Source organism: Talpa occidentalis, unplaced genomic scaffold (genome assembly GCF_014898055.3).
Source record: "Talpa occidentalis isolate TD23 unplaced genomic scaffold, MPIMG_talOcc4v2.1 talOcc4.7, whole genome shotgun sequence".
Lineage (NCBI taxonomy): Eukaryota > Metazoa > Chordata > Mammalia > Eulipotyphla > Talpidae > Talpa > Talpa occidentalis.
This window is the reverse complement of record NW_023605083.1, coordinates 105,701,674-105,834,263: the sequence shown is the minus strand read 5'-3', so window position 1 is coordinate 105,834,263 and position 132,590 is coordinate 105,701,674. Positions and strand designations below refer to the sequence as shown.

At 44.2% G+C, this 132,590-nt stretch overlaps 6 protein-coding genes across 9 annotated transcripts; 4 read left to right on the top strand and 2 right to left on the bottom strand.

Moving 5' to 3' along the window:
- Nucleotides 1–31,867: 31,867 nt before the first annotated feature.
- LOC119231141 (C-C motif chemokine 4) lies at nucleotides 31,868–33,606 on the bottom strand. Its single transcript, XM_037492807.2, has 3 exons — nucleotides 33,406–33,606; nucleotides 32,797–32,911; nucleotides 31,868–32,221 (listed from the first exon to the last, which is right to left on the bottom strand). Exons 1-3 carry the CDS (start codon nucleotides 33,479–33,481, stop codon nucleotides 32,134–32,136), a joined length of 279 nt encoding a protein of 92 aa, XP_037348704.1. The 5' UTR covers nucleotides 33,482–33,606; the 3' UTR covers nucleotides 31,868–32,133.
- Nucleotides 33,607–41,655: 8,049 nt separating this feature from the next.
- On the top strand, nucleotides 41,656–43,170 carry LOC119231184 (C-C motif chemokine 3-like). The gene is made up of 3 exons (XM_037492849.2): nucleotides 41,656–41,798; nucleotides 42,408–42,522; nucleotides 42,914–43,170. The coding sequence occupies exons 1-3, from the start codon at nucleotides 41,723–41,725 to the stop codon at nucleotides 43,002–43,004; spliced, it is 282 nt and encodes a 93-aa protein (XP_037348746.1). The 5' UTR covers nucleotides 41,656–41,722; the 3' UTR covers nucleotides 43,005–43,170.
- Nucleotides 43,171–56,263: 13,093 nt separating this feature from the next.
- LOC119231124 (C-C motif chemokine 3-like) lies at nucleotides 56,264–79,827 on the bottom strand. Of its 2 annotated transcripts, XM_037492784.2 has the most exons (7): nucleotides 67,750–67,851; nucleotides 62,326–62,479; nucleotides 59,256–59,416; nucleotides 57,746–57,977; nucleotides 57,410–57,623; nucleotides 56,741–56,855; nucleotides 56,264–56,371 (listed from the first exon to the last, which is right to left on the bottom strand). In XM_037492784.2, the coding sequence occupies exons 5-7, from the start codon at nucleotides 57,483–57,485 to the stop codon at nucleotides 56,281–56,283; spliced, it is 282 nt and encodes a 93-aa protein (XP_037348681.1). In that variant the 5' UTR covers nucleotides 57,486–57,623; nucleotides 57,746–57,977; nucleotides 59,256–59,416; nucleotides 62,326–62,479; nucleotides 67,750–67,851; the 3' UTR covers nucleotides 56,264–56,280. The 2 variants fall into 2 exon arrangements, with proteins under 2 accessions (XP_037348681.1, XP_054544785.1); XM_054688810.1 differs by lacking the exons at nucleotides 56,264–56,371; nucleotides 56,741–56,855; nucleotides 62,326–62,479; nucleotides 67,750–67,851 and adding an exon at nucleotides 79,810–79,827 and having other exon boundaries at nucleotides 57,498–57,623.
- Nucleotides 79,792–83,116, top strand: LOC119231125 (C-C motif chemokine 15). Of its 2 annotated transcripts, none has more exons than XM_054688811.1 (4): nucleotides 79,792–80,009; nucleotides 81,380–81,435; nucleotides 81,905–82,019; nucleotides 82,791–83,116. In XM_054688811.1, the coding sequence occupies exons 1-4, from the start codon at nucleotides 79,931–79,933 to the stop codon at nucleotides 82,856–82,858; spliced, it is 318 nt and encodes a 105-aa protein (XP_054544786.1). In that variant the 5' UTR covers nucleotides 79,792–79,930; the 3' UTR covers nucleotides 82,859–83,116. The 2 variants fall into 2 exon arrangements, with proteins under 2 accessions (XP_054544786.1, XP_037348682.1); XM_037492785.2 differs by having other exon boundaries at nucleotides 79,798–80,009; nucleotides 81,380–81,418; nucleotides 82,791–83,112.
- Nucleotides 83,117–89,938: 6,822 nt separating this feature from the next.
- Nucleotides 89,939–92,850, top strand: LOC119231126 (C-C motif chemokine 14-like). The gene is made up of 3 exons (XM_037492786.1): nucleotides 89,939–90,112; nucleotides 92,097–92,211; nucleotides 92,627–92,850. The coding sequence occupies exons 1-3, from the start codon at nucleotides 90,031–90,033 to the stop codon at nucleotides 92,712–92,714; spliced, it is 285 nt and encodes a 94-aa protein (XP_037348683.1). The 5' UTR covers nucleotides 89,939–90,030; the 3' UTR covers nucleotides 92,715–92,850.
- A 1,789-nt stretch (nucleotides 92,851–94,639) lies between these two features.
- Nucleotides 94,640–131,284, top strand: LOC119231123 (uncharacterized). 2 transcript variants are annotated; one of them, XM_037492783.2, is made up of 4 exons: nucleotides 94,640–95,084; nucleotides 124,735–124,878; nucleotides 126,131–126,242; nucleotides 130,770–131,284. In XM_037492783.2, the coding sequence occupies exons 1-4, from the start codon at nucleotides 94,766–94,768 to the stop codon at nucleotides 130,855–130,857; spliced, it is 663 nt and encodes a 220-aa protein (XP_037348680.1). In that variant the 5' UTR covers nucleotides 94,640–94,765; the 3' UTR covers nucleotides 130,858–131,284. The 2 variants fall into 2 exon arrangements, with proteins under 2 accessions (XP_037348680.1, XP_037348679.1); XM_037492782.2 differs by having other exon boundaries at nucleotides 124,735–124,959.
- Nucleotides 131,285–132,590: the final 1,306 nt, after the last annotated feature.

Genomic DNA, 132,590 nt, shown 5'->3' with positions numbered 1-132,590 from the left:
AACTACCCTGAGGTTATTCTCAGTGAAGTGAGCCAGTAGGAAAAAGAGAAACATCCAATGGTTTCATTTATATCTGGAATCCAGAGAAACCAAACAAAGGCTCAGAGAGACTATAAGACTGACCCTTGAAAGCTGAGGGTAGCTCTAAGACACTCAGGAGGGAGGCGAAGTGGCAGCCAGATGGGGACAGGGGTGGGGAGGAGAGTGCAATGCACTGTGGGGATGGACTGTGGGTGCTTTGGTGGTGGAGAAATATATAAGTCCTATTGTTACAGGGCAGGGAGACCAGCAGCCCAGACCCCGCAAACCTGCCTGCTCTAAATAGGTTCTGCCATCCGCCACATCAACACAAAACATATGAGACTTCAATGAAAAGGAACTTTAATACAATTAGTAAACAATACAGGAAAGGCAAAGAATCTAGTTTCTAAATCAAGCACCCAAAGTTACCCGTCCCCTTGTGGCTAAAAGTCCACCAAGCAGGATTGGCCCAGAGCAAGGCCCCAAAGCCTGCCACAAGTCTAAGGCATCTTCCAGTGTGGGCCCAAGAAAAGGATTAGAAACAACCAGACAAGTCTGGAAGGAAAAGAGAAAAATAAAAATCAAGGCAAAAACCACCATTGTCACCTCCCCCACATCAGTTTCAACTAGTGCACGACCAAAAGGCAAGTGTGGTTTCTTCACGTGTCTCTCAGCTCTATGTGCCTCCTCCAGGTCTCCTTCTGTCTCTCCATCCTGCTTCCTCCTTCCTCAGTCTCCTCTGCAGCTTCTTTTCTCCCTGCTCAGCTCCACCCTCCTTTGGGTGGGGCAGGAAACCTGGAACCTCCCCCTTTCTTGGGGACCACCCTGTTACACTATCTTGTGGGGGGGGGGAGGAAAGAGTGTTTAAAAAATTAAATAAATAAATAAAACTACCCTGAATAAAGTTTACTTTCCCAAGTATTACTTGTAGCTGGCTGTGACCATGTGATCAAAATCAGCCAATGGAATGTCAGCGACTTTCATGTACTTAAGTGGAAACTTGCTCATACCCTGTTCCCATTTCTTTCCTCCTCCCAGTGTGAATCCTCCCATGAATCTTGAGGCACTTTGCCCTGTAAGAAAAGTAATCTGGGAGTTCAAACTGAGTCATGTAAACCATAACTTGATTAAGAGTGGCTTCGTTGAGAGTGGACAACCCAAGAGTTCCTGCAACCGTAAACACAAAGCAGTTTTAAAAGCAGTATATCAGTATCATTAATACCATACTGCATATTTGTAAGTTGCTAAGATAGTAATCTTAAGAGATTTCACAAGGAAAACAATTTTGTAACTATTTACAAAAATGTGACAGATGTTAACCAGATTTATTGTGGTGATCATTTTGTAATATAAGCAAATATTGAATTATGTTGTAAACCTGAAACTAATGTATGTTAATTATACCTCAGTTAAGGGGGGACAAAGCTACCAAAATTTTCAGTCATCCAAGATGTGAAGGCTTGAAATTTACATTTAAGCAAACTGGAAAAACCATATTGAGAACCTTTACATTTATAAAACAAATTCTCATGATTCTTAGGGGAAACCTCTTCTTTGGGAAGAAATGTTTATTTTTCATTTGAATGTAGGCATCATTCTGCTTTTATATTATTGCCTATTCTTGGGATGTGTGTGTGTGTATGTGTGTATATATATGTGTGTGTGCATATATGTGTGTGTGTGTGTGTGTATATATATATATATATATATATATATATATATGTTAAGTATGTGTATTTGTGACTTTCAAAAATTTACTGAGAGAAGACCATGGAGCTGAGACCCAGTCGCTAATGTTTTAGTCTAAATTCTCCTAGAGTATCAGACATGATTGATATGTAAATTATTCAGGTATGAACATAAAAGGAAAGAGAAAAATAAAACAAAAGTTCACAAGGGGGAAACAAGACAGGGTGGCCCAGAGTTAGGCCAGTGAGGCCCCTAAGGCATGGATTTTAGGAGGTTCTTACACAACCTGAGAGTGAGCCCCTCCTTAAAGTTCATGCCCTAGGCACTTCGCCAGCCTCACTCCTCACCCTGATGTACAAGGCATACCGCATAATGGCAAATGGAAAGCTGAATAAAAACCCAAGAACAGTTGGATGTTATGTAGGAAAAGCAGACAGGGGATGAAGTCACAGAAGATGGATCTTGAGGACCTGGAGAGTTAGGGTTTCATTTGGGAAGCAGAGAGATGGATCTGACTGCTGTTTACTTATAAAGATTATTCTGGTGCTGAGAGCACAGAATGACCTGGGATTAACAAGCAAGCAGACTACTGAAGGAAGAGGGGGCAGGGAAAGCTGTTAGTGTTCCCGGCAATGGGGGGAGAGGCTGGGTGGAAGGCACACATGCAAGAGACCAAAGAATAAACATTATTAAAATGGCCATCCTACCAAAAGCAATATACAGATTCAATGCTATTCCAATAAAAATTTCAATGTCATTCTTCAAAGAAATAGAACAATTATTGATGAAATTCATATGGAATCACCAAAAAACCTGAATAGCCAAAGCTCTCCTGAAAAAAAAAAAAAAAAGAAGGGAATGGAGGCATCACACTCCCAGACTTCAAACTATACTACAAAGCTATAATCATCAAAACTGCATGGTATTGGAACAAGAACAGACACACAGACCAATGGAATTGAATAGAAAATCCAGAAATAAACCCACGGATTTATGGTCAACTAGTCTTTGACAAAGGAGCAAAGAATATGCATTGGAGCAAAGAAAGTTTGTTCAATAAATAGTGCTGGGAAAACTGGGTCGCTACATGCAAAAGAATGAAGCTTGACTACTACCTAATACCATGTACAAAAACCAACTCAAAATGGATTAAAGAACTAGACATAAGACCTGAAACCATAAAATACATAGAAGGAAATATAGGCGAAACACTACATGATATGCACATCAAAGACATCTTTACAGACACATCACCCAAAGCAGTGATAGGGAAGGCAAAGATAAACAGCTGGGACTACATCAAATTAAAGAGCTTCTGTCCAGCAAAAGAGACAATAACAAAAACAAAGAGAAACCCCACCGACTGGGAGAACATTTTTGCACACAACACTAATGATAAAGTACTGATCACAAAAATCTACAAAGAGCTGATGAGACTCAACAAAAACAAAGAAAATAATCCAGTCAAAAAATGGGCAGAAGAGCTAAAAAGAAACTTCTCTGAAGAGGAAAAGCAAATGGCCAACAGGCATATGAAAAAATGTTGAACATCACTTGTAATCAGGGAAATGCAAATCAAAACTACCATGAGATACCATCTTACACCAGTGAGAATGGCACATATTAAAAAAACTAGCAACAACAAATGTTGACAACGTTGTGGAGAAAAAGGAACTCTCCTGCACTGTTGGTGGGAGTGCAAATTGGTCCAACCATTATGGAGAGCTGTGTGGAGATTTCTTGACCTACTAAACATAGAGCTTCCATATGATCCAGCAATTCCACTCCTAGGTATTTACCCAAAGGACACAGAAACATCAATTCCAAAGAGCACCTGCACCCCTATGTTTATAGCAGCACTGTTTACAATAGCTAAGCTTTGGAAACAACCCAAATGCCCAAAAATAGATGACTGGATCAAGAAGATGTGGTACATATACACCATGGAATATTACTCAGCATTCAAAAAAGATAAACACATGCAATTTGCAGCAACATGGATGGCGCTGGAAGGGATCATGCTCAGCGAAATACGCCAGAAAGAAAAAGAAAAATACCAGATGGTCTCACTCATAGCAGGAATCTAGAAAACGTAAATAAGGGACCAGGAAAAAGAATAACTATAAGAAAGAAAATATCAAAATCAACAAACAACTATGAACCAGAGACACTCTATGGGGGGTGGGGGGCGGGGAAAGAAGGGATTGGGGTCAAAATAACGGGGTTATAATTGTATGGGGAATATAAAAATAAAATTTAAATAAAAAATTAAAAAAAATTAAAAAAAAGAGACCATGTCAAAGAAAGGCAGTATTTGGCAACCTGTTTAATCTAGGAGGCGATGGGGAGCAAAGAGAGAGGAGAAGAAAAAGATAAAGGGAAGATAATCCAGAGAGTAGAGGGTTTGAGGATTGAGGGAGCGGCATATAATGTCAGGTGCCACAGATGTAAAAGACTTTGGCTACAGAGGAGAGTCAAGAGATTTGTCAACAGGACCCAGGAGAGAAGTTTCGGGAGAGTGATGTGGCAGCAATGGAGACTATAGTTGGTTTTCAAGGGATTAAGGAATGACGGACAGGGAATTAAGGGCAGAGAACCTAGATGACTTCTTTGGGAATACTGCTGGTGAAAGGAAAAGAAGAAATGGAGATGGTGGGTGTTTAGCATGATTAAGAAAATATTTTCTCTAGGCAATATGATCTATTTATAGCAGGGGAGAGGGAAAGGCTGGAGAGGTGGGTGAGGAGGGGGCCACCTCGCACAGTGGAGTGGAAAGTTCAGATGGGAGGTGACCCAAAGAAAGAGGGGGAGAGAGTGAAGGCAGGAAAGATCCTGCAGTCCAGATGGGCCCTGCCGTGGTGCCTTGAGTAGACTATCTTTCCCGCTCTCCTTTCTCCCCCCCGTACCTTCTGGTCTGGGGACTTGACTCTGGCTCCTTCATTCAAAGAAGAACAGGGCTGCCTTCTGCCTGACTCACCCAAAATTTGCAGTGGTCTCACTGCAGCCTGGAGCTCCTGCACCTCAAAGCTGAGGGTGATGAGGGTCACAAGGAGAAGGAAGCCTCCCAACTTCATGTTGCTGCTGGAAGCCTTTGCTGAAAACACAGCAGGGCTGCAGGCAGCTGAGATTTATGCCTCCCACCCACTGAGAGGTATGCAGGGCCAAGGGTGGGGTTGTGGGAGCCTACCCTCTGCCCAGAAAATGAGAGTTCTGGAAAATACACCCCACATGTACTGTGGGCAGCGCCACTTTGTTACCTAAACAAGCCTCTGAGCCCAGGAAACACCCTCCTGTGCTGGGGAACTCTCCTACACCAGGAAAGCTGGGAGTGACTGAAAGTAGGGTGGGGAGGGCGGGTGGACACAATTTCTATTATGTACTTTCACTCACTCCTTTCTCAACACAAGGATCCAATGTCTTTTCTGGGCCAGGCAGGTGCTAGGCGTAAGGAATATGTCTGTAGAGAAATGATCATCTGGGACCTGTGTGCTAACTAGAGAGGGTACCGTTTGCTCTCTCACACCTCTGCTCCCGCCCTGGGCCTTGGCATCTCAGCTGTGAGGCCTGTGGGGAGCTGTAAGAGGGCAACAGGGGGCACCTAGGCTGCCCACAAGTGGTGAGGAGGCACCTCCAGTCTTGGCTGGCTTTCATCCTCTCTTCTACTGGGCACCTAGGGCAGGGGTGGGGGCCCCATGTAATATATGTAATTATATAATATATATAATTTCTTGGGATAGAATTCCACTTGGTCTTGTGCATCTTCATTTCCAAAATCCTAACACTCCCCTTAACCCCTATACCCTTTCAGGATGTCCCTCATCATGTGCCACTGGGGTGGGGTGGCTGGGGCTAGGGAGTGAGATGTTATCAGCCCCCTTCTTGTAGGCACTCTTACTCTAGATGAGTGGTCTTTTGAAATACACACTCCCCTCATTTATTTTGTTTGTTTGTTTTTAGGAAAATGCCCTCTTACCTCCCCAGTGGCGGCAGGGGTGGGGGAAGGCAGGTGCAACTGTTGCCCACGACACTTGTGCTCATGGCTGTCTTACTTATTGGGGGAAGAAGGGGCTGGGCTGGACAGGAATGGCAAGACCAGTTTGCAGCCTTTTCCTAGGGCCACAGGGAGATGGTTGACTTCTCTTTAGAAAGGGAAGTGCTCAATGTTTTCCCAGGGTCCTGGTTCCTAATCTGGGGCTGCAGGAACCCCCCCAATCCTTTGGGTAAACAACTCACATCATATACTGCTAGTATCCCAGGTGGTTAAGGGGCACAGCTTTAGGTTATTCATAAAGCAATTTTGCAAACTGCCTTTCCTCAGTCCTTCCTATCCCAAAGTCAAGATTGGTTGGTGTCCAATTTCTTTGACAGAGTAAGAGCCAGAAAGAATCCTTTGGAGACCCTAAAATGACAATGATGTTCTCTACACCTAATTCCAAACTTTAAAAAGATGCCAAAACATGAAATACAGTTTTTGAAATTGCACAAAACTCAAAGGCACGTTGATATTAAACTTGTTTCTTTTTAGATGTCCTCTTTTCTGATATTATTTGGGGCGCCTTGTTTTGCTGGTCTCCTAAGCATGTGCTGAATTTGTCCTTTGTGCTACTGAGCACTGAGTGAGGCCTTTTGGAACCTTCACAAAGGAACCCCAGCTCCCTCCCTAGCTCCCCACCCACAGCCCTAAGCACTCTGGGCTGCTCTGGTTTCTGCCCTTTGTCAAGTAGTCTGTGCATGTATAATCCAATTCAGGCTGCTCCTTGAACCTGCAACTCCTTCTCCCTTTCTTTCACTGCCACATCTTATAAGGTTCAGCACAAATGTCACCTCCTCAACTTTCCTCAAACCCCACCTCTAAGAGAGGTAGCTTTCTCTTTGTTTCTGTCTGGTGGCAGCACTTCACACAAGATGCCCTCCTTATTATTACTGTGTTTACAGTTCTCTCCTGGCTAGGAGCGGGAAGAGGGCTTATTCTCTTTTGTCTTCTGTGCTCAGAGGATGGCATTTCCCATGGCTCATCAGTGCTTGACAATGAGGAGATAAACACATGGTGGAGAGAGTGGTCAATGAATGAAGCTTTGACTAAATGGAGGGGCGGAGAGAAGAGTAAGAGCCTAAGAGGGATTTTGGAACACAAGCTGAGGAAATTCTTAGAAAACCATTTGAACCTTCTCTGGGGCACAGATAAATGAGCCTTGGAGGACCCAGAATCCTACTTCACTTCACGGCTAACTACCAAGATTGCACTAGCAGAGCACAACTGCTTTGAGCTAAGCTGCTCCTTGTAGAGGATTCTGAGTGATCTGTCAGATCAAAGGGAGTGCTTATCCACCCAAAACTGTAACTTTGAAGAGAGCAAAAGAACAGCACATGGCCCTTATTTCTGGCGGTTTACTAAGGCCATTCGAGGTTGTGAAAATAAGACCCATGTAAGTATAGCACATTAGATGAGTGGGAACTCTGGGATGTGACAAATGTGGTTTGCATCTGCCTCTACCACTTGCTAGCTGTGTGACTGTGGGAAAATGAACTTCCCTTTCTGAGCCACACTGCCATGTCTGTAAAATGGCCACATAATTCCTTCCTCAGAAGGTTGTTTGCCTGACTAAGTGAACACATGTATATACCCACATGCCGACTTCTGGCACAATCCTCTAAGATGGCAGCTTCTATTATGATTAATTTCTATGGGAAGGGAATGCATATCTTTTTCTTCCCTATAGCAGCACACTTATAGACAGTTCCTGCAAAAGTGTATCATTTAATTAAGGAAATATCAAAAAAGAGAAATCAGAAACTGCCTATTTTGTTCTTCTGGAAATTGTAAATTGAATTATGAAGGGGCATCTGGGCTTACACTGGTTTTTCTGTCCTCTCCATGACTGCATGTGGGCTGTACATGGAGGTCAGGAAGCTTAGCATGTAAATAATTTCTATCTCGGGCCTCCCCGGTGGCGCAGCGGTTGAGCGCTGGGTTGCGAAGCTGCCCTCAGCCTCTGCGGCGCCGGTTCAACCCTGGCTGCTCCCCGGCCACCGGCGGAGGGTCCCGCTTGGAGCGCAGACCTTTCCTGCCGCCCCCTGCTCCCCTCAGCAGTGTACTTCGGTCCTTCTGCCTGCTCTGCTCCCCGCTCTGGCTCTGGTGAATTCTCTCACCCTCCCGCACTTCTGACTGTACCCAGTGCTTGTATAAATAAATAAATAAATCTTTAAAAAAAATAATAATAATTTCTATCTCAAGAGTCATTGACCAGAGGAGGGCCAATTAAGTCACAAATGATCTTACATTATTTCTCTGCGAGGTTTGAAAAGCACAGCAATTGACAGCAGGGACTGTCCCCACCCAGAATCTTCCCACCTCCAGTGACACCTTTGTTATATGAAGGGCTCATTATCAGTAATCACTAGCAAACACTCAGCTGCTCCAAATACTGGCTCTGCTGCTCCCTGTGCTGGTAAACTAGAGCATGAGACTGAGGTGAAGGCTACCAGCAGGGATCTCAGGATAAGATCTGGACACCCTGAGAATGTCAAGCACGCATCCTTCCATCTAGATCTCTCTGTGCTGCACCAGAGAAAATAGCCTGACAAAGGTTCAGTAAGTTCCATGGATGGTCACGCTGCATGGGAGGTGGGGTCTGACTAGGGTGGTTTGGCGTCTGAACTCGGAAGCCAAACCATCCTAGTCAGACCCCATGCTCCCATGCAGATGACCATCCATGGACAACTTACTGAACCTTTGCCAGGCTATTTTCTCTCCTACAAATTGAGCATTAGAGTAATACCTGCCCCATAGTGTTGGGTGAGAATTCAATGAGAACATCAGCCCCTGTCTGGGTGCTAGCAATCATCCAACAATTGTTGCCATTCTCAGGATTAGAGGCACTGTTATTTTAAAAGGAATTCTTGCTTATTACTAAATACACCCGGGTATAGGCCTTAGAGTCACCACTGTGTGGCTTTGGATAAGTCATGCCTTCTCTATGGGACTTGTGGTTCTTCATCTTTACAGTTGCTAGTTTAAAACTGTACTGACATGAGAGTTTTCCCTTCACATGGATGTGAGAGGATGTTTCTACTGTAAATGAAATGAGATCCAAATTGTTGATCACGACCATGTGCCTGAATGGCTCCAGGGTGAATAACATTGAAGGTGGGAGCAGGCAAGGCTCATGCAAAGGGTGGGAGTGCAGTTGCAGGAGTGTACTTTGGAAAAAAGAGAGCATGTGAGCAGATGCAGCAGTGGCTCTTGTATGGTGCCCCTGCATCTCCTTTTCATAGAGAATGTAGTACGCCCCCTGTCTGCTCCACTCCCTCCCCCTTCTCATCTCGTTCCTGTAGGACCCTGATGTCCTCTATCCAGTTCCTCCTCCTGACACTAACAGGCAGCCAGCTGATGCCTGGCCTCCCGATCACCTTAAGAGTTTTGAGGGCAGCTCTGTGCTGAAGGGTGGATGGGCTCCAACAAAGAGGGGTGGAGGCACACTGATATTTTCCTTCCCACTGAACTGTGAAGCATTTGCAATCTGGGTCAAGACAGATATTTGGAAGTTTAAGCCTTGATAGGCAGCTGATCTTTCTGTATTATATAGGCCTGTTTTTAGCATTGAATAATCAGCTTTCTGAGCCAAGAGAAATAGCTTCTTCCACCTAATAATCAAGATTACTAAAGGGTAGATGCCACTTTGAATGGCAAAGGGAAATGGGATTGGAAAAAGAACTGGCACTTATTGGGCACAGCTACATGTCAGAGTTAACACATATACACACATATACAAATAACAGGCAAGAAAGAAAATAACACCAGGGGAGGAAAGGTTTGATCTGGCTGAGGACAAGGAGGGGAGGGACAGTTTGAGGGACAGTTAAGTCCTAATTAAATAAAGTCCTAATTCCAGCTTGTTAAGAGACCTCTCAAATGTTCTTGTGATCCAGAGAATCAGAGGAATAGAACAGAAAATAGAGTAGAAAGGTGGCTAGGGACATGGGAGTAGATTGAGCCAAATTAAAGAGAACAAGCAACTTGAAGCTTTTTTAGGGGGCTGAGAATGGAGCTACCTTGCTTTGTGCCCCGGGAGTAAAGTATAGGGAAGGAAGCAATGTCAAAACGGAGCAGCCTGCCAGGGAAACCAACACCCTTGCTTTGGTTGATCAGCACTGACCCTGGCATCTTATGGCTTTGGGAAACAGGCCAAGGAGGCTGCAAAATCGGCCCCACTGAGCCTGGTCCTAAAACCTCCAATTGGGGTTCTGGTCTGAGGTTCCCTGGCCTGATGGATAGGAGGGGAGTTCAGGACCTGGGTGTTGGCTCCAGCATGGTGTCACCCCGCATGAATGTCTGCAGTCTAGTGAAACTGTTGCGTGAATGAGCTCATCCCTTTATGGTTTCCAGAGATTTGCTAAGCATTGAGGGAAGAAAAGAAGAAATAATCTGTGTTACAGCCCTACCACTTGAGCCAGTGTACAAAACCAGATGCGGAAACCCTACTGGACTGGTGCTTGCTCATTCCAGTTAGCTCTTGCAGAGACAGGAAAAGATGGGCTTGAGCAGGAAGCAGTGGTCCCGAGTGGGAAACTTGACTGTGAAAATGACTCAGAGGTGCCAGTAGCTGCCATGCCAGGACACACACTTGTGGTCACACTGTGCAAAGATGCTGGGTGTTTCTTTTTCTTATAGTTTGATAGGTTTGGAGGGAAATGTAGGAACGTGGGGATAGTGTCCGCTCGTAATTACTCCATTCAGGGAGGCAGCGTGATGTGCTGGAAAGCAGCTTGCAGGTGAGGAGAACTGCCATTTCTTAACTAACATGAGATAAGCACATAACCTCTCCAAGACCCAGTTTCCAAGCATTTGAAATAAGCATAATAATATTTTCTTCAAAAAGGAATCATGAAGTCAATGCAAAAGTATAGTTCAAAGGACCAACAAAAGCCAAGACAATTTTGAAGGTAGAGGGTCCAAAACATTTAGAAAGTAAAGGAATGCAATAGCAATAATTAAAAAAAAAACAAGCAGGGGACATTCCTGGAAATACTTGGGAGGACAAGAAGTCAGAGGTGGCTAGAGGAATCTGAGGAAAAATGAACAGCAAGCTGAGCGGAGTTGGGCTTGTCGCTGCAGCCTGCACATTGTGAGCACCAGAGGGCGCTGTTTCCAAGTACTACAATGGGACCAGCGGCCCCTGGATTTAGGCAATGCTGCATCCCTGAAAATGTGGACATCAACGCTTATGTATCTCCATCCCCACCACCCAGGAGGAGCTTCTAAGACACTGAAATTGTGCATCTATGCTGTACATTATGGTATAACGGGAAGGAGAACTAAGCAAGGGCATTAGACTGACAAACCCAGGGAGAAAAGGAGATGGAATATACTTCAATTTGCACAACTTAACAAGCCACCAGTGAGTCCCAGGTTATCCTGTTCCAGTCACTATGATTTCAACCCCAGGACCAAATTCTTATTAAACTTGCTTAAAGCTTCCTGTGTACCCTATAAGTTTTCTGAAAGCCACAAACATAAATGACCCACAGTGAGCTGAGTCAGATCATTCAGTGCCTGGCCTTGACATGATCTTGTGAAAAGGTCTAAGCCTAGAACAAGGCAGGCAGCATTACCTACAGCTTAGGTGTTAGTACCTAAGCCTCCGTCATTCTTGGGGCTTTTGGGTGGAAAAGTAATGAATAGAGCTGCCTTCCAGGTATTGACTCAAGGTCAGTTCATGTCCTGCAGTGGGACTCTGGATCCAGGGCTGGTTAAAGCAAGGTGTCATTTCTAGATCCAGGGCTGATTAAAGTGAGATGTCATTTCTGGATCCAGGGCTGATTAACAACAGCAAGGTGTCATTTCAAATCTTAGCTGATGCCTTTAACAACTGTGACCATGCAAAGGTATACATGATCAGTACTGACTAGGTGATACTGTTTCCTTCTCATTTTAAATGAAACTGTAACTCAAAGTATTCTGAACTACCTCTGCTATGTGGTCTGTTGACTTCTTTCTCCAGAGCAATGACCATATTGACTTCCACGTAATCATACCCTACGGATCTGTTGTCCCTAAAGCCATCATGTGGAGGTGTGAGAAGTTTTTATCTTTTGGGGCCTCAATAGGAAAGATTCTGGCATAAGGAAGAGTTGATGTTGCAGCTTGAGTTTAAAGTTAGTCTGGAGGCAGAATTTCTTAGTATATCTGGTGTACTCAAAGATTTCTGATTATTCTGCCCAGATGAATTACATAAGGTAAGAAGACAGAATTATATTGCTAATGCCAGTACAGAGAGATGCCCTTGCCAAAGGAGTAGATCCATGTGACTGACTGCAGGAGACCTGGCCTGGAGGATCTTAGTCAGAAGGGGCTGGAGGGCACAGAGTCTTCTTTGTCCTCTTGACATCTCCGTCCCCTGGTACACAATGTGCCCTTGTTATGATGATGCCGATTACAGGAAGTCCTACACACATCTTAATTTGTTATAATGATCCAAAATGGATAGGGTTAAGTATGAGCTTATTCAGAATAAATAAAAGATCCTATAAAAGGATTTGCAGGCATAGAGAACAGAAAAGGACCATGGAAGAGCCTCCCCGATCCTGGGTATGCAGAATCCAGAGGAGTTTTCTGGTAGAATCCCTGAGCAAGGTACATGGGAACTCATTAACCACTTCCTGCCATCAGAGGCACTGTTCTAAAATACAAATTTGGGGCCTCCCTGGTGGTGCAAGGGGTTGAGATGCAACCTCTGGAGCTGTCTGCAGCCACTGCAGGACGAGTTTGATCCCCAGCCGTCCAGGGAGCAACCCTCATGGCACAGCAGACCTCTCCTGCCTCTCCTGCTGCTCCCCTCTGCAGTGTATTTCAGTCAGTCTGCCTGTTTTGCTGCCCACTCTGTCTTTAGTGAATCCTCTCACCCCCACACCTTTGACCTGTACCCCAGTTCTTGTATACATAAATAAAATAAAACACAAATTTGGTCATCATGCTTCCTCATCTTTCCTGTGCCCAGTGGATCCCCCATACACACATATGTCCATGTGACAACAAAGGTCCTCCAGAACAAGCCTGGAGTGCCATTGAAACGCTCCTCCTGACTTAGGACCCAGCATCCTGTGTTCCTAGCCCATCCCCATGTCCTGCTGCCCGGATGGTCCACCTGGCTCCCCTTCTACCCGGTCATCTCAGTCTTGCCCCTCAGGTTCCAACTCACGTAGTTCATGCCACCTAAACATTTCCCCCAGATGCCTGAGAGCAGAACTTTGTACAAATCTCCACCAGAAAATAAGCCCCCTTATAATTATAATTTATAGGGGTCTGTCTTGCTGAGCTCACCTCACAAGTGCTCTTATTCCAGCACCAGTCATCGTGCCTAGGTGTTGACCAGAGATCAATGAGTGCCTATTTACTCTTCATATTTTAATTCTCACTCTAACCAGGCAGATGGAATTTCACAGAGACAGGCTGTCAGTCGGTGTGGGCTGTGTGAATGACTGTGAGGTAATGTGATCCTGGAGTCCCAGAGCAGAGTTGTGTGTCTGAACTGAGTATCTGGAAGCAGCTGCCTCCTCCCTGGGGTGAGGCTTCTTTATTGTCCCCCATGCCCTGTGTTAGAAATTCCAGTTCTCCTGCCATTTACAACCAATGACCCTCCCCAGGACTTACACAGAATCCTGTGAGCAGAGAGCAGGAGGGAATTCCTTTTGCCTTGAGAAAATGAGAGGGTGCTTGTCCTCTACCTACAAGCAGGTCATTAGTTTCTTTCTACTCACTTCTTAGTAGAGGATGTGTATGGGGGAGGCAGCCACCCCACGTGGAAGAGCTTTGACCAGATGAACAGTGTCTACCCATAAAAGCAGATTGAACAGTGACTTGTATCTGGATCACTTAGCTAATGTCAAGGAAACAGTGTTACTTTGTGAAAACAAAGCCATGGGGGTTTCCCTAGAGTAGGGAGCATTACTGTAAGTTTTGTGACCAACTCCAGAAGGCTCTTCTGTACCTCACCCTATTCTGCTAGCACATTCACATTCATATATGCCTGCACATACACATTTTTTCTTCATATACTTGGATGTTCCCCTAGTAGAATCTACTTCCAATGTATAACTATCAATGCATTCAAACCTCCCTGGAAGAGAAACCCAAAGACATACCCAACTGCTAAGTCAAGTGGGAGTATGCTAAGTCCAGGATATCTGAAAAGTTCCATCACTTATTTATTTCCATCCTAATCCCATTTTGGCATTTTTATCTACAACCTTTAGAATAAATGGTAACATCTTCCTGATTAAAAATTCCTGTGCCAACAGAGCTCTTTTAAATGACGCCATATCAAAATAGAAAGGGTTGCCTTTTTATTATAAAGGGTTAAAGAAAGAGATAATAAATAATATTGAAAATAAGATTCCATTAAAATGGAAAAATAGGTGACAATTTGACAATAAAGCACCATGAAGAAGGACCTAGGGAGAAGGTGCCATCTTTATTTTGCAAATTGTTGTGAGGCTCCTTCCAACATCTAGTCCAAGTTCTTCTGAACTTAAACAAACATCTCGGTGGGGCAGAATTGCTGCCAGGAGAGGTGAGCCAAGCTCCGATTCTGGGGAGCCTGGTCATAGGAGGTTCTGCCTGTGCATTGCCCTTCCATTAACTTTGATTTCAAATTGTGATCTAAAACGCAGCCCAGGGACATCAAGGTCCCATCCATATGGCTTCCAGGTCCCATTGTGACCAACAACACTTACCCAAAAGGTCTCTCCTCCCCCTAATGTACCTTTAACCCCAAGGTTCCAAGACTTAACCAACCTGAAGAGGTCATATTCATTTTGGCCCCATCTTTGGCTGCCTAGCTGCTCCCATCTCACATACATCTACCCCACCCCATCTCCCTTGCCCACATACTTCTGGGAGTCTCTGATGTGTCCTCATATACTCACAGGCAGGCAACCCACTCATATTCTTCTCCTGTGGCCTTGGTAGTATGGGTGCTCCCTGCAACGTCACTTGAGCCTGAAGGCCCATCACTGTCTTGGTCATCAGCATCCTCATGGGCATGATGCCGTCTGCTGCCAGGCACTCCCTGCAGGTGTCCCAAGGCTGAGCATTTGCCTGAGTACCAAGATGGTGTCATTCCTCTCGGTCACACCATGTCTTCATGTTAGGTAGGGAGGCTGTCTTTCTCTTCACAGGGCTGTGAAATATTGACCTATGAGGAAATGGGTAGAGAATATTGAAACACATGCCCCCCATCTCTTCTGTTTCTGTCCCTGACTTGGGCTCCCCAGAATTCCTGGCAGGTTCCCCCCACCACCCTGACTCATGTGAATTTGCCCACAGAAGAGAGGGGTGGCTGGTGCTTGTCAGACCCTGCAGGCAGATGGCTCTATCCTCGAGAAAGTGAGGGGCAGCTGAGACAGGGTCACCCGAAGTGAATAAGCACAACTCAGTCCAGTAACAAGTGTAGTCAGCAGAGGGGATGAAATCCACCTGGCTTGGAGACTGTAACCCCAATCTGTCCTCAGCTGCTGTAGATTACGCCGCAGTCTGCAGGGCTCTGGGTCTGCCAGGGAAAAACAGGAAACACTGAGCTTCTAGCTCCTTTTTTCTCATTTCCATCCTTCTGAGATGAGTGGGCAGCTCTTACCTGTGATCCCTCAGACCTTAGAGAACGCCCGGTCTGTCTTGCTGTTTGAAGCTGTGGCTCTGTGAAGGTGAAGCAGGGCTGAAGGGGGCTGACCATTGAGTTGGGCCTGAGTATCTGTCCAGAAGCTCAAGCCCTTCAGAGAGCTAGCCAAAGATAACACACACCTGTGCATCTATCTCCCTAAATAAGCCCTTTACACAACAGCCGACCCCATTCAGCAGATGAAACCACTAAATGTTAAAAGTCACCACGTGAGCAAATGAAAGAAAGCAGGGTCGGGAGAACAGAACTCACAGCAAGTGCCTGGAACTTCACAGGCCTCACCTTGTGCGAACCCACAATGTTAGGTGGAGTATCTCCAATTCACAGATAAGCAACCAGACACAACCTGTCTTTACTTACTAGTTGTAGGGGTGGGGAGGAGACAAACCTCATTCTTTCTGACTCCCCAGCTCATGCTCTTCCCCTCACACCCCCTGCCCTGCCTTCTCCCCCTCTGCTCCTTCCCCAGCAGGGCTCCCCTGCACACACCCCATCACAGGAGCCAGGAGAGGGCTGAGCCATCCCTGTGACTGCCATCCACGCTCCACTCCATGCGCCTGTCTGGTATTCTTCCCATGGCCACGAGGCCCAGACTGCCGGCCTGCAGTTCTAGTTGGTGAATCTGTTTCTTGCTGTACTATGTGTGGGACATACTTCCTTTTGAGAGCTTTTATACAATACACACACAAAGAATTTAAAATTCCCACTTCACAATTCCTTTGTGGTCTTTACCCTCTTGTTCGGCCAGCTCTTAGTTAGGGACATTTGTTTCCTTCCGCACAGCAGATGGTGGGAATGGTCCTGTCTCAGGAGGCTGACTTTGTGCAATATGTGACTACGAGGCCTAGTACGCTCCAGGAGTGCCCACGGCTGGAAAGACAGGAGGCCCGGTGTGCGGCGCGTGGGGGAGGGAGGGCGCTCCTCTGCTCCCTTAGGGTCCCCAGCTGGGCCTGAGAACTAAGCTGACATAAGACAGGTGGAAAGCGCGTAGGTTTTACTAAATTTGTCCATGTATGCGGGAGCCTCCACAGGAGGCTGAAGACCCAAAGAAGTGACCAGAATGGGAAGATTTTTTTTATATCTTTTAGACAAAGAAACTACATTTGTGAAGAGTTGACAACCCAAGGGGTTTGGGCTAGGGGCAGCACATTGTGGAGCAGTGACTAGTTGGGAGACAGGGTTTGCTTGTTCAGATATTCCAACCTTGATCCTGGTGACTGGTGATAAGAATGTTGTCCTTCCGCCTGGTAAGGGAGGGGACCTTCTTCTGATACATCCTTGGTAGAACATAATCTGGCACTGAGTATGTTAATAACAGTAGTCAGTTTTTCATTCGTTTGGCAGAGTTGCAATAATTCTCCCAGATCCTGATCCACTAGAGCTTAGATGGATTCCTATATTGTTCTTGCATTTGAATTTTCTTCCTCTGTTTTTGCTATGAGTATTTATTATTCCATCAGCTTGTAACAGCACAACATTGATTGGAAAAGTAATGCATTATTCATGACATCTAGTTTCATTCCATTGGTGCCATCAACATTAGTATTCACAATTGTAAAAAGATATAATTATGTCAGGAGCTCTCTTAATCAGCTTGTCTTGTTGTCACTTGTTTCACATTCATAGAAGACACTTAATTTATTTAGCAGATCTTTTTATTTTGTTGGTATCAACTGGAATGAAAAAGAAGCTAAGTTGAAGCTAATGTAAATGTAAACTTTAAAATAATATTTTATTTTAAGGGTAAACATACAATTTTTTTTAAAAAGCTCATGAACACATACAGAGATACATAATAATTAAAAAATAGAAAATTTTGTGTTTGGAGAAAAAAACAAGACTTGCCTTTAAAGAACTGGGTTAATTTCAGAAATCTCAGCATCAACTCTATGCAATAATATAATGAAGAAATAGTCTCAAAGTGTTAGAGAAAATATTTAAACCTAGAATATCATGTTCTGGTGAACTATTATTTAAATGTGAACACAAAGTAAAGATATCATTAGGAATGTAAGGCCAAAAATACCCTTCAGAAAGATCTTTCTGGAAACAATCTTAAAGGAAATATTCCAGCAAGAAAGTGGAAAGAAAAATCAGAAGGATGATATGAATATATGAGGAGCAAGGGTGAGCAGATAGCTACAAAATTTGGCTATTATTTAACTAAATGACATTTTTTTTAAATGACAGTTTTTTAAGCACAAGCATACAATCCAAAACTAAAATTCTGTATGGTATCTAATTTCTATTTAGCAGAATGGGGTTGAGAGCATGCAAGTAAGTCCAAACAGAAATGAGGAACATTAATTGCTTTGTTCTGGAAAAGGTAAAAATATTACTAAACTTAAAAAACCACAAGGGTAAATTCTAGAATAAAAATGGAAATAGAACTTTCCAATTAGCAGGTGAAAATTTAATTAACTATCAGAGAACTAGTAAAGGAAACAAAAAAAATAAGAAAATACAGTAAATAAGAAACATGAAATAAATCTTAATTTATTTAATGAAATAAATCTTTCCCCGTCCCCCACCCCCCATAGAGTGTCTCTGGTTCATAGTTGTTTGTTGATTTTGATATTTTCTTTCTTATAGTTATTCTTTTTCCTGGTCCCTTATTTAAGTTTTCTAGATTCCTGCTATGAGTGTGATAATGAAGATAAATGGGCTAACCATATTGATCAGAAGACCTCTCAGATGCATATAAATGAGAACAACCAAGCAATATTATCTTTTTTTTAAATTTTAATTTTATTTTTATATTCTCCATACAATTGCAACCCCCTTGTTTTGACCCCAATCCCTCCTTTCCCTGCACCCCACCCCCCATAGAGTGTCTCTGGTTCATAGTTGTTTGTTGATTTTGATATTTTCTTTCTTATAGTTATTCTTTTTCCTGGTCCCTTATTTAAGTTTTCTAGATTCCTGCTATGAGTGAGACCATCCGATATTTTTCTTTTTCTTTCTGGCTTATTTTGCTGAGCATGATCCCTTCCAGCGCCATCCATGTTGCTGCAAATTGCATGTGTTTATCTTTTTTGAATGCTGAGTAATATTCCATGGTGTATATGTACCACATCTTCTTGATCCAGTCATCTATTTTTGGACATTTGGGCTGTTTCCAAAGCTTAGCTATTGTAAATAGTGCTGCTATAAACATAGGGGTGCAGGTGCTCTTTGGAATTGATATTTCTGTGTCCTTTGGGTAAATACCTAGGAGTGGAATTGCTGGATCATATGGAAGCTCTATGTTTAGTAGGTCCAGAAATCTCCACAAAGCTCTCCATAGTGGTTGGACCAGTTTGCACTCCCACCAACAGTGCATGAGAGTTCCTTTTTCTCCACACCCTCGCCAACATTTGTTGTTGCTAGTTTTTTTAATATGTGCCATTCTCACTGGTGTAAGATGGTATCTCATGGTAGTTTTGATTTGCATTTCCCTGATTACAAGTGATGTTCAACATTTTTTCATATGCCTGTTGGCCATTTGCATTTCCTCTTCAGAGAAGTTTCTTTTTAGCTCTTCTGCCCATTTTTTGACAGGATTATTTTCTTTGTTTTTGTTGAGTCTCATCAGCTCTTTGTAGATTTTTGTGATCAGTACTTTATCATTAGTGTTGTGTGCAAAAATGTTCTCCCAGTCGGTGGGGTTTCTCTTTGTTTTTTTTATTGCCTCTTTTGCTGTACAGAAGCTCTTTAATTTGATGTAGTCCCAGCTGTTTATCTTTGCCTTCCCTATCACTGCTTTGGATGATGTGTCTGTAAAGATGTCTTTGATGTGCATATCATGTAGTGTTTCGCCTATATTTCCTTCTATGTATTTTATGGTTTCAGGTTTTATGTCTAGTTCTTTAATCCATTTTGAGTTGGTTTTTGTACATGGTATTAGGTAGTAGTCAAGCTTCATTCTTTTGCATGTAGCAACCCAGTTTTCCCAGCACTATTTATTGAACAAGCTTTCTTTGCTCCAATGCATAGTCTTTGCTCCTTTGTCAAAGATTAGTTGACCATAAATCTGTGGGTTTATTTCTGGATTTTCTATTCAATTCCATTGGTCTGTGCATCTGTTCTTGTTCCAATACCATGCGGTTTTGATGATTATGGCTTTGTAGTACAGTTTGAAGTCTGGGAGTGTGATGCCTCCATTCCCTTCTTTTTTTTTCAAGAGAGCTTTGGCTAATTGGGGTTTTTGGTGATTCCATATGAATTTCATCAATAATTGTTCTATTTCTTTGAAGAAAGACATTGAAATTCTTATTGGAATAGCATTGAATCTGTATATTGCTTTTGGTAGGATGGCCATTTTAATAATGTTTATTCTTCCAATCCATGAGCAGGGGATGTCTTTCCATTTCTTTGTGTCTTCTTCTATTTCTTTTAACAGTGTTTTATAGTTTTCTTTGTATAGGTCCTTTACCTCTTTTGTTGGATTTATTCCCAAGTATTTGATTTTTTTTGTTTTGATAATAAAAGGGATTTTTTTTTATTTCTTCTTCTTCAGATTTATTGTTTGTGTATAGGAAGGCTACTGATTTTTGCATGTTGATTTTGTATCCTGCCACTTTACTGAACTGATTGATGAGTTGAATTAGTTTTTCTGTGGAGTTTTTGGGGTTCTCTATGTATATTATCATATCATCTGCAAATAGTGATAGTTTGACTTCTTCTTTTCCTGTTTGGATTCCTTGGATGCCTTTCTCTTGTCTTATTGCTCTGGCTAGGACTTCCAGTATTATATTGAAAAGCAGTGGTGAGAGTGGACATCCTTGTCTTGTTCCAGATCTTAATGGGAATGCTTTCAGCTTTTCGCCATTGAGAATGATACTGGCTGTTGACTTGTCATATATGGCTTTTATGATGTTGAGGTGCCGGGGACCAGCCTCCGGCAAAATGTCATGTCAGGGGTTCCTGAAAGGATGAGACAGCATCGGCGAAAACGAAAGGGCTGAGGGGAAGGGGAAGAGGTAGAATGAGGAGACACTGATACTTGGTGAGGTGCTAGTATCTTCTGCCGAGAGACTCAGCAGGCCTTTATTTATTCATTGTTAGTAAGTTTTAAAATAAAAAAGATGGAAGATTTTTCTGGGCAAATATGAACTAAAAGAATACTGAATTATCAATTTTGATATTTGGCAAATAGATTTTAATGTCAAATGTAAAAGAAAAGTAAGAATATTAGTGTCAAAAAGAGTGATAAATAAAGAAAATAACTGTGATTATATATCTGATTTACAACCAAAGCAACAACTGATGGAGTATAAGAAGTAAATGAATAAATAATTTTAACTGGAAATGTTATTACATTCCCTTCAGAAATTGATAGATAATACAGACAGAAATTTAAAATAAAGACAAATTATAAAGATTCACAAACTTAAGTAGTAGATAGTAGAGAACTTTACATGAAACAACAGAGAACACACTTTTTTAGTGTATATAAGACATTCACACACACACACAAAATGTGCTAGACCACAAATAAATCAAAACCTATTCCCAAAGGAATAAATTCATGCAGATTATGTTATCTAACCATAGTATAAAAAAAGTTAAAAACCAATAGTAATTCCAAAACTTTGAGAAAATAGAAACCATTCCATGAGACAACATTATCCTGATATCAAAGCCAGACAGATGCCACAAGGAAAGAAAATTATAAACCAATATCCCTTATAAATATAGATTCTCAACAGGGCCTCCCCTGGTGGCGCAGGTGGTTGAGCGCCGCGCTGTGAAGCTATCCGCAGGCTCTGCAGCACAGGTTCAATCCCAGCCGGCCAGCAAGGGTCCCACATGGCACAGCAGACCTCTCCTGTCTCGCCCGCTGCTCCACTCAGCAATGTATTTCATCAGTCTGCCTGTTCTGTTTCCTGCTCTGTCTCTGGTAAATCCTCTCATCCTCCCACGCATCTGGACTGTACCCTGGTTCTTGTATAAAATAAATAAATAAATAAATCTTTAAAAACAACAACAACAAAAAAGCTTTGAAAAATATATACTCAACAAAAATACTAATACACTGAATCCAACTACATATTAAAGGGATTATGCACCACAATCTGCTAAGATTTCTCATAAGAAGGCAAGGGTGTTTCAACATAGGAAAATCAACATAATACACCACATTAATAAAACAAAGGAAGAGACACGCAAGCATCTAACTTGATGCAGAAAAAGATTTTGACAATAATCCAATAGCCTTAAAGATAAAAAAAAAACTCAAAAAACTAAGAATAGGAAAGAACTTCCTCAATACCATAAAGAGGATTTATGAGAAATCCACAAATGACACTACACTCAATGGTGAAACACTACAAAATTTCCCCCAAGATGAGGAAAAAACAAAAAAAAGCAAGGCTTGCTGCTTTCACCACTGATATTCAACATTCTGAAGGTTCTACCCAGAGCCATCAGGTAAGAAAAAGGACAAATTGGAAAGAAAGAAGTATAACTATCTATCTGCTTGCAGATGACACACCCATATAGAGAGAAAACCCTAAAGAATTAAAAAAAAATCTTTAAGAGCTTATGAGTGAATTCCGTCAAGTTGCCGGGCATTTTGTGTTTCTACGCACCAGCCTTGAACAAACAGCAGAAGAAATTATGAAAATTTCATTTACTGTGCTGGGACATTAATAAGATTTTAATTGGCATTAGTGTCTAACTAAATCAGTTCACGAGACCCAGACCCCTGCTATTTCCCTGAGCATACTTGCTGTGTCCCCTCCTGACACCAAATTCCCAACAAATTAATACAAACCATCAGAGAGGCAAACCAAACAAACCAACTCTGACCAACTTGAGAGTAGGTGCTGTGGAAAGACATTATTACACTGGTCACCAAAACAACAGGAAAAACTGGAGTGCCACAATCAGGAAAGTTCGAAAGCCACAAGAAACAGGGCGCAGAAGGCAGAGTCAAGTCTAGGTCACAGTAACATTAGGATCCTGTCACTGGCACCTCGATCCCACTTGTGCTGCTGTGAATTGTTCTCAACGATCCCTATGTCCCTAAAGCTACACTCAGAAAGAAGCATCATTATTCCAAGCCCTACCTGCCAGCTACAGAATTTTGGCCCTCATCAATTTCCATTGGGAGAAGTAATTTCCCCTTAAATATAAAGGGGGGTTGATTGCAGGTGTGAAAAACAGAAGTTTTAGGGACTTCAGAACTCTCTGGATGGCAGAAACATAAGGGGAAGTTGTGGGGTGTCATTCTCAACTATCTTTGCAGGGAAGGCCACATCTTGGCATTCAGAATGGCAGACAAAAGGCGAAAATGTCTGAGAACATTTTAGGGGCATGCTCCTGATTGGTGCTTCCCAATCTTGCCTTTCAAAGCCGCACATCCCAAGAGGCAAGGTTGCTCTCCTGAAGTTAGGCATCTGGTCCTGCTAGATGTTCGTATGTTGCCTTAGCACAGGGTACCCCCATAACTGCTCCTGTACCTGCTGCTTCTAAGTCTTCTTCAAATAAAGACTGTTCCAACAGGTCTGTTATGTGCTACATGGGTGTTAATCATTTTTGCTTGGCCAAAACCATATTCACAGAATACTTGAGAAAACATTCTTGTACTCTTCTCTCTTTCTGGAGATATTGACGTGGAAGGAGGGGAGGGATTAGGTGGGAGGACTTTGCCTTCTGCTCCTTGTATCCACAGGCTCACATAGGTTCCCGCCAACCCACTCAGAGTCCACTAGAATGCAGAGGGGCAAGAGTGACACAGCCTGGATAATGCCACATAGACTTTATTTTGGACATAAGCTCCAAGGAAGTCACTCTACGGTTTTTTTTTTTTTTTTAATATTTATTCATTTATGCACACAAGCACTGGGGTATGGGCCAGAGGTGCAGGGGGTGAGAGGACCCACCAGAGACAGAGTGGGGAGCAGAACAGGCAGATTAACCAAAGTACACTGCTGAGGGGAGCAGCGGGCGAGTCAGGAGAGGTCTAATACGCCATGTGGGCAGCTCCCCTGCCAGGGATCGAACTCGTGCTATAGTGGCTACAGACAGCTCCACAGGCTGTGTCTCAACCCCTTGCACCACCAGGGAGGCCCCCCCCCTTTTTTTTTTACTTCACGGTTTTAGATCTTCATCTTTTCAGGCTTCAATTCCAGAGATTCAGGAGTAGTTTTGGTAGAACCTTTTTGTTATGCCAAGAATACATGAGAAATCTCCTGGGGCTGGTTTCCAGGTTCATTTAATAAATATCCAATCCATCTTTCACATTGCCACCAGAGTCACTCTTCTAAAATAAAAATTTGACATTTCTGCTGCTCAGAAACTTCTAGCAGTTTACCAAACTCTAAGTGCAGGCAGCTCATCATTTCGGATTTCGGTTTGGATGACCCTCTATCATCACTACCCCCACACACCTGCACCCTCAACCCACCACTATCACTTCCCATCTCCAACAGAGGACCCCACTTCTCCCATCATCTGAGCTGCCCTTCCTTCCTCCAGCAGACTTTGTGCATCCTTTAGGCTCTCCTGTAAATGTTCTCCATTCTCTGATGACTTATCTAATCTCCCAGGTACAGCCATCAATTCCTCCCTTTGCTCCTACAGAACTTAGCAGTTCTGTCAAAGCACCGGTCACACTGGTTTGTGATTATTTACATAGTCTGTCTCCTGACCTGGTGTATTTATCTTTTCATCTCAACTCCAGCATAATGCCCGTCTGATACAGGAGGTACTCAGTAAGGAGGAGTTCCCTCTTTACTCCCTCCTTCTTCTCAAATCACCTGTTTTCCAGGAACTGTTAAGCTCCTTTGGCGTGGAGGGGAAGGAGGGAAAGAAACCTGTGGTTGCCAGTGACCCATGCCGTGGTGACATCCTCAGAGCCATCCTGGGACAGGGCTCTTTCTCGAGGAGAGGGTGGCCAGGTCCTGCCATTCACTTCCAACCCCTTTCTCTTGGAGTTACCCAGACTCCGTGGATAGTGGACAGAGCTGTGTGCACATCTGCCCTCCCCTTGCACAGCCCTCGACTGGTTTATACTCACTGTGGGGAGAGGATACTGACAGGTGTGTCCACACCCATTGCTGCAGCACTTCATTCCCTTGGGACACAATTCATCTCTGGAGCAGTATTCAACACAAATCCCAACGCTCCCTTTGGGCACTTCTGGGCAGACTCCAGGCTTTTGTTTCCCTGAAACAGACAATGATTTTTGTGGGTCTGGAACTAAGACAGGTGTGAGAACTGGTACTGGAGGCTCCAAGTCCCCCCACCCCACCTGACTCCCAGCTCTTGGCCTCCTCCCCAAGCTCACGGGCTCCACTCTCACTCTCAAGCACACATTTTCACAGCCTGGTCCATGCAAGAATGTTTCTCCTCTTCTAAAGGCTGCACAGTCCCAGCAGGCAAGAAACCTGCATTATTATAGCCCTCTCATTTGCACCTTCTGAGATACAAAATCTCTGATTGCAGACAGTCCTCACACATGCCTGAATTCATCCGGAGCTCTCCCAGTGGGAATCCCACGACCAGGGCACATCTCCGACCTAGAGAGAGTCCTACACTTTACCCCCAACTTCTAATCTGACCCGACCTGATCTGACAAAAATGGGAGATGCAGGTGATGGCTCCTGTAGGTCAAAGGAAAAGGGTCTGATCAATGCTGATTCCACTCTGCAGTGGGCACACTCTGCTCTGTGCCAAGCCCCTCCCCCCAGTCTGATGCTGGCCTCTGAGAAGTCTCTATTCCCAGGGACCCCCTCAGCACCCTCACCTTGGACTACAGGTCTCCAAGCGTAAGCCACCTCTAGCCCCAAGGCGATGGAAGCCACCAGAACGACGAGCATGCCCTCCTTCATGTTGGCCTTGACCTGGTGCTCGCCCAGCCCAACCCCAATTTATACTCTTGGTGTCACCAGGGAGGAGGGTGGGGCGGAAGGCAGTAGAGCAGGAAGCATGGAAGCATATAAGCACTGCAAGGCATGCTCCCACACAAGCCTGCTTCTCTATTCTGGCTTATCATCAACTGGCTTATCATCATTTAGGATCTGGCTTCCCAGAGACACAAGTGCCAGGCAGGAGAGCTCAGAAATACTTTTTCAGCCCTTTGTTCTTTGTTCTCTCAAAACTCAGCTCTGGTTTCCTTGGTGCTTTTGGCGCTATGGCCAAAGAAAAGAACTTTTTCTGTGTAACTTAGAACTTCAGAGTGAGAGGTTAAATTACAAACCAGGTGTTGTTTGCCAGGGCCTGCCTGGGGCCTCCTGGGGTCTCCTAGTCACAGGAGGGTTGGACGCCTCCATCGATCCATCTCTGGGGGAGATGGTGCTGATGCATTGCCAGGGTTACGATCAGCACATCCAGGGCTACGATTCCTCAGCAGGTGTGAGTGTGGGCCCCCCTGAACCACAGAATAATGATCAAGTGTGGTCTGTGGTGAGTGTTCAGCAGGAAGTGAAGTCACTCATCTAAGATGGATGTTCAAAGATGACACATTGGCTGTGGCCCCCCGGGGCTGAGAGTCAATGTCCATCTTGATGTTTGGTGGTCTCTGACCTGACCTCCTCTGTACCAAGACAATCAAGTGGGTGAGCTAGTGAGTTGAAGTGCAGGAGAAGAATACTAAATGTTCCACAGCGGCCTACATAAGAAATCTACCCTCTTTCCTATCCCAACTACAGAATCCTAGAGAAATAAGTATAGAGGCAAGACCCCGGTGACCGTGGGAGTGAAGAGGAAGCCTGCTTTGACCTTGGAGGTCAGAGGTGGGACCAGCACCTCCTGACCACCGTAGGGACGCCTGGATAAGCTACCTGAGAGTAGAGAAATACTAAGCAAGCCAGGAGAGGAGGACTCAGCCCACATGCAGCATCTGAGAGTCTTGGGGGAAAGGAAACAGGGTGCAAGCACCCAGAAATGACTCTCAGTCTGAAGGAGGGACCAGGTCCTTGGATAGGCAGGGCGGCTCAGTACAGGGTGGGGACCGCTGGCCCCAGGCAGCGCAGGGCAGAGCAAAGGATAAGCCCCAACCCAAAGCCCAGGTGTCTACCTGGATCCCAGGCTACTGGGGAGTGTGGCCTCAGGAGTGAGTGGGGCTAGGCCTCCAAAGCCCCAAAGAACTTGCGGGAGAACCCTTCAGAGGGCTGGCAAGAGCAGGACTCCCTAACCCCTCTCTCACTGGCCCAGACATGACTATCTATTATTACTTAGGTAACATAATCTTTTAAAGTTCATTTTTATACAATAAACTCATGAATGAACTCATCATAAATAATTCAAAGAATACAGAAATATACAGAGAAATCTTCCAGGCATTATTTTTCTAAGACCTTCTCTTATGCTCTTATATGACGTATGTATAATATCCAAGTGTATACTTTTCTTTTTTGGGAGAAAAAAATGAAATTACAGTATATGTGTTATTTTGCTTTATCCACTTAACATTATGTCTCAGAGAACTTTCCAGGCTGGTATCTTATTTTTGAAATAACTACTATCTAAAATTCTAAGCTATGAATGACTCAATTTATTTAACCAAACTCCAACTGTTAACATTGAGGTGGTTCCTTTTTGTTCTTGCCTTTGTTTTTGTTTGCTACCATAAATCATTTGCTGTGTATATGCCTCATCCACCTTGTGCATACTTCTTGGTTTATGCAGGTCATTTTTTTCCAGGATAGATGCCTGAACATGGAAACACAAAGGTGTGTACACTACAGAGTTGGAAGACATTGCCAACTTTCCCCAAAAGCAAATAGTCTCCCTCCCCATAGTGAGGCGACATGGATTCTCACCTGATCCAATACATTTGTAACCTTACTTCCCTAAGTAAATTTTTAATGGAATATTTCAAGCTGTATATTCGCACACTCCCCTTGGGAAGTATCTCAATGGGAAGTATGCAAAGCTGACTCAGCACAGTTACACAAGGAGAAGGAATTAGCAGAAATTATATAAGACAATATAATCGGGTGCTCGCTGCTCAGGCCTTTGCAGTTTCTGGGATAAAGCAAAGGATCATTATGACCTGTCATCATTTTGTTGGCACAGCATTTCAACATGGGAGCTGCAAGCTGGCTAAGGAGGAGCTGTCTTCAATAATAATGAGGACGCTTGACCTTTATTAAGCACATCAGGTGTTGTCCTTGTACCTGTGGTCTGCGGGAGCTTGTGCCCTCACTTTCACTGGCTTCAGTCACGTCCCCAATGAAGAAACTGAGGCTCAGAGAGAGTCTGCACCTGGCAAATACTTCAATTCCATCTCAGACCCATGCGGAGTCTCCAGGGGTAGGATGTCTCCAGGGAGGGTCCAGAGAAAGCTCCCCAGGTGCTTTTTGTGCACATGGAAATAAGCAACACTCACCTGTCCGACGAAACCTTTCCTTTTTTGTGAAAAACCAAACCAAATGAATGTCCCCACCAAAAGCGGATTTCTAGTGCTCTGGTGACAATCATAAATGTGGGGGTTTGGCAAGTCCTTATGACATTACCATTTGAAAGGGCCAGATGTCCGCAGCAGCCATCAGCAATACAGAACAGACGAGGGAGGAAACAACATGGGGTCTTCCTGGGGAGCCAAGGGACCTGGGCCCTGAGGTTCGGAAGCAACTAATACAATATCCTGCACTGGTGCTCTTCTCCCCTTTGGATGCGTTTTCACAGAAAGAGGGAGTCCTCTTGACCATGCTTGTTGGGATATTAAGCCTGTCTTTCTCTGAAAAAAAAAAAAAAATTGTGATTTTCTGTTTTCTTCTGAATGTATATATTTTACACAGTTATTATATATCTAAAAATGAAGCTACTTTAAGTTTTAAAATGCAGTCATAATGTTGTCTCTCAATTCCTATGTCATTTTTCAGTTCCCTGTCTTCTGAGCTTCCACGAGCACCCAAGGAGCAGGAGTGGAAAGGGAGAACAGGCGGTGACTAGAAGAGAGAGGATGAGAACCAGGCTGAGAAGGGTGAGAGCAAAGCAGCCCAGGATGGTCAGGGCCGCTGGGCCTGATGCAAGAAGAACTGTGCCTTCTTTCACCATCCTCAGCCCACTCACATGCTTGACCCCTGCTTCTGCTGGCTCAGCTCCTAGCCATCAACGGCAGCGAGGAAAATGCTAAGTCAGGAATCTTACAGAAGGTCTGGTGGGGATGGGACTCGGAGACAAAGTTCTCATGAAACCATGCAAGAGGAAACAGACTTGCTCCCCTCTGGAGAGGGGCCAAGGGAGGCCGGTGTGCAGGAGAGCAGAGAAACACAGGCCTGGTCCCAGGAGTTACCCATGAACAGTAGCTGGTCCCCTGCCCTGCCTAGTCTGCTCTGGCTCCAGTCCCACCCAGCAACCTGGAGAAACCTCAGCAGGAAAGTGAAGTAAGCAGATACCAGCTCCCTGCTCCAGTAAGAAAGGGAAGTTTGAGGAAAAGAGAAAGGAAGAAAGCAAGGTCTCATATTATGCAACAGGTCAAGTCCCATATTACCCTACCACGAGGATTCCAAGCTGTCATTCGTCATTTCTGGGAGAAGCCCTTCTTCAGGAGGACAGTCGGGTCCTGCAGCTTTCCCTGGAGATGCAGCCTCTGTGGAGGGGAGTTCCTCCCTTCCAATGTGCTCACGGGTAGGGAGGGGCGGGGAAAGGATTGTGCTGTGAGGGAGGAGACCCAAATTCTTGTCCTGACCCTGCTCTCTCTCTAATAATGAGGCCAGAAACAAGTCATGGCTCAGCTCTGGGCTTCATATGACAGATGAGAGAATGGACTCCTCTGGACAGGAACCCCAGACCCTCCTCCACACCCTGGCCCTCCACAGGAGTCCTCAGAAGAGGAAAGCTTCCTCTCATCCTGGCTGGTGGGTTTTGTGCCCTTCATAAAGCCTCAACCCTCATATTCAGCTGCTGAAGCAGACCTTCCTCCCAGATGCCCCCCCTCATTATAGCCCATCCCCTTGGAGAGTGTCCACTGCACCCTGAGTTTCTCCTGCTGGGAAGTTGTCGCACCCTTTAGAATGCCCCATTCCCTTCCTCAGCGAGCTGTAGGGCGTCACTGTCAGTCACTCTTCAGTTGGTGATTACATTAGTTTCCCATTGCTACTGTGACAAATTACCTCAGGGTTGGCGTCCTAAAAAACATACGTCTATTGTCTTTTTTTTTTTTTTTAAGATTTATTTATTTTTTCATACAAGCACTGGGTACAGTCAGAAGCGCGGGAGGGTGAGAGAATTCACCAGAGCCAGAGCGGCGAGCAGAGCAGGCAGAAGGACCGAAGTACACTGCTGAGGGGAGCAGCGGGCAGCAGGAGAGGTCTGTGCGCCATGTGGGACCCTCCTCAGGTGGCCGGGGAGCAGCCGGGGATCGAACCAGTGCTGCAGAGGCTGCAGGCAGCTTCGCAACCCAGCGCTCAACCGCTGCGCCACCGGGGAGGCCCCGTCTATTGTCTTAACATTCTGGAGGCTGGAAGTTCAGTATCTGCTTCACTGGGCTGGAGTCAAAGTGTCAACGGGGCTGTGCTTCTCTTGGAGACTCTAGGGGAGACACCATTTCCTTGAATTTTCCAACTTTTAGAGCTTCTAGAGCTGAGTCCTGCATTACTTGGCTTGTGGCCTCATCCCCCAGCTTCAAAGCCAGGCACATAGCATCTCACTTCAGTTCTCACATTGCCTTCTTTGCGTCTGTAGTTGAATCTTCCTCTGCCTCCCCGGCCCCCACTTATGACTACATTTTGGGCCCCATCAGAGAGTCCAGGATAATCTCTCCATCTCAAGATCCTGAACTTGATCACATCTAGAAAGTTCATTTTGCTGTATAAGGTAAAACTCACTGACTCTGGAAATTAGGATGCGGACATTGTGGGGACCATTATTCACCCACCATGGTGCCCTGACCTTGTATCAGGCCTGAGGATGATCCATTAGCTTTCATAACCCCTTCCCTCAGGGTTGTTTATCTTTCTCCAAAGTCCAGACCCTAACCTTCCAGGCCACCCCAGCTGCCCGTCTTTTTACTCCATGTGGGCTCTGAGAATATTCTAAGACGGTGCTGTCCAATGCAACTTTCTGTGTTGAAGGCCATGTTCTATATCCGCAGTGCCCACCTGTGGCTAGCAAGCACTGGAAATGTGGTTTAGTGCAACAGAGGAATTTAATTTTAATTACTTCATTGAAATTTAAATACTTGAGGCTAGTGGCAAATGTATTTGGCAGCTCTAATCCTGGCAGATGAAAAGCAGAAGGTAAAACCAGGCAGGTTTTTGCTGTTAGTCTCCTCTCAACCTCCTTCTCTCAGTTCCTGCAGAATCTGAAAGAGGTTTCTTTGCAGGTTCTGGGTCAATATGGGTGCCTGAGGGCAGGACAAGGAAGGGAATTGGGTCAGTTGGCCCCAGAAAGGTATAATATTCCAGTTCTGTTTTTGCATTGGACTAAGACACTCAAACAATATGAAGGTAGATCCTTTTGTACACTATGTGCACACAGGGTCATCCCTTGTGGGACACAGACACAGCACAGATAGGGGGCTAACCTGTTAGTTGCACGGGCTGGAGTCCTGCTCCATCACACACACTCACTAGGCAGCTGGTTACAAGTCACTGCTCAGTCCCTGGCCCTCTGTTTCCCTAAAACGAGAGGAAAGGATCAGATGGCCTGAGAGGTTTTTCCTAGCTTTCACAGACCACCATTGTATGTCAAGGCTTGATTGTGCGTGTAATTCTATTTCAGAGCCAAGTGTCTCTGACCCACATAATAGGAAGTTCTGATGGAAGGATTATGATGGAGACATGGCTTTAAGTCACTCCTGCAGCTACCTAGACCCCCATCTGATATTCACTTTCTGTTCTCAGGACACTTCACACTTGCTTGGGGCTTTAAGGAGCTGATCCAATCCCTAATCTAATCCACATGACGACTCTGGGAGAAGAGACACTCTGTTCATTTGAATGAAAGAACTGAGATTCCAAGAGAAAGACTCTTCCTGATGGCAGGCTCCTGACACACAGCACCTCACAACAGCCCTTCAAAGTGGACAATATAACCTCCTTTCACAGGCGTGGAGGTTGAGGTCCAGTAAGGCAACATGACATTCCTAGAGATACTCTGAAAATAAGTGATGGAGCCCCACTTTTCTGACGCTGGACTGCTTCAGTTCCCCACTGTATTATGCTGCTGCTGCTGCTATTTACAACTTCCCCGCAAGATGCTGAAGTGGAGCTCTTAGCATCACAGCTATTCTTCGCATCACCCTTTCATGGTGTTCCCCAAGCCGACCTGCAAGCCTTGAAAGTCATGTCACCTCCTCATGCCTGTTTCCTCATCTGTAAAATTGGGGGTAACACCCTGCTTCAATAGGGTGATAAACTCCTGTTGAAAGGATTAAGGCAGATTCTGTCTGTAGAGCATTTATCTGAGCGCAGAGATGAGGTCCTCAGTAATTACTCATTCTTACTGCTTTTGGAAACTGTCATTTGTCCCTATTAAGAACAGCAGGCAATTCCCTTCACCCCAAATCAAAACACAAAGAAACAGTCTACATTTTTTAAAACTTTTATTATGAAAACATTTGGCATCAACTACATTATCCATGTCTCCTCTACAACAGAGAAACGGTGACGGTGGACCATCCCCTTGGGGGACATGTGTCCTTTGGCAAAATGAACATAAATAATGGAAACAACATCCAATAGGATAATACAACACACAATGGAGATTAAATTAAGAGAAGGAACGAGGACTACAGGGGAGGGGCCATCTTGCTGACCGGCTTCGGGTTCAGATGACCTTCCCTGGAGACCCTTGGCTTCCAGCCCAGAGTGGCTCAGTTCAGTTCCAGGTCACTGACATACTCCTGGACCCAGGGCTCAGTGGGGTTGGCGCAGAGTTGCTTGCCCCTTTTGGTCAGGAACCTGTGGGATGGGTAGACAGATTAGAATCCACGGAACCTGGTAGGGCATCTGGTAATGCCCCTTGCCTGTGGTAGCCATCTCCCTCTGCTTGGCCACGCTTCATGCTGGATAGCGTTAGTGCATGGAAAGACTCTCCCTGGGGTGGTGCTGGAACTGGGTTCCCTGTAACTCCACCCCGGATCTAGCTCATCCAGAGTTGCACAGATGAAGGGCCAATGAGTCCTCCATCAATTTGGCGTATCTCCCCATTCCCTGCTCCTCCTAGCAATGATTTTTCCATGTGCATGTCGAAGCCTGATTTAAGAAATCAGCCCACTTGTCCTGTAATTTTTTTTGACCTTCCAGGGTTCCTGACTTCAAACGAACTTCCTCCCCATAAATCAATGTTCCTTCCTTGTATCCCGCCCCACCCCCTTCAGGACTCAACAGGCGACCTGTTCCTTGCTGCTTTGTTAGAGGGCTACAGTCCTGAGACCCGCTTCCTGACGGTTTGACCCACATCTCCCCACCAAGAGGCTCCCTTTCCTGATCCTGCCCTCACCCTTGCCTCCCAGAGCACCTGGGTTGATACTCACACCACAGCTGGCTGGGAGCAGAGGCTGCTGGTCTCGTAGTAATCCACCACAAAGTTGCGATTAAGTTTCCGTGAGATGTAAGAGAAGCAGCAGGATGTAGGCGGGTCTGAGCCCACTGGAAGGAAAGGCTGGGATGAGATGGAAGCTCTGCCGGGAGTTGTTCCTTCTATTTATCAGTGTTCACTGGACAGCCCAGTGCAACCACCAGATCCCCAAATGTGATGCCTATATCCAACCACACCCACCCTGAGTAGGAGTCTTATTCTGAATAGAAGATCCTAAGAGAAGATCATGAAGGAATTCTAGAATATTGGAGCTTGATTGGTCCTCAGAGCACATGTCTAATTCCTTTCATTTTACAGATGGGGAAATCAGGCATAGATAACAATAGACTTGCTTTTAAAAGTCTACTGATTGCTGTTTCTTAAGAAACAACTTGGATATTGCTGAAAGTCTACTAGACTACACTGAACAGTATATTACTTGGCACTTTTCCCAGCTCCCTTTTGTCCCATTCCCAGATGCCACCCTTTGTATCACCCCTAATGAGAAACACAGACACTGCCTACACTGTGACTCTAGAAGAAACAGCTGGCAAAGTGGACTTACTTGGTGCTGAGAGTGCTGGAGAGCAGAAGGCAGCCAGGAGCACGAGCAGAGAGAGGGCAGACACGTAGAGCTTCATGGTCTTGGCAGAAAAGAGGCTTTCCTGGAGCTCAGACTAGAGAACCTAGAAGCTTCAGAACGCAACTGTGCTCTGTGCCAGTACTGAGTTGGGAGCCCCATTTTATAGGAGCTCTGAGACCTGGGCCAGAGGTTGGGTCCCGGCAGGGCAAGTGGAATTTCCAGGCTAGAGATGATGTCATGGAAACATGGACAAAGAAACTAAAGCTAGTTGAGAGTGAGGAGTTCTGTCTGTGTCATCAGAGAGGAAAGTGGAGGGAGGAGGAAGGAAGAAGAAGTGGGCTGCACTCTAGAGGGAAGTGGTACACCAGAGACAGTGACCGAAACTGGGGAGAGAATTGCAAACCCAAGAGGAAAGACAGAACATCTACATCTGCCAGAAGGCACGTTTAGGTGTGAATTATGCTGCTGTGTGTGGCTGGCACCTCCAGAAGCCAGAGGCTTCATGTTTATATGTCATTCTTTCCAGGGTGGCCTCAAGCCTGGCCCCAAGAAGGAAGGAGAAGTCAGGACTTCATGTCCCATTCCTGGGCCTCTTTCTGCTGTGCTGAGAGTGGCTCTGGCATCCTTATGTTTCCTTGGGCATAAAGAAAGGGCCCAGCATTGGGTGTGCAGAAGGTCCCAGCAGGACAACTCAGGAACATTTATCATGTCTACCTATGGAACATTTACTATGTGCCAGACACAGAGCAAGCTGCTGTGTGCAGCTCTGTGCCAGACACAGAGCATCACTGACATCTGATCATAGCATAATCCCAAGCAAAGGCATGGTTATTCTCAAGGCGGGAAGGGGAGCCGAGAGCAGAGCAGAGATCATTGATAATCTCCAGTCTTCAGCTGCTGTGTGGCAGTGCCAAGAGGTGAACAGAATTGCATTCGACAGTGAAATTTATTTTCTTTCCACCCATTCATCTCCAAAGCCAATGTATAATGTGACCACTAAAGTGAAACTATTGACCAATAGCTACTACGCAACACAGAAGGATCCATCTTATTAGAACTAAATTTAGAAGAGGCGTTTGAGTCAGACTGTCCTGGAACCAAGTTCACTTGGGCCAATAATAGAAAAGGAAAATGAAATCAGCAAGAGTCAAGTTTGGAAGGCCCAGATAAAGAATGTTCCTCTAGTATTAAAAAAAAAAAAAGATTTGGACACCTAGCAATGAGTTGACCTATGCAAGAGATAAAATATGTGATCTAAACACGTGGGTGTTTCCCAGCCAGTCCATCGGGGATTCTGTGTGTTCAAGGAAAGCCCTACCTGGTTCAGCAACTGCTGCTGACCTCAAGGTAACTAGGTGAAGCTTACAAAGGCCAGGAAACACATTAGTTCATGAAGTGGGACAAGGCAGAGCACTTTGGATGGCTGAATCAAGTCTGTCCAACTTCAGCTCGATCCCTCTGACCCACCTGCTTACCCTTTGACCAATGGCGCTCCCTGCCTCCTCGATGAGAAAGAGGAATGAAAGGGAAAAGGGAAAGTCAGACTTCCTGGATGTTGTGATGTGGGATTAGAGGGGCCAGAGCAGCATCTTAGGTCCACAGAGTCACTAAATAAAGTACAATATCACTCCATTCACGCGCATTGTACTCCTTTCTTCCTTTCTTCATCATTTTTTTTATGTGAGCCTTACTTCAAATGTCCTGATCTTCAGTAAGACCCCCCCCCACCTCCAGTTCTAACAGTTTATGATCCCTGAAATCATATATGGTAGTTTCTCTCCTGGTTGTGGTGTTTTTTCTTCATGCACAAGGACCTTGCTGTAAGGGAAGGGGGTGTGTCTTGTGTGCCTTGGGATCTACACTGACTGTGTTCTCCATGTCATTTCCATTCAACCCAACTTAGTAGTCACCTGCTCTTGGACAGGAATACAGAGTTGAAAGATGCCCTCTCCCTAAACTCAAAGACTTCTTCATGGAGATGACAATGACAGAAATATCTATCCCACAAGTTGGAACTAGGTAAGTGTCAAGTCAAAGATAGGAACAAAATGTCAGAGAACCCAAAGGATGGAGGAGGTTACAGATAATTCCAAGTTAAGTCAAATTGTATGCTAAGGAGGGGAGCCCTTGACATGGCAATCTCTTTCGAAATGAGGGGGGCATGCAGAACTTCGAGTTCTAGAGGGATTATGAAAATACCTGTCTGGGGCATCAGAATGATGATAGAGAAGAACAGTTGATTAATCTGCAATTAGGCACACAATGAACTTGACTGTTGATTTTTGCCTCCTGCCCTTGACTTGATCTTTGACTCAGGGAGGTAAAATGTTTTATTCATGAAGGTTCCCAACAATAATGCTGTGTACACAACAGTGAAAAAGTACAGAGGAATTGTGTCACTATATTTAGCCAAATTTATTATTTCCAAAGTTTGTATGCTGAGGCCATTGCTAAGCAATAGTTGATAGAGGATAATAAATGCCTCTCAAATACATGACAAAAAAGTTCTCATCTCTAGAGAGCCTTCCCTGATCTCTCTTTCAATTAAATTCTTTATTTCTCATTGTGCTCCTAGAGTCCAGAGTTACTTCCATCTTTTCACCTATAATATTTCTACCTATTTGGTTATCTCTCCCTCTATAATGTAAACTTCTTGATGTAGAAGTTGCATGATGCTGCTATCTCTGTGTACACAGCACACGCTCCATAAACACTTGTTCAATAAGGATCCACAGGTAGCCCAACTACTAATCATAATGGAACATAATAGGTAACATGGACTCAGGAGATGAACTCATGAACTTCATTTAGCTAAATGACATAAGAATGAACTGGGAATTCTGACATTCTACTCAAAATATAATTCCCCTTTCCTAAAGGGGTGGTAATTCCTTCCTGCCTCTTGCCCTCAACCCACACACTCAATAGTTTTGTTATAAGGAAGACTTTTTGAGGAACTTGACTCTTTCCACTAAAGGAGTGACAGCAAACATTTGTTTCAAGGGCTCTGTATGCATTCTATGTACCACCCCTTACTTGATAGGAGAGAAATCCTTCACTTTCCCTCTCTCACTGCAGGCAGAATCTGCATCTACAGCAAAAATATAAGCTGACAAAGGTCCTGGTACTTTTTCTTTCCCCCAGCATATCCACATCCATGGTTTTATCTGATTTCAATCTGTTTTTCCGTTGTACAGATTAGAAAGAAAAGCCTAAGGAAGTTAAAGAACTTGGTCAAGGTTACACAGGATGCGAGCCAAGACCCAAGGTCATTCAGCACTTAGTCTAGTGATGACAAACTTCCAAGTGTGAGCATCTGAGATTGCACATGTAGGGTCTCTGAAGATATCAGAGTCTCAGAAGACATACAAAACTGCTGAGTTTGCGTGAGTTTTGGGAAGACCATTAGGTGTTGGGACCAAAAGCATAAGCATCTAAGAGGAAGTTCTGGAACTAAGTTTGAGCATTTCTTGCAAGTAAATGTTGAGACTGGACAACCAAGATGAGCAGGAACATGTGGTTGTTTTGCCAAAATAATAGAAAAAAGGTAAATTCTTTGGTCTTGTCAATATGGAAGCAAGAAACTTGGGGGAAGTGGAGCAGAAATTGGATTGTAGGTCGAAGAAACAAAAATAAATGCAGGGTTCCTGATGGAGTCTGGAGGGCAGTGAGCTGGTGGGAGCTGTTCATCAGTTCATCACCAATATGCCTGAGCCAGTCCCAGTCTTCTTAGAGGGGGAATGGGCCTTCATCGCTTGCCATAGCCTGCTCTTTGGCTGCAGAGGGCAGAGGATGCTAATTCCTGAGGGAGGGTTAAAGTCTCACCAGCAATTGGTAGGTTCAAAAAACCTTTTCGCATTCCCTGTGAAGCAGCTATCTTCCTTCAGTATGCTTATACCTATTTCTGGCTCTTTCTAGGCTGGTCACAGGGGATAGCCAGCAAGAGAAGAAAATAATACTGTAAAACTTAATATGGAGTAACTGTCATGTGACAGGCACTGTGTCAGATTTTGGAAGGTTGTCGGGAAATGTCAAGAATGTGATGTCTGATCTTTAAAAACCAATTATATTCATTTGTTTTTTCTTAATAAAAAGTACATATGGTCATTCTACAAAATTTAGAAAACATACGAAGGTTTAAATAAGAAAACAAAAATTACCAAGCATTCTGTAGATTGTTTCATATTTTACTAGTTACTAAACAATCTTTTTTGGACTAATATATCTTACTATTTTTATTACTTAATATCCTTCCAGGTCATTATGACCAAAATTTGTTACCAGGACAATTCTAAGTGTCCTGTCAACCAGCTTTGTTTCTTTTCAGTTATTCCCATCATATGGGATAGGTTTTTTTTTTTTCCACTTAATTGCATGGATAGTATTTTATTGCATGGATATGCCAATATTTTATACTAAAATTTGTATTTAACCATTGGTGACTTATGTCAGTCCATTCAGGTCATTCTAATTTTTCTTTATTAAAAATTGATACTTGAGACGCCCAGACCTCTCCTGTCTCCCCTGCTGCTCCCCTCAGCAGTGTATTTCAGTCAGTCTGCCTGTTCTGTTCCCCACTCTGTCTCTGGTGAATCCTCTCAACCTCCTGGGCATCTGGCCTTTGCCCCGGCTCTTGCATAAATAAATAAAAAAATCTTTAAGAAAAAAAGCTTAACAGCCAAAGTTCTGTTATTCTGATGTAAAATGTCTTTCAATTTTGCATTTTGCATGTCTTTGAAAAGTAGAATCCATGGTTTTCTCTCTTTTTCTTAGAAAAGATTCCTAAGGAATTGCTGCGCTGTCATAAGTTATATCCAGGGTTACAGCATTTAATGCTACCCTGTGAATTCCAGGAAAGGGAAATTGTGCTCTTCCAAACTGACACCTCATTCATAGAAAGCAGAAAAGAGAACCTGCACTTTTAAGGAATTACATGTAGTTGGGAGGGCTGACTCTTGGTTTCCAGGATGTCTGAATGTGGCAAGAGATGAATGAGGCCAAAGAGGGAGGCAGGGATCAGGCTACAGAGAAGTGTCCATTTCATTCTGGGAACAACGCAGTTCTTGAAGGGTTTTAAAACAGAGAGAAAGACAGAGGCTGATGTACTCTGAGCAAGAACCTGGTTGGCAGGACATTTAGTGTCCCGGAACATCAGTTTACCACCTGGGAAATTTCCAAGAACCTTCTCAACCAACGCCACCTCCCTAAGACTCCCTTACATTAATCATTCGACATTGGCATATTAAGCCCATACTTTGCAAACAAGTCTGTTATTTTCCAATCCAAGTAAAAAACACATATAACAAAGGCTAAGATGTAGTTTGGAATTGAAAAGTTTTACAAATATATAAATACTATGATAGAATTTCATGTTCAGTAAAGCACCTTTACAGAAAAAGAACAGTTACAAGAAATAGTGTCTGTGTCAGATAATTCATCATGTTATAGTCATCGTGTGCTAGGATTTGGTTTAAATCAACCAAATAGAAATGGTGTAAAACCAACAGGACCAAATATTTGAAGAAAAATGACAGCAATAACCAATGAGAATATTACGGTGGATTCACAGTGGTCCATTATCAGAAAAGCACTTGCTTCAGCAGTTTCCACTTCCTTTTCTCACTCTCCCCAAACTCTCAGTAACTGACTCATGAGTGTGAAGGGGGTTCCCCAACAAATGAATGAAAGAATGTAAGTTCTAGGTCGGGGCAGAGGGAGTGCGGAGAGGAGACATTGTCTGTAGTATAGAGTTTCCAGTGAAACAAGCGATAAATATTCCTTGATTTGGAATTGACAGTAACAAGGGAAGAGATCTGGATGCTAAAACCTCAGTGAACTTGCCATTCCCCCGATCTTGCCTTTACTTCCCCCTCAACCTCTCGACCAGCATTACACACAGCATTACATCACAGAGATGGGCTGGAAAAGGAGCCCCGTGTTTTAAGAGAAGGACAGGATTCCTAAGGTGTGGTCTTGCTTGTCTTGTCTTATTTCCTCTCTTGTTCTAACCCTTTTAGAGGAAAGTCAAAGTCCTGGTTTGCCCCCAATTCAGCCTCTTCATTCTTTTTTTTTTTTTTTTTTTTTTTTTTGTGGGACCCTCGCTGGTGGCCGGGGATCGAACTGGCGCTGCAGAGGCTGCAGGCAGCCTCGCAACCAGCGCTCAACCGCTGCGCCACCAGGAGAGGCCCGAGCCTCTTCATTCTTATGTGCTCATGCTCAACTGTGGTGAAGTTTTCCAGTCCCTACCAAAGTTCCATCCTTTTGAGAAGCCCTCCCCTACCCCTCCTAGGACGGGAGGGAGGGCACTGCTCCTTCCTCGTGGCATTCTGAGCTTTCATTTATTTTTCTCCTAGAAATTTGAGCACTTGGGCCTCCCCAGTGGCGCAGCGGTTGAGCGCTGGGTTGCGAAGCTGCCAGCGGCCTCTGTAGCGCCGGATCCATCCCCGGTCTCCTGGCAAGGGTCCCACAGGGCGCGCAGACCTCTCCTGCCACGCTTGCTGCTCCCCTCAGCAGTGTTCTTCGTCAGTCTGCCTGTTCTGTTCCCCGCTCTGGCTCTGGTGAATTCTCTCACCCTCCCACGCTTCTGCCTGTACCCAGTGCTTGTATAAAAAATAAATAAATCTTTAAAAAAAAAAAAAAGAAATTTGAGCACATTTTGCTAAAGGCTGCAGCTACAAGTTTATGCAGTCTACCTGGATGCCCACAGCTGGGCATCCAGAGGACAAAGAACATTAAAAAGAAGGAAATCTATTGCTAGTTATAAAATGTGACATGTTCTTATTAATTACATAACAATAAAAATTAAGGATGAAAATAAACATGTAGATCTGAGAAAGTAGACCCTTTCATACCACCAAAATTATGAATTGAGAAATAAGGAAATGGCTTTGCATAGGGCACTATTTATGTAACTATCTCACAGGTTCCTAAAAATAGTTCAGAGAAATGAAAATCAAAACTTCATTTTAGCAAAGACCATTAGACTGAAACTTTAGTACTTTTTATCAAAAATTTCTTTCAAATTAAACAGTAACAATAGCCAACTTTCTGATTGGTGATATAAATGTTTTAATACACAATGTGTTCCTAAATTTGAAGGCTATTCATGAAGGCAATACATCTCACTTTAAAAAAAATGAGGAAAACAAGAAAATTAATCACCCATGCATCACACAAATAAAACTACTAGGGATGTTTGGGGCATTTAGTTTGCCAATGCCTCTTATATTTTTCCATGCCTAGCATTTATTTTTTTTTTCCAGCAGGGTGGGAAAATATATATATTTTTTTCCAGTGGGGTGGGAAAAAAAATAAAATATATATATATATTTGTGTGTGCATATATACACACATATTTGTTTGTGGTTACAATATTTGTCATATATATACATACACATGCATATACATACATTGTTTTCCATCTTTGTTTTCCAACTGATATTTGATTATGCTACTTTATTCATAACCCATATCATTTATTTTATTATTCCCTGATACAGGGCATTTTAGGTTTGTTGAGTCTATAGTTATAGATGATACTGGGTCAGATGTCCTTATGTTGAAGATGCCTCCATATTTGGGTGTTTCTTTAGAACTCTTTCCTGTAAATGTGCTGTCTCGATTAATGGGTACATATATTTTTATGCTCCTGACTTATTAATACCCATGTCTAATGAATTGCTATGATCCTCAAGTAGTGTTTAACCCAAGAGCCCTGGTCACTCAGTGACTGTTTGATGACTGCACAAATAAAGGAAATGTGGTCTCATGCTTCGGCTGCTCTAGCAGGGATTCCTCCATTCAGTTCCCTGCACTCAGGGGAGGCTTGCGCCACAGGGTTAGAGCACTGAGGAAGCCCAGAAGCTTCAGTGGGGTGGAAAGAAGCGGGGTTGCAGAGTTCATGTACAGACCAGTTCTTATGAGAAAAGACTGCCTAAGAATAGTCTGGGTCACCCACATGCCCCCTTCCACTTCTCACAGGGGAAACCATTTCCTCACAAAAAGCCAGAACAAGTCATGAGTTGTGGGCTGAGACTTAGAGCTCAGAGAAGCTATTCTTGGATATCCTCAGCCCCTGTGGTTGCCTGAACCCCCGAGTTGTGCAACACTCAGCATGACGGTGCCCCTATGCTTAAAATTTTCCCTTCTCACCCCCAGATTCCATTTCCCCAGCCATCAGGACTGCCTATATAAAGCAGGGGAGGAGGCTTCTCACTCCAGCAGGACGCCAGCACAGCACAGACCCGGCCTGGGTTTGTCTCCACCAGCACTAGAGCCCACACTCCACTGACTGAGCACCATGAAGGTCACCGGAGCTGCCATCGCCCTCCTGCTCTGCACCATGGCCCTCTGCAGCCAGGTCTTCTCAGCACCACGTAAGTCTATGCTGTTGGTGTGGCCACAGTCAAACCTCACCAGCCTTTCCTATTTGTCTGAGAGCCCAAATGCCTTGGCCTGTCTCTTTCATTTCTCCTTTACTTTCCACCTTGATAAAGGGGTCTGAGCTATCCTTGTCCTCAGATTTCAGAATGGGGTGAGGGAGTTACAACCCAATTTTATGAATGACAAAATAGGCACCTAAACAAATGCATTTACAAGAGACAGACTCCAAGGCTGGTTGCTCCCACTAACTCACCCTGGGTCCCCCCAGAACTCTGTCTCTCAGCTAGTTTAGGAGAACTGTCCAAGGTTGGTCTTCCGCTGCAGAAAGTCTCCCTTTCCTGCAGGGAGGTGACGTAAGAGAATAGTCTTCTTGGATGTCTGGGTCACAGAGAGAAAGAGAAAGAGGAAACAGAGAAACAAGGAGAGAAATGGATATTTCTAGACAAAAATGTCCCATGCCCTCCAACGACCTTGTCTCTCTGCCCACTCCCTGAGCAAGGATGTCTTCCTATGCATCTTCTTCAACTCTTGGGGATCAGATCTCAGACCTTGCTTTTTCTTCTTACCTATGACTCAGGTTCATTCTGTCGCTTCCTCTACAGTTGGTGCTGACACCCCGACCGCATGCTGCTTCTCCTATGCCCTTCGGCAGATTCCACGCAAATTCATAGTCGACTATTTTGAGACCAGCAGCCAGTGCTCCAAGCCCGGTGTCATGTAAGTGCCAGTCCTCCTGCCCACCTCTGGGACAGAGGGAGGGCCTGGAGTGTGGACAGCACCCAAGGGCACAGACAGGCTAGTGGCACTATCCTGGAAAGGCCCAACCTTCCAAGCCTATCAAGTACGCAGGATCCAGGCCTCTGATGTGACCCACCCAGGGGCTTGCAGAATCAGGCATCTGGTCCAGCATAGAAGGGAGAGAGGGGAAGGAGGAGGGAACAGAAAGATCCTTTGAGGAAGCCTAGGAGTCACTGAGATAGGCAGAGGACTCCTGAGAAAGCAAGCAGGCCCTGAACTGCCCAGGACAGAGTGGGGTGGAGGGGTTACAGTGTGCCCAGAATTCCCTGCTGGATTTCTCCATGTGTAATCCTTCTGCCCTTCTCCACAGCTTCCAAACAAAAAAGAACCGGGAGGTCTGTGCCAACCCCAGTGATGGCTGGGTGCAGGAATACATCATGGACGAGGAGCTGAATGCCTGAGTGGCCTGGAAGCTTTGAGAAACCCAGTGACCTCAATTGGGCAATTGGAGCAGGGGCCTCAGCCTCCATAGCTACCTCTTCTGTGGAATGGTTGTTGCTAAACAGCTACACTCTGGGAACTTCTTAACTTGAAATTTCAACTTATTTATACTATTTAATTTTTGTAATTTATTTTCAGTCATACTATATTGTGTTTGTTTTGAGACATTTCAGGATACCTTCACCACCCCTCCCCCTTCACTCACACTGTGAGTGGTTGATTGAGTGACTGTCATTAGCTTTTTCTAAGCAGACCTGATGCCAAAGCCACCAGACTGACAAATATGTATTGGACGCTTCTATTCAGGGCTGTATTCAGGCTGGAGAAATAATAAAGATGCTTTTTTAAAAAGTAAACCAGCATTGAGTTTGGTTTTGTTTGGGGGGCAAATCAGAATCACTGGTTGAAAGGGAAGACAGGCAAAGAATAGTAAGATGAGAAATGGAGGGAAATTGGGAAAGATGGAAGGGCAGCTACCACACAGGAGCCACAGTTCTAGAACATTGAAATTATGAATATTTTATAAATCAGACCATAATGTACACGATTCTAGGGAAATTCATTATTTGAATGGATACCTTTAGGAGGAACATTAGCAGTGCAGATTTATGATAGCTCAAGTTTTCTTAATAACAGTTGCTAACATATTGAAGTTTACTCTTTTTATGCATTATCCATTTAATCTTATCAATGGAATAATACTGGTTAGGTCCTATTAATATCCTCATTTGACAGAAGAGTAAACTGGGGATCAGAGAAGCTAAGTATCTTGGCCAAAATCACACAGCAGAGAAATGGTAAAACTGAGTTCCACACGTACATTTTGATGTTAACTACAGACTATGTGCTCTTAGCCCCTAGCCAAGTTATTTCCCAAAACACAATCCATTTGTATTCAAATCAGAAGCAATGATTGTATAAGCTACTCACATAAGAATCTTTAGTTTTGGACCTGGGTATTGATATTCCTTATCAAGCTTATCATGTCTTTCACACACATGTTAATAGCTAAGAACCACTGAATTAGTCAATAGGATTCAACACTCTTTCCAAATGCAGTGCATACCTGCATGTGCTAACAGCATATTACACATCATTTCCCTAGAATCCACGCTCCACAAATTCAATGACTAACATTACAGAGTCCTGTAGAGCAGGACTCTGTACCTTTACTGTAAAAGCTGAGTTATATAATAGATGCATTGTCTGAGTTATAGTTGTAACTACCTGAAATGTACACTGAGCTAGAGTCCTTTTTGCAGAGGGAGAAATTCAAAAGACCCATGTGAAAACCAAACATATATCAATTTTTATGAATCCTAATTATTTCATTTTCTTTAAAATAATCTAATTTTTGCATCCAGTTAGTTAAGAATTACAGCGGTCAAAATCTAATTTAGAGTACGATTAAAGTGCTTGCTTCGGCAGCACATATACTAAAATTAGAGTACGATTAAACACTTGCTATTAAAGAGAGCTTCTGCACAGCAAAAGAGACAATAACAAAAACAAAGAGAAACCCCACCAACTGGGAGAACATTTTTGCACCCAACACTAATGATAAAGGACTGATCACAAAAATCTGCAAAGAGCTGATGAGACTTAGCAACAACAAAGAAAATAATCCAGTCAAAAAATGGGCAGAAGAGCTAAAAAGAAACTTCTCTGAAGAGGAAATGCAAATGGCCAACAGACATATGAAAAAATGTTCAACATCACTTGCAATCAGGGAAATGCAAATCAAAACTACCATGAGATACCATCTCACACCAGTGAGAATGGCACATATTAAAAAAACTAGCAACAGCAAATGTTGGCGAGGATGTGGAGAAAAAGGAACTCTTCTGCACTGTTGGTGGGAGTGCAAACTGGTCCAACCACTATGGAGAGCTGTGTGGAGATTTCTTGGCCTACTAAAGATAAAGCTTCCATATGATCCAGCAATTCCACTCCTAGGTATTTACCCAAAGGACACAGAAACATCAATTCCAAAGAGCACCTGCACCCCTATGTTTATAGCAGCACTGTTTACAATAGCTAAGCTTTGGAAACAACCCAAATGCCCAAAAGTAGATGACTGGATCAAGAAGATGTGGTACATATATACCATGGAATATTACTCAGCATTCAAAAAAGATAAACACATGCAATTTGCAGCAACATGGATGGCGCTGGAAGGGATCATGCTCAGCAAAATAAGCCAAAAAGAAAAAGAAAAATACCGGATGGTCTCACTCATAGCAGGAATCTAGAAAACTTAAATAAGGGACCAGGAAAATGAATATAAGAAAGTGAAAATCAAAATCAACAAAAAACTATGAACCAGAGACACTTTTTGGGGGTGGGGGCGGGAGGGGAAGGATTGGGGTCAGAATGGGGCGTTTGCAATTGTATGGGGGAATATAAAAATAAAATTTAAGATTAAAAAAAAAAAAACAAAAAACACTTGCTATTAAAGAAACACTAAATTGTATATTCTTGACTTAGCTCCCATTTATCCTGATTCCATTTCTAGGAATCTATTTTATAGCAACACCACTGAAGGGCAGGAGGATGTAGCCACAAGGATGTTCTTTGCAATAGGGTTTATAGCAAACAAATAGGAACGACCATCGGTAAAGGATTAAATCAGTAGATTTAATCAGAGGATTGAGATGCTCATCAATGGAATATTCTGCAATTAGTAAAAAGGATAATTCACATCTAGGCCTACGGGAAGGATCCAATATATATGTGTGTGTGTATATATGTGTATATGTTTACATATATGTGTACATATGTATATATGTGTATATATGATATGTGTGTATGTGTATATATATATATATATATATATACACACAAGGCAAATATTTGGATACATATATAAAAGTTAACTGTGGTTCCTTGGAGGAAATGGAATTTTTTTTAAAGATTTATTTATTTATACAAGTACCAGGGTACAGGCCAGACGTGCAGGGGGAGGGGTGAGAGGATTCACCAAAGACAGAGCGGGGAACAGAACAGGCAGACTGATGAAATACACTGCTGAGGGGAGCAGCGGGAGAGACAGGAGTGGTCTGCTTGCCATGTGGGTTTCTCCATGGCCAGCGGGGATCATACTGGCACTGCAGAGGCTGTGGACAGCTTCACAGCACTGTGCTCAACCTCCTGCGCCACCAGGGAGGCCTGGAAATGGAATTTTTTTTAAGAAAGGAAACTTTTTTCACTTTTTATTTTTTGATTTAATTTTTAATGAGCTTCCCTCTCTGGTCTCATCGGCCCTACCTTTTTACAGGTGATAGTGGAAGCACTGGTTGGTGAGGATTTTTTTATCTGATACAGACAAAATAGAGCTTCGCATGACCTACATCTTGATGGCTTTTATTTATTTTTTTTTAAAAGATTTATTAATTTATTTATACAAGAACTGGGGTACAGGCCAGATTCGTGGGAGGGTGAGGGTATTCACCAGAGACAGCGGGGAACAGAACAGGTAGACTGACAAAATACATTGCTGAGGGAGCAGTGGGCGAGACAGGAGAGGTCTGCTGTGCCATGCTGGCTGACCCTCGCCAGCCAGCCAGGATCGAACCGGCACTGCAGAGGCTGCAGACAGCTTCACAGTGCTGCGCTCAACCACCTATGCCATCAGCGGAGCCCTTGAAGGCTTTTATTTAATAAGGACAATGCAACCAACAGTCCATTTACCCAAGGCTTTCATATCACATCTCACACACACACACACACACACACACACACACACACGCTCCTCCTAGGCAGCATTTTACAAGCCCCTTCCAGTATGAGGCGACATTACCACTACCATCACCACCACTAAGGTACTATCGGGAGAATGGGATGTATAGTCTTTGTCCCCAAAGAAGCAGAGAAGGTGTCACCATTTCTTTTCTATTGACTTCCAGGCCCTTGGGACAAACAAAATCTGCTCAGTTGCACTGAACTGCTTCTCAAGGTCCAGCAACCCAAAGTCAAACAAGAAGCTTAGCCATGCCCAACAGCCCCTAAACACAAGTGTTTTGAATAAACAGAACAATAAACTTCTGAGAGGGAAGGGGGAGAATGGCCACTGTGTGGTTCAGCAGCACAGGACATGTCTGAGACTTGACTGGGGTCCTTGGTCACCCTCTCTGGTTATTACTGGCCCTCCTCCCTGGGGAACAGCCTCCAGGAACTCATCTTGTTATATGGCACAAAGTAAAGTTGGATACCAGGGCTAACAAGAAGCAGGTTTAATTGCACTGGTGTTGACTCAGTGGATTCACATCGAAAGGCTGAGCCCCTTTTGTAGGAAGTCAGGGGTGCATATACACTTTCAGTTTCTACAAGGTTCTGGGTGGGTTTGCATTGGCAGCTGTACACGGTCAGATATGACGTGGCTACACACCAAGAGGTGAGTCGTATAGTTGCATAACACGGAGTGAGTTAAATGGTCACTAGTCATGGGACCCCCGTAGGTCTGTTCTGCCTCATGGCAGTACGTGGTCTAACATGAAGCAAGATTCATACCAGGAACTAAGTTGTACACCAGGAACTGAGCAAAAGGTTGTTACTAAGACCCCCACGCTGCTTATCTCAGGTCACCATGCTTCATTCTGAGATGTGCACTGAGGGGACCCCTTTTCTAGGAACTGCCTACTTCCTGACCATGTGCGCTCAGAGCTGAGATTCATCTTAGGTATTGAGCAATCACAGGTCATTTGGGTCTGGTCTGCTGGTTTCTCTGGCAATAGAACACTCTTCTAATGATAGCAGGCTTCTGATCTCTGCTTCTGGTCAATACCACAGGCTAGATAATGAGAAGTAGGAAGCTCATTCAGGCATATATTTTGCATTTTAACTGCGGTTGGGAAAGTGTGCTTTCCTAGCACAGGCCTGGGTACTACAGTCACCCTGGGACTAGTACTGGTGAGAGACTGCTGGTGGGAGCCCTCTCCTTCCATCTTGGTCCCTGCTGAGGGGGAACTAGGTGCAGGAGTGATGCACACTGCAGCTTGGCCCCAGCCACTTCCTCCCTGTGCCTCCAAAAGAAACTAATTGTTCATTTTAAGTAAGAAAGATAAATAAGAGGAGAAGTTGGCAAGGGTGGGGGCGGGGGACTTAGCACAGCCATTGGACCCCAGGTTTCTTTCCTGTTAAGTATCTCCTACCTGCAACTGCATACACTGGCTAGAGCTTGGAGTTGAAATTTTCACATTTACAGCCCTCCGAAACTCCAAATTATTGGCTCAGTCAACAGATTAGACAGACCTTTCTTAGCAAAACTGATTTTTTTTTCCTTTTTTGAGTTCAGATGAGCCTATTTCTAAGTAGCTTAAACTCCTTATTAAAGACCCTTAGTTACTGATACAAAAAAAAAAAATAGCTACTAAATTCTAGTTTTCAGAATTCTTCCTATCAAACTCCTTGATGTTGTAACCTTGGTATTTGGCACAAGGCCTTAGCAGCAAGATATGCTAGACTATGGTTCAACCAGCTGAGGAACTACCACTGAAAACCTTTCTTGAAAGGCAAGTGCCTGAACATGCCAGAAATGCACATTCTAAGCATCCCTCTCCCCTTAGAGGGTGAGGTCCAGCAAGCCTCCAGGTAATCCCAACACACATCAAAGTTTAAAAACCACTTCCATTCCATGATCATCAGCAAATTCCTGCTTTTTCAGCTCTGCCAATCCCATACTTCAGTGAGGGGTGTTACTTTTTAACAGCCCCTGTATCTCTGTACAGACAGAGGATCTCTATCAGAATGCTGGTAATTTCAAGAATCAAAAACAAACAACTCAACGAGGTTTGAATAAGCAAAACTTGGGCTCAAAGGCTGAAGACAGAGAGAGGTGGCTCTAATTTCCAAACAAGGCCGGATGTGTGCTATTCCACAGTTCCTATTTTTCTCTCTTCCTGATCTCCCTTACCTGGGGGTCCCTGGAAGGCTGCCAGCCCTTCTGGTGTCACATGAATCTTTGTCCATTTTCTGCAGGGAACAGGGAGCCTGTGTCCTCAGTGGAAATATCAGTGTACACATCACATCTCTGTGGTTAGAACAACTGTGGAATAACATAGATGTTTCTCTTCTGCTGGGGGAAACTATGACTACAGATGAGCTCCAGTGAGAAGGAACCAGCTAAGTATGGTCCTGGGGTGACACAACATCTCACCTCCTCTAACAGAGGAAACCACTTCCCCATAAACACCCCCCAGTCAAGTGTGCGCTTGAACTATTCTTTCAAATAGCCTGACTTCTGCGGTTACCTGAGACCCCTCTTGCATGTACAAGTCAACCAAGTACCACTGTGTTTAAAAACTTCCTCTCTCATTACCCCCAAATTCTATCTTCCCATTGTCCCTTACCTGTGACGAGAAGGGGACCCAGCTTGGACCCCAGAAAAAGGCAGGCACCTGCAAATGCCAAAGCTCCATCTTGCTCTTGGGCCCCACTGTCCTCCTTGCCATGGCCTCTGTCCCAGGCCTTCTCTCAAGAGTCTCCTCCTGCTGCCATTGCTGTTGTCCCCCACTCTCTGGCTGGGGTCAGACCACACCAAGTCCTGTAGACAGAGGTATCCAAGTGAAATATAGACCTTCCCGAAGGTCTTTCAAATTCCCTGACCTGTCAGCCAAGAGACTTTTCTTTCCAAAAAAGTTTTAGCTCTCCAGTTTATATACCTGGAAGACAGGGAGAGGGGTTTGTCCTACTTGGGAAATATGAAAATTGAATAGATTTTCAACAAGAGGCAGAATCCAGCTTCAATTCTTCCTAGTGGTAAACTGAGTAATAACCTCACCTCAGTGCTACCTTAAGGTGATTTACAGAGAATCTCTTGCTGGGAAAACCTTCTTGGATTAGATAAATTTCCCAAATAGAACTAGAACAAGAGGCAGCTCATTCCCCTCACAGAGAGAAAGCAAACCTAAGATGGGGGTGGGAGGGTAGGGAGGTGGGAAAACTGAAACAAGAAATGCCCAATGTCCTTCCAATTCTCTTCATCCCTGAATTCTTACTACTGCTCACTGCTGTTTCCATTCTCTTTCATCCTCTTTCCTTATCATTGGGCAGAAGCAGCTGGTTCATATGATCCATTAAAAATGACTCAGGCTCAGACCTCCCTGGTGGTGCAGGGGTTAAAAACAGCACTATCAAGGGGTTGCCAGTCACTGAAGCACAAGTTCAATCCCCTGCCGGATAGGGAGCTGCCCACATAGCACAGCAGACCTCTCCTGTCTCACCCGCTGCTCCCCTGAACAGTGTATTTCATTAGATCTGCCTGTTCTGCTCCCCACCCTCTCAAGTGAATCCTCTCACCCCCAGCACCTCTGGCTTACACCGCAGTTCTAGTATGCATAAATAAATAAATCTTTTTTAAAAAATGACTCAGACTCAGCACTCCTTTCCTCAGAGTGGGCACACAGGCCCCCAAGCATCTGCTGTTCCCTCTGGCCCCTGCAGGCCCCTAGCAGAACACTAGAAGCCGGTTATGAGAGCAGCAGCCAGAGCCATGTCAGGGCTGGTCCTTGTGCCTGACTGGGGAGAGGCAGGTCATGTGGGGACAATGCCAGCAGGACCTGGTGTGGAGAGCAGCCTGGAGGGGTAGCACAGGTAGATGAGGGCCACCCTAGGAAACCCTAGGCCTCTGAGGTCCTATCTGGTGACAGGACACAGAGGTGTTTTCCACCTTGACTTCAGCCTGGGAGCCAGGGAGGAGCTGACCCAGGCAAAGGGACAATATGGGGATAGTAATGGGGGAGGCCGCCTGTGGAGACCCCAAAGTCATTAAGGAAAGGTCTGGGGATCAGAGGTTGGAGAAACAGTCCTAAAAAAGAGGGCAGATGCTGCACTTCCCAAGGCAGTTGGCCTGGGAGGAAGCAACATGGGATCAGGAATCCCCCTGATGATGCATCAGTTTTTATCACTCTGTCCCTTTTCCAAACCACAAAGACTAGCAGATCTGGGCTGACTCCTCTGAGTTCTGGTGCCAGTACATCATTGACCTTGGACCTAAATCTCTGACTGATATGAAGTAATAGGAAGCCAGTAATCTCTCTATGGGCAGATTAGGGAGGAAGGACCTGAGCCCAGGGGATGTTCCTTCAGCCTGGAAGCTACCTCTACTGTGGGCTGGTGGCCAAGCAGTCATACACTAAACTCTTCTGTATGTAATTTGTAATTTATTAGACTATTTAATTTTTAGAATGTATTTCCAGAATACAATATTTTTAGAATGTGTTCTTGACTACATTCTCAGAGAGAGCCCACAACACTCTTTTATCGCCACCCCCACTCAACACCACTATCACACAGTGGTTGACACATACTCAATAGACGGTAAGTTGCTTTTATTAGGGTAAATTGTTCCATAATCATTAGTCAACAAATATAGAATGCTATTTAGCATTTCTGTGTCAGGACGGAGTTTGGGTTTGTTGGTTTTTTAAAAATAGACCTGCCTTAAAATTTTGATGACTCTTACTGGTTTTGTTTTGTGACAAAGTCAGGATCTGGGTGGAAAAATGGTGGGGGACAGAGAGTAGGAAATTCTGAAGAGGGGAAGTCAGCAGAAAGGATGTGACAATAATACTGGTGTCTATCATCAGGGCACAAAGGAAATCATCCCATAGCCCTCTGGACCCTCCTAGACTAGCAAATAATTGAACAAGTATCAGACAGACCGATAAGAGAAAAAGTCAAAAAGAAATTTAATAATGTGTATCTCCTGTACACATGGGAGAGACCCAGCACTGCTAACTCACCCCATGGCTTCAGATGCCATCTAAGGTAGCAGAGCCAGGTCAAGGGAATTTGGATGTGGAAGGGCAGAGAAAGGGAGGTCAGTTAGGGAGGTGCCAGAGAATGGATAGTAGACAAAAGCATGCAGATTAATTCTTCTTTCTCCATTAAAGAGATAAGGAAATTAGGTCTTCCTGGGAAAGGCCCTTACAGAGAGCTTATATACATTCTTCAAAGCAACCTCCACTCAGTATTCAGAGCTCCTCCTATTAAATCAACCTTTAGCCAAAAAGCCATATTTTGGGGTGGCAGATTTGTGCTTTTCTACATATTCCTGAACGTAAAATTAAACATTATTTGACAAAAAAATGATTATTTTATACACTATTATGCACATAGTATATAATGCATATGCACTAAGTAAATTCATTCTTGATATATATTTATGCAATTAGGTTTTTTTCTCATAAATCAAGTTTTCTTAATAATTATGCAATATCTTTTAAATCCTAACAATTTCACCAAGGACTAAGTGCTGTTAATAGCTCTGTTTGATAGAAATGTTGACTCAGAGAGTTAAAACAACTTAGCTATGCAGTCAATAAATAAAGTAATAACTGCAAACCTGTGTCAGCATCCCAGAACTACTTGGGATATTTGCTTAAAATGCTCAGGGATTGGACTGGGAGGATCTGGATACACATTACTAAACTCCCAAGAGCAAAAACTACTGAATTAGTCAGTGAGGGTTTACCACTCTTTTCTTAGGATATATATATATGACAATATATATCATATTATATATCATATATGATAAGATATATATGATAATAGATGAGCTATATGGATATTTTCCTAGAATCCCTGCTCCACAAAATCAGGGACTTAACATTACAGAAGGAAACAACAATCAGCCAATATATGCAACAAGACTTCCCTTTCCATGAATTATTTATTAGATCTAGGATCTTCATCAGGCTGGTAAGCTGCCACCCAGCATGATGCCTATTTTTGAAAATAAAGTTTTACTGGGATAGAACCACAGCCATGCTTATTCTGCTACTATCCCCTGTGGGTTAGAGTTGAATAGCTGCACCAGAAATTTGATACCTGAAAAGCCCAGAACACTATCTGATACTTTACAGAAAAGGTTTGCTTACTCCTAGCTTAGATTACTTATTATTATTATAAGAAAGTTAGACTGAGCCAGCGGGCCTATTGTAAAATTTAAGAGGGAGAAACCTAACACACTTACAAGAAATGCAAACTGGTATTACTTTTTTGATAAGCCCTTCTTAGTAGCTTCATTTGGCTTTCATATATTTTTTTTTTTAAGCATTAAAAGGTGGGATTTTGGTAGGGTTTTTAAAGAGCAATGACGTAGTTTCTAGCAAATTTTAAAATATACATACTTCTAGGAATCTAGGTTTAGGCACTCTCATGCTATTTGCAACCCTGTTTACAAAAGCAACCAAAGAGAAACAAATCACCAAAAAAGGGGCAGTTCAAAGCATCATAGTATAGCCACATAATATGAAGCCACTGAAAAGGATGAAGTAGATAAAAATATACTGAGATGAAAAGGTATCAGTGTTGTTGGTGGGAGTGCAAACTGGTTCAACCACTATGGAGAGCCGTGTGGAGATTTCTGGACCTACTAAACATAGAGCTTCCATATGATCCAGCAATTCCACTCCTAGGTATTTACCCAAAGGACACAGAAATATCAATTCCAAAGAGCACCTGCACCCCTATGTTTATAGCAGCACTATTTACAATAGCTAAGCTTTGGAAACAGCCCAAATGCCCAAAAACAGATGACTGGATCAAGAAGATGTGGTACATATACACCATGGAATATTACTCAGCATTCAAAAAAGATAAACACATGCAATTTGCAGCAACATGGATGGCGCTGGAAGGGATCATGCTCAGCGAAATAAGCCAGAAAGAAAAAGAAAAATACCGGATGGTCTCACTCATAGCAGGAATCTAGAAAACTTAAATAAGGGACCAGGAAAATGAATAACTATAAGAAAGTGAAAATCAAAATCAACAAACAACTATGAACCAGAGACAATTTTTGGGGGGTGGGGGGTGGGAGGGGAGGGATTGGGGTCAGAATGGGGGGGGGTTGCAATTGTATGGGGAATATAAAAATAAAATTTATTATAAAAAAAAAGAAAAGGTATCAGTGTTATTAATATAAAACTATGAATATAGAATACACCTTCTGTATGTATATTTGTAACTATACAACTATCTACTGTTAAAAAGAAAATGACAACCCCAAGATGAAGATCCTTGTGCTAAGCCCACCAAGACTGAACACCTACATGACCAGGTCTGACTGCCCTTAGCAACGGCATCTTTACTAGTCAGTGTGGAATTTTCTGGCAGCATCAGTAAAGCAACTTTTTCCATTCCCCAAAGAAAGATGAAATCAGCAGCAAGGCTTTTTCCCATTCTCCATGAGTAATTGCCTGCCTAAGCCTGAAGTAATTTCCTCATCTATCTTGCCCACTTTATATCTAGAAAAACCTCTCATTCTGTACATTTTTTGAGTTCTCTGCACTTATAACATGGGATGCTGCCCTATTCATAAATCCTTTAATAAAGCCAATCAAATCTTTAAAATTAGGGCTTCCCTGGTGGCACAAGGGGGTAAACACCGCACTATGAAGCAACCAGCAGCCTCTGCAGCACGAGTTCAATCCCCAGCCGGCCAGGGAGCAACCCACATGGTGCAGCAGATCTCTCCTGACTTGCCCACTGCTCCCCTCAGCAGTGTGTTTCAGTCAGCCTGACTGTTCTGTTCCCCACTTTGGCCTGTACCCCAGCTCTTGTATGCATAAATAAATAAATCTTTATATGCATACAAGAGCTGGGGTACAGGCCAGAGATGCGGGCAGAGAGGTGAGAGGATTCACCAGCGACAATTATGTTCTTTGCAGAGGAGCAGTACGGGTGCCGTCAGAGGCAAGAAGCTCCTGGCATGACCTCTAGGCCTGTAGCATTGTTTCATCAGCAGAGGGCAATGTGGAAGAAGGCAGGGACAGGAGGAGGGTGTGGCAAGAGGGATGAGCAGGGCTCCCAGGGCTGCTCTGCAAGAGAGGCAGCCCCAAAGCCTGTTCTAGAAGAGACAGCAGCATCTGATAGGACTCCTACATCTAACTAGCCATTGCATAGAATTGACCAAAAACAAATTGGAAGACTTGAAGGGTGCTGGATTGCCTCTGTAACCCCAACCAAACCAAAAATTGCCTATGACTGCTCCCAAACGTGGTGCTCAAACTGTGTATTAACGTGACCTCAGGAGTTTAAAATGACTGATGCCCAAGCCCCACTTCAGTCCAATTAAATCACAAACTTTGGAGGTAAAATCCTGTCATTGGGGTTTTTAAAATTTCCCCCAAGTGATTCTGAAGTGAATTCAAGGTTGAAAAACACTGCTCTACATGCCAGCCAATCCTTAGGCACCAAGCTGCAACAGAAAACAGCCTCTACCAGAGCTGATCATCTCCAGCAGGGATACCAGACAAAGTACAGGGTTCATCCTGTATTTTTATTTGCTAACTCTGACCCCCAAATCATACCTCAAATATGACTATGGAGAACACTTTCCCTGAGGGTAGAGAACAACAGAGAAGCTGACCAAGGCTCTCAGCCAACAGTCAGGCAGGGAGTCCTCACTGGAATGCAGGCAGGGTTTGCAGATGGCCACTAGTGTAAGCACAGAAGCAGCACTCCACCAGCCCTCAGCAAGTGCCGGCCACCTGTCTCAGGAAAGCTTGGTTTATGAGAATGTCTGTATAAACATGCATCCCAGTGGGCACTGCTTTGGTACTCACTTCAGTAGGAAATGTTCCTACACCCCATCGATTATGATTTGGTCAGAAAATCATGTGTCAGTTTCAACTTTCCAGGAAACGATCTCTAGAGAAATATTTGGTTTCACTGGTACTTCGACCCTATCTTATGGTTTCTGTTCCCTTTTCACACCTCCTTGCTCTCTCCCCAGCTTTCCTCTCAAGTTGTGGTTCTGATCACTTGGGAGACAAAATCAATAGAATCATCACAAGAAATGATGGTTTACATTTTTTATATAAGTGCTTTCAGTGTTTGGAGTGCAGTGCTGGGAAAAACCTCCCAATAAGCATTTGTTGTTTGATATATATGATACAATTTCTGCTGAGAGAGCTAATCACGCTTATTGGTCCACATATTGGGTGTCAGAAGAATTAAAGAGAAAGGAGGAAGGATGGTGAAGTACTTGTGATGATATGTAAGAGAAATATTCATTTTCACACAATTCAACAACAGAAATAAATTACAAAAGTTAAATAAGATAGATAAACTAAAATTGAAGTTAAGGAGATCCTCAGAGAGAGACTGAGGGTAGGAGAGTGACCCACAGAAGAGATGACTTCCAAGGTTCCAGGGTCACTGCCCCAGCTCAGGGGCCTGCTCCCCAATCTCCTCATAGATGTAATACCTCCCTTGCAGCTGCCAGGTGACTCAGGCATTCAGATCCAGGTGGGTGATATACTCCTGGACCCAGTCCTCCCTGGGGTCAGCACACACCTGCCAGGCTCTTTTGGTCTGAAAGCTGTGGAGAGGAGTGGAGGGTTACACAGGGAGGAATCCTGGGTCCACTGTGACCCCTCACCCTTCTCTGTCCCAGACATCTCAGAGCCTAGCCACTTGATCATAAAATATTTTCTTAAACTTGGGGTTCACTGAGCTTCCTTGCATCTCATATGGGGATCCCCTCAGAAAGCCAGCTTCCTGTAGTAACTCTCCCCTCTGCCCAGGGTAGGTCCTCCAGGACTCTCTGCAGGCCCCAATCTCACCACAAGAGCCTCCATGATGCCCTGTACTCTGAAGGGTCTCAGAAGCCTGGGTCCTCAGAAAAGGGATGCCTCACCCCAGAACTCTCTGTCTCCCTCCCAACATGGGCAGGAAGACGGGCTCTTACATGACACCAGACTTGGAGCAGAGGTTGCTGGTCTCATAATAGTCCACGATGAATTTGCGCGGAATCCGCCGGGATATATAGGAGAAGCAGCAGGCGGTCGGGATGTTGGCACCAACTGTGAGAAGAAAGACAGAAAACCATAAGTCAGCCAGGTTCTTCTCAAAGGTCAGACGCACTGCACAGGTGTACGGGAACAAGAGATCCAGGAGGGACACTGGCATTTCTCCTTTCATGGACATTTTTATTTCTATGTCTCTCTTTTGGTGTTTCTCATTCTCTGTCTTGGTTTGGTGTCTCCATGTTTCTCCATGGGGAGTTTCATTTTCTGAACAAACTGCTTCTTTTTCTATCTCTTCCTGGGGAGCTCTATCTGGAGTTCATGAGGAGCGCCAAGGCTACACTGCCGGGAAGTAAATGGACACAGATTCTACCTATTGTCAAATCCCAGTTGGGCCTCCCTTTTCCCAGGCATAGACAAGGACTTATTCCCACCCTCTCTCCCAGAGCAGAACAGAATTGCTAAAACCTCTTAGGAAGGAAAATTCTCAGTAAGTCACTCTGAAGTTGGCTGCTTAGGGGGCTCAGGCTCAAAACTTTGGCATTATGGTCCACAGCATGGTCAGAGACTGGAGAACAGAGCAAATGGAAAACAAGGGAGCCCAGACTCACATGAGGCAGAGCAGGTCTGAGAACAGAGGGCCGCGGTGAGGAGCAGGACAGCAAGGACAGCAGCGGGGACCTCCATGATGCCCAGTAGCAGAGTGCGAGCTCAAATGGTGGTCAAGCAGAGCTGGGACTTGGGGTCATGTAGCTGTTGCCGCCTTCCCGGGTCTAAGAAATACCTTCTCTTTATAAGCTGCTTTGGGTATGAGAAGATGGGGACCTGGAGAGATAGTGGGGGGAGTTTTTATCACGGTGTTGGTGTCATGCTGTGAGTTACATGAAAGAGGGCTTTGGGTTGCCACAAAGGTTCAGGTTATTTGCAAGAATGGTTTAGTTGCTTACTTGACGGGAAAATGGTTTCCACACTGAGAGGAGGTGAGATGCCGGTGTGACACCGATGCTGGTTTGACCCTGAGACCAAGTTTGCAGGTACCTTCTCACAAGAACAGATCTCCACAGCAAACTTTTCATCCACAGAGCTGCACACTTCCTGATATCCACCCCAGATGTCCCAATGGCTTGGACAGGACACACTTGAGAACACTGTGGAGCCTTGAGAAGCACAACAAACACCCTGATGGAGACAGCAGAATAGGGGGAGCCTCAGCGACAAAAGCAGCAAGACTGAGGCTGCTCTTCAGATATTGGCTCTTTCGTCATTCTCTAAAATAAGTGTAATATTACAGAGAATAAGTGTATAGTATAGTAAGTGTAAGTGCCTGATAATTACCTTTTTGATTATAATAAAAATCCCAGATGTTAAGTTTTGATTACGGAGGCATCAATTTCAAAGACATCCATCTAGAATAAATCACTGGCAGCTACATAAGTAGAATAGAACGAGGCCACCTCACCCATGAAGTTCCCCTTTCAGGAAGGCCTGGCTGCCCTAGATAACTGACCGTTTGGATGACCCTGTTCTCTCCTTCCCCTGCTTTTATTTCTGCTCTTAAATTTTAAGTTACCAATAAATGGCAAACCTGCAAAGCCCTAATAAATCCTCAACCCCAGTAAGGGCAAAATCCCCGGGCTCTTTCTCTCTCTCTCCTCCCCTAAACTTTGCTGTGTGGCCCTAGATGTGCCTTCTACCTGCCAGAACGCCTGTGAGTAAGAAACCTATTTCCTCAAAGTCCCTGATGGTTGCTGCTGAGCTGCATCTTGTGACCAAAATAATCACCAGGGCTGGTCCACAGCATTGGCTCTGGCAGAGAGGATTCCTATGGGGGCTTGCCAAAGTAGGGCCCACCCAGTGAGTGCCCCAGGCATTCCTAGCAATGACATCACTAGTGGTTGTCTGAGTGACTCAAAACAGTTGGTCCCTGGCTTACCTGAGCTAACTGGGGCTTGATATGTACAAAGAGTCTTAAAATGTCATTACTGTTTTCACCAGCAAAATGCTCTGCCATAGATCTATCCTATGGATAGTTGTATGCAGAAAAGTTATGAGGGAAGTTTTATGCGGAATAGTATTTGTCATAGTTTATTTGCAACAATTAGAAGATAACCTACAACTAAATGGTGATGTATTCACCTCTAATAACAATGAGCCCTTTAAAACTGAGTAAATCATTTTTATCTTTAATATTTTTTTAATTTTTTTATTTTAACATTTATCATTTTTTTAATTTTTTAGACAATATTTGCTTCCCCCCACCCTCTCAGATTGAGTCCCCATAGAATTTCCTTCCCCAAGGCACCCATGCACCATCACCACAGTCCCCTGTGCTCTCCTCCCTCTGAGTAAATAATTTTAAAAGGAAGTCCTTATTCTTAAAAAAAATCCTAAACATTTCCTTTTCTTTATTGTATAGTCAAGATGAGCATAGGCAGGGTTTGCCTGGCAGAAACAAACCTATTCAATGATGTCATCAAGGACTCAGTCTTCTTAAAACACTCTCCTATCATTTTGTTGGCTTTTCTTCTGTGGGCTTGTCACTTCATAGTTACAAAATGCTTGCTGCTGCTCGGGCATCACATCTTCACAAAGTCTCATCCACAGACAAAGGAGTCTCTCTACATAGGAGAAAAGAAAGAGCAATGTTGTTAGTGTTTTAAATGAAAAAGTTTTAACATAATTTGTAGCATAATCTGCAGATTACCCTGAAAGTAGTAAAAGCTAATTTTAAAAATAGACAAGATAAAAATAAAGCTTCTTTCATTTTTGAAAGGTGGGTAGGCAGCAAGGCAAGTACAAATAGGATGTGGGGAGGTTTTCCGCTATATCTTTCCTATTGGCAATTATGAATTCTGAGCTATAATCCAAATAAAATTTCTTGCTTAAAGGTACCTTAAGGTAGAAAAAATTATTACCCACATCTCCCCACCATTAACAACCTGGTTTTCTTTCAAATGCATTTTTTCCCTAGGCTTACTTGTCTAGAAAAAAAGGCAAGTTTTCTTAACTTCTGTTTGCCTTTCCTTCTTTTTACTGTGTGTCAGAGGCATTATTGTCATTATTATTATTGTCATCAAATATCATTTTGTATTTTTCTTAAGCATACTTACATGATAAGCTTTTCAGAATCATTCTGGTATCTTTAAGAGTTGCCTAATTTACTCAACATCAACGTAGTGAATTATATCACCATGCACTATTGTACAATAGCATATTGACTGGTTTCAACATTTGTTTTTAACAATATCAAACATCTATATGCACAAATCTTTTTCTATAAATGAGGTTATTTCCATAAGATATCATCCTAGCTATGGACTTTCTGGATCAAAAAATAAGGACATTTAAGGCCCCTGCTCTGTATAGACACCCCTTAGCCACTGCATGCCCGTGTCCATCCCTATTGTGGAATGTAGTGATGGCAGATTGCAGAGACCTGTGAATGCCTGATGAATAAAACAGTGATTAGAAAGTCGACCAGTCACTCTTGCCATGGCTGTATTCCAGGCCACCCCAATTTCATTCTGCCCATCTGGGTCTAGATCAGACACATGGCTCAGGCTACTTAAGACTCTATGGCGGGCCTGCCCTGGTGGTGCAGCAGTTGAGCGCTGGGCTGCGAAGCTGCCCGCAGCCTCTGCAGCACTGGTTCAATCCCCGGCCCTCAGGCAAGGGTCCCACATGGCGTGCAGACCTCTCCTGCCGCGCCTGCTGTTCCCCTCAGCAGTGTATTTCATCGGTCTGCCTGTTCTGTTCCCCCCACTTGCTCTGGTGAATTCTCTCACCCTCCCGTGCTTCTGACTGTAACCAGTGCTTTGTATAAATAAATAAATTAAAAAAAAAAGACTCTATGGCAACATCATATATGTCACATCTGTGCAGTCAGAAAACTTCTGAAAATTCTGCTCTGTGGAAGGGAAAAGGGAACAATGCAGTTCATGGATAGCTCTGTTCTTGATAGAAGGAACCAGCTAGGCTTGATGCCCCACTGACAATCACTCTTAACTTCTCCCTTGGTGGTTAATCATTTCCTCAGAAGCATGGTCCTCAACATGATGTCATGGCCTTTTCAACCAGGGTGCGGTGGAGTTATGAACAGTGTGCCCAGGATGCTGTGTCATCACTGGAGGAATGGCCCTATGTGGTCAGAAAAGCTTTAGCAGAGCATCAGATCTGTTCGGTGGTAGGAATTAATTTGTAGATCTCTCCATGCACTCACAGCTCTAACACTAACAGCCTTTCACCCTGTAGGGGCAGGAAGGGACACAGTGCAGGTTTTCTGATCCAGCAGACCGGGTAAAGGAGGAGTCAGAGTCCTCAGTGGCTTCTGCAGGCTTTTATTGGGATTTACCAGGTATATGGCAGACAGGGGTGCTGAGGGGCTGGGAGGCTGGCAGGCCTCCCAGACCCCAGCAAGTCTTCACTGTCTGGGCTCTCCGGCGTTCTCTGGTGGTTCTGCTTCTCTGTGTCTGCTTCTCTCGGCTTCTCTTTCGGCTTCTGCTGGCGTCCCTGTGACGCCACCCTTAAAAGCCCAGTCTCAGCCCAGGTGAATCCCATCTATCTATGCCCACTCCCTATTCCAGGTGCCCGCCATCAGGCATGCATTCAGGACTGTAAGGATCCATCATCTATCCTGATGGTGGGAGGGCAGAAAAGCCTGACATTTTTCCTTACCCTACACACTCTACTGTTCAAAACATTTCTACACAATCAACCCCAACAAGTGAGCCATTGAGCTATTCTTGTAGACCCTGAACCTCCGTGTGACCCCAGGCATCCTGGATGTGCAACTCATAACATGATACCATGTAATGACTCCCCCTCGACACTCCCAGGCTCCAATTCCTCATGGTCTTTGTTGCCGATAAGGGGGAAGCTCATGGGTTGGACTGCAGAAGGATGTAGGCAGCAGTGAGTGCCCAGTCCTGCCCTGGCTTTGCCCACTCTCTTCTGCCTGCTTCATGGTTGCCTTGGTCCATCTTCTCACCAGCACCTCAGCTCACAAGTCTCTTCTGTACCACAAGACTCAATCCTTGTCCTTCCTTTCTTTTGGACTTGTTTCCCAATGCTCTGAAAAGACATCTAAACCTAAGTGAGAGCTAAGAACATCAGAAGTTTTCAAAATGTTCTGGACTAATCCCTGGGCCTAAGAGGTAAATTAGGGCTAGGACCCATCTTTTGGTTGGGAAATTGAGGCTTAATTCAGTCATTAATAAGATAAAAGCCAGTTGCAGTTGGTTTCTAGGGTGAGTCAAAGTGTAGAATCCCCTCAGTTCTCCCAATGAGATCTACCTTTGGGTGATTTACAGAATATGGCATTTCACTGAGAAATGTCTCTATAGACTAAAAGAGACAGAACAAGGGCCAACTTTTCTAATAACTATATTCCCTGAAGAGGGAGCTAGAGATTGAAAATAAGACCATGGTGGAAATTCCAAAATGAAGAAAAAATGCTCTGTTTCCTTGGTTCCTTTTGTGCCCAACTCTGTAGGTCCAGGCAGTGCATTTCTATCAACTTCTTGCTCACCCCCTCAGAGGGTAGAAGTTGACTTGGCTTTTCTTGGGTTCTTGATTCCCACTTCCTCACAGCTGAGGCAAACATGCCTTCTGCTCCTCTTCTTTCTCTCCAGATTCATCCACATTTGTTAATGAAGGAGGTTTTCTTTCCAGGAAGTCATACCCTGTATCCAGAAAGAGTACCCAAAGTTAGTAAGTTCTACCTTATCCAGTTTTGTGTTTTGACCTCTGTAGGGTGAAGAAAATGTCAGGCTTTTCTGCCCTCCCGCCATCAGGATAGATGATGGATCCTTGAGGTCCTGAATGCATGCCTGATGGCGGGCACCTGGAGTAGGGTGTGGGCATAGGTAGATGGGATTCACCTGGGCTAAGACTGTGCTTTTAAGGGCGGCATCACAGGGACGCCAGCAGAAGCCAAAGAGAAGCCGAGAGAGAAGCCGAGCAGAAGCCGAGAGATGGCCGGAGAGCCCAGATAGTGAGGATTATGCTGGGGGTTGGGAGGACTGCAAGCCTCCCGGCCCCCCAGCACCCTGCCTGCTATATGCTTGGTGAACCCCAATAAAAGACCTGCAAACACCACTGATGACTCTGACTCCTCCTTCACCCGGTCTGCATGGGATCAGAAAATCTGCTCAGTGGTCAGTCCTGCCCTTTACAATTGGCGTAAGTCGGCAGGATGATCCATGCAGACAGGTATGGAGCCCTCTGAAGACCTGGAGGGACTAAGGAATAGCAGACTGAGCCTGTGACCACGCTGGAGGCGTCATGGTGGCACAGAAGGTGGACAAGGTCCAGGAGCTACAGGACGAGACCTGGAGTGAAGGAGACACCTGAGAGGACCAGCCAACGACCCATGAGGCAGCAAGAATCATCAGCAAAGAAAGGACCACGATTCAGAGCTTGCCAGTGCTGATTCAGGGAGAGGCCAACGAACTTGGCCTAATGGACTTGGACTGATGGACTCGGACTAATGAACTTGGACTGACAATCCCACCAGAAGGTGGAGGACCTTGGCAGGTTGTTTTTTTTTTTTGAGAATCTGGGGGTGGCCAGTGGGCCTTGATGGCCAAAAGCAGCCTGTGTGTGCCCAGAAGCTAGGCAGAGGAGAAAAGCCAACTGAGAAGGCAAAAGCTGGTGCTTATGCTAAGTTTGGGAAGTCTTGAGCGGCTGTTAAGCAGCCTAAGTATGCTGAAGACCTGTGAGTCTCGTAAAATCACCTGTGAGTGATGCCCTGCTCGTTGTCAAGTGAGTAGCTGAGGAACCCGTCCTTGGGGGACGGGTGGGGAACGTGGCTTGGGGTGGAGCCCAAGCCAAATGTAGAGTTTGTATCCCCAAGCCATGTGCTTGTGCAGTGGGTTGGCCTGAGTGCGAGGGTCTGCGAGTCACATTGGTGGCTATGAAGGCCGAATGTTGGAGCGACTGCAGACAGAAACCCTGACAGTTGGTGATTACCCCCAACAGTATAGAATTGCCAATCCCAGAGTGAGTGCATCCTGGGGGTGGATGCAGTGTGTGGCTTTTAGCCGAGACTAGAGCCAGAGAAGGCCAGGAAGCCTGACGGCTCCTGGTGTGTTATAGTAGATGCCGTGAGTGATTCCCCTCCCTCATATGAGCAGTGCCTTCGGCAGCAGATTTGGTGGCTCATCTGCTGGTACCAATAATTGTCTTTTGCCACTAGGTTGGGGCCCTGCCTGGACTTATTTGTGTTCTGTTGTATTTTGTTGTTATATTGTGATGTATTTGCTTTTGTGGGCCATGGTTGCAGTGTTTATGTTTGTTAAGAAAATTGTATATATGAAGACTATATGGCAGAAAACCCTGAGGGGGTGGACTGTAGGGTAAAGAAAATGTCAGGCTTTTCTGCCTTCCCGCCATCAGGATAGATGATGGATCTTTGAGGTCCTGAATGCATGCCTGATGGCGGGCACCTGAAGTAGGGTGTGGGCATAGGTAGATGGGATTCACCTGGGCTAAGACTGTGCTTTTAAGGGTGGTGTCACAGCGATGCCAGCAGAAGCCGAGCAGAAGCCAAGAGAAGGCCGGAGAGCCCAGATAGTGAGGGTTTGCTGGGGGCTGGGAGGACTGCCAGCCTCCCGGCCCCCCAGCACCCCTGCCTGCCATATGCCTGGTGAACCCCAATAAAAGACCTGCAAAAACCACTGAGGACTCTGACTCCTCCTTTACCTGGTCTGCTGGATCAGAAAACCTACCCTGTGGCCCATTCCTGGCCCCTTACAACCTCTTTGATCAAACTCCAACAAAATCCAAACCCACTACAATCCCCCAGCTCAGGTTCATGCTTGCTAAATTTTGCTGCTTCTTTGGAGTAAAGACTCTTTTCTCCCTTATCAGAAATAAAATTTACTGATACAAGAAGACTACATAACAAGATCAGGAAAATTTGAATTATCCTACTCCTATTAAGTAATTAAATCAATAATTTAAATCCCCTCCCACCCAAAAAAGGTCTTCATGCCTAGCTCACTCCATAAGCAAATTCTGCCAAACATTATAGAGAAATAAAGGGGGAAAGATAGTCTCTTCCATAAATGGTGTAGGAACAATTGGGCATTCATAACAAAAAATGAGCCTCTACCTAAATCTCACACCCTACACAAAAATTAATTCAAAATGAATCAGAAACTTAAATGTAAATAAAACATGAAACTACTAAACCCTAAGGAAAAAAAAACCACATAAACAAAAATATTCAGGACCTAGGAACAGGGAAAGAGTTCTCAGAATTCACACCAAAACCATAATCCAGGGCCTCCCTGGTGGCACAGGGGTTAAGAGGCAACCTATGAAGCTATCCGCAGCCACTGCAGCACGAGTTCGATTCCCGGCCCGCCAGGGAGAAACCCATATGGCGGGACAGAACTCTCCTGTCTCGCCCGCTGCTCCCCTCAGCAGTGTACTTCGGTCCATCTGCTGGTTCTGTTCACTGCTCTGTCTCTGGTGAATCCTCTCAACGCCCCCCCCCACCCCCACCGCATCTCTGGCCTGTGCCCCAATTCTTGTATAAAAATAAATCTTTAAAAAAAAAAACATCCATAAAATGAAACAGATAAATTAGACTTCATCAAAAGTCAGAAGTCAAGACAACGAAAAGACAAGCTACAGAATGGGAGAAAATAATTGCAAACCACCTATTAACAAAGGACTTGCTTTTGGAACATGCACTGAGCTCTCAAAAGTCAACAGTGAACAAATAGTTGAATTAGAAAATGGGCAGAAGTCACGAGCTGTGACTTGAATGAAGAGGATACACAGATGGCAAACAAGCAATGGTTTGTGCCTGTGTTTCTTCACTACTTATTTTTAAAGATATTGACTGAAATAGCACAGTAAGTAGAAAAATGCCCCACTGCCCAAAAGATCTCTAGCTCTTATGTTCCTGTAAGCTGTGAATATATTATGATACATTGCCAAGAGGGATCTTGAGTGCTATAAACTAACTTTACATGGTAGAATTATTCCAGATTGGCTGAATGGACCCAATGTGATCACATTTTCTAAAAAGGAAGGCAGGAGTGTTGGTGTCAGATGACGTTGTGTGAACCATTGCTGGTCACAGCCAAGAAGTGCGGGCACCATCTAGAAGCCAAAAAGACCAGAGAATGGATTCTCCATGAGAGGCTCCATAAAGAAATGTATCTCTGCAGACACCTTCATTTTAACAAAGTGAGACCAATTTGAGGGCCTCCCCAGTGGCACAAGGGGTTAAGACGCAACCTATGAAGCTGTCCGCAGACTCTGCAGCATGAGTTCGATCCCTGGAGCAACCCAAATGGCACAGCAGACCTCTCCTGTCTTGCCCACTGCTCCCCTCAGCGGTGTATTTCAGTCAATCTGTTCTGCTCCCCACTGTCTCTGGTGAATCCTCTCACCCCCCACATCTCTGGCCTGTACCCCAGCTCTTATATGCATAAATAAATATATCTTTTTAAAAAAAAAGTGAGACCAATTTGGACATCTAGCCTTCAGAACTGTAGGATAGTAAATCTGTGTTATTTTAACCACTAGGTTTGTGGTAATTTGTTACAACAGCAGTAAGAAAAAATACAAATATTATAGGTAAAAAGATATTGTAGAGGTTTTAAGACATAGCCACAATTTCTTTGACTCTCATGGAGAAGAAGGGTCTAAGTCCTTGAATCTTGACAGGTTTGTTGCTGCTTTGACCAATGATATGAACTTTGTGGCTAGGTCATAAAAGGCCATCCTGCTTCCACCTTGTTCACCAGCAACACTCAACCTTCAGCCCTAAATTTTGGAAGGGCCATGGGCAGACAGGTCCTGTTGCCATCCCCAACTGAATCTGTCCTTCAAGCTGGCCCAGCACTGATGACAAAGGAAGTCATCTTAGAAGTGAATCTTCCTGGGCCTCCCCGGTGGCGCAGCGGTTGAGCGCTGGGTTGCGAAGCTGCCCGTGGCCTCTGCGGCGCTGGTTCGATCCCCGGCTGCTCCCCGGCCACGGAGGAGGGTCCCACATGGAGCGCAGACCTCTCCTGCCGCCCGCTGCTCCCCTCAGCAGTGTACTTCGGTCCTTCTTCCTGTTCTGCTCCCTGCTCTGGCTCTGGTGAATTCTCTCACCCTCCCGCGCTTCTGACTGTACCCAGTGCTTGTATAAATAAATAAATAAATAAATCTTTAAAAAAAAAAAAAAAAAAGAAGTGAATCTTCCACCCAGAGAGTGAGTTATTTATGACATGGACTGCTGTGGCGTCATATTCATATCACACTTGTTTGACTAGAGAAGTTGTGAAAGAACATCACCTTCTTCGATCTTATGCGTAGAAACAGGTCTATGGTGATACCAACTCCTGCTGACCCACTAATTAGGGAAATACTTTCTTCAAAACAAAGGAAGTCATCTTAGAAGTGAATCTTCCACCCAGAGAGTGAGTTATTTATGACATGGACTGCTGTGGCGTCATATTCATATCACACTTGTTTGACTAGAGAAGTTGTGAAAGAACATCACCTTCTTCGATCTTATGCGTAGAAACAGGTCTATGGTGATACCAACTCCTGCTGACCCACTAATTAGGGAAATACTTTCTTCAAAACAATCTCAATGAACTGAGGAAATAATTCCTTCAGACATGTCATCAATCAATGGAGAAGTGGAGCTATTCTTACTGAGATTCTGAATTCCTGTGCTAACCAAAGGCTATTGACAACTCCTAGGTTATGCATCTCACAGAATGACACCAACATTATGATTAAAATCCACTCACCCTCAGTTTTCATCTGACCTCAGTTTTCATCTGACCCCAATTTTCATCTGACCCCTCTCTATATAAAGAAAAGGGGTAATGTTTTAAACCCAAGAAGGAAGAGTCAGCTGCAAGTACCCAAGTCTTGTCATGACTTCTACCAACCCAGACACCCTTACCTGCCCCACATCATGGAGGCATTTGACACTTACCAAGGCCCTTTGCTCTCAGGCCTCCTTGATTCCCTGAGTGTCATCCCTCTGTCTGTTTCAGATGTCACCCTCTCTGGCCCTGGATGAGATCACATCAAACATGATGACCAAGATATCTGAATCAAAATGAAAATAGAGCACCCAACATAGAAATCTGAATCACCCTGGTCAATTTCTTCTTTCAAAGGGATCCACATTGTCATATTCTACTCAGTAGTTCAGAGAGAGAGAGAAGGGAGATTAATTTCCACTTTCTAGATAAAGAATTGAGACATAATTCATTGAGTAATTGGTCTGAGGCAAACTCCAGGACTATTTATTTCCCACTTAGGCAGGTAAATTTAAATTCATGTCAGTTATTCCCAAGAGCCATGTTGTTTTTGATGTAAGATATACTAGCTTTGTCTGTTGTGTTGTGAATCATGGGTTAGCTGAAACTCCCTCCCAAAACAAGAAGGAAGTCCAGATAAGACATTTTAGTGAACTAAGTCCCCTAAAGGGTATGAATAAAATCCAAAATGGAGATATGAGGAAATTTCTAGGAGTTCCGAACTCTTAAAAAATGCTACAACTTTTTAGTACTTTTTGACCTTTTCGGGGGTGGAGATAGGAAGAAGCTGACTTTCCTTATTGTTTTTTTTTTTTTAGTGATTTAGTCTCTTGCTATGCCTTTCACAGTTGGTGTTGACTTCTCAGTTTCCTGTTGCTTCTCTTACTTCCCCCAGAAGTCCCTCAATATTTTGTAGCAGACTATTATAAGACCAGCAGCTGGTGCTCTAAGTCAAGCATTATGTAAAGATCATTCCTCCTGCTCACCCCCACAGGGAGTGAAATTGGTATGCCCTGGGGAGAGGAGCAGCATCCATGAGTATAGGGAGGCAGACCAGGCACTGTCTTGGAAATACACAGATACCTTGGCCCAAATCAGAGATGCTGAGGTGTTTTCTGAGCCATTCCAGGGTTAGCAGGGTGATAAGAGGAGATGACCAAGTGCAGAAGAGAGAAGACAAAATGACAGCAGGAGGGAGGTTGTATGAGGATATCAGGGAAGTTGGGGGTCCTGAGATACGGGAACTTTTTGCTGAGATGTCAAGTCATAAAGAGGGATGGAGGCATAACACTGTGGCCCCAAAATGTACCTGCTGGCTGTGTCCATCCTAATTCTTCTGTCCTTCTCCGTAACTTCCAAACTCAACAGGATGACTAGTCTGCTTCAATCCCAGTGATACCTGGATCCAGCAGTACATTAGGAAGCTAGAGCTGAATCTGATGGATCCAGAAAGTCAAATCCATCAGTAGATTAGGGAGTAGGGACCTAAGCCAGAAAACTGGCACCCTCAGCTCAAAATACTATCTCTTTATGGTTATAAGCTGCACCTCCCACTAACCAAACTCTAGAACCATCTTTACATTAATTTTAATCTATTTAAATTATTCATCTCTATTATATATTTCCAGTTTTGAATTGTTTTCTATAAGACACCACACATTGACATTGTGGTATTAAATGATTGTGCTAAATCTTCTCTCTGGATATTGGACCAAGTCCATCTACAAACAAGAATTATAAATACTCATTTTTCAACAAATATTTAGTCTTTGTATTATTATTATAATCTTTTGAATGATAAAGATGTTTTCATTGGTAAGCCTCTGACAACTGTGTTGGTTGTTTATTTGAACATCAATAATACTGATCAGAAGGAAAGCAGGGTAAGTTTATATAATTTGGAGAAGTGAGAAAAGACAGGAAAAAAGAGAAGACAAGCATGCCACTATAACTACAAACATAAGCATGCTTATAATTGAGATAGCATCCTGGAAAGCCAAAACCAAAAATGTTATAGATTAAATCATAATTAAAATAAAATCGGCACTTTACAGGGACAAAAATAGAAACGAAAGGCTCTTTCATGTTCACCTTTGCCTTTTTCAAAATATATCAAACTTTCTTGGGAATAATGACTTACATTATTGAGAGCTTAATATGAATTATGAATGCTCATGAATTTTCTCATGTTTTCCTCAAAATAGTACCATGAAACATATCTGTTGTTGCCCCAGTTGATAAGTGAAGAAACAGAAGTTCGGTGAACCCAGGTTAACTTCCTCAGGGCTACATAGTTAGCAGTGTAAAAACTTAAACCTGGATTCCTGTCCCATGCTCTTTACCCTCAGGCTCCTGATTCTCAAGGTTCCACTTGAAACAGATTTAACATGACATTTCCTGTTTCATTATGTGTGCATTCTGCCTTCAGCTAACCAGGAGATCATCCTCCTGTTTGGGTAAAGCCAAGATGAGTCAAGTCCCTCTATCTACTGTAGCATTTTCATTTGACTCATGCTTATCAAACCGAGTGCACACATGTCTCTCTTCTGGCCATCTCTCTCCCTGCACTTACTCATATCCAGTATACTCAGGGCACCTCAGCAAATACATTGACCATATAGACTCTAACCAGATTTTGAGAAGAATTCTCTGTCTTTGATGGCACCCCTAATCTTTACAAATATTTCCCCTGGAGTTATCTGCCTTTATAACACTCCCTGCCCTTATCAATGATTTGCTTCTTTCTCCTCTGTTCAATCTCCTACTTCAAGAACCGGATAGAGAGAGTGTAGGCAAATCCTGCCATCTCCATGGAATATCATCCCCAGAGGGGGCTTATGGCATGGTCTTTTTTGAACAAGACAACTGCTTTTTGCAACAGAAACTATGCCAGTCAACATCTTCGTAGTTTACACAAAGAAACTGCAAGAAGACAGATGGGAATGACATTGCCTAATGCTGGAAAATAGAAGAGAATAATTACTCATAAAATTTCACCAAAACTCTGCAATGTACACAGGAAATCCACAACTACTTCTCCAATTTTAGATAAGATATTAACAACCTATACAAACATTAATGTTCTTTATATTTCAACAATGAATTAATAAGTAACCAGCAGATTACACACCCAAGTGTACTGAACATTATCATTTTGCTTCTAAAAGAGTTTTCCCCTTTCTTCCTTTAGTCTTCCTTAACTATTAGAATTGAAATAAATGTCCATCCAGAGGAGGTTTTAATGGCACTGAAGACAACGGGTTACCAGAGGGTCTGGGGTGCAAATGAAGAGAGAACTCCATGTCAAGTTCTCCTAAATGAAGACATGGTCAGGGTTCTATCCAGAATGGTTTATCCAGGACCTTTATATTTGCTTTCCCCAACTTCCCGTTATTTTCATCTCTATAGCCAAACATTGTACTCAAATGCTTATAACAGTTTTATTCAAAATATCCCCAAACTTTATTCTAAATAGAACCCAAATGTCCATCAAGTGGTGCTTAGATACACAAATTGTGGAATAGTCAGGTCTGCTTCCACCATATCAGAAACTAGAAAGGTCTGTGCCAACCCCAGCAAGGTGTGGGTCTAGACACTGCAATAAGATCCCTAGGGTTCTGGAGCCAGCAAGGAGAGTGCTAGAGATGTGAGCAGATTGGGCACAGGAACCTGAGCCAGGCAAAGGTCTCTATGATCTCAGAAGCCACTCCAGACATACGCTAGTGCTCTCTGCACATTTATTTTTAAATTATGTATGCTATGTTATGGTTCTCATTCCTTTCCACTTTCAAACTGTGTTATTTACTAAATGTCCTGAGAGACTGCATTGCCCCCTCTTGCTTCCCCTCACTATTTTCCCTTCAGTCACATGGGATTTCAGGGGCTACAATGAGCTGGGTCTAAAAAAATATTCTAGAAAACCATCAAGCCAGAAATATATATTTGGAGTACCCAGTTCTGGGTTTGGAAACAACATGATTTCAGCCCCTGCCCTACATCTTGTGTCCCTCCCTCCAGGTTTAGCTAAATATTAAATTTGAGCAGTATTAATAGAGAGGATGTGGAGCAACTGCTATAGACACACAGCTAGCAGGAATGTGAATTTGTCCTTCACTTTGGAGAAGGCTGTTGTCACCCTGTATAGCAAAAGTGTGCACAGCCACTCCTGGATACACCCTACTTCCTGGCACATCACACCAGGCAATGGCACAAGGATACTCAGCACAGCCTGCTGCTGGCTTTAGCAAAAAGATAAGAGGGAAGAATGAAAAAGACATCGTGGTATATTCATACACTGAACTATCACCAGGAGTGAAAACAAGTGTACTTTAAACACAGGAAAGAGGGTGAATCTCAGAAGCATCATGTTGGGAGAGAAAACCATGCAAGGGTACATATATTAATTTACATAGAGTTCAAAAACATAGGAAGCTAAAAATACATTATTTAAGAGTCAAATCTATGTCATCAAACTACAAGAAAAGCAAAAATATAATAAAAATAATATTCAGGAGAGAGATCACTTGGAGGTAGCAAGGGAAGAGAACAGAATAGCAAGCAGTGAACAGCTGTGGATAAAAGGAGGGGGAGAGAAGAAAGATCCTATAACTTTAGAAGAGAGGTAGCTACCTCTGTTCTGGGAAAGATTCTATACCTATGAATTTCTAGTAACTAATCCTTTGTTTGCACTTTGAAAAGGAAGCGCGCACTGCAAGTCAACATGGGAGCAATTACGGTCACTCAGACTAGACAGACCCCACTTCCTTCTCTGGCAGCAGCAGACATCTAGGGAAGAATGGGATGGGAGAGTTGTAGACAAAGGATCTGATCTTCAGCATTTAACAAAGGTGCCCTTGGGATCAGTTAGAAAACAGTAAAATGTAGGACACTGAGGTATTGTGGCCCAGCACCATAGTTGCATGTGCCAATGTGCAAAAAAAAAAATAACAAAAATCTTTGAGCCATAATCTTCCCTCAGTTCCCCTCCCCCACACCAGCCTTCCTCCCTTGAATAGGGGAAGTAGAGTCAGTCAAGCAAGACTGAAGTTCCGGGAAGAGGGTACATGTTGCTTACCAAAGCATGGAAGTCAGATGACTCAATGTCAGCAGTAACTTAGTTTTGGGCATCCAGGAATTGGCATAGAAAGAGAACCAAGAGATGTTACCAGTCAGCCTTTTCCATCCTCCTGCCCACACCTGATACTCTGCTAAATCAGTAGACAAAGGTCACAGTCTGGCACCCTGCCCTTCCCATGCACACACAGAAGCCAACTGTTGGCCAAGAGGAGAGAGAAGGCTTTCAGAGGTATTCATCTAGATGCCCCACCCTCGCTGAACATGTAAGCCATGGGGAGAGACACTATTCCCCACTTATGCTCTTGATTTGTCAGGAGAAAGTAGGCAGTTCAGACCCTCTCCATCTACCTAGAGGAGGAAGACTAAACTGGGGAGGAATCCATGCCTTCTCTTCTTTACTTTTCCTTAAAGCAGCTAACAGGTGATGGTGTCAGATCTATCTACCTGCTCTTCAGGATACAGCTTCCAGGGAACCATAGAAATGTGAGCCACACTAACTTGCTTTGTCACTACCTGCCTTACTTTGTCACTATGCCCCTTAAGGGTTCCTGCCTGTTTCTTGAGACTCATCCTTCTTCACCCTCTCCCTTATCATAATGTTCCAGTCACACTGAACTGCTTTTGTTACCTGAATGCACTATCCTCATTTTTGCCTGAGGGCCTTTGCATATGCTGTTTCTTCTCCTAGGATTTCTGTTCCATCTACTCATAGCTAATCAACCCCAACCTACCCTTCATGTATCAGCTAAATGATCTTTCCCTATTGTAAGTTTAGTCTTCAGTTATTGTGTTTCATAAAATCCTACAACTAATACTTAATAACTCCTTTTTTAAAAAGATTTATTTGTTTATTTATTTATTTATTTATTTATGCATACAAGAACTGGGGTCTAAGCCAGAGGTGTGTGCGGGGTGGTGAAAAGATTCATCAGACAGTAGGGAGCAGAACAGGCAGATCTACTGAAATACACTGTTGAGGGGAGCAGTGGGCAAGGCAGGAGAGGTCTGCCTCGCCATGTTAGTTGCTCCTTGGCCAACCTGGGAATCAAACTCTGCTGCAGTGGCTGGCGATAGCTTGATAATGCTATCTTGAACCCCTGTTACACCAGGGAGGCTCCTAATATTTCATACTCTTAACTTACTTCGCAATTATGTTTATCATATATGACCATTTCTTTAATGTCACTGCTCATTAAAAGACTGCTCCTTGAGGGCAAATAGTCTTGGATGGTGAATTAAGAGATGACCAGGCAGCATCTACTCACTCTCAATTTTACCCTAAAGATGAACTGGATCAGCCTCTAGGTTTCTAGAGTCAGCAGGATCCAGGCTTCTAGGTTAAGGGTCAGTTAACTATGGCTCTCGGGCCAAATCCAGCCTGCTGCTATTTTGTAAATAAACTTTTATTGGAACACAGTCATATCCATTAGTTTACAAATTACCATGCTTGCTTTTGCTCCTATACAGAGTTGGACAGGTGTGACAGAGACAGTGTGGCCCATGAAACTTAAAATAGTTACTCTATAGGACAAGGTGATATCTATATTGGTATGCAAATGTCCCTGGGCAACTGACATGTAAAATCTAGATGTTTCTCTTCCCAATAAGACATTCCTGAAATTTCCCAATACTACATGACCAGTTGGTTCTCCCTGCCCCCTCCTAACTTCCCTATAAATTTGTGAAGCAACTCACGAGCAGAGGATCTCTCCTGGAGCATCTCCCTATGGTCATCAGTGCTGCCTAGACACCAATACCTCTCCATGGGAGGAGGTGGGCTTGGAGACTGCTGGAAGTTTTTTTCTTCATCAGCCTAGGTCAGCACTCGCACTCTATGTCACTAGGGTTGTGTCTTCCCCTACTCTTACTCAACAACTAATAATGAAGGAAGAAATGAGTACAAAGAGAAATGACCTGCAGGTGGCTCTAGCATTTCACTAGTGAATTATCAAATGAGGGCATATTAGAATTGCAATGAGGATTTTAGATTACTTTTTGCTTTATGGAAGTTAATAAATTTGCACTGAGAAAAGCAGTAAAAACAGAATTTCCCATTATTATTTACTTTTGCTATTAGTTCATTTTATTGTTTGAAGGGGTAGGTAGTTGCTTTTTCTTTAAAAAAAAAAAAAAACAAAAAAGCCATACTTCTATTTACTTATAAATAATTCTAAATCCCTGAGGGGTAAAGCATCACACAGATCCTATATCGAACAGCCTTACTAGGAAACTTATTTAGAAATTTGGCACAAACCATGGTACTGTTTTTTTTTTTTCCCTCTGATTTTTTTTTAATTTTTTTTTTTTTATAGAGGCATGTTTTTTATTTATTTATTTGTTTGTTTGTTTATACATGCACTGGGTACAGTCAGAAGCGCGGGAGGGTGAGAGAATTCACCAGAGCCAGAGCGGGGAGCAGAGCAGGCAGAAGGATCGAAGTACACTGCTGAGGGGAGCAGCGGGCGGCAGGGGAGGTCTGTGCGCCATGTGGGACCCTCCTCCGGTGGCCGGGGAGCAGCCGAGGATCAAACCGGTGCTGCAGAGGCTGCGGGCAGCTTCGCAACCCAGCGCTCAACTGCTGCGCCACCGGAGAGGCCCATCATGGTACTGTTTTTATAGGCACAAGCTACCTTTCCCCAGATGACTCTGGTTTTTTTGGTTTGTCAGGAGTCAGTGTGTCATCCTTTGCTTTGTACATACAAGCACATGTCTTGTCTAGATAGAATTCAGTTTCATCTCAGGCATAAATATCTTCAATTTTAATGTTTCCTCTGGTTCCAGAGACCCCACCTATAGCCAGAAATAAAGGCCTTGTACTGTAGCCTTCCAGACATACTTGTCAATTTAGAAGTCCTTTCCCCAGTAGGCTTCCAGAGGCTACATGATGATGGAAGAAGCAGTTCGCTTTTCCTGATGCTTCTGATAGGCTCTTATTAACTGGCCAAGAATTCATGGTCAAAGATCTCTCTATAAAGAGAACGAACACTTGGTGTAAGGCTGGAAATTAATGGTGTGCCCAGTTCAAAATGGCAGATAGGACTCCCACATTTAGCTTTCCTTTTGTCCAAACTCTAATGAAATTGCACATTTTTAAACTAAAGACAAGAATTCGGGTTTTATTCTCAATTTTATGAGCTAGTTGACCAAAATTTACTAATTACAAGCATCACATATTGCTTTAATGGATATGAACGTAAAATGCTACTAGCTCCCATTTTAAATGTTTTTCCCAATGTTGTTTAGCTTCTTTGAATTTTTTTTGTTGTTCTTTAACTTAAAGATGACATCTTTTAGGAAAGTATATCTATTAAGATAAAGCTAACCAGGCCACAGCACCGTTTCTGGAACACGGTAGATGTTCAATAAGCATTGGCTGTTGTTATTATTGGCCTTAGCCTTGGAAGCCCCCTGAGGCTGGACAAGCAGATGTGGAGTATCACAGCCTACACCCTCGGTTATACCAAGCTAGTAACAAATAGAGCTGATCTGATATTTAAATGTCAACAATGATGCTTGGTGGCAGGGGGAAGTGAAAATGATGAAAAACTCAGGAAGTACGCCAAAACCACTCAAAATGTTTTCTCATTGGGGAGGTCAAGGAATGGCAGCATATTGTGAAACCATCTGTTTTTTGCTGAACAAATATTTGACACTGTTTCAGATACCTCTGGATACAATTTGCATTCTATCAGCTCCATATCTTACTCACTACGCCAATTGTTCTGCACAGGCTTTGTTGCAGCTCTATGTCAGTATGATCTGACAACCTCAGCTTGATCATCACACATACCCCTCTTTTCCTGCAGCAGGGATGCTCTGATGCAGAGCTCTAGGTTGCCTAGGGAAGCCTGCATAATACTCACGCATGTGCAAACTGGAAATATTCAACAAGTACTCTTGATTAAAGGGGCTCAAACCCAATGGAAATGACTCAGTGAAGGAAATATTGAGTGAGCATATGTATAGAATGATTTGTCCTGTGGAAGTAAGTCAGTCAACCTCTCCCCTCAACAACGGTGCTAGTGCAACAAGCCCACACAGAGAGGCTGTGGTGTAAGGACGGAAGTTATGCAGGAATCCAACAGGGGCTCTCTCTCATCAAGGCCCATTGAGATATTGCCACTGCTGAATGCCAAACCTACTAGCAGCAGAAATATATGTCAAGTCTCAACATAGCACCTACCTTCAAGGAGAAAATACAGCCATATCACCCTGGACCCCTACCACTTTACAAAGGAGGCCAATTCAACCTTAGCAGAATCAACACTTACTCCAGATATGGGGGGGTTTTCCCTACCAGTAATATTTCTGACAGTCCAATCATCCAAGGACTTACAGAATGCCTGCTAAGATAGTATGATATTTTCACAACATTGCCTTAAGCTAAGGGATGCCTTTTATCACAAATGATGTGAATCATTTATGGGACCCACTGGTATCACCATATACTTAATCATTCAGACGTAGCCAGACCAAGAGAATCACAAGATGGTAATAATTTAGCTAAGGGGATAACAAACATCAGGTTAGAACTTATCTTCCAGAATGCAGTATTGCACTAGACCAAATTCTTGTGTACTATGTTATATCTCCAGTATTTAGAACACACAGGAACCAAGGGGTTGATGTAGGATCAGCCCCTCTCTCCATGATTCCCAGTGATCTATTTGTGGTTCCCATGCTGCAACATCAGGCTCTCTGGGATACAGTGGATTATGCTCTGCTGGATTCTAGGGATGGGAAGGAGACAGGGGGAGCATAGAGAACAGGAGATGAGCCATTGTTTACTGAGATTTATATAAACTTCATGCAGGCGTCGTACATCAGCCTGTACCTTACAACTTTAGCTTCCCTTCCAGGTGCTTCTCTGATCCTGAGGTATGGAACACATGCAAGAACAGAACACACATGCATGAGCAAATCAGAAGTGTGAGGAAGTTAATCTGCAATCCACCACTGGCCAATGAATGGCTGTTATCATCATCTATTGCTGTGTAATGAACTACCCAATGCTTGGTGATACAGAATGACAAAGATTATTTTCTACTCAAAAGATTTATGGGTCAGAAATTCATGCAGGGCACAAGAATGGCTTGTTTCTGTTCCATGATGCCTGGGATCTCAGTCTGGGTCTAGCAGCCCCATATCTTATTCTTGCCACAAATATCAAGGAGTAACTCAAATGGATGGGTTTGTCTAGAGCAATGGGGTCCCGAGGAAACATAATGCAAGTAACAAATGTGATTTTGAATTTTCTAGCAGCCATATTACAAAAGTGAAAATAAACATATGAATTAATTATAATGATATATTTTCTTTAGTCCAGTATATCCAAGATATTATCATTCAACATGTAATCAATGTAAAATATTACGGAGATAGTTTATCTAGGGGTAGTAAATCTTTGATACCCAATGTGTAATTTATACTTTCAGAACATCCCAGTTTAGACCAGCCCCAGTAAAGTGCTCAGCAGCCACAAGTGGCTAGAAGTTATTACATTGGACAATTGATATCTAGAGCTTCCTCACCACTGTGTCTGGCACCTAGGCTGGTATCCTGAAGCTATGCTCACTGGATGTCTACCAGAATACCTGGGTTTTCTCCCAGCATGGCAACCTCAAGTTAGTCAGTCTTTTTACATGGTGACTGGGGCCGCCAAGAGCAGGTATTCCAGTGAACAAGGTCAACATGGCTTTTTACAATCTAGCCTCAGAGGTCACATATCACACTTTATTGTTTGAACCAATCACAGTCCTCCTCCATTCCAAGGGAGACAGCATAGATCCACTAATCCTTGAGAAAGGTGTTAAAGAATTTGTGACCTTCCTTAAAAAGTGGCTTGGGGGCCCTCTCTGGTGGCGCAAGTGGTCAGGACACAACCTATGAAGCAGTGTGCAGCCTCTATAGCACAAGTTCGGTCTCCGGCCACCCAGGGAGCAGCCCACATTGTGCAGCAGACCTCTCCTGACTCGCCCACTGCTCCCCTCAGCAGTGTACTTTGGTCAGTCTGCCTGTTCTGTTCCCCACTCTGTCTCTGGTGAATCCTCTCACCCCCTGCACCTCTGGCCTGTATCCCAACTCTTGTATGCATAAATAAATAATTTTTTTTTTTAAAAAGTGGTTTGGGGATAAAATCCAGACAAAATACTCTGAGACATAACTTCATGACTCTTCAAAATATCCCAGCAGAATCAAGCATTATCCCTGTCCCCCAACTAGTACAATCCTCCAATCTCTCTACTAAGAAAACTTTCCAAATTATCTAGCTTCACCCAAGAGTTCTCAGGCTCTGCATTCAGGGGAGCCCAGACTACGATAAGAACCTACCATATGCCAAACACTGGGGAAACAACAGTGAACAAAGATACAAACAAAAATCCTTTTGTGGTTTATGTTCTAGAAGAACAGACATACATTGAAAGAATTAGATGTAGCACTTAGAGAAGTGAAGCAGAAAGAGTGAGGAGAGTAGTAAGATGTGAAAAAAGAAAGCACGGGGACCAGGTCACATAAAGACTTGTGGACTTTTATAAGGGTTGAGATTTAAATTTGAGTGGGATTAAAAAGTCATGGGAGAATTTTGAATAGAACTGACTTATATGATTTCTATTTTAACAGGATCAGTATGGTTGCAGTGTTGATAATGGACTAAGGCTGTGCAAGGCAGAATACAGAGATAAGCAGGGATGCTTTTGCAAGAATCCTGGAGACAAGAATGGCTTGGACAGGGTGGAGAGGGTGGAGGTGGTGAGAAACAGTAATATCCTGGACATATTTTTGAAAGTAGAATCAACAGTATTTATTACAGGATTTGATGGGGGGGTGCTGAGACAAGGAGAGGAGTAAAATATCAGGGTTCTTCATGAAGAATAATGTGACCTTGTTAACATGTTAGAACATTCACTCTGATCATTACCCTGTAAAAGGTATTCTTGCAGTTGAAGGTAGGAAAAAAAACAACTTTGCTTTAGAGGATGAAATGAGTCTCCTAGGGGAAAGATCCTTTGTAAAATACTCTGTTTGTATCCATACGGCAGTTGGGAACGGCTCAAGTCATTCTTTGCCCTCTACTTCCTATTGCATTCCAGCCTTGTTCCCTTTTTTAGAAATAGCATGTTGACTATCATATGGGCAAAGAACAGCATTCTGACCTCTGCTCTGTGACTTCCTCATCCTCCTCTTCTTTAAATACAGGACAAAGTTGGAGTCCCAGGGAATCAGGGAGCGGAGCGCACAGGAGTCCACAGGCCAGCTCTGCCTGCATACAGGACGATGAAGCTCTCTGCAGCAGCCCTCTCCTTCCTCTTCTTTGCAGCTGCCCTCGGATTCGAGCTCCAGAACATACATCATGGTGAGTTCAATGAGCCTTCTCACTGGTGGTCTGGTCCAGTAACTTTGATCTGGGGAGGAGACAGTAGATACCTTTGTCCTCTTGTGATTGCTCCCTGTCCCATTCATGGATGTGAATTTGACACTTTTTTAAAAGCAGCTTCAGTCCCTGAAACTTGGCAAAAACTGTATAAAGATAACTGATCTGACTTGGAGAAACAATTCTCTCCCTTCGCATCACTAGAATCATTTGATACCTTCTCTTAGCTGACACAGGGCCATTAAGTGGTAGATCAAAAGAACTGTTTTAAATTGTAAATTATAGAAAGAAGCTTAGTTTTAACATTGTAGAATATTAAAATTATTATATGTCATCTAGTATAAAGCTATTATTTTAGAAAGGAAATGGGACAAATCAGGCAAGCGACTCACCCAAGTCCACCTGCCCATTGTGTTTATTTATTTTTAAAAATTACATATCTACTATTTCCTAGATGCAAGCAGACACTGTTCTAAGTGTCTTGTAGATATTAGCACATTGAATTCTCCTGAAAACCTGGTGGAGTAGATGTTCAGCAATTTATATAATTTTGCATAATAGTAATATTCTCATTTTACAAATGAGAAAACTAAGGCATAGAAACTTCATATAACTTATTCAAGATCATACAGCTAGTGAGAGGTGGAGTTAGGATATGAGCTCATTAGGAAGCTGTTATGGAAAGATAAGATCATTTAAGATTTTACTGTGCAAGCCCCCCCCCCACATCACATTAAGCATATTGAAGTATATATATACACTACCTCATTAAATATAACACATATGAACTACATAAGAAATGAGCTAAAAGTTTAGGTGTATTGGCCTTATTAGCATAATACATCTCCTTAATCTCTTATCTAAACCTTTGGAGTGAGATGTATTTAGGAATGCAGCATTTTTCAGATTTCCTAAGGTAATATAGTATGATCCAGCAATTCCAGCTCTGCATATACCCCCCAAAAAACTGAAAGCAGCACATAAAAAAATATTTGTAGATCCATGCTAATATCCATAATGGCCAAAAGGTGAAAGCAACTCAAACATCCATTTATAAATGAACAGATTTTTTTTAAGTTGTAGATACAACAATGGAATGTTATTCAGCCTTAAAAAGGAAGGAAATTCTGGCACATGTTACAACATATATGAACACTGAATATGTTATGATAACTGAGATAACGCATTAACAGGACACATACCATGTGACTCCACTCATATGAGGTATTAAAGTCGTTGAAGTAAGAAACAGAAAATGGGATGGTGGCTGAGGGATGAGATAGCTGAAGATTCTGAGACACAACTGCTTCCCAGTCATCTCTCTCCTCTCCTTGTCTGTTTCTCCCAAACAGAACCCAAGATGGCGACGGAGGACCTTCATTTCTCACAGCGTAAATGTTTAATTATGGTATATTTAAATATGGCATAGGCATATAAACCTGTGAGTACAGATCTGCCCAATGACTTCAGCCCACGTGTTTACAAGGAGAGGGCAGAGGGGAAGAGTCCGGAGGGTGGTGAACATCTCCTAGGAAGAACAGCAGGGGCTGTGGGCCCCTCCTCCATGGATGACCACTGTTCCCCCTGGCCATCCTGTCCCGAGAGTCAGCTCCCCTGGGGCAGACAGTGTTCTCTGCTGTCTCCTGCAGGGATTAGACCCTTCCCCCTCTGAGAGAAATGGTCCTGGTCCTGCTGTGTCCCTGCCTGGGTGCCTTCAGACACACAGCTCAACTGAGGAGAGTAAAGCAAGGAGATGCCAGCAAGTGCTAGCAGAGGAAGCAAACATCCCTTTCAAGCCCTGTCCCTTCTCATCCTCCCCAGCACTTCCAAGGAAAAAAGGGTCTAGTTGTCTTTAAAAGGAGAACTTTCTCTTACAGATTCTTTATATAGTGCTGCTGACTGCTGCTTCAACCTCATCAAACAAAAAATCCGATGTGCGTTCATGGAGGATTACTTTGAAACGTCCAGTGGGTGTCCCAGGTCTGCTGTCATGTAAGTGCCAAGCTCATTGTCCTGTCTTGGAAAGGGAGCAGAAATTTTTTTTTAATGTAATTTAATTTTGTATATATATTTTACATCATTCTTCCTTTTTGTATAATGCATGCTTTCTCCTCTCAGGTGTAGTCCCCACAAAATTCCCATCACCAATTCATCCAAGCACCATCAGGATAGTTCCTTGTGTGAGAACACATTCTCTCCCCTGTTTTGATCCCCCTCCCTCCCCCTTCCCTGCAGAGTGTCTCTGATTAATAGTTGCCTGTTAATTTTGTTTTTTAACTTATTTTAATTTTTTTCTTGGTCCCTAATTTGGTTCCCCTACATTCCTCCTATAAGTGAAGCCACCCGATATTTTTCTTTTTCCTTCTGGTTTATTTCAATGCTCATAATCCAGAAGGAGTGAAGAAGTTAATAATAAATGAGTTTCTGGAAAAGTCCCACTGGATCCTGCCAGGTCAGGGAGAGGTTGTGTCCTCATTAGAATCCTGCAGGAAATCAGGTATAAGAGGCTCCCAGTGGAGGGAGGTTAGGGAAGGAAATTGAGAGCAGGAGCTAGCCTCCCCAAGGAAACCCTCATGAGTCACTAAGGGGGACTCAGAGGCTGAAGGAGGGTCTCAGAGAGAAAATACCCTGAGTTCCTGTAGAAGAGAAGGGGAAGAGCAGACTGGGCTGAGTAGAGAACCAGGGGGCAGGGAAGATGGGGTTCCCCATCCCCATTTGCTGAACCCTCCTTGATTTGCAATCTCTCTCCCCATTGCTCCCCAGCTTCCGCACCAAGAAGGGGAAGACGGTCTGTGCAGACTGGCGTGGCAAAGGAGTTTTGGATTGCATGATGTCCCTGAAATCAAGGAAGCAGAGAGAATGGGAATGAACTTGATTGAAGAGAAGGATACTAGGTGCCTCACTTCACCTCCAGCTCTCTTGCCTCAATACTTCCTGGGACTTTCTTGGCCTGAATTACTTTTCTAAAAGCAGCAATTACTATTCTGTTCTGGCTATAAAATCAATGCATTAATAAAGAGTATTCAATTAACTATGTTTGAACTTTATGAAGAAAAAGAAACTGTGGGAATTGCCGAACTTTGGATTTATGGCTATTGGTGGTGTTTTGTTTTTTTTTTAAATGAGAAATCATAGCACGATTTTCTTAGAGCTAAAAGCATGATGCATTCAAATATAGAGAGACTATGTCAACAATGTATTTAATGTATTAATGAGAAAACTGATTCAAAGATCACCTGAAGAGCAGAAATTCATCTAGTTGTTGGGGATGGCATTCTGAAAGGTTTATTAGAGAAAAAGATTAATGTCCTATAGGGCAGTAAAACTGTAACTTTGGGGATTATCTTTTCTACCAGATAAAGATCATTTGCCTCTATGCTAAACACAAGTGTTAGATACAAAATTTATAAGTTAACATATAATTTCACAAAACCTGGGGCCTGATCAATAGTAAACAGAACACCAATCAAAAATTTGTTCTCACTGCAGATTAAGCCTCCTGGGGCGGGCCCCTCAGTCAGTGTTCCAGGTGACATTGGACGGTCGCAGTTATCCTTTTGCCTTGTTTCTACATTGTGGATGCTTTTTTCTTAATAGATACACCTTCCTAAAAGATGTCATCCCTCCCCCGTGGTACAGCGGGTTGAGCACAGCACTGTGAAGCTGTCTGCAGCCTCTGCAACACGAGTTCAGGGGTTCAATTCCCAGCCGGCCAGGGAGATTACCACATGGCACAGCAGACCCCTCCTGTCTCGCCTGCTGCTCCCCTCAGCAGCTCTCTCTTGGTGAATTCTCTCACCCTCCCATGCCTCTGGCCTGTACCCCAGTTCTTGTATAAATAAATAAATCTTAAAAAAAATCATCTTTAAAGTTAAAGAACAAAAAGATGTTAAAGAACATTGGCAACAACATTTAAAGTTGGAGGTAATCGCATTTTACATTTATATCTGTTAAAATGTGATGTTTACAATTATTACATCTTGGTCAATTATCTCATAAAACTGACATTAACACACTTAATTCTAAACAAATGTATTTATTCAAAAAAAGTTTAAAACCTATGCTTGGGCCTCCCCGGTGGCGCAGCGGTTGAGCGCTGGGTTGCGAGGCTGCCCGCAGCCTCTGCAGCACCGGTTCGATTCCCGGCTGCTCCCCGGCCACCAGAGGAGGGTCCCACATGGCGCGCAGACCTCTCCTGCCGCCCGCTGCTCCCCTCAGCAGTGTGCTTCGGTCCTTCTGCCTGCTCTGCTTCCCGCTCTGGCTCTGGTGAATTCTCTCACCCTCCCGTGCTTCTGACTGTACCCAGTGCATGTATAAACAAAACAAACGAACAAACAAACAAATAAATAAATAAAACATGCCTCTATTTAAAAAAAAATAAAATAAAATAAAACCTATGCTTACTTTTTGGGTGATTTGCCATAAGGAATCAATAGGAACAAAACCCTGATCAATAGCCAATAGTCTTTTATAATATGAATCATCATTAGAAAAAAAATTCTGAGACAGTGGTTAAAGCTGACGATTACTATAACCCAAAATAAGATTAAACACAAACCCACACTATGTCTCATCTTACCCTCCCTACTAAAATTGCTCATCTCTGCAGGTTTAACTCCAGTGAAAGGAGTTTTCTTTTACGCCATTACTTAGGAGTGGAGGGATGGAGCGGAGATGACTGGAGCTAAGGGTAGAGCACAGATGCTTGCAAGTTAAACAAACATTTCCAGCAATTCTTATGCAGTGGTCCTGGGACCTCCCTTAGAGATGCCATTTTTGGAGGTGTGGGGAAACTGGTGGGCCTGTGGAGGGAGAGTGCTTTAGTATATTTTACTCCTTGGGAGTGTCTTTTCTTTTTCTCAGCCTAAGTGGAAATCCCTACTTCCCTGCTTCCAAGTGCAGTTTCTGATATAGGAGCCCTGGCTCTGGTGGGTGAGAAGGAAGCAGGGCTGGGGCTAGCCAGGCTTTCACTGACATTATTTGCAAGTTCCATTTCTAGTGGGTGGAGGCAGTGGGCCTTCTTGCCTTGGAGCAGAAGTTATCCAGCGCCTTGTCCAGTTCTCTCTCTGGCCCAGTGTCCCCTCTGGAAGGCTACAACAGACATCCTTCTTTATTTAGAGAACTGTTCTTGGAGCTCTATCCTAGGGCAAACCCTACACCTGACTCTTCTGAGATGGGGACTCACATGATCATAGCTTGATTTTCTCCCCTAAGCTTCTCCCAATACCCACTGAGGCCTCTACTGAGAAAATGTTTATTCAATGACCTTCTCCATCACTTGTAGGTGGATACAAGTTTTGTTTTGTTTTTTAAGATTTTATTTATTTATACGAGTACTGGGGTACAGGCCAGAGGCGCGGGAGGGTGAGAAAATTCACCAGAGACAGAGCAGGGAGCAGGACAGGCAGAAGGACCGAAGTCCACAGCTGAGGGGAGCTGAGGGGAGCAGCGGGCGAGGCAGGAGAGGTCTGCCCCACCATGTGGGAATTTCCCTGGCCGCTGGCCGGGAATTGCACCGGCGCTGCAGAAGCTGTGGACAGCTTCACAGCACTGCACTCAACCTGCTGCGCCATCAGGGAGGACCGGATACGAGTTTTTTAGGCTCTTTTGCTTTGCCATCAAGCTGACACATATCCTTTAGATAGAACAGAAATTTCTCATCTTATGGTCAGCGTCTTTCATCTTTACTGATTTCCTACTGCTATTATTAACTTATTTTCATTTCATATTTCTTTTCATTTCAATGGGATTTGGGAAGGCAGAAGCAGCAAACACAGGTGCTCAGGGTTCTGACCTACATTTTGACCCATTTATGATCTTTCCTGCTGCTCACATTACTTCGCTTGAATTCTGTTGAATTCAGAAGCTTTGAGTTACACCAGCCCACGGAGTTCTGGAATATAAGGCTGAGTGATGGCTGCCGCGGACCAGCACAGCAGTAGATGATGAGGCCGCCTCAGGGTTGAGAGAAGCGTGCAGGGTGGTCAGGGCATCGGCGAAAGAAATGACAAACAGACACACTTCAAGAGAGTGAAAATCTGAGTGTAATTTTCTTTGAGTTGGTGACCACTATATATATGTTTTCTAAAAGCACAGGAATGGCGAACATCAGTGAAGAAATCAGCTTGCTTATAGGTTTAGCTTATCATTGACAGAGCAGTGATTTACATCTGGACCCAGGCGCATTCCTAAGTAGTTAGGCTATTAATTTTTCTTTTTGTTTTATGTGATTACTTTTTTGTTTTAACTACTCACTACCACTAAATTACTATTAATTAGCACGGGTGAGTTTTACTTTTCACAATGTAATATTTTTATCATTAAGATTAATGCTAACAAGACTAAGCATACAACAGAGAAATTATTAAGCTAACAGTTCCATTAATACACAGAGTTTAGTAACGTTTCATTTGACTTAGCCTAGTTATTAGATTTCGTATGTTCTTTTTTAATCAGCAAACCAATGACCTTTTTAGACAGAGAAAAAGAAAAGATTTTAGAAAGAGAAAAGATTTTAGAGAGACAGTTGTATTAGAATAAAGTTTGTGGGCCTTGAGAAGGCGAGATAAGGTTCCTTGCGGTCAGCATTCCTGTAGTGGCTCCTTGGGGTCGTTATCTTTCAACAGGCTTCCGTCTTATCTATGTCTTGGGGGGGGGGGGTTGCTGTTTTTCCCCCTGCTTCAGGGAGTTTTGCTGTTCTCCCCCTGCGCGCTGGTTCCTTGCCCAGCCGGACCTAGGGACCATGGCGAAAGCCATTAGCCCTAAAGATCACTGCAGGGGGAGGTGCAGCAGATGGCAACAGCGACTTTGGGCTTCTCCATAGAGCTATTATTTCAGAGCCTTGCAGAAAAATCTCAAAGAGATGTTGGATTGAAACTGTGCTAGACCTAAGGAGAATGTGTGTGGTTTCCTTGGGTCCTCTGGCTGGTCAAGAGCATGACCCTCTGAGCTGTGTGGATGTCAGAGGACCAGGTATCTCCTAATAAAGGCTTTGGGTCATGACAATGGCAGCTGAAGAGAAATAAGAGATAGAAACTGAGCTTTTCCCTTCTCCTCAAGCATCTGTCATTCCCAGAACACTTTTAAGATCTTGGAGGGGACAGTAGCATATTGCATCTAGGTCAACTGCATAATACTCCCACTTTTCCAGTTCCTCAAAACAGCATGTGCTTTTCTGTTTCCTTGCATTTTGTGGTGCCTCTGTCAGATGCCTCTCCTCTCAATTTCGTCCATCCTGCAAGGTTCAATAAAACCTTCCGTCACCATCCCAGCCAGAGCCTAGATCCCTTCCTATGGAATCCTGAGAGACACATTTATTGTCATCTGAACAGATAGTTCTTGAGTGGCTACTTCATGTCCTACATTATGGTAGACATGAGAACAAAATAAACCAGATTCCTACCCTTCAAGTACAGTTCAGTGTATAGAAAAAACTGAAAATAAGAGTATGACACTTGTGCACAAGAATCATATTTAATTCATCACTAAATTTCTAAAGTATTACACAACGCTGGAGTAAAATAATAAGGCTGTTTATATTTGAGGTAACCAGCCTGGGGCTCATGCCTCTCAGTCCCTTTCAGGCTGCCTAAGAGCTGAAGAGGCCACTAGGTCAAAGCAAAGTAGTCAGGAACCTCACTACAAAGCAGGGCTTCTGAAACTAGCATGCGTAAGAACCACAGAAGGATTTCAAACTAGTGGGCACGCCTAGGAATCAGGGGGTCTGCTAACACAGATTGCTCAATCTCACCCTCAGAAGTTCTGCTACAGTAGCACTGGTGTTGGGCCAAAGAATCAGCATTTCTAACCAGTTTCCAGGTAATGCTGATGCTGCAGGGTGGAGTGGAAAATTGAAGAGGAACTCTCACTCTTGTCTTTGTAACTCCAGCATTTTTTGGCAACTGTGTAAAAAAGCACATTGTTCCTTAGGAACTAAAAAATAATTTCATTAAGAATTAGAAGAAAACGGGCCTCCCCAGTGGCGCAGCGGTTGAGCGCTGGGCTGCGAAGCTGCCCGCAGCTTCTGCAGCGCCGGTTCCATCCCCAGCCACGGGGTGAGGACCCCACATGGCGCGCAGACCTCTCCTGCGGCCCGCTGTTCCCCTCAGCAGTGTACTTCCTCAGTCTGCCTGCTCTGCTCTCCGCTCTGACTCTGGTGAATTCTCTCGCCCTCCAGTGCTTCTGACTGTACCCAGTGCTTGTACAAATAAATAAATAAATCTTTTTAAAAAAGAATTGGAAGAAAATGAATCGTCATTGTCTTTTCAAGGTCAAACAACTAAATGCACTCGATCTTGACTTGGGCTTATATTCGATTTTTTAAAAAGATTTATTTATTTATGCATACAAGAGCTGGGGTGTAGGCCAAAGGTGCAGGAGGTGAGAGGCTTCACCAGAGACAGAAAAGGGAGCAGCAGGTGAGATAGGAGAGGTCTGCTGTGCCATGTGGGTTAGCTCCCTGGCAGGGATCGAACTCATGCTGCAGTGGCTGCAGTGGATGTAAATAGGTTAACAGTGCTGAGACTTAACCCCTTATGCCACCAGAGAGGCTCTACTTGATATTTTTATGGTAAGATTTATCAAAGCTGCTTAATTATTAAAAAAGTAAAACAATTGGGGAATGTTTAAACATGGCTAAGTAAGTTTGAAAATCAATTTCAATTTTTTAAAAGTAAAAGTCTTGGAAGTTGCACAAAATAGCTCGGAAAAAAATGTGCTTGGAAGTTGAAAAAAGAACAAAAAAAATTTAACTACAGCTGTATAGAAATCATCAAGACATAAAATAGCAGAGGGAAATATCCCTATTTTTACGGCTTCACTTTTTTTTACTGTTTCACTTTTAGAACCACAGAAGAATTTTAAGAACTCACCCCCTTTTTCTTGGTATGGACCAGGGGACTCAACTGAGGACTCAACCATGGCAGAGGGCATGAGCCTCAAGGCTGAAGCCAGTGGGGCTGGGACTGAGGATACAGCCCATGTGGCCAGAAGATATGTTACATAGAAGGGAAGAAGCAAAGTAGTAAGGATATTGAGGTTAATGGGAAACAGGTGCCTCACTGCTAGCGTAGGCAGGGAAACATATAGAAAGGAGGAGACTAAAATAAACCTTTTGGTGTTGACTTGGAATTGTTTTCCATATAGCTTAGACAGGTGATCTATAAATTGCTTTAAATGTATAAAATCAAAATTATAAGTGAATTCACACACTTAAGCCTATATGCTTCAATATATTTCCTAGTTCTGCCTACTAAGAGCTCAGATCTAAAAGCAACACCATTAACATAGTACTGATCACACTCAGCACCCATGTCTTGGTTTCTCAACCGTCTCTCAGTTTCCTCAACTGCTGATATTGAGATTAAAGAGACAAATATTTATAAAGCCTTTGGGACCAAAGCTAGTGTGTATAGCAATGGTTATATAATGCTTGTTAAATAAATGACCCACAGAGCACATGGCACTATTTCCCCCAGGATATGGTGAGGGGTGGGAGGCTGGGGGCTAAAGGTTCTGCTTAAGACTTTAAATAAGGCTTTCCCAGCCTCATCCTGTGAACCAAATGCCCTCAAATCTCCAGGTGAACAGATCCTGATTCTCCATCCCCACATGGCCTGGAACTGGAATTGGGCACAGGACACATCCCAGGCTTGAGATCTTTTGCCAAGTCTAAAACAGAGCATCCCAGGCCCCGTGCTCACGGTCTGCTCCTAAGAAGGCCTTATATCAAAGGAGTTAATCTGTTCCCATTGGGAATGGGAGACAATTTCCTCCCTGAAATCTTGGCTCTCTATGCTTCCTTCACCCTCAACAAATATGCATGTGAAGATAGGATATGAAATCGCTGAGGCATCCACTGATTCCTACTTCCTGTTGAAATCTTGGTTCCCTTATTTAAAAAAGTACTTCGCCTTGATGGTCATTTCTCAACACCTCCTCAGCTCAGGAGCTTCAGAAGCCCTCGCCAGGCCGGCTCTCCTGCAGCGGCTCCCCCCACAGGAGGATGAAGATCTCCGCAGCTTCGAGCTCCCTCCTCTTCCTCCTCATCACCGTCACTCTCGGTTCCAAGACTGAACCCTCCTCACGTGAGTGTAATGCCTTGAGTGCAAAGTCCACGCTTCCTTCCCATCCAAGCCCCGAGGGGAAATAGCAGAGTAAGTTTGCAGGGGATGCAAGCTGGAGGAGGCCTGGAAGCAGGTCTGGTGTCTTGTTAAAGTGATTTCATCCTCACCCAGGACCAGTCCCCATCCCGTCAAGGCCATGAAGGGAGGACAGCCTGCCTTTCCACTCCCTCAATTCATTTTTCTGTCGTTAAGCAAAAGGGCAGCCATCAAATTTGGGAAGATGTCCCCAGGGAGAAATAGCACATGGAGCCCCTCAAGGCCACTCTGTCAATTTCCCTCCTGAGATTTGGGCCCAGCAGTTTGGCTCTACCCTTCCATACAGCACAGCTTTGGTGCTTAGGTAGGGGCTGGTGTGCTACCTGCACCACATTTGCTCAGTTTCTTTTTTTTTTTAAGATTTATTTATTTATGCATACAAGAGCTGGGGTACAGGCCAGAGATGTGGGGTGACAGAGGATCCACCAGAGACAGAAGGGGGAGCAGAACAGGCTCAGATCTGCTGAAATAGACTGCTGAGGGGAGCAGCAGGCAAGACAGGAGAGGTCTGCTGTGCCATGTGGGTTTCTCCCTGGCAGGCCAGGGATCGAACTCATGCTGCAGAGGCTGTGGATCGTTTTATAGTGTGGTGCCTAATCCCTTACGCCACCAGGGAGGCCCACATTTGTTCAGTTTCTTAGGATGAGCTGCCTTTACAGACAACTAAAACTCACCCTTCAATTTTACTTCATTTCTTTTTTAGAAACTGAAGGGAAATATAGAAGGCAGTTGAAATAAAGCTAGTCTAAAGTAGTGGGACTCTCAATAGTTTCATTTGCCTCTCTGAAGTTATTTGTTGGCTCAGGGAATGCAGTGGGGGTGGGTTTCGGGGACCAGAGGACTGTGGCTCCATTCTTCGGAGAGTGGGGATGCCACCTGGACTGATGCTGGATAAGACCTTTCCTTCTCCACCTAAGTACCTGGCCACCCTCCGTGACCTCAGGCCACTCCTGTCTGTCCAGGCTGGCCACCCAACACTCTCACCCTCATTGCTCCCCTCCATAGCCAAGGCAGCTGCTTGATTGTACAGGGCCCTTGGCCTGAAAGGCCCTTCTACTTCCTCCATAATTCAAGCTTGGTGTGATTTCACTGTCTCTCCCACACAACTGCTATATAAGCTATGACATTTCAGAATCAGAAGACAACTAATCACCCAATCTAGTGACTTATTTTTTAAATGTGTATCATACAACCTTTTCTTCAAGCAAAATCTCACACAGAGGTGCTATATGTAAACAACAGCAAAAAGGGGCTGACTGTGGGCCTATACCCAAGACTCTACACTCAAAATAGTCCTGAGCTCACAGAGGTCCCAGGAAGTTCAGGGTAGAAGTCACCAACCAGCCCAAGGGCCTCACTGACAGATGAGACACTGAGAGGGAATAAAGTAGAGGGTACAGAGCCCTCAAGGACCAGGGGGGTTAGAATGTGAGTATCCCAACTCCCTGGCCACTGGCCTTGGCCTTGGACTTTTTGGAGGGCATGAGTTCAAGGGGGACATGGGCGGGATGGGGGGACCCAGAGGGACTGGGTCTGCAGCCCCAAATGGCATGTGTCTCAATTCCTACTGGGATTTCTTCCAAATCTTTCTCCTGTTGCAGCCCTCTGCGCGTCTGCCCTCTGGGATGGTATGTGCCCACTAAGATTTGGACTTTTCTCTCTTTCAACGGGAGTTGAAAGTCACCAACCAGCCTCTCCAGGGTGGGTTTCAAGAAAGGGAAGGAGGGAGGCTGCTGCTGAAGGAGAAAAAGAGGAGCCCTTGATTGGGTCTCTCCACAGCACTCTCTGAATCCTATGGAGCTATCTCTCTTCCTTCCCTTTCCTTCCTCCTCAGGGTGCAGACGCAGCCAGCAGACATGGCCCTTAACAAGGGACCCAATCTCAGCTTCCCTGCCTGCTCTCTCCTCAGGAGGACCCTACCACCCAGCTGAGTGCTGCTTCAACTACATTATCCACAAGGTCCCACGTTCTCGGATTACAGATTATTATGAGACCAGCAGCCAGTGCTCCAAGCCTGGAATTGTGTAGGTGGCACACACTCTACAATGGGGGAGAGGGAGCAGCAGGGTGAGGGGAGCCAGAATGATGGGGACTGCCCGGGGCAGTCCTCAGGTATGTGACAAAGGGAGTAGTAGCCAAGGGCCTTTTTGGCCTGACTGGGGCCAGAGGCAGGGAGGAAGCTGGGCTCAAGACTGGGGATCCACAGGGGAGGGAAGAGCAGGCTGGAAAGCATTTCCTGGGAAGGGACCCTGAGGCTAGATGGGCCCAGAGGTCCTGAGGGACTGAAGAGTGTGATTCAGAGAGGAAAGCAGGCAATGAGCTGGCTCTACAAAGAAAGGACAGACAGTCAAGGCCAGATGAGGAATTTGTGAGAATGGACTCTTACTTGCCAGCTGCCGGACCTCATGGTTAGTAATCCTCCTCCCTCTTGCTCCGTAGCTTCATCACCAGGAAGAGCATTCCCATCTGCGCTGACCCCAGAGAAGACTGGGTCCAGGACTACATCACAGACCTGGAAGAGAAATGAGTGATCCAGAAGTAGTGGAGAAGGGCACAGCTGGAATCTTAAAAAAAAAAAAAGGTCAAGGTACCACTGTCACCCCCAACTCTTAGCCCCAGTCACCCCAGCCAGCTGCCCTGCCCTGAATTAAAGACAATTCATCACTCCCTGCCTTCATTCATGTCTGCTCAATGCCCCCATCGACAGTGGACTGAGGACACCTGGGGTGGCACCTTTAGCATCAAGCCCTGCTCTGCAGATGTTTGGCTGGAGCCCAGTGCAAACAATGGGTCAGCCTACGATGGGGGATAGGGGGAGCTGGCAGAAAGTGAGGGAGGCACTCGGTGTAAAGGCCACCTCCCCAATAATCACAATAACAACGGATACCATTCTCATCAGTCCAGGCACTCTGCTGAGCAGGCTTTGAAGATGCTTTCTTATTTAAGCTTCACACACATGGAGTTAAGAATTATCACCTGATTTGGCAGACACAGATAGCATCAAAGCCCACAGTCCCCTTTTCTGTGCCACTTTTAAGGTCTTTGTTCACTGCTATCTGGGATGGGAATGATCCACAAGAATATATTATCCCCCCCCCCAACTTATATACACCTCGTTGTACTTCATTGTTATTATCATTTTTGTAACCCTCACAAGTCCTCGCAGAATGTCTGGCCCATACCAGCTGCTCAGGAAATGGATGGATGATGGCTGGAGGAATGGATGGATGGAGGGATGGATGGATGGATGGATGGAATGAAACAGGAATCAAGGGGAGATTTATGCTCACAAAATAACACCAGCTGCCCCCAAAGTCTCTCAGTGCCATCTTCAGTGCTCCAGGAGGAGCTTGGCACACATGGCATAAGAACATGACCAGTATAGGCACTGTGGCCTCCATCCCTGACCCATAGGCAAGAGCTGATAGGGGCCTGAGTGTCACAAGACACCACGTTTCCTCAGACTTTCTACCCTCCATGAACAGATATCAAGGGGGTATCCCACATTCATACCATCCCCACCCTCAAAAAGCCACCACTTCACCATACACTACCTTGAACCCACCAGGACTCAATGCATTTTTCATTTCTCCCTCATTATGAGCAGCCACACTAAACAGCAAGCCCCTAAGGATCCAATTTCCTGTTCTGCCCCTGCTTCTCTCTATTCTCAGCCTGGGCACCACCTCTTCTATGTCTCTAAAGTTCAACCTATGTGTTCAAAATTCTCCATATCCTAAATCTCTTCTCTGAATGCTGCCTTCAATCCTGAACAGGATCTTAGGAGAGAATGAGTCTAAGGAGAGAGGATGCTGAGAGACAGGTCCAACCCTGGCCAAGGTCAGAGGGGCAGAAGCTGAATCTGTGGGACACAGAAGCAGTTGTCAGGCCCATGCACGGTATTGGAGCCCTCTGCTGGTCATGATGGGCCACATGGCAGGTTGGGTAAACCTGTGCTGTCAGCATGCAGCCAAATAGACTGAAAACTAGTCCAGATTCATATTCAAATGAGAGTATCGGCAAGAAAGCAAAACACCTCAGCAACAAATGGGGACCAGTAGACCAGCCACATTGTCTTTTCTGCATATTAGCATAATCTTTGATAGGAAAGAGCATAAGATGAATCGTGTATCCTTGAACTGGGGATGAGGGACATCCTTTTCAGAGGCCACTAAATTCTATCCTTTGCTCAGTGCTTTCTCTAATCCTGCTTTATGTTCACCCTCCCAAAGACCCGTCACCTGGGGAGACAGGCCGTTCAACCTTCACTCCCCTTGCCCAACACAGATATGGCAGCAGGTAACAGGGTGAAGCAACCATCTGGTTTCAGGACTGCCTATCTGCTGCCTGCCCATGTGACCTTGAACACTTTATTTACCCTCTCTAAGCCCTAGTGGCCTCATTTAGAAGAGGAGTAATAACAATCACTCCTCACTACTGTGAGAATTCAGTCAAACAGCATGTGAGGACACGTTGCCTTAGCTAGGAAGTGGATGAGAAGTCACAGACGCCCTGGGAGCACAGCTGAGGGGGAGTTGGAGAGACAGGTGAAAGTATCATTTGGGGTTAAGTCCAGGAATGGGAAGTCTGGAGTGCAATCCACATGAATTGAATTTTTACTGGATTCAACTTTGCCCCAGTCCTGCCCTCTATCACCCCACCCCTTTCTGCAAAAAATGCCCAGGGAGGCCTGCTGTTTGTCCTCCTCTGCCCACTCTGAAGTGGTCAGAGTCCAGAGAACTGAGGGTTCAGAGTGGACAAGCAGCCACAAGGAGGACATCTCCATTCAGCTCTACCCTGAAGCTGAGCTGCCCCACTGACAGGATGAAGGTCTTCGTGGCTGCCCCCTTTCTCCTCACCCTCATCCTCACTGCTCCGACTTGTCACGGCCAGCCAGGTGAGTCACCTGTCCCTGCAGGGCAGGAATGAGAGATGGGGAAGGGACAGCTGGCAGTGAGGTGATGCCAGGCCTGTCACCAGCCCTGGGGCTTCTTTCTCCTGATACCCAGCTGCTGCCCTCAAACTCTCCCTGTTGTGAGCAGAGCAGCCCTGGTCTGGGGTTGAGCCATGCCAGGAAGCTGGGTCAAGGTGACTTCTGAAGCCTCGAAGTCTCGAGGATGGAATGCAGGAGTGACCATTTAGCAGGGGGAGGCGAGGCTGTAACAGGAGAGTTGTTAATAACCTTAGTTAGGAAGTGAATGAGAAGTCACAGAGGTTGTGGAGGGTGGCAGGGCTTAGGCTGACTTAGGAGCCAGCATAGGTTCGATGTGTACACCCAAGGCAGCAGGAGGTTTCGAAATCCTTAATCAGCACCTGGGTCAAAGTCAGGGAACAGAGGTCAAAGGCCTAAAGGACAGGGCCTCCCTGGTGGAGCAGTGGGTTGAGCGCAGCGCTGTGAAGCTGTCTGCAGCCTCTGTAGCACAAGTTTGATTCCCGGCCAGTCAGGGAGATTACCACATGGCGAGGCAGACCTCTGCTGCCTTACCCGCTGCTTCCCTCAGCAGTGTATTTCGGTCCTTCTGCCTGTTCTGTTCCCTGCTCTGTCTCTGGTGAATTCTTTCACCCTCCGGCGCCTCTGGCCTGTACCCCAGTGCTTGTATAAGTAGATAAATCTTTAAAAAAATAAATTTAAAAAATTGTAAAAAAAAAAAAAAAAAGGCCTAAAAGACAGAATGGAGTTAAAACAGGAAGCACAGCTCAGAGTGCCGCCAAGCTGAAATGGAAATGTCCTTATTTGTCTTGTCTTGTCTTTGGTTCATCAGAAGAGTTCAGAGATGTCACTATGGAAACCTCACTGAATATCTATACAAAAAGCCAAATCACAATTCCAGCAAGTAACATAAAACTGGCCAGAGATTCCTACTGGTTCAGAGCCAGAAGTAGTTTCCTTGGGTATATTCAATTGTTTTTAAAAAAGGATAATTGCTAGTCTTTTCAAGGTAGATGCCTAACTTTACACACACATAGAGAGAGAGAACACACCTCCTCGTTTTGATACATTGGTCTGTTTCTCCTACAATGAAGCCCCCACTCACAGAAACCTACACCCAAAGAGCTTACATGGCTGCCAGCCATGTAACACAGATGATCTAGTGGAGGGCTTAGAATAGTCTGCACTCCTGCATCAGAGAAAGGGGTAACTCAGGGTTGGTGAAGGTCACACACAGCAACATGAGGGAACTAGTGGACAGGAAGGGAAGAAAGTGAGGAAGCAACTCTGGGTAGTACAAAGAGCATTTAACGTGGAGTTGAGAGGTCTGGTCACATGTCCCCTCTGGCAAGCTTTCCATGGAGATTTCAACCAGATGACCAGAGAGGCTGAGGTTAGTTTGGGCAGACCTGTACAGAACATTCTTCAGCCTTTACAATCACCTTCCAAGAGAGGCCAAATGAGTGTGCACACCCCCCCCACACACACACAGGAGGAATGTGTACACGTACATGTGAGAGCACCACTGAGATTGGTCAGGAGCAGCCTGAGCTGGTGTTAGAGGGATACAGTTGATGCAAGGATTTAAAAACATTGGCTCAGACTCAGACAGACAAGGCTAGACTCAAATTCCAACTCTGTCACTTACTGTGAGGTCTGGGCAACTAACTACCAAACCTTTTTAAGTTTCAGTTTTCACGTGTGTAAAAGAGGTCCTGAGGTTGGGAGGATTTAAAAAAATGCTTAGCATTCAGTAAGTGATCAAAAAAATGGGACTTTTTATTTCAGTCTCTGACTTTTCTTTAGGACCATGGAAAGCAGAACAGAAAGGAATTTCCCCTCACTGAGAAATAAAGAAATTAAAATACAGAGAAGAAAAAAATGAGTTGCCCAACGTCACAGAATGAGTCACTAGCAGCTCTGGAATTAGAACTGGGGGCTGTATTTTAAACAGAAGAAACTTCTGATCTATAGAAACCTGAGGCTTGTATGAATATGGAAGAAATTGGGGTCATCTGCCAAATAGCTCAAGGCCTGAGGGCCTCCTTTCTCATGACCTGGGCTCCAGGGAGCAAGCTTCTACCTCATTATTTAGGCATTCTGTCATGGAGACTTTAAGAAGCAATGGGCAGATGCAGAAAGGGATCTTGAAACTCTCCTGAGCCTGGTGTTTATCAGCATTGGCCTTTTCCTCTTTCTACTAAGGTTTTTCTTCTGCAGAATGGAGTGTCGTGACCATTCTCAACCCCTAGAATAGTATCTGGAACCAGTTTTATACCAAAATGAAAAATGTTATTCTCTTAGCAGCTAGAACAAGAATCCCTCTCACAGAGGAAACAACCTTTGACTGTAGTAAACTGGGAGCCAAGAAAAGAAAGTAATTCAGGAAAGGGGTTTGGAAGCGGAGATCAGCATTCCCTGCCAGTCAGGGAGCCTGGACGGGGAAGTGTCACCATGGAGATGTCATTTTAAGCTGGGTCCTGAAGGCTACAGGTTTGCAACTTCTGAAGAGCAGTTCTAGGCTGACTTGATCTTAGGAAAATTGGTAGGGTGCACCACCTACTGGCTAAAAACCACAGAGACTAGTCACTGTGTTCCTTAAAGGATTCACATACTTAAATCTGTCTAAGAAGAGAGAGCATCCTGAGCTGGGATACTGAGGTGGCCCCTCCTGTGCCCACACCTCCCCAGCCTTACTTATGGTCTCCCCTTTTGCAGGGAGCTGAGCTTTTCAGTCCACACCTACTAGCATAGATGAAGACCTTGCTCTCATAGAACTTACATTTTAGTGGGAAAGAGATGCTATATCCAAATCAAATGGAGTGGCACAGGAATATTTGGGGCACTGAGGATAGAGAGGGGGAGACTTCACATAACAGTCAAGCAAGGGGTGACCTCATCCTTCCTCTGAGAAAATGATGAGATTCTTCGAACATGTTTACTGATAAACCTAGAACTGGTTGAGATCCCCAAACTACATTCTTCTAAGTTATAAAAAGGGGAGCAGTGACTGCATCTTTGATTAGGAAAAGGAACAGAAGCTTAGGACATTGTGATTTTTTCTTCAATTAGGGAAAAGCAAAGGATATGGCAAGAGCAGAAGGTCCTCCTATATCCTACAGGGCCCTCACTGCTCTCTACCTCCATCTTTTAAGTAATGGTAATAGACCTCCCAAGTCTCTAGGGCCTTGATTGACCTTTAATTCCCATACTAATGTGACAAAGGGCCTACTCTGAGCATACTGGGAAAAGTTTACCTGACTCTTTTGGGAGAATGACCCCACAGTGCAAAGGTCATAGATCTTGTTCTGGCCATAAATCTCAGTTCCGGCACTAATTAGGTGTTTGTATCAGTTAGTTATTGCTGCATAACAAACAACCATGAAGACTCAGTGGAATACAACGGTAAGTATTTATTTAGCTGGCTGAGGGTTGGGTCATTTAAACTGAGCTTGGCAGAAGCAACTCTGTTCTGCTGTCTGTGGATAAAGACTAGCAGTCCAACAAAGCTAGGTTTATGCAACTTGTTGTAAGAAAGGATATATACAGCATAAAATATGTTGAGAAGGAATAGAAAGGGCGGGAGGTTATAAGGCTTGGGTTTTTTCTGATGAGTCTGAAGAGGGACTAGAAGCTAGGATTAGCTTAGCAATTGGAGTCCCATCTATCTTTGTTCAGGAATGAATCAAGTTTGGGAAAGTCATTGGTAAGTAAGAATAATTACTAAAAATAAAGGAATTATTGCAATATGTTTTAAGCTACAATGTGACCCAGGACAATGCATTCTGTGGGTTTGCAGCTTCCCTTATCTGTATCTGTTATCTCTGTCTGATTATTAACAGGGTTGTTTTTTACTTTCTCACTTCTGAGCTGATATTGATACTCTTGTGTGTATTCTCTTCTTCCTGTGTCCACTGGGCTAGTCCAGGCATGTCCTTTTCATGTCAGTTACAGAGGGATAAGAGACACAATCCTAACCCTGCAATACTTTTCAAGGCTCTTCTTGGCCTCACCTGTTAAGATCTCACTGGGTTTGCTGCAGCAACATATGTACTGGGAAGATCTCATTGGCCAAACCAAGTTTCATGACTGAGCTTGAGTCAAAGTTGGAAAAATCCACCACAAAAATCACATGGCAAAGAATATGTTAGCCATTTGCTGGAAAGGAATGAAGAGTTAGAACAATAATCCATTTTACCACAAAGTGTGATGCTGGGCAAGTCTATCACTTCATCCCACTCTTTCTATAAAATAGTCCCTAGATTGCAGACAATTCAATAAATGAATATACACACAGAATACATTTGATATAGTAATCCCAAAATAAGCTCCCCAGGTTTCCATGCCTCTTTTCCTGCCTTAAACATCCTAGTTACATGAATCCCAGAAAGGAACATAGTTTAAATGAGAAAATCAAGATTCAAAGAGACTGAGTGACTCACCCAGGTCACATACCTAGTAAGAAGGGGGGTAGGGACCTTCCTGGTGGCCCAAGGGGTTAAGATGCAATGAAGCTATCCGCAACCACTACAGCACAAATTCGATCCCCAGCCAGCTAGGGAGCTACCCACATGGCGCAGCAGACCTTTCCTGTCTCACCCAAGGCTCCCCTCAGCAGTGTATTTCAGTCCATCTGCCTGTTCTGTTCCCCACTCTGTCTCTGGTGAATCCTCTCACCCCCCAATTCTCTGGCCTATATCCCAGTTCTTATATGTATAAATAAATAAATCTTAAAAAAAAAGAAGGGGGTAACACCCAACTCCCTCCAAAATTCAAGCCTTTACTCTCCACTCCACAGTTTTACAATGAAGTCCTAGAGTGGAGCCACTGGAATCTGAGTTGAAAAGAGCGAAGATCATCTGGGAACATATTATCAAGACTTTTGAATGGCATACAGAGGGATCTGAGTTTTGTTTTGTTTTCTTTATTATGAAATTAGGGGCTATTGAAGGGATTCAGAAAAAGCTGGGTTCAAATCACGTTCCAGTAATCCACTGATGTATAACAAATCACCCCAAAATTTGGTAGCTTAAACAAACAACCACTTATTGTCTCTCATAGTTGTTATGGGCTAGGAATCAAGAGATTCTGGCCTGCCTCTCTCTCTTTCTCTCTCTCCCCTTTTGTCCCTCTTTCCATGGTCTCTCCAGCATGGCAGTCTCAGGATAGCTGCATTTCAAAGACTCCCAGATTGAGTATCTCAAAATCAATTAGATGCTGCCTAACCTTCTCAGATGACAATCATCCACAAAGTGTGATGCTGGGCAAGTCTATCACTTCATCCCACTCTAATCATCACACTCTAATCATGACAATCCCTTGCATCTACCTGCTGAAAACAGGTCTGCCAGGTTCAAGGACAGAGGACATACTCTCCATCTCCTAATGAGACACATCAAGACTTTATAACCTATTTTTTAACTACCACATCTGTAGAATGGGAAGAATAATAATAGTATCTATCTCAGAAGGGTTGATACGAGGTTTAATAAGATAAAGTATACCTGGAACACAGTATATTGTCATACCCCTGGTGTTGTATGACCTCGGGCAATCTGATTAACTTCATGGTACCTCAGCGTCCTTACCTATTAAAAAGAACTAGTAATTGTGCCCCCATCACATGACCTTTGTGGGGATTAAATGAGACAACCCATTTAAAGCACTTAGCATAGTCTCTGGTACATAGTAAATTAAAGTTCAATAAATTTCAGTGATTGCTTTTACTAATCATTATTTATTAGACCTTTTGTTATTATCACCAATAGTCTTCACTAATCTCACCAAAAGGGAGTAGGAAAAGGAAAAATAAGAGGAAGAAGGAGAGGAGAAGAAGGCAGAGGAGGAGGAGAAATAATGTAGAGAATGACAGACCAGCAGAGAGTTGATGGTTCTGTTGATTAGGCAGGTGAGTCTTAGAACTAATCCTGCCCCTGACATCCCACCTGTCTCTGCCTGCGGCGTGAGACAGGCATTGGCAGCAGGCTTTGCCTCGTGGTCAAAGATGGAGTGCTGTGGGGTGGCCAAAGGATACTGTTTAGGGGTTGATATGGGTGAATTGATAAAGCTTAGGCAAACAGCAAGCCCCAGGAGCCAAACTTAGCACAGCCCACAGAATTTCTGGGCAGGAGATACCCAAAACCAGACAGACCAGCAAGACCAGTCACATCTGCCCACGGGGCTCAAAGTCTGAGGTCCAAGTTCCTACAAGGCAGTGTCAAGAGCAAAGACAGACCTTGGTCTCTAAGGAAGTGAAGGAAGCTAAGATCTTTAAGGATCTTGTAACTGGAATGAGACCAGAAATCCAGTCCTAAAACAAAAACAAAAAAAAAGGGGGTTATGCCTTGTGGATGGATAGGAGAGACTCAGGCTTGGAATCAGAGTAAAGACAAGACCAGCTTCCCCAGGTACTGGAGAATAAGTAACAGGAACTCAAAACCACGGTCATAGTAGGAGTCACGTTCTTTTAACTGGAATCTGTGATAGGAAAAAGGAGAACAGAAAGAAGAGGAGTACTTGCTATTTATTAAGCACCTTTGATATGCCAAATGTGGTATTTGGTACTGGGGTGTGAGCTAAACTGTGTGACCCGGAGCCCAGGGACCAGTGCTGGGCATGACACTTAGGGTCCATCTTTAAAAAGTCCCTGGGCCCCTAAGTATCCTCAGTCAGCCTTAATTTGCTCACCAAGGAGCCCTGAGACTGCAGGTAGAAATCAGTAAATCCCACTGTGGGACGCCAGGGTGAGAAATGGGGCTGGGACGGGGTAACTCTCGTTGCCCCCGCCATTTGGCTGTGACTTTGAATCTTCACAGGGTTATGGCTATAATGAAAACATAACAAACTCTTTTCTGGTGTCATCTTTAAATGACATTTGCAGATCATTCAGGTGTTAAGAAATATAATAACCTTCGGTATTGAGATGGGTATAATTTAAACTCCATACATCAATAGTACATTACCATTATCTGACAAGAGAGCTTCAGCTTGGAAAGAATTGGCATTGAAACTCAGCCAATTCCCCTATCTAGAGCCGTTGTAGTTTTGACACATAATAATAAATTAAAATGCTGCCAGATCCTTCTCCCCAGTGAATTTCATTAAATCACAGGAAGCTTGCCACAATGATCCAGTTTCTGATCTCAGGCTGATCTCATCCAAAGGTGATATAACAAGGATGAAAATACCAATTATCCTAACAGCTGGCACTACAGTTGTTCTTTAAAAACAAATAGCTTTCTCATAATTATATGAACAGTTAACCTACAAGAATCTACAATGCAAAAAGGAAAGAAACTAGACCTCTATATAACACCATATACAAAGATTAACTCGAAATGGATTAAAGACTTGCATGTAAGACCTGAAACTAAAAATATATAGAAAAACAACAGGCAAAACACTCTGAGACATGGGCTTCAAAGATATCTTTGAAGACTTGACTTGAATGTCAAGGGATAAAAACAAATGGTATTGTATCAAACTGAAAAGCATCTGCACAGTGAAAGAAACTATCATTAAAATAAAGACATTCTGGGGGAGGCGGAGCAACATGGTGGCGAGGAGAGGCTGCGAGTAAGATCTCCCATTAAAATAAAGTTAACAGGGAGGATAAGCGGCAGGTCCCAGTGAGAACTGGGACACGGAAGATAAACGGACGACTCCAGCAAACTACCCGAAGAAGAAAGTTGCCAAAAAAGAGGACTAGAAGGGAGGAAAGCGCAGAACCCTGCTCCCCTGCCCCGCCCACAGAGTCGGCACTCTCCGACCCACAGAGAGGAGGAAAACAACAAATTAAAACGACCAACAAGAACAAACTATGCAGCAAGCGGGACTGTGAGTGGAAAGGAACTATTGCAGCCACCACACCCCGTGAACGGGAGCTGTGGAGAACCCTGCAGGATTTGCCGCGGCGGTGAGCGAACGGCTCCGGGCGCCATTAGAGAACAGCAGAGACCAACGGAGGAGTCCCGCACACAGCCCTGGGCCGGCCGGTAAGCTTGCACGGAAAAGGGGCGCGCTTGAAAAGCAAACGCGGATCTCGCGGCTGCCCAGGTCCCCGCGCCTGCAACCTAGGCTTGCGGGGAGATGCGCGGGGACCCTCACTGAGGTGAAAACCCCTCACTGAGTAATCAGGAACCAGGCACCCAGGCTTGGGAGCTAGGTGCAAAAGACTCCATTTTTGTGGGCACTGAACTGGGCTACAGCTCACGTCCTGGACCTGAGGGCTTTGGAACTGAGACCCGGGGCATGAAATTCGGGGCGTGGGTTCTCCATGACGGTGGGGCACAAGGCAGACACAGCACCCCAAAGCTGTTGATGTTTACCCTACCATTCCCGCTCTGTTCCCTGTCCCACTGGGTGGAAAAATCAGCTCCCCAAGGGCTCTAGGAGAGATCTCTGGCGCCACCTAGCGACTTGAAACAAGCAGAAGGCTCCTGGAGGTGCCAGTGGCCAGCTGGGAAGTTAGCCCACGCCAGGCCCCTTCCGACCAGTAGTCTGAGCCCACAGCGGGAGCGGGCACCCACACCGGGCGCGCAGAAGAGTGTGCCTGAGACCGGACGCGCAGGGAGTGCGCCCTGCATCGCCATTTTAGAACAGGGACATTTCTTCAGTAAAGACTACCTGCAGAAGGCTCCCTCAGGAGCCAGAGATGAGCAGGGAAGCTCGCCCATGCCAGGCCCCTTCTGGCCTGCAGTCCAAACCCAGAGGGAGAGCGGGAACCCACCGCCGGGGCAGACCAAGTGCACAGGGGAGTGTGTCCCCACATAGGCATTTTAGAACAGGGACCTTTTCTTCAGTAAAGTCTGCTTGAAACAGACAGATGGCCCCTGGAGGAGCAAGAGGGGAGTGGAGAAGCTCACCCAAGATGCCGGCCAGTCCCAGCAACACAGTATCCAAATGCATACGACAAATTAGAAAACAGACAGTAGGGAGCAGAAGAACCACATGCAACCTAACAACTCCTCAGGAAAAAAGCACACCACAAAAAGAAAACCACCCCCCAGACTGCAACGACAGTAACTTGGAAGAACTTCTGAGCCTTCCAGAAAGAGAATTTAAAATTGCCGTGATTAAAAAAATGACAGAACTTATAAAGGAAAACAATGATCAGAAGAAGGAAATTGAGTCCCTAAAGAGGGAAGCAAAAGAAACGCAGGAGATCAAAGAATTAATGGAGGAACTAAAGAACTCTGGGAAAAGCAATGAAAGCAGAATAGATGAAATGGAAGAATGAATAGGTACTCTTGAAGACACAGAAATAAAAAGAACCAAAACAGAAAAGGAAAGAGAAGTACGAAGGAAAAAGAACGAAGAAAGACTTCGGGAACTATCTCACTCCATGAGGAAAGGAAATATAAGAGTCATAGGAATAGGGCCTCCCCGGTGGCGCAGCGGTTGAGCATTGGGTTGCAAAGCTGCCCGCGACCTCTGTGGCGCCGGTTCAATCCCCGGCTGCTCCCCGGCCATTGGAGGAGGGTCCCACATGGCGCGCAGACCTCTCCTGTGGCCCGCTGCTCCCCTCAGCAGTGTACTTCGGTCCTTCTGCCTGCTCTGCTCCCCGCTCTGGCTCTGGTGAATTCTCTCACCCTCCCACACTTCTGACTGTACCCAGTGCATGTATAAACAAAACAAACAAACAAACAAATAAATAAATAAAACATGCCTCTTTAAAAAAAAAGAGTTATAGGAATACCAGAAGGAGAGGAGAGAGATGTAGGAACAGAGAAAATATTCAAAGAGATAATTGAAGAGAACTTCCCAAATGTGAAGAAGGAGCTGAAAATTGATATACAAGAAGCAAGAAGAACACCAAACTTCCACGATGAAAGGAAAAATACAGCAAGACACATAATAGTAAAGCTCCCAAGAATCCAGGACAAGGAAAAAATAATGAAGCTGACAAGAGAGAAGAAACAGATAACATTCAAAGGAAAACCAATCAGACTGACATCAGACTTCTCCGAAGAAACACTACGGGCAAGGAGAGAGTGGAGGGACATAGTCAACAGACTCCAAGAAAACAGATGCCAACCAAGAATACTCTATCCCGCAAAGCTCTACTTCCTCTATGAAGAAAGAATAAGGACCTTCCCAGACAAACAGAAACTCCGGAATTTCATTACGACTAAACCCCCACTCCAAAAAATACTACAAGGAATCCTAAAGCCAGAACCTCAGAGGGACGAATAACAACGAAAGAAGGCCAAAAAAAAAAAAAAGTTATTAAAAGAATAAATAAATAAAATCAAAGGAAAGACAAACACAATGGCAAATACAGATGCTAACATATCAATATTAACTCTAAATGTAAATGGATTAAACTCTTCAATAAAAAGACAGAGAGTTGCAGCCTGGATTAAGAAACAAAACCCAACCTTTTGCTGTCTCCAGGAAACACATTTAGCTACAAAAGATAAAAATAAACTCAAAGTTAAAGGTTGGAAAACAATCCTACAAGCAAATGGACCAAAAAAGAAAGCAGGAACAGCTATACTTATATCAGATAAAACAGATTTCAAACTCAAAAAAATAAAAAGAGACCCCAACGGTCACTACATTATGATCAAGGGGACAATACTTCAAGAAGAAATAATACTCATTAACATATACTCACCAAACGAAGGAGCACCAAAATATATCAGACAACTGTTGTCATCTCTGAAAACAGACATCAGAGAAAACACATACGTAGTGGGAGACTTCAACACACCACTATCAACAATGGATAGATCAACAAGACAAAAAATAAGCCAAGAAACTAAAGCTCTAAATAAGGACCTAGAGCATTTGGGCCTAACAAACATCTATAGAACACTAAACCCCAAAACAACGGAGTACACATTTTTCTCAAGCGCACACGGATCATTCTCCAAGATGGCTCACATACTGGGGCACAAGACAAACATCAACAGATACGCCAAGATTGAAATCATACCAACCATCTTTCTGACCATGAAGGCATCAAACTAGAAATAAACCATAAAAAGAAGGCAAGGAACTTTCCTACCTCATGGAGATTAAAAACCACACTACTGGAAGACCACTGAACTAATGAGAAGATCAAAGAAGAAATTAAAAAATTCTTTGAATTGAATGACAAGGAGGACACCAATATCCTAAATGTATGGGATGCAGCAAAAGCAATAATAAGAGGAAAATATATAGCAATAGAAGCTCACATCAAGAAACAAGAAAGAACTCAAAGAAACAACTTAATCTCGAAGCTCAAAGATCTAGAAAAAGAACAACAAAAAAACCCCAAAACCAGTAGAAGAAAAGAAATAATAAAAACCAAAGCAGAAATAAATGAAATTGAAACTAAAAAAACAATCCAAAAGATCAATGAAACCAAGAGCTGGTTCTTTGGAAAAATCAATAAAACAGACAAACCCCTAGCCAGGCTCACAAAGGAAAAAAGGGAGAAAGCACAAATAAACAGGATCATAAATGAAAGAGGAGAAATCACAACGGACACAGCAGAAATCAAAAGAATAATCAGTAACTACTATGAACAGTTATATGGAAACAAGTTCAACAATCTAGAGGAGATGGACAAATTCCTACAACTCTACAAACACCCAAAGCTAGATAAAGAAGAAATAGAACACCTAAACAGACCAATTACAAGCAGCGAAATTGAAATGGTAATCAAAAACCTCCCCAAAAACAAAAGCCCGGGACCTGATGGATTTACAAATGAATTCTACCAAACATTCAGAGACGAATTAGTGCCTATCCTTCACAAATTCTTCCAAAAAATTGAGAATGAAGGGACAATACCAAACACGTTCTATTAAGCCAACATTACACTAATACCAAAACCAAACAAGGACAACACAAAAAAGGAAAACTACAGGCCAATCTCCCTAATGAACACTGATGCAAAAATCCTCAATAAAATTTTAGCTATCAGAATCCAACAATGTATCCATAAGATAATTCACCACGACCAAGTAGGATTCATTCCAGGGACACAAGGATGGTTCAACATCTGAAAATCAATCAACATTATCCAACACATCAACAAAAAGAAATATAAAAACCATATGATAATATCAATAGATGCTGAGAAAGCTTTCGACAAAGTGCAACACCCATTCATGATAAAAGCCCTTGAAATTCTTGGGATACAAGGAACGTACCTCAACATCATAAAGGCCATATATGACAAGCCAACAGCCAGTATCATTCTCAATGGCGAAAAGCTGAAAGCATTTCCATTAAGATCTGGAACAAGACAAGGATGTCCACTCTCACCACTGCTTTTCAATATAATACTAGAAGTCCTAGCCAGAGCAATAAGACAAGAGAAAGACATACAAGGAATCCAAATAGGAAAAGAAGAAGTCAAACTATCACTATTTGCAGATGATATGATAATATACATAGAGAACCCCAAAAGCTCCACAGAAAAACTAATTCAACTCATCAATCAGTTCAGCAAAGTGGCAGGATACAAAATCAACACGCAAAAGTCAGTAGCCTTCCTATACACAAACAATAAATCTGAAGAAGAAGAAATCAAAAAAACCATCCCTTTTATTATCGAAACAAAAAAATCAAATATTTTGGAATAAATCTAACAAAAGAGGTAAAGGACCTATACAAAGAAAACTATAAAACACTGTTAAAAGAAATAGAAGAAGACACAAAGAAATGGAAAGATATCCCCTGCTCATGGATTGGAAGAATAAACATTATTAAAATGGCCATCTTACCAAAAGCAATATACAGATTCAATGCTATTCCAATCAAAATTTCAATGTCATTCTTCAAAGAAATAGAAAAATTATTGATTAAATTCATATGGAATCACAAAAAACCCTGAATAGCCAAATCTCTCCTGAAAAAAAAAGAAGGGAATGGAGGCATCACACTCCCAGACTTCAAACTCTACTACAAAGCCATAATCATCAAAACTGCATGGTATTGGAACAAGAACAGACACACAGACCAATGGAATCGAATAGAAAATCCAGAAATAAACCCACAGATTTATGGTCAACTAATCTTTGACAAAGGAGCAAAGACTATGCATTGGAGCAAAGAAAGTTTGTTCAATAAATGGTGCTGGGAAAACTGGGTCGCTACATGCAAAAGAATGAAGCTTGACCACCACCTCACACCATACACAAAAATCAACTCAAAATGGATTAAAGAACTAGACATAAGACCTGAAACCATAAAATACATAGAAGGAAATATAGGCGAAACACTACGTGATATTCACATCAAAGACATCTTTACAGACACATCATCCAAAGCAGTGATAGGGAAGGCAAAGATCAACAGCTAGGACTACATCAAATTAAAGAGCTTCTGCACAGCAAAAGACAAAGAGCTGATGAGACTCAACAACAACAAAGAAAATAATCCAGTCAAAAAATGGGCAGAAGAGCTAAAAAGAAATTTCTCTGAAGAGGAAATGCAAATGGCCAACAGGCATATGAAAAAATGTTCAACATCACTTGTAATCAGGGAAATGCAAATCAAAACTACCATGAGATACCATCTTACACCAGTGAGAAAGGTACATATTAAAAAAACTAGCAACAACAAATGTTGGCGAGGGCGTGGAGAAAAAGGAACTCTCCTGCACTGCTGGTGGGAGCGCAAACTGGTCCAACCATTATGGAGAGCTGTGTGGAGATTTCTGGACCTACTAAACATAGAGCTTCCATATGATCCAGCAATTCCACTCCTAGGTATTTACCCAAAGGACACAGAAACATCAATTCCAAAGAACACCTGCACCCCTATGTTTATAGCAGCACTGTTTACAATAGCTAAGCTTTGGAAACAGCCCAAATGCCCAAAAATAGATGACTGGATCAAGAAGATGTGGTACATATACACCATGGAATATTACTCATCATTCAAAAAAGATAAACACATGCAATTTGCAGCAACATGGATGGCACTGGAAGGGATCATGCTCATCGAAATAAGCCAGAAAGAAAAAGAAAAATACCGTCTCACTCATAGCAGGAATCTAGAAAACTTAAATAAGGGACCAGGAAAATGAATAACTATAAGAAAGTGAAAATCAAAATCAACAAAAAACTATGAGCCAGAGACACTTTTTGGGGGGTGGGGGTGGGAGGGGAGGGATTGGGGTCAAATGGGGGTGTTGCAATTGTATGGGGAATATAAAAATAAAATCTATTATTTAAAAAAAAAATAAAGACACTCTGCCAAATGGGAAAAGATATAAATGTACATTATATATCCAACAAAAGGTAAATATGCAAGGTCCACAAAGAACTCATACAACTTAACAAAAAGAAAAAAAAATGGACAGAAGAGCTAAGTACACTTCTCCACAGAAGACACACAAATGGCCAACAGGCACAACCAAAGATGCTCAGCATCACTTATCATCAGGAAAATACAAGTCAAAATAACAATGAGATACCTCCTCACACCTGTGAAAACAGTCCACATCAAAAAAAAAAAAAAAAAAAAAGCAAAACCAGAAGCAACAAGTGTTGATAGATATGTGGAGACAAAGAAACTCTCATACACTGTAGGTGAGACCGTTGAGGTCCTGATTCTATGGAAAACAGTATGGCGGATTCTCAAAATATTAATAATAGATCCACTATATGATCCAGCAATTTCATCCCTAGGTATCTGCCTGAAGAAGGCCAAAACACCAGTTTTAAGGGATATGTGTACTTTATTCAGTACAGCATAATTTACAGAGCCAAGTTATGGAAATAACCTAAGAACGCAAGGGCAGATGAGTAGACTAAAATGTGGTATATATACACAATGGAATACTACTCACCTACTTAAAAAAAAAAAAGGTAAAATCTTGCTATTTTGACAATATGGATGGAACTGGAAAGGATTATGCTAAGCAAAGTCAGGAGGAGAAAGACAAATACCAGATGAGTTCACTCCTATAATGGAATACAAAGAAACAAAACAAAGGAACAGACAAAATGAAATCAAAGCAAACCCTAGAAATCTGAGTGTAGAATTGAGGCTACCAGAGTGGGTAAGGAGGGAGGGGACCCATTGGACTAGAGAGGAGGATGACAGGTGTTTTGGTGGTTAGTGTGATGTGGTATCATACATCTGAAAAGGTGTGATCCTACAAAGCTTTGTAAACCAATGTCAGTGCAACAGAAAATAGTGCTAAAAAAAAGAAATAACTTTTGTATAGGAAAGTACTTTAAAAGGCCAGAGGATGTCTAAGACCAGGAATGTCTAATATTTCATTCTAAATTGTCTGCTTTGCTGCAATATAAATCACCCAAATGTCCCCAAAATATTGATGTGGATGTCAGGGTAGAAGAGAGAGTGGTCCCTACCCTTACATTCACCCCTCACAGTGTCTTCTAGTTTTGCATCTACCCACCACCTGCTCCTAATGGGACTTCCTGTCTCCAGGAGAGATTGGTCCAAGAGGCAGACATGCAACCTGCCTAAGACCAAACCAAGACCTCCCTGGAACTGGTCATGAACATGTGGAGAAAGAAGCTCACTTTTGGCTGAGCTAGAATAATGAAAGGCTTAAATAACCTTTGTCCCTTTCCCTTACCTCTGCATAAAGGAAGCCCTTCTTCTGGAGAAGAAAATTGGATGACAGGAAGAATGGAGGTAAAAAGTGGAGTGCAAGAAACCCCTTACGATATTAAGCCTCTGGATCAAGCCAGACCTGAATCCTGAAACTTTCTGTGCTTTCTAGTTACGAGTCACTAGGTTTCCTCTTGGATTAGGTTCATTTGAATTAGATGGCTACCACTTTCAACCAAAAATTAATAAGCCCTTCCAATGATGCCCATGTAGAGGTAGCGGAATTCTTGTGAGAGCGAGGACCCAAGAATCACAGACCTCACCAGCAGCAAAGTGAAAAAATAGAGGCACAGTTGTACTCGCACGAGAGCAGATACAAAACAAACCACTCTCCCCAAACATACTACAGAAAGGAACAAGGTTGGCTAGTGATTGACAAGGCTGTCACGAAGAAGATAGTGAGCTGAGTCTTGGTGTAACCATATGATCTGGGCTACAGTAGGGTTGCCTGGGAGAATGGAGGACGGTATCAAGGAACTTGAGGTCATGATGAAGAGCTCCCCCACCCATCCCTCAGCCAGGTCATATCAACTTGTCAAAGGCTGTAGTCCATCTATTGCATTTCAGTTTGAAGGCCAGCTATCCTACTTAAATGCAAGCATGTTTAGGAAAAAAATACATTTGTTGGTCTTGTTCATTCACAACATCCTGAGACATGGATGTTGGAAAAGACATGGATGGTAGGGGATTTCCTGGAGAGGCTGGGTTTAAATTAGGTACTTAAATGAAGGTGCCTGGAAACAATGTTTCAGAGAGGAGACTTGTCCATACCCACCACATCTAGTTTTCAACCCAGGCTCTGCAGACAAACTCATTTCTCTCTAGTGTAGCCGGGATAACAGTGGGGGATATCAGTGGGGTGCACCCCATTGTTCACTAGGGTCCAAATCAGCTGTCAGCTGCCCTCAGACCCTCAGAAGCTCTCTGGGGCCTCCAGAAAATCATTCTGCCCATCAAATACCCTTTGGCTAGGGCCTCTGGGAGACAGAGACTTCCCAGGTGAAGCCCACTTCCCCAGTCCAGGGCTGCAGCCTGCTTCCACAACTCAGAGGGGTACGGGGTGATTTACTTTGTGCCCCTACAATGTTAGTGTCATCTCAGTCTTCCCAATAAGGCTTAAGGAAACTGTATTATCTAATATAATGTCCCATTTAACAGAAGGAGGAGAGGGGTGGGGCGGACAAGTTCTACAAAACAATAAAGAGAAAATCTAGCCAACCTGACACCCAGTCAGTCTGCATGGATCCAGCACCAGCTCAGCCACTGTGTTTCACTGCTTTTCTCTCTCTTTCATTTTCTCTCCCTCTCACCTCTCCCTCCGATGCCTTACCACTTATCACCTTACCCCCTACCCTCTCTCCTCCTTCTCTCTCTCAAAGCAGTTCCACATCCTACTTCTGAATATTTACTGCCTGGTCCCTGCGGGGAATTTAAAGCTCATTAAGAGGGTTGAAGCAACCAAGGGATGGCTGAGAGACACGAAAGGGAACAGAGGTAGCACTGAAAGAGCGGGTCTACCTGTGGTCTGTGTCTACAGCACCAAGGCTAGAAAGCATCCTGAGTGTCTACAATCTAAGAGGGTGGTTTTGTGGCTGGAGGATTATGTGTATATTGGACAGTAGTTCTTCAGCATTAATTTTTTCAGAGCCAAAAATTTGTTACAACTTAGATATACAAAAAAAAAGTTTGCTCTTTTTATTTTCCATAACTGATCTCACACTGGAACACTCATTCCCACCAATGGTAGAAGAAACACTTAAACAATAAAACAATCATACCTTAGGTAACATGCATGGCCACTGAGAAGTCCAGACTCCTTGTCAGACTTCTTACCTCCCAAGGTGGTTTCCAGATGTGGAGGCACTTAAGCCCTATTTGGGTGGCCCTATTTGCTGATGATGGAAATGGTTCTCATTCTACCTGTTTCAGCAGATGTCACGTTGAGGTATGGCTCATCTCACCTGGCCCCTGAACCCTCCTGACTGCCACTCATGCCACAGCTGGGGAAACCCATGGTCTGTTCTCTGGGCAAGGCCAGGGCCCGTGGTCCCTCACTCCCTGCATCTGCTCTACCCAGTTCTCATCGACCTGAGTCTTAATGCATCCTCCATCTTTTTTAAGGCACCCATTTGGCAGCCTCTGCAATGGGGTTATCCTGATCTTCACCAGAATATCCAGAAAACTGTTCCATTCCCCATCTCAGATACTGCAAGCAGTCAAAGGCTCAGACCATCTACAGCCCAAGGAGAACTGAGGCTCGAGCTATATCCTAGCATCTTTCTCTGATGCCCAACTTCCACTGTAGTCTCCATTTCTGCACAAGTGCTTCAAGCCACATGAGTCAAGACTCTCATTTCCTCACTCCCCTAAAACAATACTGATGTCAGGCTACTGGGTGTTAATAGACGTTTATTGGAAAGGTAGGTACAAGTAGGTACTGAATGTAGCACAGAATAATTCAGGCAAAAACTTAAAAAACTTAAAATTATCTATAAAAATATTGACCATTAGGAAAAAAAAGAGAGAAAAAAAAATTGACCATTAGTCATAAAAATCCATGCCTTGAAACACCCACTGGCCATTCCCTAACAAAAGAAATTAATCTCTCCCTGGTGTGATTTGCTTCCCAAGATCGGGGACCCTGTACATTTCTCCTCTTCTCCCTCACAACCTCATGCCAACACTGATCATGAACAATTCCCAATCTTATTTCTTTGTGATGTAGAGCAATGTGGCCCTCTCTAGGCAATATAGGTAGGCATGGAATGAGGTAAGGGGTCTTCTCTTTTATAAAGCAAATGTTCCCATTAAGTCTTTCCCCCCAATCCAAAAGTAATTCTCTCCTGAAGAAGACTTTTGCCCTCATTTTAGACCAACCAGTTCAATTTCAGCCCACTGTACCAAAACAAGAAATGCTTTATACAGTTCCTTAAATCTCCATTTCACAAACCAACAAAATCAAATAGCACAGTCCTTGAGTGAATCGACAGCCAGCAAGAATTCAAACTTAAGTCTGCCTTACACTAGATGCCCATGCTCTCCTCCATTGCCCACTCCTGTACAGAAACAGGAGAAGCTGTTTCTATAGCTTGGAGGCAAACCCTATTTCCAGAACAATTCCCATATGGCAGGAAAGGCCAGTGTGCTGGAGCTTCATCTGTGCAGCCAGAGAATAAGAACCCCAGACACTGAGGGAGGCTGCTCCCAAGGCCCCTACTGATAGACACCCCATCCTCTTGGAGGAGCTTCCAGGACCCTATTCCTTCCCAAGTCAGTCAGTCTCTCCCCTGACAAAAGAGCCCCCACTGCCAACACCATTTGCTAAGCCCTGTCTTGCAAACTGTCAACTTGGAGCAGACCACAGTCTTCAGACCTCAGAGCTGCAGAGAGGCAGCTGCCTCTGTGAGGTTGTTAGATCATCTGATCACTGCACACTCCTGGCCAGCAGCCTCTGCCTTTTGCCTCTACCAGGAAAGGGACCAAGCCCAGGGAGATAGGGGAATCATGTCTACTGAACTGGGCCAAATTTCAACCACTGCTATTTCTTTCCTTCTTCAGGATAAAAGGTCCCAGCCTCTACTCTGACCCCAGTGACAGAGAACACAACTGTGACCATTTTCTGGGCTGCTATGTGCCAGGATCATATACAATGAGGAACCATCTAGGAAGAACAGGGCAGTTTCTTGAGCTTTCACAGTTTAAACAGCAGAAGCTGGAATCTGGACCAAAGCTGGCAACCCCAAAGCCTGTGCTATTTCCCTTACCCAGCACCCCTTGTCAGGAAGATAATGATCTACCACTCCTTCTGTGATCTACCACTCCAAATGTCCCCCTCTTCACAGCAAGTAAAGCTGTGTTTTTGGTATGAAGGTGTGATTCTAAAAGCCCACTTCCCTGTTGGGGTGAAGGGTGGCATGAGGTGAAGGAATGAGTCACTGGTTGGGTCATCCCACTTCAGAGAACCCTATACCAAGAGGACCTGGATCTCTTACTGGCCCAAGAGATTATAAAAAGCTCTAAGCTGCAGACCAGAATTCCATGGAATTCTCTCGGCATAGCCTGCCCGGTGACACTTTATAAATAGATTACATGTGCCCATAAACCAAAATCCTAAAGACACAAAATGGTATACAATACAAAGGAGGTTTCCCTCCCATTACCCTGCCTGATAGGAAGGGAAAGTTACTTACCAGTTTTTCCGGCACCTCCAAGAGGGAATCTATGCATTTCCTAGCATAGGGAAGTCGACATTTTTTTTTTTTTTTTTTTTTTTTAAAGATTTTTTTTTTTTTTTAATAGAGGCATGTTTTATTTCTTTCTTTCTTTATTTGTTTGTTTGTTTTGTTTATACATGCACTGGGTACAGTCAGAAGCACGGGAGGGTGAGAGAATTCACCAGAGCCAGAGCGGGGTGCAGAGCAGGCAGAAGGACCGAAGTACACTGCTGAGGGGAGCAGCGGGCGGCAGGAGAGGTCTGCGCGCCATGTGGGACCCTCCTCTGGTGGCCGGGGAGCAGCCGGGGATCGAACCGGCGCCGCAGAGGCCGCGGGCAGCTTCGCAACCCAGCGCTCAACCGCTGCGCCACCGGGGAGGCCCAGAAGTCGACATTTTTAAATACACTTATAGGCAGCAATCCTCCTCCCCACCTGTGCCTGTGCAGGTGCTTCTTTTCACCAACTCTCTCCCTCTGCAGGGCAGCAGCTCCTGCCTGCCCATGACCTGTACCGTGCTGGGACTTCTCTCCACTGACCTCCCTAAGCAGAGGCAGCTCTCCTCAAGGCCGCCCGCCTGCAACCATGCAGGCCTCTCTCAGCAAACCTGTCCCTTTCGGGGCAGCTCTTTCTTCCTGCTTGTGTCTATGCAAGTGTCTTTACTTCTCTGTCCGTTTTTCTAATGAATCTGTTCTTTTAAATATTAAATAAATAAATACATACATAGCATTCTGTCCCTTTGCTTCTTTTCCTTCATGTATCTCAGATATTATTCCATGCCTGCATGTGGGGAACTGCTGCTTTTTAGTAACTGCCCAACATTCCTTTGGGTGGATGTGCCAGAATTATTTAATTAGTCCCTTACTAATAGATAGTAGGTTGTCTTTAATCTGCATGGATATCATGTATATATCATATTGTACATGCAAGTATATGTGTAAGAAAAATTCCTAGAAGCAAGATTGCTAGTACTGATTAAGCGCAACTAGTACTTTTAAAAATGTAATCGATTTTGCCAAACTGCCCTCCATACAGGTTGTAGTGATGTGTAGCCCGCAGCAATGAAAAGCAGTATGGAATACTTTTCATATAAGGAAAAGAACTTTAGCTAGAAGAGAATAGCTGAGGGGCAGACATGCATGCCAGGACAGCAAGTGACAAAGATGAGCAGCCCACACCACATGCTCAGGCAGGCAAGCCCCCCCATTTCACAGATGAGAAAACAGCCTCAGAGGGTTGACATGAATCACACAGGGTCACACCAGGAACCCTGTGAGTCCAGGGCTAATTCTTCCAGACAGCGTATGCTTCATCTTTGATCTCAGTTAGGGTCACCAGTGTTGGCTTAACCACAACTTAGAGAACACAGCTCCTTCTTACTGTGAACTGAAAATATCAATAGTAGGATCACCTATAGGGTTAAGGGCTCCCCTGGTCATCCATTCCTACCCATGCCCATACCTAGACTCACACGGCTACTCCTTCCAACCTTCCTGGGACCCACACACGGAGCATCCACTTCTCTGAGGAGGGTAGTGGTGATTAACCTGCATATTTGTCCACTGGCCTATGGCAATGAAAAGCTCAGCAGATCCTCTCTATGGTTACCAGTGAGGGATGGGTGGCGAGGACCTGCAAGAAGATAAGTAACATGTGACACACAGGTGTTATCAAAAGCAAATCTGGAAACAGAAATAAGCATGGTGGAAACAGTTTTCTGTCAAGTTCTTAAGACTGTCCGCATGTGTCTATGCAGGTGTCTCTCTTTTTTTAAAAAAAAGATTTATTTATTTATTCATACAAGCACTGGGTAGAGTCAGAAGTGCGGGAGGGTGAGAGAATTCACCAGAGCCAGAGTGGGGAACAGAACAGGCAGACTGAAGAAATACACTATGCAGGTGTCTCTTTTAATAAACCTTTCCTTTTCAAAAGCAGCAGCATCTCTCTGCCTACCTGTGTAGAAGCAGGTGCCTCTTTTTTCCTTTCTCCTCTTCCTAATAAATCTGTCCTTTTAAAAATGTTCAACGTCACTTGCAATCAGGGAAATGCAAATCAAAACTACAATGAGATACCATCTCACACCAGTGAGAATGGCACATATTAAAAAAACTAGCAACAACAAATGTTGGCAAGGATGTGGAGAGAAAGGAACTCTCCTGAACTGCTGGTGGGAGTGCAAACTGGTCCAATCACTATGGAGAACTGTGTGGAGATTCTTCAACCTACTGAAGATAGAGCTTCCATATGATCCAGCAATTCCACTCTTAGATATTTACCCAAAGGACATAGGTATTTACCCAAAGGACATAGAAACATTAATTCCAAAGAGCACCTGCACCTCTATGTTTATAGCAGCACTATTTGTTATAGCTAAGCTTTGGAAACAGCCCAAATGCCCAAAAATAGATGACTGGAAAGAAGATGTGGTACATATACACCATGGAATATTACTCAGCATTCAAAAAAGATAAACACATGCAATTTGCAGCAATGTGGATGGAGCTGGAAGGGATCATGCTCAGCGAAATAAGCCAGAAAGAAAAGGAAAAATACTGGATGGTCTCACTCATAACAGGAATCTAGAAAACCTAAATAAGGCACCAGGAAAAAGAATAACTATAAAAAAGAAAAAAATCAAAACCAACAAACAACTATGAACCAGAGACACACTTTGGGGGGGGTGGGCTGGGGAAAGTAGGGATTGGGGTCAAAATCAGGGGGTTGCAATTGTATGGGGAATATAAAAATAAAAAAATAAATTTAAAAAAATATTCATAATAAAAAAATAAAATGCAAAAGAGAGAGAAACAAAAAAAGAAAACAATTTCCTTTCTTTGTGCTTGAAAAATGACTTCACATTCATTAACTTGTTTCACCTCCACAATAGTTCCCTGAGTTGGACAAGGCAGAGATTCTTTTATTCATTCTTCCCATTTTATAGATAAGGGAAAGGAGGTCTAACTTGCCCACTGTGAGAGAGGAGCAGAGACTAGAGGCAGACCCACGGGTTCTGGTAACTTCTGAGACTGTCAAGTGGTTATCTGCTGCCTAATGCCCAGAGCTGCTTTGGTTTCTCACCATCCTTTCTCCAAGTCAGGTTCTCCAATGCATTAGCTATTGTATGAGCCACTCAACATGGCCCCCAATACATTACTTTCCTGCTTAAGTTAGCCAAAGCTGTCTTCTGTACTTACAAAGAATTTTAACTGACACTGATGTCAAGATAAATGAGTAGATGAATGAATAGATGGGGTGATGAGTAGAAGGAGTGAGGGAATTCTTAGAGGAGTAAAAGGGTCGAGCAGTGAGAAAATGGATGAAAGATGCACTGCCCATAGAAGGAGCTAAGTGGCAAGGTGAGTCCCAGGCCTGGGAAGGAGGGGAGGGCTGGCAGGGGTGATAACCTAGCTGAAGGGGGAGAGATATGAATCAATTATAGGGACAACAGGACACCTACTCCTAAACCTTCCTCTAGTACACTAGAAAGTCTTTAGTTTTATATCTTTAACTGAGAAAAACCTCAGAGATACTATTGTCAAACCTTCATTTTCTAGATAAGAAAACTGAGACAAGTAGCTTGCCAATATTTCACAACTAGGTTTGAAGCTGAACTGGAACTAAAACTCAGGTGTCCTAATTGCCAGGCCCTGTTCTTTCACCATCTAAAACTACCCCTGTAAGGAATGACCAAAGCACAGAAATTCCAAATCCCATTTGGAGGAAATTCCTTCCCCAAGGGGACTTCCTCACCTAGGCTGGAAGTCCTCAAAAATGAAAATACAAGTGGTTGTGGGGCCAAAGGAGTCAAACGTCCATTGTATCCTGAATGCCCTGCAGGCCTAGTGCTGAGGAGACGGCATGGAGGAACAGCAAGAGATGGGGAAGCCCCGGCCCTGAATTGGATACATGCAGTGGACAAGAAACCAAGGGACTTCCCAGGACAACTTCACAAAGTGGCTTAATTCAGACCACAGCCCCACATGTCCTGTGAAGTTCAGAAACTGAATCATTTTCTTTGTAAGTCTATACATGAAACCCTTTGAAAGGATCTGTGTGCTGGCCTGCAAGGACAGCCAGAAAGGAAGAAGGGACCATATTTCACCCAACAACCAAGGGAGAGGTCTGTGAAGTGGCAGCACTTCAGGATTGCTGAGAGTAGGAACTGAGTCATCACTATTTTCTATGTTTTCTTCCTAACAGGGAAATAAAGGCTAAAGAGTCTAGCATGGTGCCAAGCAGCCAAGGGAAAATCACTGTACACTGCCCCTTACCCATCCCTATGTCTCCTTATGCTTAGTGGAGATGACACCTCTACTGAGGGAAGGCACTGAGGGGAGAAATGCAGGGGCTGGACACTTGCAAAAGGAAGGGGAGGAAGTGTCTTCCCCAGCTTCCACTTGTGCCAGGAATAGTGCCAGGCAGTTTGCTAGTGTCTAATTTAATCCTCCAGGACGTCCTAGGACCTACATATTCTTCGCCCCATTTCCAGAAAGGAAACCAAGGTGCAGAATATATGCAAGATAATAACTCGTCCAAGGACATACAAAGAATAAGCAATCTGCTGATTTCAACCCCAAGTTTGTCACTCCCCACCAGGCTTTCCCCAGGGGTCCTGGGACAGAGGAAGAGAATCTGCATGAAGAAAGGGGACACATCCGACAAACATTAGAGGAAAGCAATGAGAAACAGACCCCTAAATGTCAGAAGGAGTAGGACCTGAAATCAGCTGTCCCCCCTGGGCCTCACTCCCAGTGCTGCCCTGCCCCCCAATGTAACTTGTGGCAGGCTCTGCCAGTAATACAAGATGGGTGAACACACCAACAAACACACCACAGACAGTCTCCAGTTACAGAAAATAAGCTGGTGCACACAGTCGCAGACCCCTGTGGTGAAGGTGAGAAGAGAGGTCAGGCTGCATGTGGTTGAACTATGAGAACAGTGGTCGTAGTTAAGTGCCCTGACAGTGAAATGCGTGCGAGGATCAGGAAGGGAGGGGAGGTGTCACAGAGAAGAGCAAACCAGAGCTGGACCAAAAGACAAAAGCAGGATGTGGCAGAAAGTCCTGGAAAAAGGTTTGAATCCTGCCTCCACTCAAGAAAGTCCCTGAGCCTGTTGGGAGGCCTCCACTTGCACCTCCACACATCACCTCCCACAGGTCCTCCCACAGCACAGTGGTGCTCCCACCACAAGTAGAATGCTTGCGGTGCTCCCTATTCCCGTAGAATAAGAGGAGCGAGCCAGCGGATCACTGGTTTAGGTGGGAGATGTTCACATGTGTGAACTAGGACAGAGAAAAGGGACACAACCAGGGAGCAACTCCCCTGTTTGCAGATGGGGGAAATTTAGACTCGTTGGGGAGGAAATGACTTCACCTCAGGCTTGTTCTCTTGGGTCCCAGACTGGGGTCCCTAGAAGATGGAAGGACTTTGCCTGCTTTAGATACTTTTTTTTTTTAAAAGATTTATTTATTTATACAAGAACCAGGGTACAGGCCAGAGGTGCAGGAGGATGAGAGGATTCACCAGAGACAGAGTGGGGAACAGAACAGGTAGATTGACCTAAGTACACTGCTGAGGGGAGCAGCGGGGGAGATAGGAGAGGTCTGCTTTGCCATGTGGGATTCTCGCCTGCTGGCAGGCTGGAATCAAACCCATGCTGCAGAGGCTGCAGACAGCTTCACAGTGCAGCGCACACCTGCCTGCGCCACCAGGGAGGCCCTGGACACTTTTTAAAGAAAAAACAGAGAGGCAACCCCACAGCCATCGGGGAAACTCCAGGTCCGAGTAAAGCTTTGGAACCCAGCTGTGGTTTCACTTTGCCTGTCTTTCGTTTCCTACTGTCACAGAGTGAGCCTGGGCAGGCAGCCAGGTTAGTTTGGAAAAGAGTGAATGAAAGAGGAAATAAACAACAAGGTCTGTGCCAATGAAATTCAGTGCTGGGCTGGGGGTACTGTTTGTCTGGCTTGATGAAGGAATTTGCTCACAAAAGGGGCAGCTGAGAACAAGTCCTATGAACTCAAGAGGCCCAGCAATGAGCCTGCCAGGTCTCTGAAGACTTCATAGGCAAAATTACATGTGTGTGTCTCTGTAGGTGTCCACATGCCTGTGGAAAGTGTTCGCAGTTTCACTGGATGCTTAAAAGGCTCCATTGCCCAAGGCAGGTTGGAACCAATCTCTTGTTTCACAGATGAAAACACAGACCCAGAGAGAGCAAGCACCTTGCCCGTGTCAGCATTACTAAATAATAGAGCTGGGTTTCAAACCCAGGGTCCAACTCTATGGAGCCCATGGACTTAAGATTCTTTAAGAAGTTATTAAGACTAAAAAAAAAAGAAGCTACTAAGACTAAGCCAGCATTCATATAGCATCTATCATGCACATTGGAAAGTATAAAGAGAGAACAAATGAATAGAAAAGGCAGAGGAGAGAGTTACTGTGTTTAGGGAGTTTAACAAGAGAGTGAAAAGATGATTCGGGATGAAGTCCTGACTTGATTACTGTCTGCCGTTCCCTGCCCTGCACATGCAGCATAAGTTACAGACAGCAGGTCTCTGACTGGCTTACCATGCTATCCACGATGCCTCGGCTGCTGCCTGGCTCGCAGCAACTCTCAGACACAATTGTGGCCTAAAGAAAGGTTGAGCAGTATAGATGGAGCATGCTGGCAGGACTGGGAAGGTGGAGTTTGCACCTCACCTTCTTCCCTTGATCCTCTCAACCAGCTGTGGGGTGCAACACACCGGCAGGTGTTCTGGAACATAAAATGCTGGGTGAGACATAATGACAGTTGCCATTTGTGAACACCCACCCTCTAGGTACTGGGCTGTTTGACGGGCACTGTTATTTCCTCCTGGAATCGGTATGTTGGAGCCAGAGAATGCACTGATTCCATGAGTCTGAACCCTGACTTTGCACAAGAGAGTGTGACAGAAATGGAATCATAACTAGGTTCTTCTCCATACAATCCACTGAGACCACCAAAAGGGAAGAAAGATACTCCGACCTGCCTGTCACCTATTACTGCTCAGCAGCCTCCAGCCATCCCTCCCCATTTTCCACACAGCAGTGGGGTTCACCAGGATTGGAAAATGAGGATTTCATGGGTCCATCTGTGGGTTCATCTCTGTCCTCAGGTAGTGTCCCAAATCAGCATATTTGGCATCCAGGAAAATACTTTCCTTTCTTCCTTAAAGAAGGAAACTGAGATCAAGAAAAGGAAACAGAAATAGAGTTCACATGAAAAACAGAATCTTGGCAAAAGCGTGAGGATTTCCCTCGAAACAACACAGTGTGGTAGAAAGTCTATGAATCTAGATATGTTGGGTTCATTGTTGAGCTCTACCACTTTAGGTTGTGTGATATATTTTTTTAAAGGTTTAATTATTTACGCATACAAGAGCTGGGGTGCAGGCCAAAGACGCAGGGGTTGAGAGGATTCATCAGAGACAGAGTGGGGGGGGCGGGCAGAACAGGCAGACTGACTGAAATACACTGCTGAGGGGAGCAGCGGGCGAGTCAGGAGAGGTCTACTGCGCCATGTGGGTCAGCAACCTGGCCAGGGATCGAACTCATGCTGCAGTAGCTGCAGATAACTTCATAGTGCTGCATCTTAACCCCTTGCACCAGCAGGGAGGTCCCCCTAGGCTATGTGATCTTAACAAGCAAGCCACTTAAGCTCACTAAGCCTCCGAGTGTGGATTGATGCTAGGGATATTAGTAGGCATGACAGCTTGAACGAACCTCAAAAACATTACTGACTGATGCCTCTACCAGTAAGACTTTTTTTATAATAGTTCACCAATCCTATTAACAGGGTCTGGTCAGACTGCTGAAAAGCCTAAATATAGACAATATTTAATGGACTGCCATGGTTTTACTCTTCATGATGACAATAGCTAGTGTCAAGTACTTAACATGTGTCAGGAATTGTACTTAGAGTTCCCAAGCATGACATTTACAGTGACTGTGGAAAGGGCCGTTATCATTATCCTTGATTTAGAGATGAGAAAACAGAGCAGTGAAATTAAGTAACTTGCCTGAAGCCACCTGGTTAGTAAATGGCAGAAACACCAAAGCCACCCAGATACGCAGTCTCCCCCAGGATTAGGAATGAGGGGTGCTATGTGACAGGGAACAATTAAACAGGCAGGAGAGCTTTGTGTGGATGGATGAGTGTTTCTAAAGTGCTTACAATTTGTTTCTTTAAATAAGACAGCCATGTTTTCCAAAACTGTGCTTTTATTATATTCATTGGCTATCCAGTCATGAGGAGGAACTGAGAGGATTCTTGTGACAAACTTAGAACAGCACCTGTACCTTAGGAAGGCCACAGTAACTGCCTTCCTGGTGTGAGTCCGTGAAAACACATAGGTCCAAATCCCTCATCACACGTGTGGCTCTGGGCACCTTCATGACCCCTCTTGAGTCACAGTTTTTCTGCTTGGAGAATAAAAACCACCCTGCCGGAAAGCCATTGTAAGGAAAAAAGGAGCGTAGTTCTACCCATTCTAGGTGATTCAGTCACCCTCCATAACCAACTTATGTGACAGTCACTAGCAAGGAAACATTCTTGGTATAAGATTACACTTTTTTAAAAGTTTGTTTGCTTTTGTCACTGTTAATAGACTTTTTTTTTTTTTTAGATAATTGTGAAGTCAATTTCAGCCCAACCCAGGCCAAATTGACACTAATTCTGAATTATCAATAGGAATTGCTGAGCATTTACTGTGTCCTGTTCTTTGGAGTAAGGGCCATGGTTCTAAACCAGACCACCACCTGGACTCAGTGTCAAGGACACACCCAACCATGAACCTCTTTGGGTGAGAGGTACTTAGTGGGCAGAGCACTGGAGTAGGGGCCAAGGCACCTGGGTTCTGAACCCACTCATGCATTTCTGTGTGTTCTTAACAAGTCACTGCCACTCTCTGGACTTTGGTTTTCTCCTCTGCAACTGAAGAACATGCAAAAAAATGATTCCTAAAGTCTTTTACAGCTTTTGAAGTCTGTAAATTTTGTGCCCAAGACAGCCTTAAAAATGGGATTCCATTCCATTCTGAGCTTCCTCATCTACAAAATGAGAAAATATGGATAATAATAGCAAATGAGTTGACACATGCAAAGTCCTTAGAATACTGGCTGGCACAGAGTAAGTCTGTAGCAATGGGAGCTAATAGTAGTAATAGGAGAATCACAAGTTCTCCTTTTCTCTCTCTCTCCCACTGCCTCTCATCAAGCCTGCAACGAATTATTCCACTTTTTAAAAAGGAAATAGAAGCTCAAGGACATTAAGCAACTTTCCCAGTGATGACTCTACAAGTAAACGTGGGTGACCCTGTGGCAATGATGAAAGTAAGAATCCCCCCACCCTGAGAAGAGGAATCACTCCAAAACCTATCAGATGAAAAGCTCCCCAAGGTCCAGTTCAGATCCACTGTCCCAACCACAGGGAAGGTGCATTCACCTTCTTCAGGAAATAAGTGATAGGACTTTCCCCTTCTCAATAAAACACTTTATAAATAGTATCCTTCCATGGATGAGAAAGGGAGGATACAGATCTGTACTGCATCAGCAAGAATTTTCAAAGTAACCAAATAAACACCTAGTTGTTTCTGTCCTGTCTGGCTGCCTCTCCTCCTACCCCTAGGAGAGCAGCTTCCTGACCTCTGGGGAGGACCCAAGTCCTGAAGCCAAGGATGCCAGCAGAGGAAGGCGTTTTCCATCAAGGACAGGAGGGAGAGTGCAGAGGAAGCAAGACAGTGGAAAGGGAAATATCCAGAAGAGATTTCAGTTTTCTTTTCTCTTTTGTACTATTTCACTTAGGATATCAGTCATATGACACACGGTTATTTGGGAACCTCCCCTTAGGGAGTGCCCCCTCTACTGGCCTGACACCCTACTTAAAGGACCAGCCTGAGCTGCAGCGAATCTCAGAAGAGCCTGAGACAGCACAAGGATCTCACGCAGGTACCATGAAGGTCTTTGCAGCTGTCTTTGCTGTAATCCTTGCGACCGCTGCCTTCTGCCCTTCTGCATCTGCCTCTCCTTGTGAGTACAAGTCCTGACCATCCAGCTCCCCCGAGTCAGTCCTTCAGACTGGCCCAGACCCAGCCCTCTTTTTCACTGCCTGAACCTTACGATTTACATTCTCATGTATTGTTTTATCCAGGTGCGCAGTTTAAGGATCCTTGATAGGTCCTTAAACCACTTTTTGGCAAGTGGTTTAAGGATCTCTGATCAACTTTTCTGTCTTCAGGGTCTGTACCCCAAGCCTTGCAGGTGCTCTCCGAGTATGGATTGATGCTAGGGATATTACTAGGCAGGGCAGCTTGAACCAACCTCAAAACATGACTGACTGATGCCTACTGCCAATAGGATTTCTAAGCACTTGACTAAACCCTCCTGGGACAGTGCTATTCCCACCCCCAACCCCATTTCATAGATGGAGAAAAAATGGGGCTTGAGAAAAGATAATAAAAGCTAATTCAATGCCTGGTATTGGTTAAGTATTGTGCTGATTGCTTTGCATTTATCAACTTAATACTCTCAGCTACTTGAGCATTTACAGATGGGAAACTTGATTATTTACAGATGAGAAACAGAAGCCCAGAGGGGTTAAGTTACCTGTGTCAGACTCCAGGAATCAAGGGGAAACTGGTGCTCATACTGAGTTCTGTCTGGTTCCTGAACCCACTCTGCTGGGAAATGGCAAGTGACACTTTCCAGTGTCACCCTAAATTAACTGATGAGCAAAAAGTCCTCTGTTCAGAGTGCTTCTCACTGGCTCAATATACAATATGCATCTTCAGGAACCCTCTCTGAAGGTCCTAGCTGAGCCATGAGCTCTGAGATTTGGAAACCAATCCCCAACCTACCCCAGGACTCAAAGAAACCAAATTGTGAATCACTAAAGAGCCTAAGAGGACAAGAATAAGGGCAGAAGACCCAGAGAAGCCAGGAGGAAGCCCAGCATATTCTAAAAGCCAATGCCATGAAGTTATGGTGCAGAGGGTATAGATGCCAGCTGGGCTCAAGGATTTGATAAGGGGTAAGGGAGAACTCTCCCACTCTGCCACTGCGTTATCCATGGCCAAGTGACTACCTCTCTGAGCTTCAGTTTCAGTCAATGGAGGGTAGTTTATTCAGAATAGATCCTATTAAGCACCCACCACAATGCACCGGCAATGAATACAGGGGTCTCCTTCCTTTTTCCTCCTAGTTGCCTCGGACACCACACCCTGCTGCTTTGGCTACATCAACCGTGTACTGCCCCGTAACCACATCCAGGAGTATTTCTACACCAGCAGCAAGTGCTCCATGCCAGCGGTTGTGTGAGTCTTAGTCCTGTGGAACCCTGGGGGTGGGGGTGAGGAAAGGACATCTTTTGTCCCAGAATCAGTCCTGCTAGAAACCTTCTGAGAGAGCATCCACTCTACTCCTAGCCACCCTCCAACTGCTCAGGTAGCCATGGCTCCTCCCTCTCTAGCTTCGGATGCCCCAGATATCATGCAAATGATTACAAAGTTCTTGAAGGCCCCTCCCCAATCTGATAGGCTAGGTGTTGATTGATACAGATGTGATTGTTACTTGAATGTGTCTGTGATGCCCCTGAACAGAGAAGACAAGCTCAGTTATCCCTGTCTGGTCATGAACCCCAAGTCCCCCATACTTCCCTCTGAAACAAATCTACCTACAACCTCAGAGGAACTAGGGAGGAAGGGCCAGAGGCCAGGGCCCTTGTTGCTCTCGAGTGCTTTAAAGAAAAAAAAACTTTATCAATTAGTGAAGAAATAATAAAGTGGATTCTCCTTTAAATATGCAAGCCAAGACATTTGAAAAAATATAATATTCCCTATTACCTTGAAAGGGTCTACTGTGTGTCAAATGCCTTACAAGAATTATCTCTAAATTTCATTACAACATCCCTGACAGGCATACATAATTTTCTTCATGTTTCAGTAATGAAACTGGGACCCGGAGAGGTTTGGGGACTTTCTCAAGATTGCACTATAAGGGAGGGAGGGAGCCAGTGTCTGAGGCCTTCCCTATTTACTACACTGAGGTCAACAGTGATAGTTGCTTAAGTAATTTAAAAATCACAGGGACTTAAAGGATGAAAACGGGCCAATCATGAAGTTTTGTATACAATGGCAAAGTTTTTTAATCCAAAATTTCCTGTGATGGGCCTCCCTGGTGGTGCAAAGGGTTAAGAACAGCACTATGAGGCTGTCTGCAGCCTCTGCAGCATGAGTTCAATCCCCGGCCAGCCAGGGAGCTACCCACATGGTGCAGCAGACCTCTCCTGTGTCACCCGCTGCTCCCCTCAGCAGTGTTTTCAGTCAATCTGCCTGTTCTGTACCCCACTCTGTCTTTGGTGAATCCTCTCACCCTCCCGCACCTCTGGCCTGTACCCCAGTTCATGTATGCATGGATAAATAAATCTTTAAAAAAAAAAATTTCCTGTGATACTGGCAAAGTTAGAGGTGTTGAGTGGCCTTTCATTCTGATGAAACTTCGAAGTGTAGTGGTAATAGGCAGCACTACTAATTTCTGAAAACAAATATTTTTCAAAATAAAAAATTCCTTCTTTGAGCATCTATATTATGGAGCAAAGATTAATAATCCGCCAGTCCTGCCCTTGGGGGAACTCATAGTCTAACAAACAGATAAGACAGATGCTGCAATGATTAGAATACCCTCATATGAAAGTTATGAGAGAGGGAACACACCCAACTTCAGGGGTAGGTGAAGGGATGTAGGGGAGGTGTTCTGTGCAAGGCTCCTTGGAGGGGGATTGGGTCTGGTAGAGGAAAGCTGGAGGGGCTGGGTGTATCAGGCAGAGGGAATGTGGCCAGGACCACTGAGGACCTTGACGATCAGCACAGCAGAGCAAAATGTTATAGCTGTCAAGTGTGAAATGGGCAGAAGCAGAAAAAACCTAGAAGATAGGAGTCCTGTTAAGAGTCTGTTACCCATGTGCATGGTATTGAAGGCTGAACAGAACTTGAAGGGCAGAGAAGGAGAGGCAGGGGTGAGAAACCTTCAGAGGTGGACCTGACAAGCCCTGGCAAGTGATTTGAGGTCAGGAGCAAGGAAGAGAGAAGGGTAGAGGGTGACAATTGCAGGGATGGCTGGTGAAGTGTGCAGCCCCGTGATGCCTCAGGGAGGAACTGGTTAAAGAGGCCAACATGCCAGCAGGACAACTCTGGTAATGTCCAACAGGCAGTGTGAGAAGAAGGGTTGGTAGCTGAGGAAAGGGTTTTGGGGCTAGAAATATAATTCTTTTTTTTTTTAAGATTTATTTATTTATTTATTTATTTATTTATTTATTTATTTATTTATTTATACAAGCACTGGGCACAGTCAGAAGTGCGGGAGGGTGAGAGAACTCACCAGAACCAGAGCAGGGAGCAGAGCAGGCAGAAGGACCAAAGTACACTGCTGAGGGGAGCAGCGGGCGGTGCGCCATGCGGGACCCTCCCCCGGTGGCTGGCGGGGAGCAGGGGGGGTGGGTGCGGGGATCGAACCAGCACTGCAGAGGCTGCGGGCAGCTTCGCAACCCAGCGCTCAACCGCTGCACCACCGGAGAGGCCCAAATATAACATTCTTTTACAGAAGGGAAGGGTCTCCCAGTACAACCATAGCATTGTTCAGATGAGCCCTGGCTTCAGAGCCAGTAGGCCTTCCATAGAATCCCAGCTCTGCCAATTCATAGTTTCAGGAACTTGGGCCCCACCATTTAACCCCTGAGTCTCAGAGTAAAAGATAAGTGGAGTAAAAGAGAAGTCCTTTCCTTACTGGGTCAAAATGAGAATAACATGAAAGATAAAACTAGAAATTTCCTGGCACATAGTAAGGATCTGGTAAGTGTTAACTTACCATCCCCCTCCTCCTCTAAGTTTATTATTATATCCATAGAAGTAACAAGTAAAACTTGACTAGTAAATGAACCCATTCATTTACTAATCTGTTCAATGCATACCCATTAAGCACCCACTGTGTGCCAGACCCAGGGCCAAAAACTTGGGAAGGAAGACAGGTGAAAGTGGAGGGCCCCAACAAAACTGAACAGAAAAAGAGGCAGGAGGGGAGTCAGGAAAGTAGAGGGTCCCCAAAACGAGGGCAGAGAGAGGCTTGGTGAGGTGGGGCTATTCTGCAGTATCACAGTCTGCAGGAGGAGGAGGTGAAGGAGGCCCAAGCACCCCAGATGTTGGTTTCCTGGCCTTTTGACTTCCTGGCCACAGGTCAAAGGGGGATACTGAGTTTGGAAGCATTTCCTGTAAGGCCCCTGGCTGGACAGGGACAGAGTCTGGGTCTGAAGAGCCCTCATAATAAAGCAAACACTAGGATGCACTCTCTTGATACCCCGCTGCTCCCTGTCTCTTCTCTGCACACCCGCGTGGGAGAGAGAGAGACTGTCAAGTGGCTCTGAAAGGGGGAAGCGGCTTCCCTGAGAGCAAGCCTTACCCATGACAAGGCCTGAAAAGCAACTATGAAACCCTCATTCTTTTTTTTTTTTAAAGATTTATTTATGCATACAAGAACTGGGGTACAGGCCAGAGGTGTGGGAGGTGAGAGGATTCACCAGAGACAGAGCAAGGAACAATACAGGCAGACTGACTGAAGTACACTGCTGAGGGGAGCAGCAGGCAAGTCAGGAGAGGTCTGCTGCACCATGTGGGTAGCTCCCTGGCTGGGGATCTAACTCATGCTGCAGTGGTTGTGGACAGCTTCATAGGTTGCGTCTTAACCCCTTGTGCCACCGGGGAGACCCAAAACCAGACAATTTACACTTCACTTTGTCTGAAAACAGTTGGGCTCAAAAAGGTGCAGGGAAACATGTTTAAGTGGAAACCAAAATGAGGAAGGTCCAAGTAGATCAAGCTTGCCAGAAGTAACACGTTCACAGGCAGCACTGCTCTCCAGGCCGAAGTCTCTCCCACATAGAACCAGCCTCCCGGCACACTGGTGAAGCAGACAGCTGGACTGAGCCTGTGAGCCCCCAGTCCTTTGCACCTTCAACTTATACCATCAGTACCTAAAGTGCTAAGGCTTCTCACTTTCACAGTCCCCCCAGATTCCAGCTGGGTAATTGGTAGCCAGCATTGGCACTACCAGCATCTCAGAGCCCTCAGCCTCTCTGAACCACAGTGTTTGGTACCAAGATCTTTAGTCTCATGTTGCCCTGATCCACCCTAAAGAAGAGGCCCTACAGCATTCCAATAATAACAACATGTATATCATATTTTTCAAAATACCTTCACACACACTATCTCATTTGAGCTTCACAACAGTTGTGCAAAGAAAAAAATTATTTGTATTCACATCTTAAAGGTAAGCAAAGACTCAGAGGTACTGTGTGATTTGCACAAGGTGATCCAACCAGTAAGTAGTGAGATCAAGACTCAAGCCTTTTCATTCACCCACACATGCATCAATGTATTCATGTCCACCCTGTACCAAGTACTGTATTGTCTAAAGTCAAATCATATTTGCTTGTTTTACCACTTCTTGCCTCCTGTTTTTCTCACCTTGAACACCCAGGACAGGGTGTGAAACAGAGGAAGTGCAGAGAAAAGGCTAGAGGTAGACCAGCTTAGCCCTGGGTTCCAGTGGGTTTGCAGCTCCTTAGCTCTCCAGTCTGCTTGTGTGCGCACAAATCTGCTTCTGGAATCTGTTGACCCAAAAAAAAAGAGGAAATGTCCTTTCATTGAAAGGCATAAATACAATCTTATGGAGCTCCAAAAATGGACCAGCCAGTACCACCATCACTTCCCCTTACTCCTTAGCTCATCACAACCAAAATTGTGTGTGCCAGCACTGACAAGCTCTCACCCTTCTCTTCTCTTCTCCTACAGCTTTGTTACCCGAAAGAAGCGCCAGGTGTGTGCCAACCCAGATAGTTCATGGGTGAAGGATTACATCAACATTTTGGAGATGAGCTAGAGGGAGGACACCTTGAACCTGAAATTGTCCAAGCTTTCCTATTACTTCTTCCTCTTGTCCTAATGAGCTTGGTGAGCATGCTCCCACTCCCACACCCTCCTTAGAGAGTACAGATCCCACCACACAGCAGCAGTTATAAAAGCTCCCCACGTATAAGGCCTCCAAGAGCTCCTGAGGCTCTGCCTTGTGCACAAAGAGTCTCTGGGTTCTGAGCTTCAGGCCCTTTGCTTGACCATGACCCTGCGCTCAGGATGGAAGTCAGCACGCCTGGAGAAGGGAAGAAGGGAAGAAGACTGGGCTCCTACAGCAAAGTCCATGGCCAAAACTCACTAGGAAGGGAAGTGTGAGAAATCAGCTGACTGGAAGTGTGAGAAATCAGCTTTCCATTAAAATTCTCCATGCAATTACAAAGCTGGCTCCTGGTTTGATTTCCTCAAGAACCCTCCTTCCTCATGAACACAGGGGTTGCACATATCTGACATCCACCCTAGATTTGGGGGCCCTGGCTCTGCCCAGTGAGCAGGGCTAGGAAGACAAATTCAGAGCATGGGCAGGACAGAGCAGCTAAGGCGACTGGTAACTTATCCACTCTGGGGAAACAGCAGTCACTTCGGCCCCACCCCCAAGTCCCTAAGAGTTAATCTCACTCCCAGCCTCCCTGATTCCTTAGAGTTGGTTGGCCCTTCCACCCACTCAGCTCCCCTTCAACCCTGGCCTACTGTACACCTTATCCCCAGGGGGATTTCTTTAACACTTGGGACCAGGATTTAAGAACAATTCCAAAAGCCTCGATTCTTTCAGATAGAGAATGAAGTATTCTTTTTGTTTTCTGTGACTGCACCAGAACCTTTAGGGTGGGAGTATTCTGACTCTCCCATCCAAGTGTCCCTCCACAGAAGGAGCCTGGCGGTGTATGTCACCCTGATCACAGCCAGCATTGACTGCACACACTCAGGGGCAGGCAGTCAGCCCTGCACATGCACCTGCCCTTCATCCTCAAAACCCTGACTTACTATCGCTATATACAGTTGGAAAAACCTTTGCAAGAGAGGAAAAGAACTTGCCCAAGGTCCCACAGCACCAAAAAAAAAAAAAAAAAAAAAAAAAAAAGGTGGGATAGCAGTTGACAATTAAGATTTAAATCCACAAGCTCTAACACCCACACTTTCCCCCACCCATCTTTAATATGCAAAATTTTAAACCTCCCAAAATTCATAAGAATACACATATATACCCTTCATCTAGATTCAAATATTAACATTTGATCACCCTTGACTAGAGTGTGTGGTTTTTTTTCACATTTTTTTTCTGAATTTGAGAGTATGATGCAGATGTGATATCACTTCACCCCCAAAGGCCTCAGTATATAACTCCTAATAACAAGAACTCTACATAACCACAAAACAAGCAGCACACTTAGGAAAATTAATTGACCAGTATTATTTTCTAACATAAAATAATCAAATCCCTACAAGTGTCGCAGTAATGTCCTGTTTAGCTTTTTCTTTAATCCAGGTCCCAAAGTACAGTACATATTGAATTTAACTGATTTGTACATTTTGTTTTTTGGTGTCCTTTAACTTATTTTTTTCTTTAAATACATTGATATCTTTTAAGAGCTCAACTCAGATTTTTTGCAGAAAGTTTCCTAATTTAATTTGCCTGATTGTTCCTCATAATAGATTCAGTTTAAATCGGTTGGGCAGGATTAGCACATGGCTGGCAATGTCTTT

Coding starts and splice junctions, on each gene's coding strand:
- LOC119231184 (XM_037492849.2), top strand. CDS start 41,723: ATGAAGGTCACCGGAGCTGCCATCGCCCTCCTGCTCTGCACCATGGCC. Junction 41,799..42,407: donor CCAGGTCTTCTCAGCACCAC/GTAAGTCTATGC, acceptor CTTCCTCTACAG/TTGGTGCTGACACCCCGACC. Junction 42,523..42,913: donor TGCTCCAAGCCCGGTGTCAT/GTAAGTGCCAGT, acceptor CCTTCTCCACAG/CTTCCAAACAAAAAAGAACC.
- LOC119231124 (XM_054688810.1), bottom strand. CDS start 59,308: ATGATAGGAGAGTGTTTTAAGAAGACTGAGTCCTTGATGACATCATTG. Junction 57,978..59,255: donor TTGATGACATCATTGAATAG/GTTTGTTTCTGC, acceptor TGTCTCCATCAG/GGTGTTTGTTGTGCTTCTCA. Junction 57,624..57,745: donor GGAAACCATTTTCCCGTCAA/GTAAGCAACTAA, acceptor CTATCTCTCCAG/GTCCCCATCTTCTCATACCC.
- LOC119231125 (XM_037492785.2), top strand. CDS start 79,931: ATGAAGCTCTCTGCAGCAGCCCTCTCCTTCCTCTTCTTTGCAGCTGCC. Junction 80,010..81,379: donor GCTCCAGAACATACATCATG/GTGAGTTCAATG, acceptor TCTCCCAAACAG/AACCCAAGATGGCGACGGAG. Junction 81,419..81,904: donor GGACCTTCATTTCTCACAGC/GTAAATGTTTAA, acceptor TTTCTCTTACAG/ATTCTTTATATAGTGCTGCT.
- LOC119231123 (XM_037492782.2), top strand. CDS start 94,766: ATGGGAAGTCTGGAGTGCAATCCACATGAATTGAATTTTTACTGGATT. Junction 95,085..124,734: donor GACTTGTCACGGCCAGCCAG/GTGAGTCACCTG, acceptor TATTTCACTTAG/GATATCAGTCATATGACACA. Junction 124,960..126,130: donor TTCTGCATCTGCCTCTCCTT/GTGAGTACAAGT, acceptor TTTTCCTCCTAG/TTGCCTCGGACACCACACCC.
- LOC119231126 (XM_037492786.1), top strand. CDS start 90,031: ATGAAGATCTCCGCAGCTTCGAGCTCCCTCCTCTTCCTCCTCATCACC. Junction 90,113..92,096: donor CAAGACTGAACCCTCCTCAC/GTGAGTGTAATG, acceptor CTCTCTCCTCAG/GAGGACCCTACCACCCAGCT. Junction 92,212..92,626: donor TGCTCCAAGCCTGGAATTGT/GTAGGTGGCACA, acceptor CTTGCTCCGTAG/CTTCATCACCAGGAAGAGCA.
- LOC119231141 (XM_037492807.2), bottom strand. CDS start 33,481: ATGAAGCTCTACGTGTCTGCCCTCTCTCTGCTCGTGCTCCTGGCTGCC. Junction 32,912..33,405: donor TCCAGCACTCTCAGCACCAA/GTAAGTCCACTT, acceptor CTTTCCTTCCAG/TGGGCTCAGACCCGCCTACA. Junction 32,222..32,796: donor TGCTCCCAGCCAGCTGTGGT/GTGAGTATCAAC, acceptor CCCATCCCACAG/GTTCCTGACCAAAAGGGGCA.